At 63.1% G+C, this 136289-nt stretch overlaps 4 protein-coding genes across 4 annotated transcripts; 2 read left to right on the top strand and 2 right to left on the bottom strand.

Annotated features, from left to right (window-relative positions):
- Positions 1–6844: 6844 nt before the first annotated feature.
- Positions 6845–36315, top strand: CFAP161 (cilia and flagella associated protein 161). The gene is made up of 8 exons (XM_045824726.1): positions 6845–6944; positions 29200–29346; positions 30151–30240; positions 30781–31013; positions 32193–32277; positions 34289–34447; positions 35636–35709; positions 36030–36315. The coding sequence occupies exons 2-8, from the start codon at positions 29278–29280 to the stop codon at positions 36313–36315; spliced, it is 996 nt and encodes a 331-aa protein (XP_045680682.1). The 5' UTR covers positions 6845–6944; positions 29200–29277.
- A 13281-nt stretch (positions 36316–49596) lies between these two features.
- On the top strand, positions 49597–96814 carry IL16 (interleukin 16). Its single transcript, XM_045824873.1, has 19 exons — positions 49597–49697; positions 65072–65484; positions 71593–71701; positions 75007–75149; positions 76813–76923; positions 78012–78126; positions 80968–81041; positions 81544–81760; positions 82226–82343; positions 84975–85107; positions 88737–88824; positions 89231–89646; positions 91266–91419; positions 92018–93110; positions 93729–93867; positions 94921–95022; positions 95739–95997; positions 96168–96290; positions 96397–96814. The coding sequence occupies exons 1-19, from the start codon at positions 49658–49660 to the stop codon at positions 96588–96590; spliced, it is 4041 nt and encodes a 1346-aa protein (XP_045680829.1). The 5' UTR covers positions 49597–49657; the 3' UTR covers positions 96591–96814.
- Positions 96785–106060, bottom strand: STARD5 (StAR related lipid transfer domain containing 5). Its single transcript, XM_045824907.1, has 7 exons — positions 105887–106060; positions 105240–105289; positions 104751–104883; positions 100941–101058; positions 100213–100306; positions 97242–97373; positions 96785–97143 (listed from the first exon to the last, which is right to left on the bottom strand). Exons 1-7 carry the CDS (start codon positions 105983–105985, stop codon positions 97089–97091), a joined length of 681 nt encoding a protein of 226 aa, XP_045680863.1. The 5' UTR covers positions 105986–106060; the 3' UTR covers positions 96785–97088.
- Positions 106061–110371: 4311 nt separating this feature from the next.
- Positions 110372–133079, bottom strand: TMC3 (transmembrane channel like 3). Its single transcript, XM_045825099.1, has 22 exons — positions 133000–133079; positions 131740–131871; positions 128043–128118; positions 126108–126189; positions 124668–124774; positions 123756–123854; positions 123530–123672; positions 122781–122928; positions 122088–122131; positions 121346–121493; positions 120167–120276; positions 119697–119775; positions 118601–118840; positions 117873–118001; positions 117658–117725; positions 116887–117015; positions 115270–115380; positions 114492–114617; positions 113796–113874; positions 112669–112711; positions 111903–112158; positions 110372–111287 (listed from the first exon to the last, which is right to left on the bottom strand). The coding sequence occupies exons 1-22, from the start codon at positions 133077–133079 to the stop codon at positions 110447–110449; spliced, it is 3270 nt and encodes a 1089-aa protein (XP_045681055.1). The 3' UTR covers positions 110372–110446.
- Between the last annotated feature and the right edge of the window lie 3210 nt (positions 133080–136289).

Below are 136289 nucleotides of genomic sequence, written 5' to 3' on the forward strand. Positions count from 1 at the left end.
GGAACTGATGTTTAAGACATTAAGCTGTGAGCTTTGTCTTGCCAGCAGCTAACTAACCTTGCCCTGGCACAGAGCTGTGGCTTCAGAATATTTGTGCAATGAATGAATAAGGGTACGTGGTGGGGAAGGAAGAGGGTGTCTAACTACGCTAATTGGACTCAAGTCTTGGAGCTCGGATGAATTGAATTCCAGCAGCCCTGGAGGAAGTGCAGCTGTGAAAGCAGGAGCACTGTTAGCAACCTTCCAGAAACCGGGGGCAGTGGGGACAGGAGGAGTCCGCCCGGAAACTGGAACCTGTCAACGTTGCCCCGAGTTCTTTGAATAAAGGCAGAAAAAAGGGGGGAAATCCAGAAACTCTTTGACATGTTTTACAGGAGAGTATATCACGTTGAGGGCTTATGGACAACTGGGAAATGAAGTAGATATTATTGGGAGTCTACACGTACTTGGAAATTAGCTTATTTTGATGGAGGGCTTGCCAGGTGCCAGTCACTGTGCTGCGTGGAGGGTGCTGGGCCACGCTCATCCTAACCTAAAGTGTTTGCAGTTGAGGATGTGGGCCGCAGCCTCAGGGTCCACCACCTGGTCTGTCTAGCCCTGAAAACACCACTCTTCACCGTGACACCGCCCCTCTTTGTGTCCAAGCTCAGCTCATTTCCTGGCTCCCCACCCAGCAGAGCAGCCCCTGGAGGAGGGAGAGGACGGGGCAGAGGGTGGGCGCGAGTTAGCATCTCTCCACATGTGGTGGTGGGGGCCACTTAGTTGCTGCCCTAGACCCCCCAAATCCGAAGTGTCCCTCTCGGCCAGGACGGGCTGCAGGACTTTAGGCCCGCTGGGACCGGGGGGTGGGAAGGACTGTCCTCTCAGGCTTGAAGGACACCGGTGTGGAAGCGGCGAAAGGAAGCTGCGTTACCTTAAAAGAGCCTATTTTCCTCTTGTTGATTGTCCTGTGTTTTCTCTTCCCTGTAGTCTGTGTACTGTGAGGTAGAAGCTGAGGCTCGTCAGCCAAGAGGAAGGAGAGGACACATACAACAGATACAGAGTATTTCATGGGGCAGGAAGGAAGGGTGGGAAGTTACTGTCACGCAGAAATTGGGTGCAGAAAGCCCTCCGATACTCAGAGGGGAGAAAGATGGGCAAAACGGTGAAGTCGGGTGGTCCCGACAGAGAGTCTGTCCCTCTCCCCACTCCCAACGCCAGCAGGGTGTGATCCTTGAACAGGGCTGAGGAGAGGGCCGGGTAAGAAGGAAGCAGATTTTCGAGAGTTCCAGAGCCTGACATGGGAAAATCGGATTCCAAGCCCTCCCTGTAAGGGAGGTCCACCCCCAGCCCTCCACAGCCGCTGACGTGTTCACATCTGATCATAGTTGAGAGGTGCGTGGCACCGTGCTCCAGCAGCCTCCATGCAGGCTGAAGCTGCAGTGTGGGAGTATGAATTAAACTAACCAAGGAGGTTATTTAAAAATGTAATTCTATAAATTTCACTTGCACTGATTGAATTTGTGAACTTTGAACAGTATATTTTTATTAGAAAATTTTAAAAAAGTGACTGGTTCCTCCTGCCAGTGGCTAGCAATACACTGAAACAAAAGATTGAACACGTATGGTTTTAAATTCACAAAACCAAAAAGGCCTGAAAGAACCCTGAATAATTAACGCTTCCAATGATTTCAGGGGGGTGCGTTGGCAGCGATTATCTACACTTCTGACACAGAAAGCTGAACACGGTGGTGCTGGGCCTTTGGGAACACAGCGTTCGAGGCAGTGTCTCACCCTCCCTCCTGAGGCCGCGCTGCTGGCTCTGCAGGCCTGGTTGCTTATCGTGACTTTGAACTTTAACGTCCTACTGGCAACACTAAGGCCTCATGCGTACTTGAGCTTTGTTTCTTTGGCTTTGTTTCCTTTTTTCTTTTTTAGTTTATGAACTTTGGTTTATTTTGTAACTTCTAAGAATGCTGAGTGCTAAGCGTGCCTCCTCCCGCAGTGAGGTGAAGGCCCTGTCGGACTGGTTCACTTACTTACCAAGGAAGCTCTTATTTTATTATTGTTTTTTCCCATCCCCCCACCTGTGGTATCCATTGGCTTATTCTCTGTATCTGTGGGTTTGTTTTTGTTTTGTCTGTTCACTTATTTTGTATCTTTCGATTCTGCATATAAGTGAAATCATATAGTATTCCTCTTTCTTTGACTTATTTCACTCAGCACGATGTCCTCTAGGTCCATGCATGTTGTCGCAAAGAGCAAGATTTTATTCTTTTGTATGGCCAAGTGATATTCCATTGTATACATGCACCACATTTTCCTTATCCACTTGCCTACTGGTGGGCCCTTGGGTGGCTTCCGTATCTTGGCTGTTGTAAGTAACGCTGCAATGAACCCAGGAGTACATGTATCTTTTCACATTAGTGTTTTGGATTTCTTGCACTCAATACCCAGAAGTGGAAGTGCTGGTGCACATGGTAGTTCTGTTTTTAATTTTTTGAGCAACTTCCTTACTATTTTTCCCTAGTTGGCTGCACCAGTCTATCTTCCCAGCAACAGTGAGAAAGGGTTCCCTTTTCTCCACATCTTCGCCAACATGTGTTTGCTGGTTCATTTATGATGGCCACTCTGACAGGTGTGAGGTGACATTTCACTGTGGGTTTTTTTTTTTAAGATTTTCATTTATCCATTTTTAGAGAGGGAAGGGAGGGAGAAGGAGAGAGAGAGAGAAACACCAATGTGCGGTTGCTGTGGGCTGTGGCCTGCAACCCAGGCACGTGCCCTGACTGGGAATCGAACCTGCGATGCTTTGGTTCGCAGCCCGCCCTCAATCCACTGAACTATGCCAGCCAGGACCTCACTGTGGTTTTAACTTACATTTCCCTATGATTACTAAAGTTGAGCATCTTTTCATGTCTCTGTTGGCCGTCTGTATGTCCTCTTTGGAGAAATACCTATTCAGGTCATCTGCCTGTTTTTTTTTTACATAAGGCAATTGGATTGCTTATTTTATTGGTTAAGTTGTATGAGTTCCTTATACATTTTGCATGTTAATGCTTCATCAGAGGTATCATTTGTGAATACCTTGTCCCACTCCGTAGGTTGTCTATTCATTTTGTTGGCGCCTCGTTCTTCATTGCATTTCCTAACACTCGAGTGAGGTTCTCCCTAAGTTCCTCTATTCTACTCCCGAGTTTGACCAGAATCCTTATGACTAAATTTGAATTCCACATCAGGCAAATTACTCATTTCTGTTTCCTTGGGTCCCGCCCCCCCCCCCCCGCCTCGCCCCAGGTATTTTTCTTGTTCTTTCACTTAAGAGATAATCTTCCGTCTTTTCATTTTGTGTGACTTTCTGTTTGTTGAGAAGAATTAGACAAAATAGCGGTTTCTCCCAGCCTTGGAAACGTGTGCTGACATCGAAGCAGAGGCCCTGCGTCGACCGTCTGCGCTGGGTGGTCTGAGGGCTGGCAGGGCCCAGCCGACCCCTAGGCAGCCGGGTTCGGGCCGCAGGGGCTGCAGAGCCCGCGCGGCGGCAGTGGGGCGGGCAGGCGGGGAACTCGATGCTATGGACCAGGCTTGCTGCCTCTGTCCAGGCCGAATCGGGCTCGGCACGGACTCAGACACCTGCTGCGGCGACCTGGCAGGCAGGCCGGTCCCAGGAGGTGGAGGTGGTGGACGGTGGCGCTGAGGCTCCTCCCCACCCGGCCTCTCCGCGGTGTGGCTGTGTGGTGTGCGGCACCAAGAGCGGCCCCGGGGGGCTCCACGGGTCCGACGGTGTCGGGAAGGCCCGTGGAGCTGCGCATGCGCTCTCCCGGCCAGGGCAGGTGCTCCCAGTGCTGGGCATGCGCTCCCCATGTGCAGGCACGTGCTTGTGGCACGCGGCACCCGCTCTCCCTGAACAGGGCACGTGTTCACGGCGTCGGGCACGCGCTCTACCTGACGGCGCGCACGCGCTCTGACGCCCGGGCACGAGCCGGCCCCCTGGAGCCGGTGCGTGAGGTGGCGCCCTGTTGTCCCCGGCGGTCGCCCTGTTCGAGGCCGAGGGCTTGGGGACGCTGGAGCTGGGACCGCCCTGCCCCGCGGGGACCTGGCAGGTAGGCCACCGCCCCGGAGGGCTCCCGCCGCTCTGTGCGGCTGTGGAGGCGCCAGCTGCGGTGCCACAGCCCCTCAGGCCGCGACGGCTCCGCCGCCCCCGCGTCTCTGTTGAGTCTCTGCCCCTGCGGGGGGGCGGCGGCGGCGCTGTCGCTCAGCCCCGGGTGCCGCGGGAGCCGGAGCGGGGGCGCTGCTGTCCACCCGCGGGGGGGGGGGGGGCTTGCTGGCGGGAGGGCGAGGCCGGCGCCATCTTGGACCCGGGCGTGTCGGGGGGGGGGCGCCTGAACAGACTTGGGTCGTGGGGCGATGAACTCCCGTTGCCTCCGTTCGACCGACCGCTGGAACGAGTGTCTTTGTTTTTCTGAAGTGTTTCAAGGCAAACGCTGCATGTTAGCTAGGGGAGGTCTTGTCGGGCCCGAGGAGGCAGCTTCGGCGTCGTGGGAGTGGGCCGAGCGGGGCCGAGCGGGGCGTGGAGAACGACCGGGCAGCGTCCGTCCCCGCGGCCCCCCCTCTCGCCCCGTGTCCGGTTGGCCCTGCTTCCCGCCCGCGTCACGCTCGGCTGCAAAGTACCTGTGACATTTGTTCCGCGGAGGCGTCTCCAGCCGGAGGGTTTTGTGTTTGAGGGGCGCCCCCCGCCCGCAGCCTGACCTCCCTGCGACCCGCTCCTCCGCCTCCGCCTCCTGCACGGAAGGGACTGGACTCGCAGCCGTCCCTCCTGGGCCGGCCAGGCTTGGGGAAGGGAGGCCGAGCGCTGCGCCGTGGAACCGGGGTTCCCGCCAGTGAGGGGCCTGCAGTCGGCTCGGGGCCCGAGAGTCACAGCAAACGTTCGCTTCTCAGAAACCCTGCGGCGATTTACAGTAACGATAGCCCTGCTTAACTTCGCCTGCCCGGTCGGGTAGAGGAACTTCTTTTTTAGGCCGCCTATGAATATCGCACGGGATGCCGGTGGTTTAGGAAACAGTGCGGGGCGTGCTGTCCTAAAATTATTCCTTCCGGTCCGGGGCCGCAGGCGGGGTGTGTGGTCCCGCCCCCGCCCCTCCTCCGTGGCCGGGGGACGGTTCACTCGGTCCGCAGGGTCCGCAGGGTCGGGGGCCGTGGGAGAGCAGGCCCGGGTGGGAGCAGCTGAAGGGCTGGGGTGCGGTCGGCAGTTCCGTGGGGCCCGGGTGGGGGCGGCCGGTCAGTGCAGGCGGAGCGCCCGGACAGGCAGAACGCAGGGGCGACGCCAGTCCTGGGGACCCCGGCAGGACCCTGTAGCGGCCTGAGGCGGGACCACGGGAGACCGCTGCTCTGGTGGCTTCCGGCTGCTAGGCCAGGGTGAGCTCGCGCGCGGTCCTGGAAGCTGAGGGCCAAGGCCGCGTTCGCTCTCGGAAAAGGCACGCGAAGGCCACCGACTGAAGGAAGCGTGTGTTGTCCCAGCAGCAGAGGGGGAGCAATCCGACCCTTATTTATTTATGCATGTATGCAATAGCTATTTTTAGAACACGCATCTCGTCTTTAAAGAACTGTAATTTTACATGTGCAAAACATCTTTATAGAAGCCAGTCTCAAAAGACAACTAATGTGTAAATGGTTTCATTGCTCACGTTTAGTATTTTCAAGCCTCGTCTTCCCCAGCCCTGAGACCCTTATCTTGATTCATCCTCAAAATTCTGTAAATGCCACGCTCCTGTCTGCTTGGCATCTGGCTTTGTGGAGACCAGCATGACTTCTGTTCTTCTCCACGTAATTTGTTTTCTTTTAAAAGCCTAGATTTTTATAGAGAAAATTTTTTTAAACTTTAAAAATTTTTCAGGTTTTTTATTTGGAAGTGATTGTAGATTCGCAGGAAGCCATTAGAATCATAAACGACCTCCTGCGTGCCCCCTCCTGGGTCCCCTCAGCGGGCGGAGACAGCTGACACGGTGGTGGTGCCACACACAACCGGGCCCTCGGCGCCGGTGCGGTGCTGTTCACCAGGCTGCAGAATCGTTCATTTTTCCACCAGCGTTTGCTTGTGTTTGTGCGTGCCGCTTTTTGCAATTTCAGATTGGATTCCAACTTTTATTTTGCAAACTATTCTCTTCCTTTGCCTCACTTCGGGCCTCAGAGTGCTCACCTCCAGGCTCTCAGCCATCTCCCAGAGTCATGCACAGCCTCCTCTCTCCTTCCTCTCACCCATCGTGTGTTCTCCTGGCCCATTTCTCTCTCCAACCTGTAACCTCCCCTTCCTTCCAGCCCAGAAGCTTTGGAAGACTCCTCTGTCGCTCTGAAGAGAAGGCCCATGCCGATGTCTCATTTAGCCCTTGTCTTTTCCTCCCTGGACCGTCTCTCTGTCACTCTTACCTGCACCCCCAGCCTCGGGTGGTTTCTGTGCCGCACCGAGTTCCTCCTGGGGCTGCACCTTCGTGCGTGGCCATAGACATAGCCATAGCCTGAGCCATAGACATAGCCATTCCTAGCGGGAAGGGAGGGCTGATGATTAAGTACGTAGCTCCTGAGCTCTATCACAGAGGAGGTGAAGGGAGAGAGGGTTGGAATGAGGTGCTGGGCCAGTGAGACTACTTTGTCAGCTACGGACAGTGCTTCCCTCAGGCTGAGGACCCGTTCCCAGAAGGTCGAAGTGATCTATTAAGTTTTGTCTCAAATCCCTAGTGTCTAGCATAGTATTTGGCCTTTGGTCAGCACTTGCTTGAAACCTGTAAATAAATGAACGAACACATGCATGCAGTATACCAGGGCTTAAGAAACAGCGTTTTAAGAGCTGTTCATTCTTTGATCGGACAGAGAAGCCGTTTCCCTGTCAGCCGCCCCGTGCAGCACTCCGGCGCCCAGCGGCAGGGTCCCTGCTGTGTGGGTGCGGAGCAGCCACAGTCGGTGTTGAGCTCCAGGTCCGTTCTCTGCCCTTCTTCCCAGTGGGAGAGTCCCATTGGTGGGAGGGGAGAGGGGGCAAACGCACAACCCTGTCAGGCGTGTGGGAGGACAAGAAGCACTCAGGACAAGGCAGAGCAAACCCAGGGAGGGGAGCCAGCCTCAGAGAGGGGGTGTGCCCCACACCGTCACTCCCAATGGGTTTCCACTTCCTGGGAGAGATTTTTTACTTGCCTGGTGGGAAGGTTTTTGTATTGTGAACCACTGGAAATTTCTTCTACATTTAATTTCCTTTAGTTACTAAGGCTCCTCAGTAAGATGAGCTTCCCGGTGCAGCCTTGTGAGGTGGTGGTGGGGGTGGGGGGGGGCTGTGGGTTGGACCGGGAGGCTTTGGTCTCCCACATCACCCCTGTGAGGCCAGCAGGGCAGTAGCGGCGCTGTGTGGACACATAGCCCTGAGCATGCTGGGGCTGGGCCAGCGGTGAAGACAGCGCGGTACCAGCAGCACAGACAGGGCAGCGGGTGCTGCCGCCAGGGTGTGGCTCAGGACCAGACATGGGTGGGGCTCCCAGCAAACCCATGGCCCCCAGGACACTGAAGGAGGGGGTCTCTAGGATGCAGGTAGGGGTGGAAAGAGAGTTCTGAAATACAGCTCTGCCACTTTGAGCTGTGGCCTGCAGTACGTCATTCTCTCCGCACCTCACAGGACCCACATGACTGGGCTGTTGTGAGGGTTAGAGGAGCAAACGCAAGGCCACCACTCAGGGCATGTTTTGTGCTCAACAGCTGTTACTCGTATCTTGGAAATACCTCGGAAAGCTCAGCCCCTCGTCCATTCCCTCATAAACAAGAGGGAACAGCCACAAAGGTGGAAAGATTGGTCCAAGGTTCAGCGATAGAAGGCAGTGCTATCCTAGGATAGCTCCGTATTAGCTGTTACCGAATTATTCAGAAACTATTTCTGTATCAGTCCCCACCACCGAAACTGTTACTTGGAGGGAGACAACTGCCGCAGCCATCTGGTGTACCCAGCGCACAGCATGGCGCCCCACAGACAGGACTGCTCGGCGAGTGTGTGCAGAGCCACAGCCGGTCCCCGCGCTCGCCTCCCTTCCCAACGTGACCTCTCCCCAACCTCCCTCCTGGGCATTTGGAGTGTCCTGGAAGCCCTCGGGCTGGCGTTTTCATTAAACAAGGACTTCCAAGGGACAACCACCCTTTCCTTTCCTGTCCATTCTTGGGCAGGCCAGAAACCCTCCGTTCACAACAGGAAACCAATAGCTTTGTGCTATCAGAAGACATTTCCTTCACAGCACAAAACGTCTGAGTAATAATTTCGAGCTGGGCTTCACCCATTTCCTGCAGAGGGAGGCAGATTTGCCTATCCCAGCACTCCAGAGCCCTTGTTTTCCAGCTGGCAGTGATGCAACGCCTTCTGCACTGGGGACTCAGGCGGTCCTCTCCCCGTCACACCAGATCCAGCGTCCTGGGTGGCGCACTCATGGGGAAAGTGGCCTCTCCACATTGATGCAGAACAGAGAAGTCACTATGAGGAGTTCGTGCCCTCGTCTAAATGTTTCTTAGGCAGCTTCGAGAGTAAAAATTCATGGGCTAAAGAGAGTCACAGCTTTCTCTGAAAGTCAACCAGGGATTAACATGTTGGGGAAAAGTCTGACAGACTGACACCCAGTCACTCCCTTAGGACTGATGTGGTCCATCGGGTAAATGACATGAAACTGTGGGGTGGAGGTGGGCTTTGCCTGACCACATGGTCTGTCCCACCATCTCCCAGCTGAGGCCGGAGCACTGTACTGTCTACCACTCCTGGAAGAGCAGAACCTGGTCCTCCTCAGCACTCACATCAGACCTTTGCGCACTGAGGCTGGGAGACTTAAGAGACATTCTTGTTCACATGGGAACACGGAGGCCCCGGGAGGCCAGTGACTTCCCACAGGCGGCAGAGCAGTAGGTCTCGGGCTGAGCCAGGTTAGAGTCCAGACTCACTCCTTTCAGGACCACGTGCCCCGAGGTTTTGAATCCCTTTCTTCTAACACAGTCTTGTAAACTGCTCGTCTGGATTTGGGGGCTCACCTCCAAGCTGGCAGAACACCGTGTGTTTCTAAAAGCCATAGCTGACAGGGGCCCCCAGCGTGGGCAGTCCCAGCCATAGACAGCCACGTCACACAGCAAGTGTGAGGGGGCAGCTACCACCCTCCTGACCTGGTAGAGGGCGGCCCTGTCAGAAGGCAGTTGGAGGGCCCCTCCCGCCCCTGTGGCACCACGCAGCCTGTTCCTTTGCTGCGAAGCCAGTGTCACGTCGTGAAGTGTGCACTGCAAGGACGCAGAGCCTGTAGAACCAACAAGCTTAACCAGACACAGCCGAGCAGCACAGAAGCCCAGACTGACAGTCCATAATGAGCTTCCTGGAGCGAGAGGGTGGTTGCAGGTCTCGTGGGACAGGGGTGGTGTGGGACACACAGGCAGTCGTGGATCTACAGTTGGACCGGAGTCCCTCCTCTTCCCGCACTGCTTACAGGTTCCACCAGTCCCTTCCCGGGTAGACGTGTGTGTGGGCGCTTGGATATAGGCATCTATATTTTTCTGTAGTTTTCAGTTTATAGAGTGGGCCATGCCATTTTCGACCATGTGTTTGCCCTGTACGTATAAAGTCCAGAGATAAGCACCCCTTCAGGTATTTGTATAAATACTTACTAAGCAGACTCAAACTTGGATAACAGGAGGAGGGGTTAACAAAGGAGCGTTTATAAAGGCGTGGAGGCTAGTGGAGCGGCGCCACAATCTGGAGTTTGTGCGGCTCAGAGGGCCAAGGGGAGGCACTGGCTGTAGGGGTCTGGAAGTGGAGAGTCTTGCAGAGAAGAGGCTTGGAGAGGAGCGATGACTCCTGGTCGAGAGAGACAGTCACTTGCAGGCACGCTCACGGAGAGAATCCTGGAGGACAAACACCCTGACCTCACTCTTCTCCCCGCCTCCTGCTGGGCCTCCCGTTGGCCAAAGCCAGCAGGAAGCCGGAGGGCCAGGGAGCATATCGGTGCAGATGGAGCAGCCGGGAAGGTGTATGTCTTGGATTTGGAGTGGCGGTGCCGTGATTTCAGTGCTGGGTCTGTCCTGCCCTCTGTGTCCCCCTGCCCCCGCCCCATGGTCCTAACAAGCTGGGTTGGCCAGGAGGCCTGCCAAGAAGACACCTGCCGACTGAGGTTCTTGTCTCTGAAAGTGTAAAGGGGAAGAAGGGCCCTTGTCAAGCAGACACCGTCGTGAATAGGGGCCTCAGCAGGGACAATGGTTGTCTGGACAGTAAACAGTTTGAAATCACCTCAGAGTGTGAGAGCTCTGGGGAAGGGATCCTCCTTCTCTTGCTGAAGGGCACCCAGAAAGCCACCAGCACAAGTTCAGGGAGGCCAAGGGAAAGGCGTTAAAGGCTGAGGACTCAGCGAAACTGAGACTGGATTGTGGCTACAGAACTCAAATAAAATGGAAGACTTTCTTTGAGGAATCGCCTGTTCCTATAGTTTGTGTTCAATATGGTCCAGTGACTGGGCACCCGAAGTAAGCTCCTGGCGGAGGCAGTGGAGAAGCTCGCAGAGGGGGGCTCAGGGAGAACGCAGTCCTGGTTACGCAGAGGTGGGGACCCGGATGAGGTCAGAGGGTCGAGGGGTGTCTGGGGTGGCTAACGGTGAAGTGATGCTGAAATTCAGTGGGTGACCTTTGCTCCTCTGTTTCTCCAGCCTCTGCCCTGGGACGAGATATTTAGGGTCAGGGCAGGTTGTGGTCATGGGTCGTCTTCGTGGGTCTACCCTGGCCAAGGATCAGGGAGGACGGACCCTGGTTCATGGAAGGGGAGGAGCCAGTGCTTCGGGGGAACCTGCTTCCCACTCTTGCCCAGACTGAGTCAGTGCCATTTATTGGTTAATTTACTCATCGGTCTTTGTATGCCAGACCTGATGCTGCATGCTGGAGATACAGGAATGAAGTGTGCTTCAAGAAACCCTTGAGCCCTGGCTGGTGTGGCTCAGTGGATTGAGTGCCGGCCTGTGAACCAAAGGGTCGCTGGTTCAATTCCCAGTCAGGGCACATGCCTGGGTTGTGGGCCAGGTCCCCTGTAGGGGGCGCGCGAGAGGCAACTACACACTGATGGTTCTCTCCCTCTCTCTTTCCCTTCCCCTCTCTCTAAAAATAAATACATAAAATCCTTAAAAAGAGGAAACCCTTGAACACATCTGTGAGTGTTCTGTGACATCCTCTCATGAGCTATGTGCAAGAGAGGTAAGACCAGATTCATTGTACTTTAGGAGAGAGAGAACACGGGTGATGCTAGGTCCAGCCAGGTGAGAGGCGCCCCAAAGGAGGTAGTGCTTGCTGATACACACACGCTTTTCACTGGGGACAACTGAGTCGCCAAGGACACGCAGTGACAAGGCTCAAGAACAGGACTACTCACTGGTGGAGTTCTAAGTCAGACCCAAGTGAGTAGGTAGCCATTCGGCAGGCAGTGTTTCACACGGATGTGGAAGGCCCCTGCCCAGCAGAGTCACAATGTGACATTTACGGAGCTTTCTCACCAAGTTACTGCCTCGTCGACCAACTGCTCAGCAGTGTCGGTGGGGAGGGAGCATGAAGGGGTGGGCTTGTGTTCTAAGGAGAAGCGTGTCGGTGTTAACCGTGGGAAGGAGCGTCGTTACTGAGGGACGGAAAGGACTGGAGATGTCATCCCAGGGGCGCTGGGCGATGGACTCGGGGCTGTCCGGGGTGCGGGCGTTGCTGTGGTGGGTGTTGCTGTGGTTAGACCGTCTAACGGGGACCACTGTGCTCGTGCACGGGCTCGGGGTGCAGGCCCAGCCCCAGGGCCCCTTTCCACTCAGCCGGGCAGGAAGGGGCTCGGACCAGAGCAGTGCACCTGGAACCACCCGGCGAGGGGCCCATGTGAAGCTGAGGGTTAGAATTTTCACTCTCACAGATGCCAGGATTCCCTCCAGTTGAAGTTAAGAACCAGCCAGACTATCCAAGATGCTAGAAATCAGAGCTGTGGTTGCCTGTGGTGTGCAGTGGGGGCTTGGCTGGCAGGGGGACATGAAGGAATTTCCTAGGGATGACGGACAGGTTCTTTATCTTGATGGAGGTGTACACATTTTTCAAAATCCATCAGATTGTACACCTAGGCTATGTGCATTTCAGTGCATGTAAACTTTAAAATAGTGAATCAAAAATACAGAAATAGTAGGGAAGTTCATTCTGAAATATTCTTGTATGGCTCACACCTCAGAAGGGAGAGAGGACGTGCTCAGGCCACAGCCCTAACCTTGAGAGGGTGGCGTGACAGGTAACGTGCAAGACTGGGTGCCACAGGGACTGCGCCCTGGCCCCGCTCTGGGGGCCCGTTCCTGTGGGTGACCATCTCCCTCTCCACCGCGGCCCTCGTCTGCCAACTGAGGAGTTTGCCGAGGCGAGGCCCAGGTCGGACAGCCCGACACTCCCTGTCCCCACTTTCCGAGACTGGGGCTGGCCGGATGAGCCATGGGTGTGACCTGATTTGGTGATTCTTGTGATCTGAATCTCTTCCACATGTCTGATGTCAGCCCAGCGCAGAGCGGGAGGGAGAGCTGGGCAATCCGATACCTCCGGGAAGTCCATCTCTCTGTTGTTGCTAAAATTAGAACCAGGCTGCAGCTGAGATCAAGGCCGTTCCTTTCCCAGACCCGGTGAGCTCACTTCTCCCTCCACCCTACCCCTGCAGATGCTCTCGGAGTTAAAGCGGGTCACATGAGCTCCAGATGACCCCCAGCCTGGAGGAAGGAGACGGCGTTCTAGTCTCACAGAGACCCTGGCCCTGTCAGGCAGGGAGACGCAGAGTTCAGAAAGAGGAGGAACATGGAGCAAAAGCGGGCGAGGAGGGAAGAAAGGGACAGGAACAAGTGCAGAGAAACAACCTGAGTGGAAGACCCAGTCAGTCTGTCCTTACCCCCCAGTGGCTCTCTGCGTGGCCCCAGTGGCTTCCCCAACGTGAGCAGTGCACCCTTGTTTTTGAAAGAGCTCCAGAAAGCGGAGTCAGGGTCTTCCTCATCAGGTCCAGGCAGAGCGTGACTGGCGGTGCTTCACACACTCTGCGTGTCCGTCAGCACTGAGGCGAGATCTGCCCCCAGCAGGACGGTGGCTAGCGTGTTTCAGCAGGGAAGCGTTGCTCGTGTGCGTCTGCACGTGTTGTAGACGTAGTGCTGTTGTACACTGAAGAGACTGTAGTACAGTGTAAACATGGCTTTCACGTGCCCCGAGAGACTGAAAAGTCCGTGTGCTTCGCTGTCTTGCAGTGCTCACCGTGTTGCGGAGTTTCGGGACTGAGCCCGCAGCGTCTCCGAGGTGCGCCTGTGCTTCGGTAGCCTGCCTGCCTCTGGGTGCTGCCAGGAGCGGGCGCTGCCAGGAGCGGGTGCCGGGGCGGGGCTGCCCGCCCAGCTGTGTCGCAGGCAGATCACCCAGGGTCTTGAGTCGTTCACCTAGTCATCGCTGCCTCGTTTGTGCTCTCGGCAAAACCGAGAGCTCTGACCGGACTGGCGTGGGGAGGGAGCACCATGGAGGGGCTCGAGCAGCTGCTGCAGGTCCGGTCGGGACCCCTCGTAGGCGGCTTTCTGGTCTGGCTGGTCTTGCGTGATTCTGCCTCTGGGAATCTCGCTTGGTGGTGGGTCTCGGCTCCTGAAGCTGCTCCAAGGGTGGCTCCCCCCGCCCCCCCCCATATTTTCCCAGTCCTGCTCTAGGTTTGCCTGTGGAGAGCAGGATAGGGGTGTACCTGGCTGCACCCTTCCTTTCTGGTTGACCTCGCAGTGGCAGCCAGCAGCTTCCAGGAGCTGCTTCCCCCTGGCCCCGTGGCACCCAAGCCCTTGTGCCGTTTGTCTGCTTTGAAGACAAACGTGCTCCCCGAGCTGTGCAGACCAAGCACAACATCACACGCAGAGTGCCTGGTGCGGCGGCAGGCACAGAGTGGGTGCCGGAGATGATGGTTATTAAGTAGGACGGCTTATTAAGGATTTTTAAAAGGCCACTTAATTATTTAATTTGAGGCTCTTGACTGTTCAGCTGAATGAAAATATATCTGACTTCTTTTGGTAAAACTACGTGTTGCAATTTTGCACTTGACCGAGGATGAATCATGCCCAGAATGCCCCTGTCATCACTGTTGCTGTTGGTGGTAGTAATAATGCAGTAACGCCTGGTGGAGGTTGTGCCAGGTTCCAGGGTCACTCCCTGTGGGGCCGGACAGAGCCTGTACCCTGCCCGGTGACACTCAGGTGCAGTCAGCCTGACGCCCTCACCGGGGGCCCAGCTCGCAGCGAGTCTTCTGTCTTACCGTGTGGACGCGGTGGAGCAGAAACCGGAGGACGTGCCTCGTGGGCTCCCCCGGTGAGGCCGTGCTGCCCGCGCCGGAGCTCTCGGAGCAGGGCTGCGTGCAGCCTGTGCGGGAGGGGGCCCAGAGCACTCCTCCTCCCTGGCGCCCTGACCGTCCCCTCTGTGGGTCTCTCCATGCCCTCTTTCTGAGCACTCCTGTCTGGCGGCACCTACTGACAAGGACAACAGGAGGTCTGCGGTGGCCGAGGTGACCAGGGGTTCTTCATCCCGAGGTCTCACTGGAGTCCCATAGACCGAGGGTCTGGCCCTTCTCCTCACCTAGAGACACCTCAGAGAGGAGCTGCGGCAACTGTGGGCGCAGAAGGAAAGAGAAGGGACAGGCAGTTTCTGCTGCACGTCCAGTCCTCAGGGTGAAAACCCTGGAGGCAGCTCAGTGCTCGACTCTCAGTGAGGCTGCAGCTGGGCGGCCCCGGGAGGCAGGGCTCTCCTTCGTGTGCGGAGACAGAACGTAGGGCTGAAGAGCGTGCGAACTTGACCTGCGAGCCCTGGGGCTTGAGTTTTCTTCGGGCCTCAGCTCCTCCCATCACGAGGAGGGAGTGGAGGTGCTCAGGCCCACCTTTCTTTCGTGCCCCTGAAACTCTCAGGTGGACACCCCGAGGCTCCCACACTCTGGTGCGGCCCCGCCTTGTCGGCCATCTTGGGCACCCCAGCACCTGCTGTTCCCTTGGGTCTGGGGCTTGGTATTTCTGTCATGGGCTCTGTCTTTCCCCCAGTCTGTTCTGCCACCTGTCATGACATCTGTGAGGCTCCCACATTTTTCTTGAGTCTCCTTTTGTGCTAACTGGACCTGGGCATGGCCTCCCGATGAGCAGTGGGCCCCGGGACAGCACCCAGTACAGGCTGCCGCGGGGGGCTGGCGCTCAGACACGGGGCCCTGCCCACCTCAGCACCGTCAGCCCCTCGGCGGCCTGCTGCGGTGCCTGGCTCGCTGCCTGCCTCCGGCTGCTGCAGGCCAGCCTCCGAGGTCCTTGAAGTGGACCACGTGGCCTTGGAGTTTGCGTGTTACACAGACTCACCAACTCTTCTTCCTTCGGGGCTCTCCAGACCCCTTCAAGTGCAGAGACGGCTCTGGACGCGGGCCTGTCATCTCGTTTCCTTGCAGGAGTCGCCCGTCTGAAGACACGTGTGTTAGCTCGTGCCTGTTACATAAGGACACCCTCGATAAATGTCTCCTTGAACCTGGCGCCAGGAAAAGTTTCCCTGTCCAGTCCGATTCCAGAGTGTTTGTCCAGCGAGGAGCGGACCAGCCAGCGTGTTCCCCTCCATCCAGGAAACTCGGAGACACATCCAGCCTTCGCCGGAGTAAACAGCTCATCCTGGTGCTGCAAGCACACCGTTCTCTCTTCCCCCAAATTGTCCTCCTTTGAGTTGTGGTCAGTTTCTAGGCTTTCCTCTGGCTCTTCGGGAAAGAGTGAGGCGTGACTTTCCTTTCAGCGAGCCCGTGTGCACACCCACACACGCGTGACACAGATGCCCGCGACCCCTTCCCATCACCTCCGCCGCGTTCCCGGTCCGGGCTCTGGGGGTGCGGCCAGTCTGCCGGGGAGATGAGCGGGCGGACAAGCCCTGGAAGGCGAGAGGTCCGTCTGAAGTCGGGCAGAGAAGGGCCAGAGCAGGTCCAAAGAGAGAGTGACTCTGGGGAAGGACATCAGAACAGGAGGCTTCTTGGAAGGAAGGGAATTCTGACTGGACTGGGAAGGATGGGAGGGACTTTGGAGGCCGAGGTCAAGGAGGAAGGTGATTTCTGATGGAGGGACGGCTTGCACAACGACTTAGGAAAAAGCAAACTGCCCTCCACGTGGGTCAGAACGTTAGGACTCGAGGTCAGTTGGCAGGTAGGCTGCACGACGGAGGCAGTGGGGTCCAAGGATCTTTGTTTACAGTGACACATACTTGTTACTTAGAAGCAGGGTTTGGGTTCAGGATTTTCTTTTGTTCCACCCCCCTGAGATTCAGGCAGAGGAGAAACGGCAACTCCCCGTCTCGTCTCGAGTCAGGTGCTCAGGCTTCAGAGCGAGCCCGTGAATAGCCCATTCTCGGGGCGGCGGGGGGGGGCAGCCTGGAGGTGAGAAAACCAGTTCTGCCCTCCCAGGTCTGGAGCTGTTTCGCTGCGTCGGGTCTCGCCTCTGGAAGTACAGGGTGAGGGGTCCACGGGGCTGGGGCTGGGGCCGGGGCCGGGGCCCGCTCGCCTGGGAAGTGAGAATCAGAATTTGGTTTTGTTTTCCTCAAGAGGTGGGTGGGGGCTGCAGTGAGGAGGAAAGGGAGGGGCTGTGGGTGTAATTTAAGGCCTCAGTTTCCCTTGACAACACCTGCAGACGGATGGACATCCGGGCAGTCGGTTCCCTGTTCTTTTTCTGTTCCTGACGAGGAACAATGAGGGAGGGAGGGATAAGCAGCGATGTTTATCTTTCCAGCGCTGAACTTTCAAACGCTGGAATCCCCCCGGGGTGGGAAGAGTGGGTGTGGTCACTTCCCACCGTTTGGAAGGCGGGGAGACAGCCACTCCGCTGGGGAGGAGGGGGTGTGATTTCCTCCCAAATAGGAAATTTATCTTCTGAATGGGAGGCTGCACAGAGTCATCGACACTTATCTCCAGAAGCAGACGACCAGAGAGGAGCCCCGCCCAGCGCTTTGCCCCCAAGGGACCGAGTCAGCCGGAGGAGGGAGAGTGAGGGTCACCGGCTGAGGACAGTGCCCACTTGGGTGTTACTGAAGGATTCCGACTGCCAGACCTCCAGCACTGTCCCGGGGCCCTCGCGGGAGGCCCCCACGGCCGCCCCAGTGGGCTGTGGGGGACGGGACTGGAGGAGCGAGAAGGGGGGATTTGGGCCCTTGCTCCCGACGGAGTCCAGAGTTCTGGGACGAGCACGTTGGCCTCGGAGCCGGGCCCTGGAAATTCCAGGGGCTCCACAAATAGCCGAGACCTGCAGGGCTGCTTGCTGAGAGGAAGCCCCCTCTCCCCACACACGGAACACCGAGCAGGAAGGAAGTCCCACCCCTTTTATGGAGCAGGAAACTGACCGCCAGAGAGGCCAAATATAGGCAGGCTCATTAATGGTATCATTTCAGTTTTCCTAAGCCTTGTTTTTAAAAGCTGTCTTATTAGAGATAAGGTTGTGCAAAAATCCTGTCTTCCTCCTCATGTCTGTTATATTTCTAAAGGTTTTTTCCCTTTTATTTACACAAATAATCAACTTCTCTGTGTCTAATTTGTCATCTATGAAATGAGCTGAAGAGTAATCTTTAGCTCATAGATGTGTGAGAATTAAATAAGACAATACAGGTAAAGCTCTTAAAACAGTTTGCAAATACTCAGTAAAAGTCTTCATAAGAAGAGAAAATTTCCATTTTGAATGTCTTTCGCCTCCGTTTCCCTCCCACATTTTCAGTATGGCCTGGGATTTTCAAAAATTTATTTTTAATTACAGCTGCATACAATATTATATTAGTTTCAGGTGTGCGGCACGGCGATTAGACATGTATATAGCTTACAAAGTGACCCCTGTAGTAAGTCTACTACCCACCTGCCACTGTACAGTAATCACAACGTCCCTGACTCCAGCCTGCGATCATTGACGTTTGATGCTCACTGCTCTTTTTCTTCGAGAATCATTTGGCAGTGCATTATCTTGTCACTCCAGTCACAGTAATTATTTCACCTTCGTTTTATGTTTTGTCATTTTGTTATGTCTATGCTTATATGTGCTTTTTCTGTGTTTATGTAACAAGTCCTTTTATAATGCAGCCTCCCCATGATTGAGTTGTTTAACTTGATTTGCAGCCCAGTGCCATATTTTTTGGATGTTTTAAAAATAGTGCCAACTGCATAGTATTTTAAAGTAAAAGTGTTAGACGTTTTCAGGGCAGATGGAGACTTTAAAATGTCTTTCCATTGCTTTCAGTCGTGAGCAACAGCCTGCTGGGTTTTGAGGTCTTGCTGTGCAGGCCTCTCAGCGGGGCATTGGTCCGTCGGGTGGGAGGGTCAGCTCCCTGGCTTCCTTCGCCTGTGAGGCTTATAGGCATGGATGCCTCAGGGATTACAGGCATCTTCCTCTCTGCCTGATATTTAAGAAAAGTCTCCGCTTTCCAACCCCTGAGGAATTCTCATTCTTAACAAGAGGAGTCTCAGCTTGGCGTGGGGTTTTCCCCCAAGTGGGCATTGGTGGCGTCCGTGGTTCCGAGCCGGTGTGCCCTCCTGAGTGTGTGCAGTGCCTTCCCTCCGCTCCCGGGGTGGGGGGGGTGCTGGCCCATGGAGCCTGTGCCGCTAACTCAGGGGGGTGGGCGCCCGCTTGCTGGGCTCCGGGGGAGAGTTTAGAGAATCTTCACGTCTTCGTGCTCTGTTCTTCATAATGCTGCCTCAGAGTTTCCGCATCAAACTTCTCACCAGCTCAGCCTTCCTTTCGTGAGTGGATCCGGCCAGGGCTGGCAGCCAGAATATTCAACAACCGGCCCTGATCAGTCAGAGGGAAGCCGAGGTAGTGGGGTTCAGGGGCCAAGGCGCACTCCTCTTGCGCCCGATGTTTATCTTTCGTTCATGAATGGTAGTGGTCGTGGGGTGACGTCGGGGGGTCCTGGGAGGGAGGGCTGGGGAAGCCATCGTGGGGCGCGCAAGCGCATCAGCACGGCGAAGCCAGAGCAGCCGCGCGAGTGCTGGCCCGGCCTGTGGCGTCATGGGTGAACAGGTTCCGCCCCGTCCCCAGGTTCTCCATCGGTGCCCTCCTGGGTGGGGTGCTTTGCCACGGCAGCCCGTTAGGGCAGCAGCGGCGTCCTCCCGGAGCTCAGTGGGGACCGGCGGCGATCGCCTCTTCCTCAGGAGTGCAAGCGTGAGCCTGGCCGACGGAGCTCGCTGCCCTGCGGCATGCTGCGCCCTGCTCTCCTCCGGGTGAAGCGCGCGGCTGCGGGGGTGCAGTGGGGGCCAACGGTGCCATGTGCGCGTTCCGCTGAGACTGGCACTCAGTCGTTGCCGAATCACACCCTAGGACGGAGCCAGAAAGCGGCACTATCACATGGCAGCCAAACTGTTGGGAACGTGGTGCCAAGAAGCGCGGAAGCATTTGGCATAAACAGGGATGGTGCTCAGGCCGCTCGCGCGCGGGGAGGACCAGGAAAAGAGTGGCCACGATCTTGGCACGGGAGCCGCGGGGTGAGGGGTGAACCTGAGAGGGGGCTGGGCCGGGGCCGAGGCCAAGTCCTCCCGGTCAGTCCCCGCAGCGGCCCTCTGGCAGCAGGCGTCCGTGCCCGGTGTTCCAGAAACCCAGCACCGACCTGGCTCTCAGACATTCTGCCGACATTTGGGTAGCTTGTGGGGAAGGCAGGCTGGCGGCTTTGGCAGGCCAGCCTAAAGGGGTGCTGGCCTGGCTCGCAGACCAAGAGGTGGGCTGGCAGGTGATGGCAACAAACCCAGTTGGCGTTGGGTCCTTACCTCGGGTCTTAGAAGAGAAGATTCGATGTAAGGAACTGACTGCGGCGAGGAAGGGCTCCAGGCTTGGGGTGTCCTGAGGGTGGAGAAGAGAGGGGTTACTGCGAGTTTGCCAGACAGACCCTTGGGAGGCGCTGCGGTGGGAGGGCGGGTCTCAGTCCGCCGCAGGACTCGGGGCTGGAGGAGGGGCAGGGGCTGTGTCCGGTGCTGCTGCTGCTGATGGCGGAGGTCTGACAGGCAACGCTGGTCGGCCGCTTAGTGTAGGCCGGCGCCGCTCAGGCCCACGGACTCACTTGCGCATCGCAGGGCGTGGGCAGAGTGGCCGCCTGACCGCCCCCGTCGCACAGATGAGAGGGGAGAGGGAGAGGCGTCACAGGCCTGCTCCTAGGCACAGAGCTGAGAAGGGGTGGGGTCAGTTGTCCAGTTTGGGTCCAGTTGAGAGGAATGGGCAGACGGTCACAAGTCGGGGACTTTTCTGAAGAGCAGACTGCAGTGGGGTCCGGCATGAAAAGTGGGGAGTGGCTCGTCCATGCCTACAGGGTGTCTGTAGGCAGGAGCTCTCTGCCAACTTCCTCCCCTGGCTCTCCCCCAACTGATGCCATGGGCCTGGCTGGCACCCGGGCGGCCGTGTTGGCGGGCGTGGCAGAGGCACCGCTCTGCGGACCCAGGTCTCACGGGCTGATGCGGGGGCAGGTGGGGTTCAGAACCCTTGGTGGAGGAGGTGGGGTTGAGGTGACGTTGGAGGTCACCACACAGTAAGGCAGACCCACGAGTTGTTACCCGCAGGAGAGGGGTGGACATCTGGCAAACTGAACAGAGGGACAGAGACGCTGGCCAGGCCGCGCTGAGCCCGTTCTGGGAGAGGTGGTGGGTGCCTGCTCCTGGATGAGGACTGACAGGGACGGTGCGTGTGTGTGGACGTGGAGTTGCTGGACGAGCTGAGAGAGGGAAGTAGCGGGCGAGGTTGTGCGTGGGTCTGGGAGGGGTGGCTGACTCCAGCCTTTTCTGGAAATGCTGCTGTTGCCAGCAGGCTGGGGGGTTGGGCTTCGCCCTGCTCCCAGCTCCTGACTCCCGTGCCAGCTGGGGCACGGGGTCAGATGGCAGTCCCGGACAGTGGGGCTGGTCCTGCCTCTCGCCCTGGGGGCGGGGAAGGTACAAGGCCAGGTGGCTCAGCCGTGGACAGTGAGGTCTCGGGACACGGAAGGACACAGAGAGGGAAGGTGGGAGCTACGGGGAAGGTGTTCTCTCCCACCAGGGGGCCCTGGCTGCGCCCAGGGGATGCAGCACCCACGAGTGACAAGGCCCGCTTCCCGCCCTCTGGGGAGCACTCTGTACCCATGGCCTTCGGAGGGCACACGCTGAGGGAGGGCAGGGAGGAGTTCTTCCCACACGTCCTGTACTAAGCCTGTACCAAGTCCAGAAGTTTGGGAAAGTCACAGCAGACTGAGAGGAATCATTTCTCTGTTCCCCCAAGTCATGAGCTAGAGAGGACTCAGTGGGTTTCCGTGTGAGGTGGAGGGATTTTCAGAGCAGATCCAAAGTTCCATGAGAACCAGGGGAGAGGCCGCTGGCTCGCTCCGGTCCGGGGGTGCTGCTGAGGGAGACGGCCGCTGGGGCGGTCTTGGCGAATGAGTAGAAATCACCCGGAGAAGTGTCCTGAGTAAGGAAATTCAAGTAGAGGAAGCATCAAGGGCAATAAAAGCATTGTCGTGGGAAACCTCAAATAATTGGATTCTCGTAGAACATAATGTGAACCAGCACTATTTAGAGGAGAGGAAGCTGAGGCTGTTACAAGTAGACAGTGATTCAGTGGAATTTTGACATTTGACTGGCTCTTAACGTCAGTGTTTGTTATTGAGAGGGATGGACTCCGCAGTTCCCTCTGGGAACAGGGACCGCTTGTGCGCTGGGCCTCCTGCCCAGACCCACCCCGGGGTGTCCAACCTTTGGTCGTCTCTGGCCCACACTGGGGGAAGAGTTGTCTTGGGCCACACACTAAGTACATTGTTACATGTAATCACAGAAAAAAATCTCATAATGTTTTCAGTAAATTTAGTTTTGTGTTGGGCCATCCTGGGCCGCCTGCTGCAGCCGTGTTGGACACCCCGGTCCTCTCTCGGGGACAGGCGGTCCGGTCACTGCACTGTTGTCTTCCCCATTACGGACGAAAAGCTGTACCCACAACCTGCCACACGGGGGCGCACTTGCCCAACTGTGGACTCAAACTCTCCCTAGGAGAGACGGGGAAACACCTGATCCTCCCGAACTCTTTCTGGACGGCAAACGGAGAAAAGAGCCTGAGAAACGTCTCCACACGATTATGTTAAACCTTCAGACGCTTGCCAGCTGAGGCGCCTGGAGGAGTCTGAGCAGAGGAGTGGCTCCCAGTCTTGGTCTGGAGTTCCGGAACCCCGGGGACACGTTCTCTCCTCTCCTCGCCGTGGCAGCACGGACGGAGCTGCAGCTTGGGTGGGGCTGCCCTGGGCCAGACTGTTCTCCCCCGGTCTGCCTTCCTCACAGTGAAGGGAACACTGCCCGCTCATCGCGGAAAACCTGACCTCACTCTCCGTCAGCTGCATGAATACATGTCACGTGTGCGTAGCTCACACAGGTAGATTATATAGATCATACATGACGTGCTCATGCACATTACATGTGCACATTATCATCACGTGTTTTTAAACTGCATTGTTTTCCCTTATGAACACACACTTTTAAGTGTACATTTTAAGTATATTTTTGTTTTTTAAGTACATGTTTTTTTTTTACACGTGAAATGGACATCTTACATGATAAACTCTTGCAGTTTCAATTTAGTGTACTGTGAGACTTTCCCAAATCAGTAGGTATCGCTCATATATCATGGCTCTTAATAGCTACGTAGCCATCCAGAGTACAAATTCTCTGTCATTGACCAAAGCAACCATTATTATTGGATATTTGGGGTTTGGGGGATTCTTGGTAGTTTTTTCCCATTAAAGTAAATACCTCCTTGGTATAATATCCTCCATATGGAACTTGGAGCCGTCTTGTTTCAGGGCGCCGGTGAGGCGAGGCAGCACTGTTCCTGGAGCCACCGCCCCGTTCTCCGCGTCTCGGCGGCTGCAGGCGCGGGGCTTCCCAGGTGTCCCCCGGGTCTCGATCAGATTGTGGTAAGCAGACTCGCCCACCCTAGCTGAGGCTCCAGCTGAGTGGGGCTCCCAGGCATCCCCAGAAGGGTGCTTGAAGGAGAGGCTCTGTAACTCAGGGACTGCCGTGGGTGTCATTTTCTCCAGTCCCTGGAGAGTGCCACAGTGGGGGCACGCAGGAATCTGTGGGCTTGGGGTCAGAGCGGCACCAGCGTCAGCTTTCTGGGCAGCACAGTCCAGCTCTTCCCCCTGGGCCACAGGTCTGTCTCTCAGGGAGAGGCAGAAGTGTGTCTCTGTAGATGGCCAGATTCCCCTGTGGCGTTTTTCTTTGTACCAGAGCACCCTTTAGTGCCTTACTGGCGAGTTACGTGTTGAGGACATGCTTCACCTTCCAGCTTCTCACTGGGAACCTGGTGGTCGGATGTGACCAGGAGTCCTGGGGTTTGTCTCCTGCTCTGACGATGCTAGCTGGCCGACCTTAACCTCTTCTCTCCCCCGGTCAGGTCTTTGCTTTCCCACCTGTGAGTCTTGCAGACAGAAGCCTCATGGAGGCTTAGCCTTGGCTAACCTGTTCTTGGTGTCTGTCCTTTCAGAATGACAGGCAGGAGCATGTACCGCGTGCTCGCTGTGTCCTAGGCCGTGCCCAGGTGTTAACATGCACCGCTGCACCTGTGCATCATAGTAACAACAGGAAGTATGTATGTATTATTATTATTTCCTCATTCCACGGATGGAGAAACTAAGCCACAGAGTAGTCATGACATTGACCAAGGGCTGCACAGCCTGCAAGTGGTCACTTCTGGGATTTGAACTGGGAACGTCTGACCCCAGAGCCTGTGTTGTCAATCACAGAGCTAGCCGTGGAACGTGGAATTGTTTACCGGTCTGTTGTCACGGTGCCAGCTGAACGAAATGGAGCACATGCAAGTGCCCTGGGCCCTGCAAACGTTGTGAAGCACAAGGCCCGGTTCCTCGGTGTCCTTTCTCCTTCCTCCTCCCCCCGCGTCCCAGCGGTGCACTCAGTTCTGGCTGTCATGCCAACTTGGGCGTCTCCCATGACCTCTCCGTGCTTCTGTTTCCTCGTTTTCGAAATGAAGGGACACACTGTCTTTTCCCAGCACCCTGAAGGAACTGGAAAAGCTGACGGTTTGGGGAAACGTGTCTCTGTGCTGATACACTTCTGGGCACATCCACCCGGTATCTTGAGAATTTCCTGGAACCGGCCCGTTGTCTTGTCCCATTGTACTGTAAGGGTCGGGGTGCGTTGTCTCGCTTCCAAACGCTGCTGCGATCGCTGGCTTTCCTGTGGCAGAAGAACAGGAGAAGTGCTCCCATCTCCTCCCAAACGGGCTCGCCCGTGCTGCATTTCCAGGCTTGTCCTCGATGTGTGAGACGCTTCTGTGTATGTCTTTCTGAAGCCGTAAAGGCTGGAACTTTCTCCTGACCAGAGGTTGGCAGTCAGTGGTGAGCAGGTGAGAGGTCCCCCTGGTGCCCAGGTGTGGACCAGGGAGGGCCGGCAAGCAAAACCTTGGGCTGAGAGGCAGCGGTGTTGACTCCAGCCCTGTTCTGCCCCCATGAAGAGCCCATCACCCTGAATACTGACTGCCGCTCTGGGAGCCTCGATTTCCTTTCCTGTAAAACTCCACCAGCGGTTTCCACACTGCCCTCTGCAGATGCGTAGGGTCCTCCGGGGGATGGTGGGCATTTGGGGGCTCACCGTTTCTGCCAGCTATAAGACCACCCACTTTTATCTGTTTGTTTTATGTGATTGAGTTCTGTCTTGCTGCTGTTGGAGAAGGGGCTCCCTTACTGAAAGGAAAAACAGTTTGAAATGATGTCTGGTGACTTCCTCTCGCAGTCTAAGCACCCGAAACCCTCCTGCTGTCGGAGGTCTGTCTGGGGTGCCGGCTGGAAGCCCTGTCTGCACACTGTGGGGAGTTCAGTGTCCTCTCCAGGAAGCTCCTGTCCTCCTGGTCACCCCACCACTGGGAGCCCACTGCTTCTCCAGGGTGCAGCTCCTGATGGGACCTGTGCTTTTCTGCTCGCTCTCAGGCAGGCCGCTGGGCTCTCTCTAGCTCCTGCTGCCGAAGCCCACCCTGGGCCTGCCTGGGCACCCCCAACCCACCAGGGAGCCGAGGGAGACAGACAGGCTTCCTCTCTGCAGGGAGCACCCCCCTCAGACAGCAGTGCCCCCCTCAGACGGCAGTGGGGTTGTGAGTAGAGGGGAACGTCCTCTGCTCCCCGGACTTCCTGTGCGAGCCCGTGACCCAGGAGGTGCGCTGTGGTGGAGGGCCTGACGACGGGCTGCACGGTTGCCGAGGGCAGTAAGGGGGGTGGAGAGGGCCGAGCCCCTCAGTCTGTCCGGGGCCACGTGCTGGGCTCTGGCGATGTGCCGGGCCGGGGCGAGTCAGAAGTGCATTCGTGGTGGTCTTCTGTCCCGGGGGTCTGGTGCAACCAGAAGGGAAAGCACACGGAGGCCAAAAAGACCAGGAGGCCCTTTTCTGGTGAGATAGCAGCCTGTGGTCTCTGGAGAGGACAGGGACGGAGGCGGCATTCACGAAAGGACTGTGCGGTCCTGCCAGGGACCGTGTGTGCTAACACCCTCTCAGGGGGGCCCCGCACTGCCTCTTGGCACCGTGCCTCACACGTGTCGTGACGTGTGCAGAGCTGTTGCCCGATGCACCACAGGTTTGGGTGAATGGGCAACAGGACAGTCACGTTTCAGGAGCTGACCGTGTTGACTTTGGTTCTTTCCTCCATGTCCCCTGCTGTCCTCAAGCACCCACCATCTCTCCGCAGGCTGTCTCTTGTCTGGGCCCCTGGCCCCCACCCTGCCCGTCTGCCTGACGGTCAGGCCACTGCCGGTAGCCCCTGCAGCCTTCCCACAGCTCCTCTCTGCCGGCTGTCAGCTTCCTCTTCAGGAACTGTCGTGGCTCTGCTCCTTACAGAGGAAAGTGCATGGTTCTCACCACGGCACAGGCCTCTCACCGTCTCCTCCCCGCTGTCACAATGCCCCAGTCTCCCTTCGGGCTCTCCAGGTGCTCCTGGCATCTTTACTTCCTGGCCCGGCCTCACCTTGCTTCCTCCATCCAGGAAGTGCTTACCTCGGTTCCTTTTCTGCATGTACAAATCCTACCCACTTTTCAAAAGGTTCTGTCACTTGGGCCCACAGAGTGCTCCCTAAAACACTGCTCTTACAGGGTGGGTCTCTGAGGACAGAGTTCCATGGTGAATACAGCGGGGCTGACGCCGTGTGCGCGGTCACGGCTGTGGAGGTCTGCTGTGCGTGCCTCTGCTGTGCGTGCCTCTGCTGTGCGTGCCTCTGCTGTGCGTGCCTCTGCTGTGCGTGCCTCTGCAGTGGAGTCTTCGGGGGGAAGCCCATCTACCCCAGCACTTCTCGGAGGTACTGACGGCAGAACTCTCTCCCTCTGCATATTGATTAGTACACTGCAGACGGCTTTGGAAATGCTTCCTGGAGAGCTACCAGTGAAGCCGTCCTCACCCCACTTCTGTCAGCGAAGGTGTGAGGCTCCGAGGCAGGCTCGCCCGCCCGAGCTGAGGGGAAGGACCTTCAGTCCCGTGTTTCCTTTGCTGCACCCTGAGGACTGACCACACGTGTCGCCCACTGACGACATAAAAACTTATTTTCGGCACCCTGAAAGCTACTCGTGTCGAAAGTTAATAACCTCATTCATTTCTCTTTCCCAATATCTGAACTTTGTCCCACTTCTCCTTTCTGAAAATGATGCTGTCCAAGTATTTCTTTGGCTTCTCCTGCCAGATGTTTCACAAGTAAGTAACGAAAGACTCCAGTTAAATTTTTCCAAGAGCCTCATGCAATCATGAGAAAAAAAAGCAAGTGAGTCTTCCGGTGTGCACCTGGTTTGTGTAAAACTCATGACTGTGCGGGGAGGGCCGGTGGCCCGAGCTGGAGATCTTCTTTGCTAAACGAGAGCTGCGTCGGTCACACGGTGACTCGCAGCACACCAGGGTGCACGTCTGTTTTCATCTTAGCGGGGAGGGCTTCTGAGGAACATGGATCTACAATTTTCTGTACTGACAACAAATAACCCTTGTATATTTTTTCAAAAATAAAACTAAAGATTTGTAAACTATGGTTTAAAACAACTCCCTAAATGTTTGTTTACAGTTTCGTTATTATCCCCTGGATTTGAAGTGCACCTGTGCTGTTTGTTGTGAGATCCTTCCCTGCGTTACTATTTTGTGCACCAGGAGACTCATTTAGGGGGTCGGGGGACTCTGGGCGCTCCCGCCGCACCCCTGCGTGGTGGTGTCAGAGGGCCGTGCACCGCCGGGGAGCAGGCCTCTCACTCAGCTGGTTCGGCCCAGGTCACGGAACAGCAGGGGCCTGAACAACAGGTGTCGGGGTGGGGACTCCATACACCCAGCCCGTACACTGTACTATCCACAACGTTCAGTTCCCACACAAAAACTCAAGACTGGCAAGAAACAGGAGAACGTGGCCCTTACACAGAGGGAAAGATGGGCTTTGAGAAGGCCCAGCTGTTGAACACAGCAGACAGAGACCTCAGGGCAGTTACTATAAATAGTCCAAAGAACTGAGGGAAACCACGATTAAAGAATTTAAGGAAGATGATGGCGACTGTGTCTCAGCAAGTATAGGATATCAAGAATGAAATGATAAAAGAACCCAGGGGAAATTCGGGAGTGGAAAAGTTGAATATCCAGAACGAAAAGTTTACTAGGCAGGCGGAGTACTGGACTGGACTTGGCAGAAGAGGAAGTAAGCACATTGGAAGATAAGCTGATGGAAATCATGCAAATTGAAGACCAGAGAAAGAAAGAAAGAAAAATGAATACAGCCTTAGAGAAATGAGGACACTATTAAGCATACTAACATACATGTGATATGAGCCCTAGAAAGAGAGGAGAGATGGAGAGAAACAGAAGAAAATATTCAAGGAAATAATGGCAAACCCCAAATCTGATGAAAATAAAACCAGTGGTCCACATCTCCAAGAGGCTCAACAGAGTCCGAGTAGGCTAAATGCCCAGAGATCGTCTCCCAGACCACAGTCAGAGCGGTGAAAGCCAAGGGCAGAGGACGTCTTGGAAGCAGCAAGGGCCTGTGTGAGACACTCAGCAGGCCCCCAAGGCGACCCCGGTGCTCGGTGAAGAGTTGAGTTCTCATTAGAGGAGAGGAAGCCAGGAGGCAGGAGGATGGCGTATTTAAATTAACGTGTTGAAAGAAAAAACTGCAACCGGAAGTCTTAGTACCCAGTGAAAGTGTGTTAAAAAGCGAAGGTGCAATAAGCAGGTAAGTAAAAACCGTGAGAAGGTGTTGCTAGTAGACCCACTTCACAAGAAAACCGAAGGGGCTTCTTCAGGTTGGAGGCAGGTAGCCCTAGGATGTGGCCCTGCCCTGACCGAGCTGGCGGACCCACGGGTGTGTGAGAATGTTCCCAAGCTCGAACCCTTCAAGTTCAGCTGAAAAGCCCCTCCCTGACCCACCCCGTGCGCCTCCGATTCTCAGTCTCCACCCCCCGCGGCAGAGGCAGAGTGGAGTCTTTCCTTCACCCCACCGCCCTTCTTTGACTGCACAAGGGCCATTCTTCTGCCTTCTGGAAAGACGTGTTTTCTCGGACGAGAAAGGCTCCCTCATCTTCTCCTCTGCCCTGGCTGAGCGGACACGGCATGCACTCAGCCAGCACCGCCCCGGCTCCAGGCCCTTCTGTGGAAACTGTTCCTCCTCTTCATGAAACAGTATTTTCACAAGTGCTGGCTCCTGCGCATTCTGGTTTTATCACGAGTTCTTGCACATCGCAGGCTTGTCCTCGTACTTGGAGAGCAGGAGAGGGAGAAAAAATGCTGTCGAGCCCATAAAACTATGAACCACCTCACAAACACGTAAATAGGAATATGCTAATGTGATGCATTTCTTTCGTTTGAGCCAGTGAGACTTTGAGTAACCCCCTTTCCCCCGCGCCTTTTATGCTCTTTCGGGTTTCACACGGAGCCCGTATTATTCCACTATTAGGGTGGAATTGGTGCTGCTGCGGGTTATAAACAGGCTGCAAACGAGCCACGGCGTCCTGTAACCGTTCCTCTGCGGCCGTAGGGAGTAGGGGCACCCTCCCAGTACGACAGTCCTCATTCAGCGTCTGGAAGAAAAGCAGTTTCACCTTCCTCTCCAGAGAGCATCTAGGACAACGAGGTCGCCAGGCTCCCGTTCTCCTCTAGCCTGCTGGACAGAAACGCAAATAGGGCAGGTGGGGAGCGGTAGCTCCGGGGGTGGGGACCTGCGCAACTCGTGTGCTGTCTCTCATTGGCTGACAGGGCCCGTGCCTCGGCCAATCACAGGGGGCCGTGTCGTCATGGCGACGGGGACGCTAACAGCCTCATCCCGGGAAGGGGATGGCGGAGAACCTCTACGGTCCCGGGGTCCGGATGGGCAACTGGAATGAGGACGTCTACCTGGAAGAGGTGAGGCTGCGGCTGGGCGGCGCCCCTCCTGCTGCGGGACCTCCAGGACTACCCTCAGTGTGGATGGACGTGGAGCACCCGAGGTCCCTTTCTCCCCTAGCACTCCTCGCGTGCCCCTCACTGACCATCCAGGGGTCACTTGAGGTCCCACCAACCTGGGCCTCTGCTCGTCTACTCGTTTACTCTTTCCTTAGGTTCTCTAAGGCCCGGCCCCTCAGACTTGCCACCTTGACCCTAGAGCCCCCCCCCCAACCCCCCAGCCTCCCACCTGTGCCTCCCCCTTAGTCTGGAGCCCCTCTGAGGGCTCCCTTTGTTCCCTAGAGACTTTGTTCCCTGGAGACTTACAGTCCCTGAGGCTGCAGTCCAGGTGAGGAGGCCGGTTCTAAACAGAAGTACTGCCCCTCTCCCGTGCCCTGCCTTGTCACACCTGCTGTCCCAGATGTCTCTGTGGTGTCTCTGTTCCTGTCCTTCCACTGACTGCGGGGGCCCTGGGCCATCCCTGCAGCAGGCTTGGTGGGGGAGGGACATTCGGTGTCAAGCATCAAACCACCTGGGGACCTCAGGGGAGGGCACGTGCCTCCAAGTGGTGCCCCTGACTGGCGCTAGCTGTTATTACAGGCGACTCTTCCTTTTCGTGTCTTAGTCATTTTTCTAAACACTGTGCAAGGAAATTAAAATGTTAAAGTGATGCCACAGAAATTTTCACCCTTCCCAAGATGCTCACATTTCTCTTTCTGTTCTCAGTACCTGTGTTATCTAGGACTGTTTGTGTTTCACTGGTGTTTTGTTTTGGTTTTTCCCCAGGAGCTCATGAAAGACTTCTTAGAGAAGAGGGATAAGGGACAGCTTCTCATACAGAGAAGCATAAGACTGAAAGAGAGCCTTCTGAGACCGGTAATTTTAACTCCAAATACTGTTTTCAAAATTCTTTTAAATCAAGTGTGAGTGTATATTAAACAAGTGAAAATTCTGTAAATGAGTTATTTGGAAAATACCAGTTTTTCTCTTTTAGACTGGAAAACCACAATATTTAAAATTATCAAGGATTTCAGAAACATAAGAGAAGGTTGCTGTTAACTATGTTAACCTGCATTAAGAAATAATTACATCAATACATGGATTAGTAAAACGAAAAGTCCCTCAGTTGGCACTGAAGACGTTTTCAGTCAATGTTGAATAAATGAACAGTGGACTCAGCCTGTGTGATTTTTCGTTGGTTTCATTGTACTTCATTTGGGTCATTGGGGGCTCCTGTTTGGCACGTTGGGAGCAGGTCGGTGGCAAGAAGAGGAAGACTGGGATTCTAGGGGGTCCGGTGAGCGGCCTGTTGAGCTGGTCCAACTCTGAGGAGGAGAGGAGTAGGTCGGAGACAGCCTGGGCACTGGCCGTTCAGGACCTGCACGTTGAACAGAAACACTTCTGACTCCACTGTAGACGCAGCTCTCCATATCTGAGGACGGACACGTTCACCACGGTGACAGCGTGATGCTGGTGAACCCCGATTATCCCGAGACAGAAGCCGATGTGTTTCTCAGGGGGGACCTGAGCCTGTGCTTGGCCCCCGATGAGATCAGAGCCCATCTGAGCGACACGCCTGAGGTGCCCTGTGGCCTGAGTGCGGCGCCAACTGATATCCCGGTGGGCAGAAACACTTTCATCATTCTGAGGTAACGGTATTTAAAATTTTGTCAGAAATGTCTGTTTGGGCTTGTAGCTTAAGGATGGCCTGGGATTGGGGCCGGGCTGACTTGGAGGCAGAAGTTCTGTGAATATTCTCGCTCTATCACCCTGGGAATCACCGTCCAGGGTGATGATTCCTTCACCCTGGTGATTGCCTTCACCATCCCTTTACTGTGAAGAACAGGAATTTAAAATTTGTGTTCAGTTCAAAATGCTTAATTCAAAGATGTTGAATCAGGGAACTAATCTCATATTCTCTTAGAAGCAAAGTGGGTTTTCCTAATAACACATCCGAGTGCCTGGAGCTCATTTGAGGGCTCCTGTCGTTTTTAATGTTGCCATGTTATTTTTACACCAGAAACACATTGTTTAATGCAAGTGCACGTAATGTGGGGAATTACTATTTAAAAATTCATTGTTTGCTATAAATGTACTTGAGGAGATTTTGAAAATTACAATTAAAAACATTGCTTTCACTTAGTTACTAAGTTGTGATAGCCATGTTTATATTAGAGGAATATAGCCAGTCCTTGAAGTCTTTATTTTTAAAAAAATATTTTATTTATTTATTTTTAGAGGGAGAGAGAGAGAGAAACATCAATGTGTGGTTGCCTTTTGCACGCCCCCTAGTGGGGACCTGGCCTGCAACCCATGCATGCTCCGTGACTGGGAATCAAACTGGCAACCTTTTGGTTTGCAGGCCAGCGCTCAATACACTGAGCCACACCAGCCAGGGCCCATCCTCTTTAAATCTTTAATTTAGACTTATTTTGAGTACAGGTATTTTACATGAAGACAAATTCTGTTTCCTGGAGGATTAAGGGGGAGGACTATATTACATTTTTCCGAAAGTGTTACCTTGTTTCTCTTTGACATAAGTGCCTGAGCCAGTGTCTCAGTTGTGGGGGCAGGGTGACGTGCGCAGTGCCCTTGAGGCTGACCGTGTGGGGTGTCCCGTGTACTGGCCGTGTTGGGAGGCAGGGGGTCGGGTACTGGCTGGACTTGAAGACCAAAAGAAAGGCCTTTGGTTGAGTGAGGTGATTCAGGTATAGTACATGAATGTGCTTCACCAAGAAAGTCATGAACAAAACTGCGCACGTGAAGAATGGAGCTGGGGACAGGTTCTCACTCAGAGAAATGACACCAGACTTCCTCTTCGCGGACAGTGCAGAGCCGGCGGCCACCGGGGACGTGCTCAGATTCGGGCAGAACTTCCGCCTCGGGATCACGAGGGGATCCGAAGACCCCATGGTGAGTCGTCCTGTCACGTGTGCTCTTGGCACCGGTTGCGTGTTTCCGTGTGGGCTGGCGGTCACCTGCCGCAGTGGACAGAGAACCGCAGGCGTGGGCTCCATCTCTGCACAGGCAGCTCTGGGCCCATTCCTCCTGCTCACGTGGGAAACTTCAGAAACACACCCTTAAAGCGGAGCAAACCTTATTTTCAGTGCAGCTGGCAAGAAGTAAGAATTTATGCCACTTTCACCTGAGAACTGAGTGACTAGATTATATGATGATGATGACCTGACAGCTGTCTGACGTCCCCAGTGCTGGGTCTGACGACGTTCTTGACCTTTCAGTGTCAGGCTGCTGTCTGACGAGAGGAGGACAGTAAGAGATGCCTGGGTTTGCCTAGGTTTGCATGAGTCAGCATGAGTCCTCAACCTGTATTTCTGCCTGAGGGGAGAGGGGAGAGACAGAACCAGGTAAATTTGGGCTTGAATTCTGGCTGAGGCATGCACCTATGGGACGGGACTCTGGTAAGGTACTGACCTTTTTGAGTCTCTCTCAACTATAAAAGTGGGGGTTATTACACCTTATCACCTGCCGAGGTGCTTCATGTATGGGAACTCGTTTATTCCTCCAGACAAGTCTCTGATGGAGACACCTTCACCCCTCTTTTGTTGCTAGAGCAACCAAGGCACAAGGAGGTTAAGGATTTTGCTCTGCATCACTCTGTTACAAAGTGACAGAGCCGGTACCATAATGTTTTTGCTGAGCTGCTGCCTGATTTTATTATTATTTTTTAAATTTTTCATCCTCATCTGAGGATTTCATTGCTTTTAGAGAGAGAGGAAGGGGGAGAGAGAAACATCGAGGGGAGAGAGAGGCATTGATTGGTTGCCGCCCGTGAGTTTCTGGACTGGGGATCTCACACGCCCGGACTGGGGACGTGAGCCCAGACAGGGGACCAGACCCACACCCCAGGCATGTGCCCTGACCAGGAATCGAACTGTGGCCCTTGGGTGAAGGGACGGCGCTCCAACCAGCTGAGCCACACTGGCCAGGGCCACCTGCTGCCTGATGTTAAATGTTAGAAATGAGCAGAGTTACCAAGTTGTCCAGAGAGGGCAGTAAACCCGTGTCGTCTTTCTTACCTGGAGATCAGCACCTTAACGTTCTGGCTCATTTTCTTTTGTAGGGGGGAGAGCAGATTTCAGGTACAGGAAAAATTACAGGCACTACAATATTAGATATCTTTTTTCTCTTTGCTTTTTTCTCCTTTCTCCCCTCCTTCTCTCCCTCCTCCTCCCTGTCACCTCCTCCCTGCTGTAAACCACCCGCTCTCTGCTTGCCCATCCCTTTCGTCTCCCACATCTGCTCGTCTGTGGATCGTCACATTCCTCCGGCTCTGTGGCTGACGCATCCTCCCACGTGCTGCGTGGCTTCTCGGTTGTGGCCGTTCCCGCTGTGTTTCTGAGTAGGATCTGTCAGTGCTCTCCTCTGTCGTTCCTTCCACTGCCCAGAGCCTTTCAGATCTGCGCCAGAGGTGCAGTGAGAAGAAAAACTTGTTTTAACTGCCAGCTGTCTAAAACTTAACTTTTCCTTAAGTTTATTCTTTGGTCTGTTTGGGGTTGATTTATTTTAAAATTTGTATTTATTGATAAAATAAAGTTTCATCACTTCACTTCCACAGCGAGCTCCGTGCAACATTCTCTGTAATAAACACACACACACACACACACACAGACACACACACACTGATACAGGCCCAGTGCCCTGAGAAGGAGGGGGGTGGGGACGGGGGAGTGAGGACGGAGAGGGCAATGAGTGCAGCACCCCAAGGAGGGGACAGAGTTCGAGGCGAACAGGGTCCAGGGTGACCTTTCGAAGGTGGAGGGAAGACGAACCTCCTCGTGTGGTCGTTGAGAATAGGGATTTTGAGAATCGTTTTTGGCACGCTTGCCGTCAGCCAGCTGACGGCTTCCTGTTTCCCAGATTTTCGAACAGTGGAGCATGTCCATCTGCTTGCTGTCCTTTGCAGCTGTATTTATCAAGTGACCACAGGACCCTGCTGAAGTCGTCCAAGAGGTCCTGGCTGCAGGAGGTGTACCTGACAGACGACGTCTCCTACCTGAACTGCTGGCAGGCGGCCTTCCCCGACCCCCAGCTGCGCCTGGAGCACGAAGGCTTCCCCATCCCGGTGAGCACGGCCGGCCGGCGGCCGGGAGGGCAGCGGGGTGCACCACGCTGTGCGGGGTGGGGGTGCTTCCTGCCTTCTGCCAAACGGAGGAGGCTCGTGGTGGCTTCGAGACCTCTTGTGCCTGTGTTGTTTCTCTCTCTCTCTGTCGCTGTGGTTGTGTCTTGAGCTGGGAGGGCACAGCCTTGCCCTGTGGCGGCGTTCTGCACCGGTGCTTCTCCACTCTCCCTGCACCGTGGAGTCATCTGCAGGGCTGTGTAAAGACCCAGGGCCCGGCCCTGAGAACGGCTGAGAACTCGGGCCTGAGGCCACAAGGATGCTGGCACTGTGATCTCAGTTTCAAAGACACTGGGACGTGGTGGGCGGGTGACGGGAGAGTGGGGCGTCCGTGCAGGTGAGCACGGCGGTCCCGTGGGCAGCGTCTCTCTGTCCTTGCTGTGGGGCGTCTTCTGAGGACCCGGACCCCTGCAGGAGGGGCCGCGCTGCGGGCCTGGTGAGAGGCAGGGCTGGCTGGCGGGCACAGAGTGGTGCCCGGGGCCGGGGGGCAGAGTCCTGAGGGCAGGGTCGTCAGGAGTCCCTGGGAGAGTGTGCGGGGACACAGGGTTGGCCCGCTGAGGTGCTGTCCAGGCAAGCACACCCCCCCACTCTGAAGCCCCGAGACACAGTGTGCTGCCTCCCCCCCCCGCCCCCCGCAGCTCTACCCTGGACCCAGATCACAAGGTTCCGTCTCACACATGGACAGTGCACTCATGGTCCACGGCGACGCACACTTCACACACTCCCCCCGTTCGGCTGGCCCTGGCCCAGCCGCGCTCTCTGTGGGGTTGCCTCCTGTTTCCGCGAGTCGGCTTGTGAGTGCCTCAGTTTCCTCCCATGTGGAGTGGGGTGATGGCAGTGTGTGCCCGAGGGCGTTTGTGAGCCCTGGAGTCGGGGGTGTTCTCACTGCACCGGCACGACCACACTGCGTGGTCGGAGACCGCCTCCAGGAGGACGAGGTGCCTGTGCGGTGCTCCGTCACGCGTGCGTCTGCCGTGGCGCGTCCCCTCCGTCTGTCACGGTGTGCCCCCGGGCTGTTCCGTGTGTGTGTGTGAGTGAACTGAGGTGAGTGTGTGGTGCATTCACAGTTGTTGGCTTCTAGGAAATCAGAGGCCTGAGCTCATAGTGCAAATGACACTCTTCCTTATCTTTAAGGCAAACAGCAAAATTCTCATCAATCACTGCCACACGAACCGAGGGCTGGCGGCTCACCGGCACCTTTTTTTAAGGTACCGTGGGGCAGGGTCCCGCAGAAGGCCGCTCTAGGGCGGGGGTGGGCCTCGAAGCTCAGCAGGGGGCTCCGCTGAAAGTGCGGCGGCCCACCAGGCAGCCCTTTGATGGCGGAGTGCTGGGCCGGGGACCTGCGCCGGCGTCAGAGGTCCAGCTGGAGCCCCCTCCGTTGCACAAGTCCCTGCAGCGGAGGGGCTATCGGCGCCACGGGGCCCGGCCCCCGCCCTCCCCGCAGGGTGCCCAGTGGGTGAGGCTCCCGGGCCCACGGGCTGCGGGCAGAGGGCGGCTGCTCCACCCGCGCTCCTCTCCCCCGCGCCAGGACCTACTTCGGAAAGGAGGCGGAGGTCGCCGCCCACACCCACCTGGACTCGCACAGGGCGGAGAAGCCCAGGAACCACTGGGTGCTGGTGACGGGCAGTCCCAGGAAGGACTCGAGCACCATGTTGGATGTGCGCCCACTGCCCATGCGGGACACTCCTGCCCTGGGGCTGGCGGCCGGCCCGGGGCCCAGGGACGCACCATGCGTGGCTCCTCGAGACGCCGGTTCCCTCGGCCACGCCTCGAGCTATTTTAAGGCGCAGAGCTCCCCGACGGTGTATGATTGAGGGACGGCTGCGTGAGGGTTATGGACTTGGTGCGGGGGTGGGGTGGGGGGCGGTCGGGGACACACACACGTCGGTCCTGGGCACTGCTCAGAAGCAGCGTTCACAAGGGACAGGCGAGTCCTCTTGCTGGCGGCAAGACCCCGGAGACCTCGGCGTCCTGTGTGGGTCCCGTGTCGCAGCAGCGTCCGTGGGCCGTGCGGGACCGGGGAAAGCCGTGTGTGTGTAATAAAGCTTGTGGGCCGCTCTGAGCCGTGGCCCCCCAGTCCCTCACTGCTCCGTGCAGGGTTCCGAGAGGCCACCCGTGCGTCCTGCGGGCCGTGGCCTCACCTCAGAGGTCACGGTTCCCCTTGTGACTGCGTTTCTGCCTCTGGCTGAGGAGGGTCAGGCCCTCTCCCGAGCAGTCACGTGTTACTTCATGGTGGTCTGTGCACGCGTGTTACTTCATGGTGGTCTGTGCACAGCCAAGCCTCTCTGTTACTGCCACCTCATCTCTGCAACCGCACAGCAGTGGTGGCAGCTGCTTGGTGGGAGGGCTCCACCTGTCTGCCCATCTGCTCCTCCTCCGTGGGGGAGGTGTCCTGACGGACGGCGACACCCTGCCCTGCAGGTAGAGGTGTGCTCGCAGGCTGCTCCTGCACACCTGCTCGGAGAGGCAGAAAGTGCACTGGAGATGGTGCGGGTGCACTGTACGCAGATGCGGCTGCAGGGCCCTGGGTGACCTTCCTCGGTGTGGGGGGGGGTGGCGGGTGCCAGCCGTCAAGTGCTGTGGCAGGTGGGACAGGGGCTTCCGCGTTTGGGTGGGCCTGGCATTAGCCTGCAGAGGGTCCCGTTCGCTGGTCTGGGGTGCAGCCTGGGCGCTGGGCGGCTCTGTCCTGCAGCCGGGGCTGGGAGCTGCGGGGGCAGGGTGGGGGGTCCTCCTGTCAGGAAGGCTCCCCTCGGTGGGCTCTTCCCTGGCTGTAGAGTCCAGCGGCGGCCCAGGGCCCCACAGCTCGTGCCCAGCGGCGCTGGGCAGGACGGCCCGCCTTCTCGACCTCCTTCCAAGCCACGGCGTCCGGGCCTCGGCCTGCTCTCGGCTCCGTGGGTCCAGGCGGCTCGCTGGCGGGCGCGCTGTCCTGTGTGTCATGAGATGTCCGCAGCGCCTCGGCCGCCCGCCTGCCGCGGGCCGTGGTGCACCTCTGTCTGCGACAACCACACTGTCTCCGGATGTGGCTCGGTGTCGCCTGGGAGCACCGCTGCCCCAGGCCCCCAGACTCGTGTGTGGGCCACCCTGGACGGGGGGGGTTCACCCTTCCTGTTTTCTTTTTCCTGCGGAGTACAGAGTTGGTGATGTTTCTGAGGGAGCTTCCAGGGGTCCAGGGGTCCTGACAGTTTGTTTGGTTTTCCCGTCTGGGTGTTGGAGGGAACCTGGCAGTTTGGGCAGACTGGCCCCCGGGGACAAGGCGGCTGTGTGCCCCCACGCCCTGGCCGGTGGGCACAGCCCGAGTGGCGGTCTGCAGCGTGGGGCGCACGGGGCAGGGGGGCCGCCGAGGTGGGCGGGGAGGAGCCTGCAGCTGCTGCGTGTGCCCTTGCGCCCACCTGTCCGGGGCGTCCGCGTGTGCTGCCTGCTGCTCAGAGTGTTACCTGCAGTGCGCGTGCGAGTTCACTCAGCGTGAGAGCGACGTTTGTAGGTGTAAGTCACACATAAGGCACCCGTGTAAGCGTCTGTGCGTGTGAGTGCATGTGAGAGCGTGTGTGTGCACACGCCGCTGACGCTCCAGACCTGGTGTGAAGGCAGCACAGACCTGCTCACAGATTTGATAGCCATTCCGTCAGCCTGTGTAACCATTGAATGTCATCGTTGTATTGCATAGTAATTAGACCCGCTGCTACTAGATGTAGTTACTATCAATGTGATATAATCGGGCCTATTATCCAATATAATGATTAATGTAATATAACTAGACCCATTTTAATCATTAAGCAGCAGCAGTTGTTATGTGATGATAATCCGTGGGCCGGCTCACAGACTGGACGGTAACTCCCTGACGGCCGAGTCCCGTGCACGTGTGGTCTGGGGGAGCCTGACGCTCGCCCGCTGAGTCCCGGGGGGCGGGGGGAGCTGTGGGTGACGCGGACGGACGTGTGGCTCATGGCTGGGAGGCTGTGAGAACGGTGAGGAAAGAGAGGTTTGAGCGCCAAATGCACCGGGGAGAGTCCGTGTGTCCGGCGCCCACGGCAGGGCCTGTCCACGTGGCGACAGCGGGCCGGTGGTCTCTCTCCGCCTGGAAGGCAAGGCGGCACGGCCTCCCGCTCACTCACAGACTGGGGGGGCGGGGGCGGGGGGGAGGGGCCCAGGTCAGAGAAGGGGCGGAGCCCAGGCGCCGGGAAGACAGAGGCCGGGCTCGGAACAGCGCCCCCCCAACACCACCCCCCAGACGTCAGCGGCTGCCCACAGGTCGGGCCAGGCCCCTAGGCCAGGGGCCCTGACGGGGTGTCCAACCTGGAAGCGCCCAGGTTTCTCTCTTGGGCTTGGCCATGCACTTCTCAAAGTGGCCACAAGGTGTCACTGTTAAAAACCCTAACTCAGTGTTGCCCTCTCAAGGGTTGAGGTTCCCAGCAGAATGCGAGGGAGTTTCCAGTTTTCTCGCGTGCGTGGGAGGAGGAGGGGGAGCCCTGCGAGCGCTGTGGCCAGGGTGTCCGTTGGTGTTCCCTTGTAAAAGGCAGAGGGGTCAGGCGTGCGGAAGAGCTGCTCTGACAGCCCTCGGAGGGGCTCTGCCCAGCGGGTGCCTGGGGGGAGTGGGGTGGCAGCCCCCCTGGGGCTCTGTACCGACTTGCCGTCTGAAGCCTGCAGCGCGCCCCCGGAAACGACTGCGAGCCCAGGCCTGGGGACCCCGAGGGACGACACGGCGGCAGCCTGTCCAAGCGGCTGCCTCCCAGCCTTGCCCAAGCCCGTCTCCTGGCCACACCTCCGTTTTCTCCGCGGGGTCACGGGCTTCCTCTCCGAGCCGTCAGACGGTTCCGCGGAGTGAGAAGACGCACCGGAGAGAGGCATGGGACACGGAGCAGGAGGAGACGTGGGGTCAGGGTGGACACTGGCCCCTCCCCAGCTGGGGCCTGGAAGCCACTGGGCCTCACTGAAGCTGCGCCTGCTCCCAGGCTAAAGGGGAGCTGAGACGCCCCCCCCCCCGCGGGCCGCTGCAAGTCCAGCACCGGGAGCGACAGGACTGTCCTCAGGGCTCCTGCCCCGGGGCGCTGGCGCGCCCTCCGCCCCACCTCGCGGACGGAGCCTCGGGGCGGGGGTCTGTCCCCGCGTCTCCGTCCAGGGCAGGGGTGCCTCCGGGGAGTCGCGTCCCCACTGTGAGAGTGTCTTCGACACAGCTGGCGTTTGCAGGGTCCCTGCCCAAGCCAGGCCCTGTTCCAAGCACTTCCAGTGAATTAGCCGGTCGGGTCCGCACGTGTAAGCTGTGAGGCGGTGCCATGGTCCTCTGGGTCTGGCAGGAGGGGAAGTGGGGACACAGGAAGGAGATTTGGCCAGTGTTGAGGCCTCCGTCAGGGCGCCAGGCGGCCTGGGTGCGGGCCGGGACACACAGCACCCCTCTGCGCTGCCCTGTCTGCGGTGGGGGCCTCTGTGGGCTCGTGGCGTTGCGGTGAACCAGTGAGCTCGGCGGTGGAGCCGCACTGCAGTGCGTCGTGAGGACGGCCAGGCCTGGGCTCGCACCTGCGGCCCCAGGGCCCCGCCCAGGGCAGGAGAGCCCAGCTTGCAGGGCAGGGCCACATGCAGGGGCCAGCGGGGGTCAGGGGGCCTCTCGGCCTGGGAGAAGCCTGGCCCGGTGGAGGGAGAGGGACTGGGGGCACAGGCGGCTCCTCCCTGTGGGAGGCAGCCCCGGAGCCCCGACACTTCGTGCTGCCTGGGCCCGTGGGGAGACTCAGCCGCCTCGCACGCCCGTGAGCCCCGAGGGAGGGTGCGTGGGGTCGTCTCCGGCACCAGCCCTGCTCACGTGTCGAGGCTCTGGAGCCCCGTGCTGAGCAAGGTGTGCAGACACGTGCAGTCTCCGTGGGGGGAGCGTTGGAGATGCCCCCGCGTGTGCGGGGGAGGCCGTGGGCCACGGGTGAGCCAGCGGGCCCGGCCCTACCCTTTCTGACTGACGGGAGTTCCTGCAGCTCCTCCAGGCCTCCCGGGCAGCCAGGCCGCCTGGCGCGGGGCTGGGGGCTCCGTCTGGGGAGCTGACCCACCCCGGCTTGGGGCACTTGACGCCACAAGACAGTCGCTCAGGAGCACCCTCCCGCCCCCGGGCCCGGGGCCTTCTGGAGGGTGCCTCCTAAGGCCGTCCCAGCTGCTGGGCCGGAGCCCCACCCTTCCTGCCTCCCTGCAGCAGCCGTCTCTGTGCCCTGTTACTGTTGGCCGATGGGACGGGGCTGGGTGGGAGCCAGACATCTGCTCGCGTCTTCTGACTGTGCTGTGCTCCCAGACAGACGGCAGGAAGCAGCACCGCCCTGGGCTGGAGTGCCAGGGCCGGTGAGCTGCCACCCCCGGACGCTGCCCCTCAGGGGCGGGGGCTGGGAGGGCGGTGGGAGAGGCCTCTCGGGTGTACACCCGCTCCTCTTCCCAGGAAGGGACAGCCTACAGGGACGGTTAGCAGAAGGGAGAAGGAGGTCACAGCTGGCGATAGAGAGAGGGGTGTGCCCGAGTCCCCCCGGGCCCTGCGGGGAGGAGCGAGACCTCGGCTGCTGGCAGGGGTGTGGGTGGAAGGGCTGCCGGTGTGGTTCCCTGGGACACAGACCCCGAGACGGGGGCCGGGCACACTGCGCTGGAGGAGACGGGAGCCTGGAAAAGGCACTTCGTCAAGCAGGTGGCGTTGGGGGCCGCTGAGACCCCGTCCCAGGGAGGGCCCTGAAAGGCAGGGTGAGCCTCAGTTGCCCCACTGTGTGTGGGCACGTGGGAGACCCAGCCCCCACCTCCCGTCAGCACGGACAGAGGGCTGCCGCTCCTGGGGCACCGGCCGGCTGGCTATCCTGCCGTCGCCTGCAGGGGCTCCGGTGCTGGCCTGGCCGGGGCGCCCTCGGGGGCACGGGCAGGCGTGGGGAGAGAAGGTCCCAGGTGAGGGCTGGGCAGGGGCGCTGCTCCATCAGCCCGTCGTCTCTGCCTTTCCTGCGCGCTCCCCCGCCTTCACCCGCCGCTGCCGGGTCTCCGCGCTCTGCCCTCCCCGAGCTCTGCCCGGAGCGCCGTGACCGCTGAGCGCTGACCGTCTGCTGCTCCCTGGGCGTGCGGTGGGCGCTGACGGGGCTCTGGCTGCAGCGGTCAGCGACCTGCTCTGTCCTTTGGCCTGGTCAGGATGTCACGGCCCTCCCGGACCGACCCAGCCTCACCCCCGTCCCCAGTGGCGCTGTGGCTGTCCCGGTGGCTGTCCCGGTGGCTGCCCCAGTGGCTGTCCCAGTGGCTGTCCCCAGTGGCGCTGTAGCTGTCCCGGTGGCTGCCCCAGTGGCCTCAGGCTGGACCCCCCGTCCCCGCGGCAGGGGGACTCGGCGGCCAGGCCTGCAGCTGCCTCCTCCCATCCCCTCGACCGACCGGGGCTTCCCCGCCTCGGGCACGGCGCCAGGCCCTTGCCCGGCTGCACCCGGTGTGCCATGACGGGCTCTCCCTCTGGGTGGCGCAGGCGGTCGTCTCCTGAAGGCCACACCTGAGAGCTGAGTCCCGCTGGAACCGGGCAGGAGCGTTCTCCTGGGCCTCCCTGAAACACCAGGGTCTGTGGACCACACTCCGTCTCCCTCCTGTCTCCAGCCTCTCCCCCGTCCACGCTCCGTCGGGACCCGAGGCGTGGGCCCTAATTTCTTGGCCTCTTCGCCACCCCTCTGCGTCCAGGGCAGCGTCTTAGGCCGCAGTTTCCCTCCCAGCCCAGAGCCGTGTTCCCTGTGTTGCGGAGCAAACGGAGAACTTGAGCACCCAGACCTGATAGTCTGGGGACGAGTGGGGGAGAGAGTCTGTTGAGAAATCCCCTTCCTGTGACAAATCCGGCTCGTGAGGCCACCGGGTGGCTGGAGGGCCCGGAGCCCCAGGGGACGTGCCGGACCTGAAGGACTTGCCCTGCCCCCTCCGTGCGGGTCCCTGCTTGCCCTTCCCCACCCCACCCCCGGCAGGGCCGCGTGGCTCAGGCTGCCTAGGGACGGGGTGGGAACGGGAACGCACACTGTAACGCACTTTAAAACACCACTCTCCTAGTCACGCGTCACCGCTGGAAACGGGAGTGTGGGAGGACGGACGGGGGGAGGGTTGCTGGGTGCTTGTGGGCGAGGCGGACTCACCCCGGCCCGCCCAGCCCAGCGGAAGGAAGGGTCTGCACACCTGAGTGGGATCGAGAAAAGGAACACAGGTTTCAAAGAAGAAAGTCAGTTGAATTATTGAGCAGCTGCCTGTTGACATGTTTGTAGTTTGCTTGTGGTGGAAAAGTAATGCATACGTAGTGTAAAAACATTGAGGAAAATGAAACAGTGTTCCCAGAGTCATTCCCATTGCTGGAAACGGGGTTTGGCGGGAGCGCAGCCAGGCCCGCCCTCGTGCACACGCCCGGGACCCTCCGAGGGCCCGCCGCAGCCGGGCCGAGTCCCTGCGGTACGCGCACCCCCGGGCCCTTCGAGAAGAAGTCTGCCGAGACCTGCTCACGGAGGATGGTCGTCGTCCGGACCGAGAGAACCCCAGCCTGGGTGCGTGTGGGCTGGGTGCCACCAGCGGGCGGGACTGCGGGTCGTCTCCCCAGGAAAACAGCCCGGACCCTGAGCCACCCCCTGGAAGGGGCCGCCCCCAGCGTGGCCCGACCGGCGTCAGACTGCGTGCCGGGGAGAGACACAGCCTCCTCCTGCTGGGCTCAGACCCTCGTCTCCCAGCTGCGCCTGCCCCTCTGCCCGGTGTAACGCGCATCAGCCTCTCTCGTAGTCGGAATAAAACTGCGTGCGTGCTTGTGTGCGACGGCGGTTCGATGGCACCGTTTTAAATCTGTGAAGTGACTAGCCTCCCGCATTACACGAAGGACGCCTCGCAAGTGTGCCTTTGACAGCCTCCTGCCGTTCCCTCGGATCATTTCACCGGTGGTGCGCGCCGCCTGGGAGGGGCTGGTGTAAAGGGCGGCGGCGTGCGGTTGTCCCGGAGCGCAGCCCGCCGGCACGGCTGCCCGTCGGGTCCAGCGTTTCTGTTTCTGGAAACGTGCCCTCAGAAGGGGTCAGAGGTGGGGGCAGAATTTAGGGGCAGGGGTAACCGTGTTAACTTTGGTCGTGACATCCAACTGCCAATAATCTGAGCGTCCGACGGCAACCGAGTGGTTTCGTAAGTGGCCATGCTGCCCAGGCCCTGCCTGTTTGCCGGGGCGTCTGCTTGAGTGGCAGATGCGGCCTGAGGCTCAGGGCGTGGGTCTGACCCTGGAAGGGGCAGGTGGGAGGCCTCTGTCCCCCGCGAGGCACCTCGTCACCCCCTGCCGACCACCTGGGACTGCGGGTGGGGCTGGCCGCGCGAGGCCTGCCTCCTTTTCATTTCCTCGGCACCTCGTGACTTCCGGCTGCGGAGACTCCTCACGTGGGCTCCTGGACACCAGACAGCGACGGCCCGGCGTTGGTTCCGTGAAGAGCCAGCGGAGCACGGACACGTGGGCTGCCTCTCCCCCCAGACGCACAGGGGTGCCGGCTTGCGGGGGAGGGCTGTGGGCCGCACGAGTCAGCACAGGGCTTGGGAGATCCCTTGAACCGCTGACCAGGTCCTCCCTTACGGCCGCCTGTCCCCCTGCTGACAGCTGACAGTGACAGCTGCTGAATCCCAGGTGTGCTGGACGCTAGAGTTTTCTCCAAGAAAGATGGGAGGCCAGACGATCGCCGAGGGTTCCCGGGGCTCGCTGGGTTTGTCCCGAAGCCGGAGAAGACCCAACCGCGGTGTGGTGCCTCCTCCCTGCTGTGCCGGCCCCCGTGCGGGGCGGCCTCCCTTCTCTCTCTCTCTCTCCTCTCCTCTCCCCTTCTCTCTCTCTTCCCTTCTCTCTTCTCCTCTCCTCTCCTCTCTTCTCCGCCCCGACGCCGCCCGTCCCCTCCGTCGCCTGCCCCTTGCACCCTGGGGTCTCCTGAGGCTTCACCCTGAGCCACAGACCCCACCGCCCTCCCGGGGCGCCTTCTGTCTGAACCCTTGGTCTCGAGTGGCGGCTGCTTCTGCGCGCTGCCGATGCCCCGGCGTCTGGGCCCACCCAGGCCCCTCTCCTGACGTCTGGTTTTCCCACTCGTGTGCCCGCCCGCCGGGCGTCCCTGCCCTCTGGGGCCCAGCGGATGCCCCAGACTCCTCGTGTCCGAGCCCCGCCCTCCTCCCGCTCCTCCCCCACCTCGCTCCAGCCACCCCCCCCCACCCGAGGTCTCTGTCTCGGCAGCCGCAGGTGCCCGTCTTCAGCCGCCCGTGTCGTTCCGCGAGCTCAGGACACGCGGAGTCTGCGCCGCGTGAGGGGGCACAGAGCTGCTGGTGCCCTGCCCTCAGCGTCCTCACCGCCCGCCCGGGCGGGCAGATGGACGTGTGGTCACAGGGCGCTGGGAAGCTCCGCGGGAGGGTGGGCTCCGAGGCAGCCCCGGGAGCCAGAATCCGTGGAGAGGCCCCGTCCCAGCGAGCAGGGGCGCGGGGCCGACCTGGGAGGGCAGGAGAGGGCGACGCCGGAGGGCGGGCCCGTGGGTGCCCAGCTCGGTGCGGGTGCCCGGGAGCCCTCATTGCGGAAACCGAGGTGCTGGCGCCCGGCGTCGGGCGCCCCCGTGGCCCGTGCCCGCTGTGGGTTGCTCGTGGGCACTCACACACAGTCAGCTGCCACAGGGTTTGTGGCATTTTGTGTATGGCCGTGGGTAAGTGATGGAAAACGTGTGTGTGTGTGTGTGTCTGCGTGTACGTGCTGTGAAACACCTACGTACGCACGAGCATAATGCACAATTTGCAATGGAACAATGAAAGGATTCCAGAATAAACCCTTGTGCCTCTAGGTCTGCAGAAAATATTTCATCATGAATCAAAACCACAAGATCCTTGTGGATGTGTCTTCAAAACAGTACGAGGCGTGTGAAAGGCCGGTGAAGCCAGTTCTGCCCGTCTGCGACGTCGGGGGCTCCCTGAGGCGCTCAGCTGAGCTCCAGGGGTTGCTGCGGGGGGAGTGGAGACGCCGGGGCCGGGGGGGGGGGGGGGCGGGGCGCCACGCTGCCTTCCGCCTGGACGACCTCGCGCCAGTGGGTCCGCGTGTCGGTGTTGCAGGGAGGACGCGGGCCGGGGGGCTCGGGGCAGGCTAGCCGTTTGCAGACCACGTGGGAAAGCCCACCCCAGGCCACCCCGGCTCTGACTCCACGGCTCCGAGACCGCGTTCGCCTGGGGCTTGGAGTGAACGGTGCGGACGGCCGTCCTCCCGCCTGGGGGGCACGTCCGGCAGGCCCCTCAGACCGACGTGTTTCCACGTGCAGCTCTGGGCCGAGAAACTGGGGCACGGTGTGGGTGAAACAATGGCCGAGGGGAGGTCCTCGTTGACAGGTCCAGGGCGAGAACCGACCCTCACCGGCGGGTGGCCAGTGGTTCCGCAGCATCTGTGGCTTCCGGGGCCGCCGGAGACGGCCCGAGTTTCAGGGCTGTGTGGGTGGGACGGCCGCCTTAAGGTAAGTGCTCAGAAAACCACGGAGCGTTGTGAGTGCCACACGTTGGCCTCCCAGGCTGTCTGTAACTTTGAGTGTGAAAGCAAATTTTAAAGGCAGACAATATTTAGAAATGAAGGGGTGCGTTGAATAAGAAAATTGATTTTTAGTTGCATCTGCCATCCACAGGATAAAGGCGTTCAGGTTAACGATGACCCATTAGACTGGAAAACAGTCCACTAGTGTTCACCGAGCACCCCCCACCCAGCTCCGTTGGGGTCACCGTCACGCAGGCTGTCCCTCGTCCCCGTGCCATGTGGCAGCTGCGTCTGTGAGAGTGTGCGGGAAGTGGCCAGGGTCCAAGACTGTGGCCGAGGCGGCCGGCCGCACGGGGCCCCAGGGGAGGGGGAGAGACGCCTCTGAGGTCTGTGGCCCTGGGGAGACGCAGCAGGCGGTGGTTTAGACCGCTCCCGAGTGCTCGATATGACGTGCGGACGCCCGCAGAGGCGGTGGGCAGTGCTCCCTGGGCCGCCCGCCGTGGGGCGGACCCCAGGACAGCACGGGCCCTCGGGGAGCTGGACATAGGTGGGGCGGTCCGTCCCGGGGGCAGCCTGTGCTGGAGCCCGGTCGGGCAGCCGCTCGAGCTTGGGGAGGAGGGAACAGGGCAGGCTGCGCGGCCCAGTGCCCCGGAGGGGGCCGACGCTCCGTGGGACATGGTCCAGGCAGGCGCAGGTCCAGCGGGGTACGGATGGGCCCGTCCGTGGAGTGGGGAGCGGGCTTGGCCAGCCAGGCCCGTCCCTGGGAACAGGACCCGCAGAGCTCAACCCAGGTACGCAGACCCCACACCCACCGCGGTGAGGGGTGTCGTGGGCGTGCTGGCCAGACTCCCTGAGCCCCTGGCGTCCTGGCTGCCTGGTCAGAACTGGCTCAGGATGGGGCAGAGCCCACTTTGCCAAGGGGGGTGTCTGCCTGTAACCCCGGGGGGTGGGGGCACGCAAGGACCAGCCAGGGCAGGTGATACAGCCCTCTGAGGTGAGTGCCACCCAGGGGGGCCGGCTGAGTGGGGGGGTGGGGAGTCCAACAAGTACACAGCCTGGGGACCCCCCGCCCTGGAAGGTGGGGGTGGGGCACTGCTGTGGGGGTGGGGCAGGGCAGAGGCCCGGAGGGCGCAGGGCAGTGTGGGTGGTCTCGGCGGGTGGTCTCCCATCCTTTGCTGCAGCCCCCAGGGGACAGAAAGGTCCCCTCCGTCACTCCCGCAGCAGAAGGATGCGGAAGGCACGGCCCCTCGAGGACGACAGCGTCCTGCACACCCGTCCCCACCTTCTTTCCTCCCTGGGAGTCAGACCTGCTCCTTTGGGGGGGCAAAAACACGTGAGGAAAATCAGATGAAAAGAAATAAAAAACACCCACCATCCATTGGCCAGATAACCTTTATACACATTTGGACAGGTAGCTGATAGGCCGTTTACACAAAAAAAGTCCCAAGTGGGTCTCACCCGGGAAAAATCGAGGTGCTGGCAGAGCTAACCTTCCACTGTGCAGGGCTGGCGGGCGGGGCGGGGCGGGGGATCCACGCCCTTGAGTTCCCGGCCGCGTGGCTTCTGCGGACGTGGGGCCAGCGAGTCCAGGACAGTTCCCACTAGTGGACGGTCGCTAGCACCCCTCCCGCCGAGTAACGTCACATACTCACGGCTCCCAGAACGGGAGCGGACACCGTGGGGGGCCATTGTTCCGCCCGCTACTCCAAATAATCACTCCTTCGTCAAAAGCTCGATTCACAGGATCAGAGGCCGCGACTTTCGAACCTCCAGCCTTTGCTGTTGATCTCACGAGGTCTGCCCGGGAGTCCCAACGAGGGTGGGACTTCGAGTTGACTCTTCCCGTCATCCTCTTCAGGGTGTGGATTGAGAGCGACGGTCGTCCCGGGGCTGTGGGCTGACTCGGGGCGGGGAGCCCGGGAGCCCGGGTGCCTCTCAGGCAGCTCAGCGTGACTCCTCTAAACCTCGTTTCGTGTCTGTGGCTCACGCCGTACCCCTGAGCGTGTGACCGGGTTAATTCGTCTCCCAGTGTAACACACACACACCCCCTCCTGGGATGGTCGGTCACTTTAATTTCCGTGAAGCAGCCCCCCTCTTCTGCTCCCCCCGCCCCACCCCTGCCGGCCCGAGGGTGGTCCTCCAATGGCCCGGGCCCGTGCACGGCGCAGCTGGGGCCTCGCACACCTGCAGTCGCAGGGCTGGATGAGCAGGGCTCCTCAGAGCACGTCAAGCTGCTGGGGCTCCACAGCCGCCGCCTCCGGGGTGGGGCGGGGCGGGGGGAGCTGGGGGCGGGGAGCTGTTCTGACTCCAGGTGCTGGGAGCAGGCGTTTCCTGGCAACCAGCGGTGCTGCCGCAGGGAACGTGACCCCTACAGATGTGCTGGGGTGGGCGGGGCGGGGAGAGGGGTCACGGTGACCCGGACCTGGTCTGAGCGAAGCGATGGTGGCAGGGCCTGAAGCCCGTGGCTCCAGGAGGCCCCGAGGGGTGTCCGGGGGCCCGGGGCAGCCGTGGGCGGGGGTCCCCCCGGGACCTGCATGTGTGCTGCGGTTGCCTCTCGCACACTCACAGACTCGGGCGACTCAGAGCCTGGCTGTCTCTCGCTTCCCTGGAGACGTTCTCTCACCCACCAGGCTTGTCCGCCCGGTCTCACGTGGTTGCGTCCCCAAACCCTCCCTGTGCTTCCCCAGTTTCCAGCTCTGACTCTCTGCCCACTCATTGTTTTTTGGTTTTTTTTTTTTTTTGGTCTTTTTGGTGGGGAATCCAAGGATTTATTTAACCCGGCAATCAAATTGGTCATTTAAAATAATAGTCCGTCTGTCCAAGTCTAAAAATAGACTCTCCCGGCAGGAGCAGGCGCGCGGGGAGCTGGGGTGGACGAGGCTGAACCGACCTCGGAGCCCCGCCACCCGGGCCGGGCCGGCAGCCACCGAGCTCTGGTCCCTCCCGGTCCGGACGCGGGCGGGCGGGCGGGGGGCCTGTTTGTCTTGGTGGACGTCAGCCCGCACTCGCCCGAGCCCGGCCGCCCTTTCTGGGGACACAGGCTGCATTCACGAGTCCTCGGCCCCAGCGCCGCGCGGGCCGTGTGAAAGGCGTTTTCACTCGGACTACACAGGCACTGTGTGTGCGCGTGTGTGGAGGAGAGAATGAATCACTTCGGTGTCGGGCAAGGACCTGAGGTGCTGTGTGTGTCTCCTGCACAGATCGCACAAGCACACCAGGACGCGTGTAGGAGGAAAAGGGCGGGCGTGGGGAGCCGAGGGCACGGTCCAGGGCTCGGGCGCTCCCCCCCGCCCCCCGGGGACCTCAGACAGGGCTGTGCCCGGCCCCCTCTCGCGGGACCCCGGGTCCGGGGGCGGGGGGCGCAGCGTGTGGTTCTGCCCGCCTGTCTGCGGTGCGGGAGGGGGCTCGGGGCCTGAGGGTGGACGTGGTGGGGTCTCAGCGCTCCCTCGCGCACCGCTGCTGGAGCGGGCAGGAGCTGGAGGCGGCTGCCGGGGACTCGGAGACTTGCTGGCAGCGGGGCAGGGAGTGTTCTCCCCTCCCTCCCCGTCTGCCTGCCAGCCCGCCCGCCGAGGGAAAGCAGTTCTAACGGAGAGTGTCTTGGTCGTTCTAACTCGCTTCCCGATCCCGTCCGCCCTAGAAGCTGCCGCCGATCCCCCGGCGCCTGGACCCGGCTCGTGGGGACTCCCCCTCTGTCTCCCAAGCCCCCCGGGATGAGTCTGCAGAAGAGAATCTTCCCTCGAAGGGGGGCCGGTGAGTGCGGCTGCTGCTCGGGGCTCGTGGGGGGGGGGTGTATGGAGGGTGTGGAGCGATGCCCTGGGCGGGGGGTGGGGGTGGGGAGCACAGTTTTGGTTCAGCTGCCAAGTGTGTGGTGCGGATGGGGTCACGTGTGCGTGTGTGCGTGCACACGTGTGTGAGCATGCGGAGTGGCAGGACCGGCACCCATCTGTCGGCGGTGTCCCAGCAGAGGCTGGCTCAGTGCTCACGAGCCTGAGAGCCTGCCTGCCAGGGGCCGTGGGGGCATTGCTGGACCCCCGGGGCGGGGACTGAACCCCCGCCAGGGCAGCTCTCTGGGGCATCCACTTCCCCTGTCGGTGTCGGCGGCCAAGTTCAGGGGTGTCGAGGTGGGAGTGCCCTGGAGGCAGGGTCCCCGCCAGCCGGGCTCGGGGGCCGGCGGGAAGCAGAGCAGAGAGGGTGCAGTGGCTCCGGGGGTGGGGGGTGCAGGTGTCCGCAGCAGGGGCTCAGGGCCCTCCCCCCCACATCGGCACGCCCTGGGGCCCTGTGCGCCCTGCAGGCACGGCCCCCGTCGGGGGTGTCTGAGCACAGACTGCAGGAACGTAAACAGGCGTCAGGGAGACGCGTGAACCCCGTGCCCAGCGCTCACAGCCGGCACTGGCAGCGCGTCAGCTGTCGTAACTCTGGCAGGAGCCGGGAGCACATGGTTTTCCTTATGGAGAAGAACAGGCGGGTCAGAGACACACTCCGACTCCTCCCAGGAGGGCAGGGAAGACGCGGCTAGAACCCTGCGTGGGCCCCACTGTGGGGGTCCCGCTGTAGCACCCCTGAACGTGAGGAAAGGCGGCGGAGCACAGGGACCCGGACCGGGCTGTGGGCGTGGCCCTGGGGGAGGGTCCCAGCTGTGGGAGCGACAGGCACCCTGGTCTCAGGACAGGGGTCCCCCCGGCTGGGGCACGGCTCCTCCTCTGCAGAGCGGGGGTGGCACCCCCACCTCCCGGGACTGTGGGTGCGGCCGGCGAGAGCCCGCTTGCGGAGCAGCCTGAGCGGCCGTGTGGGACGAGAGCCCAGGCTGGTGCCCCTGAGTGGGCTGCCCCCATGGTGACAGGGGCCCGCCCCAGGTGGCCGTGGCGTCCCTGTCCTTCTCTCGTACAAAGCAGGCTGAGTGTCTAGGGTGTCTCCCCTCCGGGGTGGACGACACTGTGTTTGCCTTCAGGGGGGACCTCGAGGGCGGGGCCGGCCCAGGTGCGTGCCAGCTGCTCCGAGTTCCCCGAGACTGCTCTGCGTACGCGGGGCCTCGCCGCTGCTGCCCCTGGCTGCACCGCTGTCTGTGGTCCGTCTCCCTGGCAACAGCGGACAGCCGTCTGTTTGGGGGGCCACTGGAGCAGGTTCCCGGGAGCACACCCGTGAGGGGCGAGCGGGCCGTGGGCGAGGTCTGACCAGCTGAGCCCCGGGCTTGGGCCTCGTGCCCTCTAGGGGCTGTCGCCGTGTGCGGGCAGCCCCTGGGGCAGGGCGGCTGGCTGCGGCCGAGGGCGGTTGCTGGAGGCAGGCTGGCCGCGAGTGCTCATAGCACCCCATCTGCTGCGGGCCCGGGCCTGGCCGGCCCCACGCCACCACGTCACTCGGTCGCGGTGCTTGAGGCCCCCTTCCCTCTGCGCCTGCTGCGGGAAGACGGGGAGGGCAGGCGTGGCCACCTGGAGGACCTCGGCCACACCCCTGTCCGTGGCGGGGACAGGCCGTCCCGTGGATGGAAGCTGCTGGGGGTATGTGGGCTCTGCGGGCCTCCCTGGGCTGCCATTTCAGCAGCGCAGGTCCTGAGCCCGTGGCCGTGGTGCTGGCTGTGCCCCCAGGCTCAGGCACCGGGCCTCCTGCACAGGCCCCTCCCTCCTGCTGCTGCGACTCGGCCTCAGACACTCAGGGCCCTGGGACGGCCCCCCCCGGGCCGGCCTTGGCAGGGGCAGGGGCGGGGTCTGGGGGGAGTTCTGTGTACCTTCTCCCCTCGCCTCGCATCCCTTCCGGGGAGCAAGTCAAACCCCAGGGGACGCCCCGTGCGTCCCGGATGGTTAACGCTGGGTCACGCGGCCCCCGACAGGCAGATGGGGCTGGGTTCGTTTCCTGGTCTCGCCCCACTGCCCGCTCTCTGTTTATGTTTCAACTGACAGAGAGTGAAGTCACTTTCTCAGACACTCGGAACTGATTTCCAGCACATTCGCTGGAGCACAGAGCATTCTGCGCCCGGGGCCAGGTCCTGGGAACTCACGGGACGCCTTCAACAAGCCCCTCACAGACACTGCCGCCACCACAGGGAGATGCGGGGCCACGCGACCGAACTGGGCCCCGGACCCGGCGGGCGGACCCGGGAGGGCTTCCCGGAGGAGGTGGTGCCCGAGCTGGGCTGTGCAGGGTGTGCGGGAGTGAGGCGGGACCGAGGGTGCAGAAGCAAGCTCCAGGGACAGGGATCAGCGTGTCAGGGAGCAGCAGGAGAAAGACCCGTTTCACGTCCCGCCAGCTGAGGCGGCCCCTGGGAGCTGTGTGAGCGTTCGCCCCTCCCGTCTGCCAGCAGCTTTTAAAAATAATCACGGAGGCTTGTTGTCGCGGGGAATGAGAGCTGTAGCCGCTGCAGCACAGCGCCGGAGCCCGTCTCTGCTCCCCACAGCCAGCGGCTAGCCCCCGGGTGGGCACCCCGCGCCTCCTCGCTCCCGAGTGCGCTGCAGCCCAGGCCCTGCCTGCCCGAGGGCCTTCCCCTCGGCCTCTGCCCTTCTCGCGTCGTCCTGCGGCTGCCGGATCGCCCAGCGCCACGGGCCGCCTTTCCGCCGTGCCGGGCCGGGGTCGCGTCTCAGCGCCTGCGAAGTGTCTCCCGCCGCGCTCTCTGGCCTCGGGAAACCCCGCAGGTGCCTGGGCCGTGCGGGATTCTCCCCTCCCCCACGGTCCCGACTCACCTCGCTTTCCGTTGTGTTTTCCAAACTACTGTTGCGGGAATTTCTCAGACGGGACCGTGGGAAGGATCGCAGTCAGCGGACATGGGCCCGCCATCGGGATTCCACGAGTGACGTGTCCTCACTGTTTGCCTTATCGCGTGTCCACCCGTCCCTCCCTCCCTCCCTCTGTCCGGCTGCCATTTTTCGGTGCATCTCCATGAAAACTTCAGGCATCGCGGCGGTGCACTTCCGAGCACCTCAGCGCAAGGGTCGTTACCTGGAGTTCGGTGCCTGCTGTTGTGGGTGGGAGTTACACACAGGGAAACGGGCGTATCCTGAGTGCCCCCTCCGGTCACTTCAGACTGATGGGCGCCCCTGTGCGAGGCGAACTCGCAACAGGACGGGGCTGGTCGCCTTCGCCCCAGAGAACTCTCCCATGCCCCTTCTCGGCTGCCCCCCCTCCTTACTGATGGTCCACAGGGTGCCCCTCGGTGTGAAGGCCTGGTCAAAGCACAGCGCCTGCTCTGCGGGACGGACCCCTCGCTCTGGACGCCCCCCGGGCAGCCTGCTGCTGGCGGAAGAGCAAGGAGGGCAGCGGGGAGCTGGGGGCAGGGCAGGCAGGGGCCCTGCCGCGGGGCTGGGGCTGGGGCTCGGGCTCTGGCTCCCACGCTCGGGGCCGAGGGACCTGGACGCCCGGGGGTGGCCAGAGCTCTGCCGGGGCCCTGCGGGTCTGCAGTCAGGGCAGTGGGAGCCAGGCCGTCCCCACGAGGGCTGCCCTTGGATTGCCGGCCACAGCGCAGACCGACGGGGTGGGGAGGCAGTGGACACAACCTTCGCTGGGGAGACGAGCGCAGTCGCAGCGAGGGGGGGCGGGGGCGGGGCGGGGCTCCGGGACTTCCGGAACGGCTCCGGTGCCCGCCGGTCTGTGCCGAGCCCCTCCCTGGCCCCCCCCCCCCCGTCCTGCACCCCCTGCTGCAGGCGCAGTGAGGTTCCGGGAAGGCAGGGCTGGTATCGGTGGACGCGCCAGCCCGTGCCAGGCAGCGAGGCTGTTCTCCGTCCAGCCTCATCACAGCACGTTTCCCAAGCGAGGTGCTCAGCGAGGGGCGTGGCTGGCCCCAGGCCGCCCAGCCCTCGAACTTCGGACCCGGGAGGACACCTCGGGGGCCAGTGCTCTCTCAGGGGGCCTGCCCACCCCCCGTGCCAGCAGCCACTCACCTCTGCCCCCCCCCGTGTGTTTCAGTCACACCTGCGTCTGCGTGTGACCCCAGAGACGCCCCCTCCTTCCTCGTTCTCGTCCTCGGACAGCTACTTAGCGCCCGCGCTGTGCCGGGGCGTCGGTGAGGCCACAGAGGCAGAAGGCGGAGGTGAGGGACATCAGCATGGAGTGCTTTCAGGGGGCACAGGGCAGCTCCTCCCTGGACCAGGGAGTTGGGGGGGGTGTCAGGAAGGCTTCCTGGAGGAGGTGACTCTGGCCCAGCCCTGGGAAGCGTCTGGGAGCTGGCCAGCCGGCAGGAGGCCTGGGCTGGAAGGGGCAGTGCGGGCGTCTGAGGCGGCGAGGCGGCGGGAGCAGGCGTGGGGGAGCGCCCGGAGCCGCTGCGAACGCGGGCGGGCAGGCGGGCGGGCGACCTCGGGCCGGGGCTCCGCATTTCTGCGGCCTGACTCAGCGCGTCCTGACAATAACAAATTAAGAAGAAAAGAAAGCAGGGATTTCTTCATCTGAAAAAATCTGTCTGATGCAAGGCAGGAAGCGGCGTTCCTCAGATGACTGTGTGGGCAGAAGGACCGTGGGAGGGGCCTGTGGCGGGCGGGGGGGGGGGGGAGGAACAGCGGCCCAGCTCGGCCCCGCCCCGCCGCACGCTGGGCTGCGCGTCCCCTCGCCCCTGGCCGCGTCTGGAACGCTCCGGGGAGCTGGGCCCAGCCCGGAGTGACCGGGCAGGGGGTCCTCACATCCTCCTCGTAAAAGCGTCGTGGACTCAACTGTCTGCACACGGTCGTGAAAGCAGAGACCGCGAACTGAACACGGCGTCCCTGCCAGATGCCGAACAGGGCCTCCCTCCCGCCACCCTGTCCCTCGGGATACCTGGCCCCTTCCCGTGGTTCCGCAGGGGAGGCCTGCTGTGCAGGAGCCCAGGCTGGGCCTGGGAAGAGCACCGCCCAGCCCAGGACCCCTCCCTCCCCCCACCCGGTGCTCCTTAACCCTTCGTGCGCCCGCCCGCGTGCCTGCCCCTGGAGGGCCCGGCAGAGACAGAGTCTCCGGTGTGGTTCGTCTGCTCCGACGCCGGGGAAGCGGGGATGGACTGCAGTCTGGCCGTGGGCTCGAGACAGCCGTTTTTCCGCCCCACGCCTGCTTTCTTCCTGGCCGGGGGCATCGGGAGAAGGAAGGGGGCAGCCCGCAGGGTCCGGGAGAGCGGGCGCACTCCTGTGCCCCCCGCAGGGTCCCGCCCTGCGCTAGTGGGAGCGCGTGCGGTTCCATGTCTCCCGGAGTCTCCCCTGCGCCCTGCAGTGAGGGGCTGGCCCACTGACGCACTTGTCCCACCCAGGGGGCCTCTGGGGACGCCAGCCTCCGTCCCTGGGGGAGAATGCCCTCGCTCCTGCCTCATGCGTGGCCTCCAGGCGCTAGCACAGCGAGAGTGCGGTCTCGAGGTTGCTCTAATTCTGAGCCTGACCCCACGCGTGAGATTGAGAACATGCAAGAAGAGCTCTTCGTAAACGCTCAAGTGCAAACGAACACAGAAGCGCCACTTATTTATTCCCTCGGTTCGGGTGGATTCGCTCAGGAAACGTCCACTGGGCCCTCAAGGGCCAGGCTCGCCCTAGCAGGGGGCGGGCGGGGGCCCTGCCGGAGCAGGCTCACGAGTGTCTGGTTGGGGTGCACACAGCTCCGGGGACCCACAGATGGGACGCAAGTGCCCGAGGAGACTGGCGGGACACCTTCGGGCGCTCACCAGCTCCGAGGAGGCAGGGAGAGGTCAGACAGGTGCTGGGCGTGGGCAGGAGAGGCCCCGTGTGGGGCAGACACGGGGGCAGGAAGGCGCAGCCAAGGGCGTTGCGGAGGGCAGCCTTGCGGGGGGGGGGGACGGTGGGGACCACAGCCTTCAGGGGACAGGGACGTGGCTTCTTGGAAATGGGCGAGTGGGGGCCCTCGTGTGAGTCTCTGAGGCACGGCAAGGCCATCTCGGGGAGGGGTGACCGTGGGGGCACGGCGCACGTCTCTGCACCTCATGTGCTGGTGGACACGGGATGCCATGCATGTGTCAGAGCCCACGCACAGCGCAGCACAGAGAGCGGGCCCTGGTGGGAGCGGGGCCTTGCGCTGGCCTGAGGGCATGGAGCTGATTTCTCATGTGGAGGAGTGTTGTGCGCTGAAGCGAGTTCTGGGAACTCTCTGTACTGCCTGCGCAATTTCTCTGTACGCTGAAGACTGCTCTAAAAAAACAGAACTGCTTTTTTAAAATTAAAAAAAAAGGAGCCCTGGCTGGTGTGGTTCAATGGATTAAGCTCGGGTCTGTGAACCAAAGGATCACAGTACGATTCCCAGTCAGGGCACAGGCCTGGGTTGTGAGTTGGGTCCCCAGCAGGGGGCGCACAAGAGGCAACCACACATTGATGTTTCTCTTTCTCTCCTCCTCCCTTTCCCCTCTCTGTAAAAATAAAGTAATAAATAAATAAGTAAATAAATAAAAGTTTGTTAGAGCAGTACGAAGATCTTGGAGGGTTTATGTAGGAGAGTGCCACAAGCCATTCCAGATTCTAAAAAGCCCAGCTGAGGGTGGCAGCTGGGCAGGGGTGGGGGACTCGGCGGTGGCAGTCACCAGTCACAGGGTGTGACGTGGAGGCGGGGCAGCATCCAGGTGAATCACTGTGGCAGGCGCTTCTCCAGGAACTGGACTGGTGTTGCCCTCTTGGGGCTCAGGGGGAGGCGCGTCCCGTGGGTGACAAGGCCAGCACAGGGCGGACCCCTCACCAAGCCTACTCCCCGGGCTGGGGGGCCCCTGAAACGTGAACCCAGGGATCCAGCCCTCTCTACGTTCCCTCCAACGGTGCGCGAGGTTCCCGCTTTCTCTGCGTCCTCCTCAGCACTTGTTTGCTGACGTACTGGTGGTAGCCATCCCGACAGGTGTGAGGCGGTACCTGGCCGTGATTTTAATTTGCGACTCTCCGATGATTAGTGACACTGAGCCATCTGTATGTCCTCTTTGGAGAAACATCTATTCAGGTCCTTTGCCCACTACTGTATTTTTCAGATCATAAGATGCACCTAGGTTTCAGGGGAGGAAAATAGTAAAAAAAAATTTGAAGCAAAAAATGTGGTTAAATATTTAACAACATAAATAACATAGCATTTCACCAGTGTAAATGTAAACAGAACTCAACGTCAGCACTAAGAACCATTATTCCTCCCAGATTGGGTGGGGGGCGCGTCTTATAGTCCAAAAAATACGGTTTGTGGGGGGTTTTGGTGTTAAGTTGTATGAGTTCTGTATATATTCTGGATATTGACCTCTTATCATAGGTATCACTGGTGAATACCCTCCCCCACTCAGTGGGATGTCTTGCTCCTGGCCTTAAGGAAAATGCTTCTAGCTTCTCCCGAGGGAGGCGTGAGCCTCGGGTCTGCCCTGCACGGCCTTTCCCACGTCCGGGCGCGTTCCCTCTGCTCCAGTCTGCCGAGAGTTGCTGGTCGCACGTGGGTGTTGACCTTCGTCCAGTGTCTTCTCTGTGTGCACAGGGGTCGGCAACAGTGGGTTTATGGTTGTGAGCACACGAAACAGAGTTTACTCTTGTGTCATTCATGAATTATTGTGTGATTTTCCATGCAAACAGCTGTGAGCCTATTTTTGCCCCACCCCTTTTGTGTGTTTCTGTGGCCATGTGATTGTCAGCCTTCATTTGCTCTGTGTGCTGCACGGTGTTGATTGATAGGCAGGTCCTGCCAACCGTGCACCCCAGGAGTGTGTGCCACTTGGTCACGGTGTGTGACCTTTGTAATGTGGTGCTGAGTTTGTTTGGCTGAGATTTTGTGGAGAACATTTGCATCCAAGTTCATCAGGGAGATCGGCCTGAAATCTTCCCTCCCTCCCTCCCTTTCCTTCCTTTCTTTCTCTCTCTCTTTTTTTTTTCGTAGTGTCTTTATCTGGTTTTGGGATCAGGGTAATGCTGGCCTCATAAAATGAGTTTGGAAGCCTTCCCTCTTCTTGGGTTTTTGGGAATAGTTTGCAAAAGAAAGATGTTAGTTCTTGAACATTGTGGGTAAAATTCACCCGTGAGGCCATCCGGTCCAGGACTTTGGTTGGTTGGGAGTTTGGGGATTCCTGCTTTGATTTTGTTGTTAGTTATTGGTCAGTTCAGACTTCCTGTGTCGTCTTCATGCAGCCTGGGAATCTTGTACGTTTCTAGGAACCAGCCCACTTCTTCCAGGTTGTCTGCTTTGTTGGCATAGAATCGTCTTTTCCCGTAATCCTTTGCACCCATTTCCGTGGTGTCACTGGTAACTTCTGTTTTGTTTCTGATTTTATTTGGGTGCCTCCCCCCCTTTTTCTTGATGAGTTTGTCTAAAGGTTTATCACTTTTGCTCATCTTTTCAAAAAGCCAGGTCTTGGCTGCACCAGTATTTTGTACTGGTTTTTAAAACTCTGTTTTGTTCATCTCCACTGTGATCTTTACAATGTCCTTCCTCCTACACACTTCGGGCTTTGCTGTTTTCTTCTAGTCCCTTCAGGTGTGAGGTGAGATCATTTATTTGCAGTTTTTCATGTTTGCTGGGGCCGGCCCACACTGCTGTGGGTTTCTCCCCCGTGGGTTTTGCTGCACAGGTTCCCATGGATTTGGGGTGGTTGTGTTTTCATTGTTCAGTGTCTCCAGTGTGTTTTGATCTCCTCCTGGACCTCGCTGTTGCCCCCGTCACTGTTTTGTGACCCCATGTGGCTGCCTGTTTTCCCTGTGATTGATTTCTGGTTTTGCACCAGTGTGGTCAGACAAGATGCTGGGTACGATTTTAATCTTTAGTTTATCGGGACTCGTTGTGAGTCCTCCTCTGCGGTCTTTCCTGGAAAATGGGCCTCGTGAACTTGAAAAGAACATATGTGTATTCTGCTTTCGGGTGAAACGCTGTAAAAGTAGTCAATTAAATGGATCCATCTGGTCTGATGAGTCATTCAAGGCCGCTGTTTCTGTGCTGGTTTTCTGTCCGGGAGATCTGTCCAGTGAGTCAGCGGGGAGTTAAACCCCGCCCACGACTCCCGGTGTGGCCCTCCGCGTCCACCGAGGTGTGCTCCCCGCGTTCCCGGGCTCCTGTGTGGGGCGCACGCTTGTTCACACGGGTCGTGTGCTCTGGTCGGGGCCCCCTGCACCGCTGTGTGCTGTCCCTCGTCCCCCGTCCCGGCCTCCGCTGGGAGGTCCCCTCTGTCTGAGGCCAGGACGGCCCCCCCAGGCTCGCGCTTTCATTTCCATTCTCGGGGTCACCACAGCCTCTCGGGGAATGCCAGGGGCCCCTGTGGCGACACCCACTCCCTCATTAAAGCCCCTGGGACACCCTGGGACACTGGGGGGTGAGCGTGGGGGGCATTCCATTCTTTAGGAGAGAAGGCCACACAAACGGCGCACACAGGCTGTGCTCCGCCGGAGCGCCGTGTGGGCCCACGGTCGGGGGCAGATGGGTTAAAGGTCACCCGTAGGTTAGGCTCTCCGAGGGCACATGTGGGGAGCAGCGCCCGGTCACTTGGGCGTCAACCTGATGGGACACACAGAGGCACCGTCTCCCTCCGCGCTGTGTGCTCCTCCACGTGCTCCGGGTAAGTCACGTGCCTGGTTCGCAAGCTGGAGCCTGCAGTGGCGCCACCTGCAGGGGCTGGGAAGCAGTGCGGCGGGGGGGCATCCACAGAGCTTCAGGTTCAGGAGGGCTAGCAGGTGACGCCGGTTCTGCCCGCTGGGACCCGACTCGGAGAGCCACTGGGCTGCGTCAGCCCCCCGGGGGCCGGCGCATTGTCTAGGGACATCCCGCACAGACGGGCCCCACGACACCCCGGGAGGAGCCTGGGCTTCGCATCGGGTGCCCATGGGCCGGACTCCTGGCCGATAATGCGCTCTCTGGGGAGCTGGCTGAGCCAGCAAGGGGCCGTGAGTGCCCCGGGGACCTGCTCAGTGACCGTCCTTGCAGTGGCTTTGTCCCCTGCGACACGGAGCCCGGGCCGTCTCTGAGGTTGGCGGTGGGGTTGTGCGAGCTGACGGTTCCGTAAAGCACCTACAGTGCGCCAGGCACACTGTGGGCACCAGGGTCACGTGCTCCCTTCCTGCCCTCCCGGCGGCTGCCGAGCGGCCTAGGGGAGGGAAGGCGAGGGGCCTTGCCGGGGTGCTGGGGTGCCGGGCGGGCCCGGCTGTTCCCTGCCAGCCCGGCAGATGGTGGCCTGGGCTCCGCGGGGGCGCGCCCCGCCCGGCGGCCCGGCTTCTGCAGCGCGGCTCCTCCCGCTGAGAAGTCAGATGGCTGCGGTCGGGGGCCCGCGAGCCGTGCCAGGTCGGCCGCGCCGGCCCCAGTCACCTGTCCGGAGCAGGTGGTGGAGGCAGGGTCTGACTCACAGCGTCCCAGCCGCCAGCGCCCGGACCTGGCGTGACACCGGCCTCCGGGACGGAGTGTGTCCAGTGCTCGCTCTCTGCCGGCTGTCCTGGAGTAGACGGTGCCGCGGCCCCTGCTGGGCAGCTGCAGAGAGGAGCCGGGGAGGCGGCCGCCCCGGGGGGCTGTGAGCGGGGAGACGGGTGAACCCAGGTGAGCGGGTGTCCCTGGCCGTGAGCTGGGGCAAGAGGCTGGCCTCTCCGAGCGGCACGGCAGGGCCGGTGTGGGGGAGGAAGGTCGTGGTGCTGGAACTCCACACTTGGACGCAGCGCTGGGGCGGGCGGCAGCAGGAGCCAGCCTGTCCCCTGCGCAGGGGTCGCCTGCTGCTCTGTGGCGCAGAGAGGGGACCACGACGCAGCTGTGGGAGTCGGGTGGGGCAGGGTGTCACTCTCCCATGCCCTGCGGCTCTGGGAGCCTCTGGCCCTGGGATTTCTGACGTGGGAGCCTCCTCCTCGTTCCTGGGGCTAGGGATGTGGGGGGGGGGGAGCGTGGGAGAAAGGCAGCACCCGGAAGAGGCCTCCAGCGCCCTGGGGCTGCTCCTGGCCGGTGGGCGCAGGGTGGGCGCCTCTGACACAGACAGGGAAGCCCGTGCTCCTGCCCCCGGCACGCCGCCGGCCTCTCCCACTTGGTTCAGTCCCAGGGCCGGTGTTCTTCTGGTGGACGGCCACGCTCGCTCTCCGCCGAACTCGGCCACCCGGCAGGCTCCTCGCTGCCTGCGGCCCGGGGAGCCACCCGCGTCTCCTCCTCTCGCAGAGAGGTGCCCTCCCAGCTCAGGCGCCGCCCTCACAGGTGCAGAGGCTGGTGGTGTGTGTGTGTGTGAGAGAGAGAGAGAGAGAGAGAGAAAGATGGAAATGACCTTGAAGGAGATGGTACATCCCTTCTCACCAAAGGGCAAACCCAAACCATCGTCTCTGCACACGCAGGAGAGAGATCTTCCTCCCCCTCCTCCTCCAAGGCCTCGGGGTGCGCCTGCTTCCTCACAGCCACCAGACAGGACAGGCAGCTCGCAGCTTGTGCCTGAGAGGGGTTGTCGGCCCGGCAGGGGTGCGGGGCCTGTGAGGTGTCGCGTCCTGCTCTGCGCTGGTCAGCGGGCGGGGGGGGGGGGAGCGCCTCCACGCTGTACACGCAGGCGTCCTCCGTTGTTCTGCACATGCTTCCGGAGCGGGGGCTGGGGGCCTTTCTCGGAGCCAGGCCTGGTGGCTCAGTTCTGAGCACAGGGACAGGAGCCTGCCCCCTCCCGGGAGCTCAGGGCGCAGGAGGGTGATGGGGCTCAACCAACCGTGGCGGTGAGCCGGGCGGCTGTGCAGGGGCGGGGCGGGTGAGCGGAGTGCACCCGGCACCCGAGGCAGCACGGGGGTCTGGGCAGGGGCCTGGCTGGGCTTCAAAGAAATGTTGCCCAGAAAGGGTATCTGAGACGCGCTGATGCAGCATCGACGGTTAGAAGGAGCACACAAGGCCCAGCAGCAGAGAAAGCTCGGCGCTGGGGAGGCCGAGGTGGTGGCCGTGCAGTAGAAAGAGTCCGAGGAAGGGACAGAGGGGGCCCTGGGGCTGGGGGGCGGGCGGCGGCCTGTGAGCTCCCAGCAGGGCTTGAAATAATACAAACGATGGAAGTCGGGCTGGGAGAGAGAGAATGTAGAATGGCCCCCACACACAGTCAGCCCTTTGCAGCCAGAGACCGAGAGGTGGGCGTCAGGCAGGGCTGCGGGCGTCCCCCGGCACAGGGGAGTGGTGTCTGGGGCGGGCTCGTTCTCGGAGTGAACGGGTGAGGAGGAAAAGATACGGGCTCACGTAGGGCTTTCGTGGTGTTTGGCAGAGCAGCCGGTCACAGAAAACCAGGGTGTGTGCGCATGGCCTGGGCTGCTCTGAGGAGGAGGGCGAGGGCACCAAACGGGGGGGGCGGTGCACAGAGCACACGGAGCCACACACGCCGGGGGGAGAGGCCTCGGTCAGGAGACGAGACAGAACCTCGTGCAGGAAAGATATGTGAGACGTGAGATGTCAGGTTTGTGGGTTTGAAGTAAAAAGACCCCCAGATTCAGCTTAAACAGGGAAATAGAATAAACCTAGAGACACGAAATCTCCCTCCGATCCGATCCCGTCCCCACGTTCAAGAGACACGTTTGAAACCCGGCCACGTGAAGTTGAACTCACAGCGGGGTCAAACACCGTGAAAACGCAGATGGAATGGAGGCCAGGTGGCGTGTGAACCCTGGCAGAGAAGACAGAGGCCGGGATGGCGCCCACACAGACCAAGGGGCAGCGCCCACAAACGGACGGACGGGAAGGGGAGCGCCCCGACGGGGGCGGGGAGGACAGCCGGACCGCGCTGTGTGCCCGGCGAAGGCACCGGAGTCGCAGACCAGAAAACACCGGGGCTGCGTCACTGCCTCGGTGCCGGCCTCAGCGCACACCACCACACACCCCTTCTTCTTAGTTAGACAGACACAGGCGAAGAACGGGCGGGTCTGACTCTGCGACGTCAAGGCTCAAACACACATGTACACGTGTGTTTACTGCCGTGATGCGTGCATACACCCGTGTTTGAAACTCCACGCAGAGAACCCGCACAGGACACTGTGAACACAGGTCACGTCACACACCGGCTTGCAGAGCACGCCTCAGCAAATCCCCTCGGATAAAAAGTGTCCAGGTCACATCCTGTGCCTCGATGCGCTCACACTAGAGTTTTTCCAATAAAAGCGTTAGAACAGCAAGGATTAACTCAGGAATTTAACCACAAGAAAGGAACAAGAGCAGCAAGCAGTCTTGAAGAACTCAGTCGAAACTGGAAATTAATGCCCTTAGAGACCATTTCTAAAATAACAATTAGAACATCATATTTCCAAACTTGCGGGTCGTGGCAAAAAGTGTAATCAGAAGGGAATTTCTAGCTTCAAGGATGATGAGGAGGAGGGGGAGGAGGGGGAGGGGGAGGACGAGGACAGAGTGACAGTAATAACCAGCCCACAGTCTGTGCTGAAGGACTCACCTCCATCCGGCATTTCAGCTGATCCTCAGAGTGGTGGCCACTATGTCACCCCCATTATACAGATTAAAAAACAGAGTCACAGAAAAGGTCAAAGACATTTGGAAGGTTGGACGCTGAGTAAATCACTGGGCTGGGATTTGAACCCAGGTCCAGCGGGATTCAAAGCCAGAGAAGGTGACGGCTGCCTGGTAAGCTGTCATTTCTAAAGGAGAGAAAATGGATTTGAGGGAAGTAAGCATGAAATCCCAGAAGGCAGACACAAACGTGAGGAAAGCAGGGTGGGAAGAGGAGGGGTAAAACTCAAGCAAGAATAAGTGCGTGAGAAAGCCTGCCAAGAAGGGTGGACGTTGTCGCCGATCCCAGAGACGGGAGCTTTGAGGGGACTGACGGAGCGGCCATGCTGCAGCCCGGGCTCAGCAGGGCAGGGGGTGGGGGGCAGCGGCGCACACGGCTTCAGAGAGAAAGCTGTGAGCCGTGAGCCTGCCGGGGGCAGCCGGGAGTCCACGCACAGCAGGCTCGGGGGAAGGGCCCTTCCACGGCGATGCAAGATGGTCAGGACCGACAGAGGAAACGATTTTTAAAAACCGAGGAAGCGACAGGAAGTTTCGGATAACCACTTCAGAAGTGACGCCAGGACGGAAAGATGTCGCTAAACTGTCACGCTGCTTTGGAGACTCGGAGCGGGGGTGTGACCCGCCCCCAGCTCCTTTCGTAACGTCCTTGTGGCCTAAGGCAGCAGCAGAGGAGGCCACAGGCCGTTGGTGTCTGGGGGTGTCCGTCCGGGGGTCCTCAGTATGAAAGGCCGCTCGTCTCTTCAAAGAATTGCACGCTGCAACCTCCCGAGAGGCGCACGGCAACCCGCTGCAGGCCATTTGGGCTGCAGGAACCCACGAGCGTTTCTTCCCGCGGAGAAGTCAGAACAGGCCGACCCACACGCGTGCCGAGGAGCCGGAAGGCCCTTCCCAAACCACATCCGTGCTTGGTGGGAGTTCTCCCCAGATTCCCGCCGGTGGGGTATCTCTTCAACGTCCTAAAAATAATTTATCTCGACAGACAGCCATCCACGTCCTCGCTGCCAGAAAACACCCGAGGAATTCCCGCTAGCGCCCGGAGAGGGGCCCCGGACCCCTTTGTCATCAGTTACTCACGAATGTGCCCGAGGCCTTTCTCAGCAACGTCAGATGACAAAACAAAATACGTGGTTTAAGCGTTTAGACGGGGGCGGGATTCGGTGCCTCCTCTCCTCGTGGTAACTGGTGGCCCTGCCCCCCCCCCCGCACCGTGGGCGTGGTGTCGACGGGGCTGCGGCTCGCCCAGGGCCCCTCACCCAGTGAACTGAGCATCCTCGGGGCTCCCAGCCTTGCTAGTCGTCGGCTCCCCACCCGGGACCGCAGGGCACAGGGGGCAGGGGTCTTCACGCGGGCCTGCAGATCCTGGCGTGTCTCTGGAGGTGCCGCAGGGCTCACTGGGGCAATGCAAGGGGTCAGGCAGGGGGAACTTAGTCTTCCCGGCGCCCTCTGACCTGCCCTGTAGACTGAAAAATGGCTTCTAAGTTTACTCTGGTCACCAGCCCCGGGCTGTCTGATCTGTGATTCCCTCCTGGGACGGAAGGAGGGCCCCTCCGCTGGCTCCTTGGGGCTCTGGGCGTGCACTTCTTTCTGTGCCTCGGTTTCCCTCGCTGGGGAAGCTCTGGCCTCCGTGAGCCTGGGAGTGGAGAGGGCGGTAACCGCCTGGGGTCCCGGAACCCCATTTGGCCGGCAGCCTGGAAGGGCCCGGGGCACGGCAGGCCGGCTCCCCGAGGCTCCGCTCCAGGGCCCCGGCCGAGCTCCCGGGCCAGTCGGTCATCTCACCGCCCCTTCCTGTCGCCTCTGTCCTCCAGGCGCCAGAGAAGGGGCGGCTGAGCCCGGCCCGGTCGCCGCCCGCCCGCCGAGGGCCCGGGACCCCGAGAAGAAGAGGGCCGGCCTGGCTTCCTCCCTGCGGATGGAGCTGCACAGCCGGGCCGCGCGGAGCCGCAGACCCACCAGGTTCCGCGCCCTCTCCCGCTCCCTGACGCTCTGCCGCGCGAAGACCAGCGACGACGGCTCCAGCCCCGACGAGAGGCACCCGGACCCCTTCGAGAGGTCGCTGGGCCGGGGCCAGGAGGGGACGGCCCACGCGCCCGAGCAGCTGGCAGACACGTGCGAGGCGGGGCCCGGCCGCGTCCCGGGCCCGGGCCTGCCCTCCGGGGCCGCGGCTCCGCAGGCGGCCGGCAGCGAAGGTGGCCAGCCGGGCAGGAGGATGTTCTTCCTGAAGGTAGGCCGGGGCCTGCGGGGCCGGGGCACGCCGGGGGGGGGGGGGGGGGCCTGGGGCTGAGTGTGGGAGTCCCTTCCCCACCGCAGGACGCGGGCACAGGCTCTGACCCCGACCCACAGCCGTGTTGGTGTGGGGGGGGGGGGCGTTGTAGGCCGCCCCCCGGGATGCCTGCAGAGTGCGCTGTGGCGGGTCCGACTCAGCGGGTCCTCCCTGAGAGGCTCACTGAGGTTCCGGGTCTGCCCGACGTCGGCTGAGCCCGGGTCTCTGCTGGGAAGTGCCCGGCACGGGCCGGCGGGCGGCCACAGTTGGCACGGGCGGGCAGCTCACCCCCGCACGGAGTGGGGACCGGAGGGAGGCCGCCCTCCAGGGCCCTGGCGGCGCGGGAGGCCTCGGGCGGTCGGGCGTGGCCTCAGAGTAAGCGAGTGAGCAGTCCCTGAACGCCGAGGGGGCGGGGGCGTCTCCCAGGTGCCCCCGCTCGCTCCAGCGCGGGCGTGGGGGCTGCAGGGGCGCAGGGCGGGCAAGGAGAGCGGAGCGGGGCCGGCAGACCTGCCAGAAGGCAGGGCGTCTCTCTCCTCTGCGAGCTGCTCTCCAGTTCTCGCTCCCGAGGTGAGGGGGCCGTGGCGGGGGCCCCAGGGTGGAGGCTGAGGGAAGAGTTCTGCCCCCCTCCGTGGTTCCCCGTCTCGCGGTGGGTCCCCCCCTCCCAGCAGCGGCGGGGTTCCCCCAGCTGGGCTCCCTCAGACAGGCCAGCCCCAGGAGTCTCCCCCACGCCCCTCGGCCGTGGTCCTCGGGGTGCAGTCGCTTGACCCAACAGTGAACAGGGTGGGAGATGTGGTCCAGAGCCTCTGGGCAGACACAGGCGGGTCACCGGGGGCCCACCCGCCCAGGCCGCTCCCTCACCTCCACAGGTTAGGGCAGGAGGAGGGACTGACCGGCCAGCGGGGCCGGGGAGCCTGGCCAGGCTCCTGGTTCGCCGTGACCGATGTGGCTGCTGCACAGTCTTGCAAGCAGGAGTTCAAGTTCATTCACGGCAATGTCAGTTGAGCCGGGTTAGAGCCTGGATAAATGCAGTTCGAGAATCGTTCCAGCCGACTTCCAGAAGGACCCGTCCCTTCTGCCCACCCCACAGGGGCTCCCTGAGCACCTGCTCCGAGCCAGGCTCGGGGGGACGGGGGTGCAGCCCTGCCCTCAGGGAACCTGTTGCTCGTGGCGGGAGGAGGGCGGGCGTGCCTCTGGGCGGGTGCCGGCACAGCCACGTGCCGGGCGCCGTTCCTGGGAGTGAGCCGGGGGAGCGGGGGGGCGGGGGGCCGCTGCCCTTGTGCCGCCCGCGTGCCGGCTGGGGGCAGAGCCGTGACGGCTGTGCGCGCGGCGGCCCTGGAGCGCGCAGGGGCCTGAGGACTGTGGGGCAGGGAGGCGGGGCGGCGGGGGGGGGGCGCGTGCCCCTCCGTGCAAAGGAGACCGTGAAGGGGGCCCCCCGGGAGTGGCAGTGAGCAGGGACCTGAGCGAAGGGAGCCGAGGAGGGGCCCCGTGGCGTTGGGGAGAGAGGGTCCCCTCCGAGGGGCCGCGTGCGGGAGGGGGGGAGGGTGCGGGTGGAGCCCTGGGTGGGGGGGGGCAGGGGCCTCGGGGAACGGGAGCGTGGGGAAGACGAGGTCGGGGCGCTGGCAGGGGCAGACTCGGACCCTTCCTCTGAGGCGGGCGGGGAGGAAGGGGCGGCGGGGCTGCTGGGCAGAGAGGCGCGCAGGGCCGGGCAGGAGAGCCCGGGCTGCAGGCGCGGGGAGGGGCGCGTCGTGGCCACGGTGGCAGTGTGGTGGCTCTCAGCAGCGTCGGGGTTGGACACACGTTCAAGGTGAAGTCCAGGGGGTTTGTGGGTGGAGGGACGAGGAGAGAGGGAGAGGCGGCCAGTTCACCTGGGAGCTGTGGCCGCGCAGTTGGCGGGACGGGAGGCTCCGCGCACTCGGGCGGAAACACCGGGGCGGGCGGGCGGACGACCGGAGGACCCCCTTCACCTCTGCGATCTCCCGGGCACTGCACTTCGCTTTAAGACATGTTCTCGCAGCTCTAACCTCCTTCTCCCGAAGCCCCCCGGGGAGGCGGTCACGGCAGCATCGCTGTTGCTGGGGTGGGTGTGGGGTCATCGGTCCGACTGCTCGGGGGTGAGCCGCAGGTCCCGCCCGATTCGAGGTCCCTCCCTGAGCCCCGGCGACGGGGGCGTTAACATGGTGCGTGTTACCTCGCCCGGGTTTCGTCAGGACGGAGCTGTCGTCGCCTCCGGGAGCAAATGTGCCTAGAACGGTGCGGGGCACCCGGTTGTTGCTTCACGATTGTTACTGTTTCTGTTTGCGGGTGGGGACAGTGGCCGGCACGGTAACCGAGTAACTGACGGAGCTGGTAGCATTCGGACGGAGTGCTTCTCGGGGCCCGGCCTCGGGCCGGGGTCGCAGGCTCTGCGGCGCTCGTACGTGGGCTGGTGCTGGAGACGCGACGGAGGGGTCGCTGCCGGTCCAGGGCACAGGCGCAGACGTGTGTGGAGGAGTGAGCACCCTGTGTGTGGGGCCGGGCAGGCAGCAGCAAGGGGGCGGCGGGCGGGCAGGCGGGACAGGCTGCGAGGCTGGGATGGGGCCCCTTCCCTGAGGGTGGGGCAGGGCTGGACTGGAGGGCAGGGAGGGACCCTGCCGGGTCTGGACCGAGGTGCGCGTTTTCCCTTTGTGAGCAGTGTGGGGACCATTTCCGGTCTGCTGATGAGTCCTGAGCAGGCGAGGGGGCAGCTGTCTGAGCCAGGTCCCGTTTCAGAAGCCCCAGGGCAGAGGGTCCGAGGGGCCAGCCGGCCCGAGTGTCCCCTGCTCTGCCCTGGCTCCCGCCTGTGCCCGCGCCCAGGCGTGACTCAGCTGGCCCAGCCCGGCTCCTCAGCCTCCAGCGATGCCATGGTTACACCGATCTCACGACAGCGCCTGGAAGGCGGCCCCGGGACGTCAGCCACGCCGCTGGAAACGCCTGGTGAGAAAACTAAAGAAGAGGAAGTTGCGTCAACAGCCAACATGAAAAAACAAAAACCAACGGCCCCCTTGCCTGTGTTCTGCTCACAGAACCCGGACTGAGTGGATCTCGGGGGGGTGGAGGTGCATCTGACTCAGGTCCTGTGGGCTCCTCCTCTGGGGGGCTTTCCAGACCCCCAGCGGAACAAAGAAGCAGTGCTTTATCAGACCTTCGCAGAGAGGACACGCTTGGACGGCAGACTCTTTCTTCAGATGGAACGAGTGTTTTAAAACGTGGGGCGTTGCAGCCGCAGGGAGGGAGGGAGGCCCCGCCTGTGTGGGTGGGTCCAGGTTTACGTGAGCTCTCGTGCTCCCCTCTCCGAGTCTCCTGCCGTCTCCTGTCTCTGCAGACGCTGGCCCAGCACTGGCTGTGAGCTCCCCATGGGTGTGAAGAAACACCCGGTTCCCCGTAGGTAACAGGACTTCTGCTCTTCACCGGGGATCACCCCGAGAGGTGCTCAGGTGCAGCCAGGTCGCTGTGAAGTCGGTGCCACCCCAGAACCAGGGGGTGAGCCCAGGTCAAGCTCAAGTCCATCCTGAGGACAGGAGATCTAGGCTCTGCTTCCCTGGGGAGGGAGGAGGGACCCAGGGCTGGGGGTGGAGTCAGGGAGCTGGGGGCGGAAGGCAGAGGGCCAGAGTGGGGGGAGCTGGTGTCAAGGAGGTAGCTGGGGAGAGGGAGGCACGGCTCCCACGGGTCAAGCTGGCTCCACATTTTCGGGAGGGTCCTTCTAAAGAAATTATTGCCAAACAAATTGCCCTGGCTGATGTGGCTGGTGTATTGAGTACAAGCCTGAGAACTAAAGCGTTGAGGGTTCGATTCCCAGTCAGGGCACATGCCTGGGTGGCAGGCCAGGTCCCCAGTAGGGGGCGCATGAGAGGCAGCCACCCATCCATGCTTCTCTCCCTCTCCCTCCCTTTCCTTTTCTCGAAAAATAAGTAAATGCATTAAAAACACACTTTTACAGTTCTTTTCGGCAGTGACATGCAGAGCATGTGTTCTTCATGTATTAGAGTCTCACGCACGTCAGCACTTTAGTTTTCGGACAGTACGGAGACCTAAGAGGCCGCAGGCCGCCAGCCCCGCCCACTTCCTGACCCCACGCCGGCCACCGGCATTCCAGTGCGGCCTCTGTGTGATGGTGGGGGGCGGTGTGGTGTGGGGGGCAGATCGCGGCGGTGGCTCTGCAGAGTCAGGGCGCGCTCGCGCCCAGTCACCCGTCTTGTGCTGTCCTTCCCGCGTCCCGGCCTCTCTCCGGCACCACCGCCTGTCTCCTGCCCGCCGCAGCCCCGCTCCTCGCGCGGACAGGAGCAGAGGCAGGGCGCAGGTGCAGTCTGCGTGCCGGGCGTCCAGTGCGTAAAAGCTATTAATCACGGGGCAGTGTGTTTAACAATCGACTGGTCGTCCGCCTGCCTGGACAAACAGGCCTGCGTGAGCTCGGTAGCTGGTATCGGCGGGGTGGGCGCGCGGCTCGGTGTTCTGCGCCGGTGGAACGCAGTGGCGCAGGGAGTCGGGCTTTCTGGTCGCTGACCCGGGCCTCCCACGTGAGCGGTGGGCACGGGCAGGCCCCTCACCGTCGCCCGCGCGCCCACCAGCAGCCCAGGGCCGCACACACCAGGGCGTGGTGGGTTCTTGCTGGGACAGACCCCGTCTGACACCCCCGCTCCATCGGTTTCTGTCTCGCTCCAGCTAGACCCCAGCGATCACCACCGGGCCTGGAGTCTGCGGGGGCGGTTGCGGCAACGGGCACGCGGTGACGGCTCCACACGTATCTGTGGGGAGGCCCTGGCCTCCGTGAGTACGAGGAGGCCGCTCTGGCGTCCGGGCGCCTGTGCACACACAGCCCCGCTGGCGTGGGCGTGCAGCCCGCACGTGGGTTTGTGGCGGACTCGGCCTCGGCCACTCCCACCCGCTGAGGCCAGACGCGGGAGGTCTTCCCCCTGGGCTGCCCTCCTAAAAGGATTCAAAACACTTTGATCCATGTGGGAACGGCCTCCGGCCGTGGTGGGGGAAATTTTTTTTTCTTTCCACAAACTGAAAATCCTGGTTAGGCAGAGTCACGGCTCCTGCAGCGTGACTCGGGATGCGATGAGGTCAGACCGCCCGTCTGCTCTGCGGGCGGAGACAGGGTGGCCGGCCTCCGCGGGCAAACAGGGGCTTCCATTCTGCCCCTGGGAGCGGCTGGGCCTGTGGCTGTGGGGGCCCGGCCTCCTTGGCAACTGGGAAACCCAATCCTTTGGCCACTTGCCTCTTCCTGCCACAGAGGAGCAGCTCGGGAGGCCGAGGGCAGCCGCGGGAGGGAAGCTGCCTGCTGCAGGGCTCCCACGGAGCCTCTGCGCTGGGGCACCCGTGTCCCGGGAGGGGAGCGGCAGGGGCTGTCCGCTGCAGCGAGTGGGGCACGCTGGATGACGGCCTCCCAGACCCCACGTGGTTCCCGGTGCTGTCCTGCTTTGGGGCTCCGGGCTCCGGCAGGAAAGGGGTCTGGGGGAGGGACGCAGGGGAACTCGGGAGACCGGGCTCTCAGTCCTCGGAGCCTCTGCAGCGCGGCTCTGGTCGGCGACCATGTCCCGGTGTGGCTGGTGGTCTCGCTCGGCCCCAGCCGCTCCGCGTGCGGGGCTGGGGAGAGCGGCTCTGGCCGGCCTGGAGGCGGTGTGGGCCTCAGTGGCGGCGGACTCCTCTGTCCCTCCGTGCGTCTCTGGGGCACAAACTGTGGCGTGCCGGGTGCACCTTTTTGTTGTTGACGTTGCACCCAGATGGCACTCCCCCAAGACCTGTGAGCTCGTCCCCAGCCGCGTCCCCAGTGTGCGCTCAAGAACCTGGCGCGTGGCCGCCGACCAGTCCCCCCGCCCCTCCCGTGCTGGGCAGCGCCCGTGCAGCCTCCCCCTCCCCCGCCCTGTGCGCGCCGAGTCAGCGCGTCCGTGGGTCGGTGGGTGGCCGTGCGCTCACTCCTCGCCCCGCGGAGCCTGCGACACAGACAGCCCCACGCGCCCTTCCACGGTCAGCGTCAAAACCTTGGTTTCCCGAGAGTGTGTTCTCGACTTGAACCAACCCGGTGAACGAAAGGCTGGAATTGTTTTGCAGGAAGCTTCTACAACTTCCTCTCGGGAAAAGTCGGGAAAACTAGAAGCGCAAGGCAGCAGCTTCCTGCTCCCCAGAGTCTGTCACCAGAGGACTCGCAGCAACTCCACCAGTAAGTGTCTCGCCGCAGGGCCGCCGGCCGGGCGCCTGGCGTCTGCCGGGTGCGACCTGTGCTGCGGCGCGTGCGTCGCTGCCGCGCAGAGTGTGTGAGCGCCGCCCCTTCCCCGCCGGCCCGCACTGGGTCGGGACTGTTACCGGGGTTTGCCCCGCAGGTTTTTCTCGGTCCCCCGCGTCCCGCACACCCGTGGCTGCTTGCCACCTCGGGGCCCGCTGCGCCGGCTGTGGGCACTGCTGTGAAGTGCAAACACGAGACCCCTGTCAGAAATTAAGAATTTCGACATGGCGACAGCAGAGCATTGAACCTTTTAGTTGAGGCACGCCAGCCTGCACGCCAGCCCTGCTCGCCCCCGGGGCCCTGACTCAGATGGTGACCCCTGGGCCTCCCGTTCTGGTGGCTCACGGGCGAGAGAGTCAGCAGGGGGCTGGAGGGTGGAGGCCGGCCACTGGGTGCCGGCTCCCCACGTCCTCCGCAGTCCTGGTGGAGCCGGGGTTCCAGCGCCCACCGGCTCTGGTGTGCCCCTTGCTGCCCTGGCCCTCCAGCCAGGACGGGAACAGCCGGTCCTTGACAGGTCCCGGGCTCCCCAGTGAGCCTCCTTCTCCCCCCTTTGCAAGGCCCCCACCTTCACCTTCTCAGGGGCCCATCTGCCCTCCTTTTGCCGCCCTGCCCGACCCACCTGCCCATCCTGCGGTGGGCAAAGAACTCTTCGCACAGCTGAGGTTACGTGTGTCTGCCTCTGCTAGTGCTCTCCACGTGAGGCACCCGTGTTCCCATTGGTGATCACTGTTTCTTCACCCTTGGTTTATAAAGAGCCTCCTGGGTGACGCGGTGTTGGGCCGTCCTGTCTGTCAAACACACTGTCCTCGGTCGGTGGGTTTTCTTCTACGTTTTTTTTTAAAGATATTATTTATTTATTTTTAGAGAGGGAAGGGAGGGAGAAAGAGAGAGGGAGAGAAACACCAATGTGCGGTTGCTGGGGGTCATGGCCTGCAACCCAGGCATGTGCCCTGGCTGGGAATCGAACCTGCGATGCTTTGGTTCACAGCCCGAGCTCAATCCACTGAGCTACGCCAGCCAGGGCTCTTCTAAGTTTTTACACAAAGATGTTTCTGTCTTTGTATGTTGATCAAATCTGTTGACGTCTTTTCCTTTCTAATGTTAAAGTTTCTTGTACATCCAGAGAACTATCAAATAACTCAGCTATGTTTTCTTCTGGTTGGTAAATACTTTTTTTCTCAAACTTACTGTATCTCTGTAACTTGGGTGTTTGCCATGCAGCGAGAGTCAAGACAGAATTTTCCGCAGGTGGGCAGCGGATCCCAGCATCCCTTGCGGCCCTGCGTTCCCGCCCGCCTCCTCACCTTGTTCTTGCTCTGCTCGACTCCGGCAGACGGGGGGCGGTGAGACCTTGGAGGCAGGTCTGGCAGTCTCTTCACGGACACCCTCCAGCTGTTGACATTAGGGTTATAAACAAACAACATTTGCTTTTACTTTGATTTTTTTAAACTCTTTTTTTTTCTGGCCTCTGGTCATTTGTTTTCTGCTTCTTGCTGTGCGTGCGTGTGTGCGTGTGTAACTGTTGCAGGCCTTTGAGAGGCTCATTTGATTTTTACTTTCACTTCCGGTGAAGTAAGTCTAATCCATGAAGTCATCCTTGAGACTGTGTTCCAGAGCGCCCCCCTCAGGAAAGCCGGCGTCACTCTCCTGTGGTCCCATCTCCCATCTATTTCCCGGTCCAACTCAGCTGATTCATAAGCGCATGTTGTTATTATCGAGTCATCTCACTATATGGCTTCCCTTTCCAGCACTGTTTCGGCTTTTGCGTTGGGTTATGCCCGCATTGTCAGGAACTCAGTGCTACACGTTTAACTGGTTTTAGCTCCCCCCTCCCTGGACAATGATTTCGGTGCGCAGGGCGGGGCAGAAGTAGGCCTACAGTCGTCCACATGGGGAACTACACAATAGTTGGTCAGTCGATAGTACCGCAGGGGCAAACTCTGCTTCGTGTGCTCACAGCCATACACCAGCTTCCGCCCCCCTGCCCGCCCCTGGGCGTTGCACAGCCCCCAGCCTTTCTGGGAGTCAGGGGGCGCTCGGAGCAGGGGGAGGAAGGCCTCTCCTCGGGGCCGCACGCCTCCCCCCCCCCCCCCCGCCCCCTGCCGCCCTCACACCCTCAGGGCTGCCCGTTTTCTCCTCTCTCCGCGGCCCAGCCTGGCCAGCACCTTCTTTCCTGCGGCCTGCACGCAAGCCGGACTCTGTCCCACCCCCAGGGCAGAACCCCTGCCAACTGCCTTGCCCTCGGACCACCCCCATCTCCCAGCTTCCCCCGGCGGTCCCCACACCACCCTTGGCCCTCTCTGGAGCGGAGGGACACCAGGAGGGCCCTGCCCTTCCCGGTGCCTGGAGCTGTGCGGTCCGGCGCAGTGTCCACTGGCCGCAGCCTGAGCACGTGGCGTGCGGCGCGCTCGGACCGGGAAGCGCAGGACGGGCCGCAGACGCCCGGGTCCAGCAGTGGCACAGAATGGAGGAAGGATGGACGCTATCTCAAAAATGATGTTAGCTGCTGTCACCTGTTGTGACGTCATTTAGTGTACCGGGCCGACTGGAGTGTGTTGTCAGTCTTACCTGTTTCCGTTGCCTGTCTTCATGTGGCTGCTGGAACAGTGTGACGCTCGTGGCTCCCAGCGTGTTTCCGTGGGGACGCGCTGCTGGGGACCGTGCGGGCCGCCGCCTGCGACCTCTGCCGGCCCGGGCCGCCGGGTGTGATGCGGTTCCTCGATGGAGGAACGCGGGCCTGGGCTTCCGGGGGAGGAGGCTGGTGGCTGTGCGTTCCCTCAGCTCCCCAAGGACTCGGAGTTGGCTCTCTGCCCGTGTCAGGGGCGTGTGCGTGCCCGTGTGTGTGCATGCGTGCATGGGTGCGTGTGGGAGGTCAGAGGTGACCCTGGGAGGCCGCCAGGTTCCCCCTCTGGTTCTGCCCGTCCTGGGCGCACTCTGAGCCTTCCCCGTCCCACCGTCTCGGGGGCTGAAACGCCCCGAGAGCTGGGACTGGACCTGACGCAGCCCTGGGGCTGCGGAGCCCGCTGCCGCCCTGGAGGTGAGCGGAGAGGACAGGCACGCGAGAGTTCGGCCCGCGGCGCGGAGGGCGCGGAGGGCGCGGAGGGCGCACTGAGGGAGGAGTGGAGCGTCGCCCGCCGAGTCTCTGTCCCTGCGCCCCCTGGCCCGGGAGGGCCGGCCCGTCGGGGCTGCTGTTCTCTGCGGTTCTCGGCACAAACCGGCCCTCTTTCCCTCTGCCGGTCCAGGCGTTAACCCCTACTGCACGGCCGAGGGGGACTTCCCAGTGACCGGGAGGACGGCCACCGCCGCAGACCGGCCGCCGTACTCGCTCTGCAGCAGCCGGAAGTCTCTGTCCCAGCAGCTGGACGGTCCTGCGGGGAGGGCCGGGGTAAGGCCGCGGCGGGGGCTGAACGGGACGTGGGGTGGTCTCCTGTCCACAGAACTGCAGGGAAGAGGGTGCAGCCCCGCGGGCATGGCGCCCTCGGGGCCAGGGACCCCAAGGGGACCGGCGTCTCCTGAGCGCCCCCGTGTGGCAGGGACCTGCACGTGCTTCTGCGCACGAGCCCCCACCCCGCCGACCCAGGGCTGGGCTGCGGCGCACCCGCCCGCCCTCCGCGCCGGGGACCCCAGAGGAGGACGAGGGGCGGGGCCTGGGCCGGGCACGTGGATTGTCAGAGCCGGTGGGGGCTTGACGCTGCCCCTCTGGGCTGCAAAACCTGATTTTTAGCTCCCGTAATAGGTGACTTGGTTTATGAAAACGAGCTTGGAAAGGCCTTACCTGGGCCCCATTTTACAGGGAGGACGTGGAAGCTTAGCAAGGCTGAGTTTACGCGTCTTAAAATCTGAGGGGCCGGAATTTGAACCCGCCCCTGGTAGGTCCCCCGCTCCTCGCCGCCCCCCGCTCATCCGTGCCCTTCCCAGTGTGGCCATCACTTTGCAGATGGGGCGCGAAGCAGACGGGGAGCACAGCGTCCCCAGGTGCCGCCGCAGCCTGCCTGCACGTCCCCGTTCCCCAGGCCCGGCCCTCGCACAGCTCCCGCCAGCGCAGAGTTCCCGCCAGGGCTGCAGCCGGCACTCCGGCCACAGGGCGCCCCCTGGCTGCAGCCTCACCCTCCTGTCCCTCCTCCCTCCGGAAACCCCCCTGCCCGCCCAGGGCCCCTAGCTGGCTCACCCGCAAGTCCCCCTGGTGTCCTCCTCTCTGCTGGCACCTGCCTCCCCAGTGCTCCGTGGGCTCTCCAGGGTGGGCCGCCGGTCCAGGGGCATTTGGCTGTCCCTGCACTGGCACACGGCAGGGGCTTGAGAATGTCCCAAGGGGAGAATGTCCCAAGGGGAGAATGCCCCTCCCCTTCCCTTCCTTGAGTTACTGTGGTTCCGACCGCAGTGGGGGACACTAGTGTTCCAGTGCTTGGAAAAGATGGCTCCCCAGTACGGATCACCACCTTACAGACGGGAACCTGGGGCGTGGAGGGGTGGCGTCCCTTCCCCTAAGTCAGCAGGTGGCAGTGACAGAGCCAGGAGAGGCAGCAGTCAGCGGGGCTCCTTGTGTGAGCCCTGGCTGGCCGGCAGGCCACACCCCCGTCTCGGAGGCAGCCCCTGCGCAGGGGCTGAGGGGCTGCTGCTGCTCCCAAGCAGCGGGGTGGGGGGGCCTCCCCTGGGCTGCTGCCTGGGGTCTGTGTCCTGAGTGTCCAGGTATTCGGGGTCCTGGCCCCTGCCCACTGCCCCTGGCCGGGCGCAGAGAAGGTCTTACTTAACGTGTCCTGCAGTCTGTTGGCGTTCCTGGCCGTCGGCTTTCCAGCCTTGCTTGAGACTTTGGTTAGAGGGCCCACCGTGCCGGTCAGCGTGGCCTGGACATCCGCACGGAGCCTGGCTGCCAGTCTGTGGGGAGATCGGGGCCCAGCGAAGCTGGCTCCTGGGGCCCCCAGCCACGCCCCGCTCGGCAGTAGCCGGCACTCCGGGCCGCGCTCAGGAGACAGGGCGTTTGCGGGGCGCCCCTGGCAGGGAGGGGCGTGCGCCTGCCCGTGGACTTACCGCCCCGTGCGTCCCCGTTGCAGGGCGGCTCCAGGCCCACGCGCTCCCTGAGCACGGCCCAGCTGCTGCAGCCCTCGGGGGGCCCGCACGCGTCCGTCATCTCCAACGTGGTGCTCATGAAGGGCCAGGCCAAGGTGAGCGGGGCGGCCGCCCGGGGGGCCCGGGGTGACGCCGGGTCTGAGCAGCTGCCGTGTGGAGGGAGGGGAGGGGTGGCCCGGGCTCCCGGTGTGAACAGTGGTGCCTCCGTGGGATGCCTCCCCTCGAGGGCGCTGGGCGCCCCTCCCCTCCCTCCCCTCTCCCTCTCCCCTCCCCTCCCCCGGAGTCCCCACTCTCCTGCCTCCCTGCCTCTGCATCCTGGAGCTCAGGAGGCAGGAGTGGACACAGGAGGGGGCTGAGGTCGCCGGGCCTCCGGTCCCCAGAGTGGCCATCTCCACTCCGGAGTCGTGTCCACCCAGCCCCGCTTGCTGGCCAGGCGGTCACGATGCTGCGTCGCCCCGGCACTGAGGTAGACGTGGTTTAAAAACAGTTGACTTTGAGACCGTTTGCCTCGGCCGGATGGACCCACAGTGGGAAGGGCACCGGGACTCCTGCGGGGACGACCGAGGGGGTGGGATTTATGTCAGCCCCCGTGTCACTGGGGTGCTGTCACCTGACCCAGCCGGTGCGCCCGGGGCCCGGGCACCAACGGGAGGGCCCGCAGGAGGGCGGCCAGCTCAGGGTGCAGCCGAGGGAGAGGACAGGCCTGCAGTGTGTCCTGGGCCACGGCAGGGCCGGGGCAGGACAGCGGGCAGGGACAGCGCTGGCCGGAGAGGGAGCCCCTCCTGGGGAGCCGAGGTCAGGGGTCGTGTTTACTGTGGGAACAGCCTGTGGGTGAGGGGCTGTCGGCACCGTCCGTCTGTCTTCTCTGTCGGCGGAGAGGGGAAGGTGAGGGCGGAGATGGGAAGCGACCACCCAGAGCTGCCCGTGGCGGGGAGCGCCCACCCAGGCTCCCGCGGAGTGGGCCCCACCAGCCCTCGCAGGACCTCCAGAGGGCGCCCGGCCCTGCCCGGCCTCGGAGTCCCGCACAGCTGTTCCCGTCTCTGCGTTGGGTCCCCACCCAGACCCGAGAGACCAGAGCCGCCCGCTGCCCCCTGAGACCGCCCTCCCCCCCGCCCCCCGTGCAGGGTGGAGGCTGCAGCTCCAGGGGACCCTCCGCAGCCTGAGTCCTCTCTCCCTCCCCCAGGGCCTGGGCTTCAGCATCGTGGGGGGGAAGGACAGCATGTACGGCCCCATTGGCATCTACGTCAAAACCATCTTCGAGGGCGGCGCCGCTGCGGCTGACGGCCGGCTGCAAGAAGGTAGGGTCCCCCGCGCCGCCTCGGGCCCCGGGGAGGCGGGACGTGTCCTGGCCCCTCAGAGGGTGGCAGCCGCCGATCCCGGCATCTGCACACCACGGCCCCTCCCTTCTCTCCCCGGCGTTCTTGGGCAGACGGCCCTTTCCTTCGCCGTCCCCGCCCTCCCTGCCTCCCAGCCATCGGGCCCAGGGCCCAGCGCATCCCCTTGGCAGGGAAACACCCCACACGGGCCCACTGCGTCCCAGGCGCCAGGAGCCCGGACTTCCCGGACGTGGTCCCTGCTGGCAGGAGGTCGGAGGTCGTGGTCTGCCCAGCTGCCGCCTGCCCTCCTGCCCTCTCTGCTGCTCTTGGCCCTCGGGGGCGGGACACGCCGGCCGCCCTGAGAGGCAGGGGCTGGGGACCCGAGGTGCCCCCTGAGCGCCCCGCCCTGTCTTCTCGTCCTTGGGGGGGCAGGTGTCCTCCAGCTCCCACTGCACCCCACAGTCCCGTCTGGGTTGTCGGGCAGCGGGGTTCGGCCCGGGAGGCAGAGCTCAGGGCAGGCACGCACGGAGCACGGGGGAGTCCCTGCGGCCCGGCCCGCTCGCCCGCGGGGGCGAGGAGGAGGCGCCCCTCTCTGCTCCCTGGGCTGGGGCTGGGGTGGGGCAGGGCGGGCGGCAGTCTGGTTCTGCAGAGCTGTGAACCGTGCAGACGTGGGTCAGCGTGTGGTCCTCCCGTGTCCACACGGTCAGTCAGAAGGAGTTTTGGTTCTTGTGTGAGCGTGCCCATTCAATGGAAGTCGGCCTTCAGTCCCCACAGAGAGCTCCACTGGGACTCGGCCGCGTCCGCTCCCTGGCCTCTCGTCTGTGGCGCTTCAGGGCTGCAGGGCCCGCCGGTGGGCAGTCCGCACTCGCCGGCTTTGCTGCCGGGGGTGCTCCAGCTTCGGCTCGTGCGGGGCTGCGCACGTGGGCGGGGGAGCCAGTGGCGGTTTCGTGATGGGGGAGGGGCCGGTCCCGATAGGGAGCCCAGTGTGGGGGCAGCGGGGGCCAGCGCTGCGGGCCCGAAGGCCTGGCCTGAGGTGGGGGTGGGGGTGCGGAGGTGCCAGCGGCACAGGTCACAGCCTCCTCGCACGCAGGGGGCACGCGAGGGGCAGGTCGGAGAGAACGGGCAGGTTTCTGGGCTGAGTGAGGAGAGGGGACCCGTCACAGGGAGCGAGAGGGGAGGGAGGAGGAGGAGGAGGAGCCGTGGGGCACAGAAAACGGGGGCCCTGGGTTTGGTCGCCAGTTCTGCTTTCTGCATTAGAGTTGGCGGGCAGCACCGCGTCATTTTCAGGCGTGCAGCGTCGTGGTCACACGTTCACACGTTTGTGCCGTCTGTGGGTCCAGCGCCCTGCCGACACCGCAGTGTGCGCGACGCCGTGCCCTCCCTCCGCTGCACTGCGCCCCCGGTGACCACTCTCTGACCGCCGGGCTGTGTCCTCAGTCCCTCCCCGTGTCACCAGCCCCAGGCCCCTCCCCTCTGGGGACCGTCAGGCTGTTCTCTGTGTCTTCTTTTTTTTAAGAATAGTTTTAGGATTGAGCACGGGCTGGGAACCAAAGTGTCCCAGGTTCGATTCCCAGCCAGGGTACATTCCTGGGTTGCTGGCCATAACTCCCAGCAACCGCACATTGGTGTTTCTCTCTCTCTCTGTCTCTCTCTCTATCTCCCTCCCTTCCCTCTCTAAAAATAAATAAATAAGTAATCTTTAAAAAAAAAAAAGAATAGTTTTAAAAATTTATTTTATTTTAAGAGAGAGGGGAAAGGAAGGAGAAAGAGAGGGAGAGAAACATCAGTATGTGGTTGCCTCTCTTGTGCCCCCTACTGGGGACCTGGCCTGCAACCCAGGCGTGTGCCCTGCCTGGGAATTGAACCGGCGGCCGTTCTGTGTGCAGGCCGGCGCTCACACTGAGCCGCACCAGCCAGAGCTGTTCTCTCTGTGTCTTCAGGTTGGTTCTGTTCGGCCTGTTCGTTTGCTGTGCTGGTTCAGGTTCCACGTGTGGGTGGCATCCTGGGGTGCTCGTCTTTCCCTGACTTACTTCCCTGAGCAGGACACCCTCTGGGTCCACCCACGCGGTTGCAAATGGCAAGATTTTTTTTTTTACGGCCAAGTGATGCTCTGTTGTGTGTCTGTGTCACAACTTTCTGTCCGCTCCCTTGTGGCTGGACACTGAGGCTGCCCTGGTGCCGCGGTCTCTGTGGACGATGCCGCCACGAGCACAGGGGCCCGTGCGCCTTTCTCCGTCCCTGTGTGGGTTGCTTCCGGTACACGCCCAGAGGTGGGGCCGGGGGTCCCGTGGTGGTTCTCCCCGAGATTGTTTCTGGGCGCTCTGCTCTGTTCTGTCCTGTCCTGTTCGTCTGTGTGTCTGTCCTGTGCCAGAGCTGTGGTGTAGCGTTGCAGCCATGTGGTCCAGTTTCGTGCTTCCTCCCAGGACCTGTTTGGGTTTCCGGGGTCTCCGTGGTTCCGTGTACGTGTTAGGACTATTCGGTCTCCTTCCGTGGAAAATGCCGCTGGTGTTTTGGCAGGCGTGGCGTTGCCTCTGCGGGTCGCCGTGGGTGGGGTGGACCTTTCATCCGTGAGGCCGCAGGGCAGGAGGCGGACAGGGACCGGGCCAGAGTGCCGACGCCGTGGAAGGGCCGAGGTGCCCTCGGGGCCGCCCTGCTGCCCTCGCAGCTTCGGTGGGTGCAGGGGTGGGGTTGGGGTTGGACACCACGTGAGACATGTCTTCACTGTCCTTTCACGGTCCTTTGTGCTCCGTGTAAACCCTGGGCCGGAGGGCGACCCCCAAGTTCCGTCCGGGGAAGGACCACAGCTTCTCCCTGTCCCGACAGGTGACGAGATTCTGGAGCTCAATGGCGAGTCGATGGCGGGTCTGACCCATCAGGACGCCCTGCAGAAGTTTAAGGTGATTGTCCGCTACCAGGAGGCCGCCCGGCCCCGGGCCCTGCCCCCTCACGCCGTCCTGCAGGCTCAGGCTGCGGGGCCCCCCGGGGCACGGGCCCGGCGGGAAAGGGGGAAAGGGAGGCCTGGCCCAGGAAACAGTCGTGCAGCCAGGGTCGCTCTGGTGGGCTGGGGGGGGGGGGCACTGCAGCTGCTGCGGGCGTGCGGGTCCGCGAGGAAAGCTCCTCTGAGTCCGTGCAGATGCGGTTCCAGACCCGCAGCGTCAGGTCTGCGAGGGCACCGCTGGACGGCACCGTTCAGTCTCCGTTCTACCTCAGTAGCTCAGGACCCAGATCCTTGTGTGTCCGCACACGTGTCCTACATGTAAGATGTTGTCTCTGGTGTGCACAGGCAGGTGCACGTGAGACACCCTCACACGCACACACACACGGCTGTTCGGAGGCCCGTGTCTTTGCACCTGCCCACCGTCGGCCCTGGACCCTGAGGCTCCTTCTCTCCCCTTCCAGCACGCCAAGAAGGGGCTGCTCACCCTCACGGTGCGGACCCGGCTGACGGCCCCCCGCTCCCCGAGCGGCCACCTGTCGCCCCCGCTCTGCCGCTCCCTGAGCTCCGGCTCCTGCGCCGCCAAGGACGGCAGCCCCTTCCTGGTGGGGGACGCCGAGGCCGCTGCCAGCGCCCACACGCCCAGTTACAGGGTCCTGGTGGAGGTGTCCCTGACGAAAGGTAGTGTGTGCCTGCTCCCGGGCTCTGTGGCCCCCTCCCCCAGGCCCCCCACCTGGAGCTGCCCCCCAGCTTCCCTCGCTCGGAGTCCCTGGGGAGGGTCGGTGGGGTCCGGGAGCAGGCCCCACGGCCGGCGGGCCCCTGACTCACCCCTGCCCCTTGAGCCGTGGCCTGCGAGTCGTCCCCTCGGAGGCCTGAGCGGCCCTGCTGTCCCTCCCGGCACGTCGCCCCCACCGCACTGACAGTCCGATACCCCAGCCCCTGCCTCCCTCCCCGTTTCGCCCCCCTCAACCTGTTCTCTCGCAATGTCCCTGCCGCCCAGTGCGGCGACGGCCCCTGAGCAGCACCCAGCCCCGGTGGTGCTCTGTCAGGGCGGGCGGCATCCCCACCGTGGTCGGGAGGGGACAGTGGCCGGCGCGACAGTGTGCGGGCCCCTGGGAGCCTGAGCAGCACCCCATCTGTCCCCAGAGGCCGGCGTGGGTCTGGGCATCGGCCTGTGCAGCGTGCCCCACTCCCAGTGCACCTCGGGCATCTTCGTCCACACGCTTTCGCCGGGGTCGGTGGCGCACCTGGACGGGCGGCTGCGGTAGGTCCCTGTCCCCGGTTCTGGGGCGGTCCCTGAGCACTGCAGCGGGGGTCCCTCCAGCTGTCAGGAGGTTGCTGTGGAGACGAGCGACTCCGTGGCCCAGCGTCGTGGAAGTCCCCGGGGAGCGCATTGGAACCCGGGGTGCTGCCCCCTCGCAGACCTGCTGCGCCCGAGTCTGCGTCCGCCAGGGTCCCTGAGGTCTGCGTGGCCGGGAGGACGGCAGGACGAGGGGGAAACGTGGAGTGGTCGCAGTTGGGTTCCGGTCCAACGCGCACGGAGGGAGGAGCGCCCTCCGGGGGCCTCAGCGCGGCTCCCCGCACCCGCCCTGCCGAGAAGGCCCCCTGAGCGGGCTGCTGGTCCTGACCGAGCTGCCGGCTGCAGAAAGTGTTTTCGGGCGTCCCTCCTCTTAAGACGGTCCCTGATTTACTGGGGTGACGCGGGCTCGTGAAGCCGTAGAGGTTTCGGGTGCGCGGCTCTGACGCATCGTCTGAGCGTTGTCTTGTGTGTTCACCGCCCGGTGGGGCCTCCTTCCATCAGCACTGACCCCCTTTCCCTCCCCTCCCCTCCCCCGCCCCTTCCTGTGTCTGAGGTGTTCGCCTTTCCGCCCAGCCCCCCGCCCTCCGTGCTGACTCCCCTCAGTCTGCTCTCGGTGTGGGTGACTCTGCTCCTGTCTCGTCAGTTTACTCTGTGCGTCCGATGCCCCGTTTGAGACCCGGTTGTGTCTGTCTCTGTCCGGCTCCCTCCGCGCAGCGCCCTCGTCTCCCGGGGCCTCCACGCTGTCCCAGAGGCTCACGTCCCTTCTCCTCCTCCTCCGTGGCCCAGCAGGGTCCCCCCGTGTGTGGGGACCATGGCTCCTCCGCCCGCCCACCTGCCGCGGGGCCCGGGGCTGCCTCCGTGTCTCGGCGGCGGCAGCGGCGACGACGCGGCGGCGAGCGTGGGCGCTCTGTGCTTTCAGACGAGCGTCTCGGGCTCCTGTGGGGTGCTCCCAGCCTCGGAATCCCCGGGGTCGAGGGCAGTTCCATTGGGTCCACGGTCCCGCCCGTCCCCGCCCGTGCGCGGCCCCTGGAGACTTGCTGCTGGTGGCCGCCCCGGCAGGGCAGGCGGGAGGCCCCTTCCCGTCGTGGCTTTCGGCTGCGTCTGTCTGATGAGTGGTGACACCGAGCACCTTGTCGTGTTGGTGGGACCCCGGCACGTCCCCTCGGGAGAAGCGTCCCCTCCGGCCCTCTGCCCGCAGTGTGACCGGCTGCTTGTTTCCCAGGTGTTGAGTCGGTGAGGCCAGGGTCGCCCACCGTGGGGGTCAGCCCCGTGTCAGACGGGTGTGGGCAGGAAACCTGCTCGTGCGTTCACACGCAGCTCGTCGGGAGGGTCGGGGTCTGAGGCTTCTCTCCAGCGAGTGGTCTGGAGGCGGCCACCCCAGCTTTCCCCCGTGTGGCTGCTGACGCCCGCCTGCCGCGGCGCCCGCACACGGACCGTCTGTCATCTCGGGTCGTCCCTCCCACGCCCTGGGTCCCCGTGAGCGTGCTCCCTCGCCGGGGCCGTCCTGCTCAGCCAGCCGCGTCCTGCCGTAGTGCGGGAGGCGGTCCGGTTGCAGCGCTCTGCAGAGACACGCCCCGGGCCGGGCCGGGTCAGGACGGAGCCCCCGAGGGAGAGACGGGTTTGCTCGTCCCCGTGGGCTCCCGGGGCCTGACCGCAGAGAGGGACCGATGGCCTTGGTCCTGCTCCTGCGCCAGAAGCTGTGCCGTCCACGGTGTCTGGCACTGTGTGGGAGTGGCCTTCAGGGTGGGAGCCAGCCTGCCTGCCTGCATTGCGGTCGGCACCGTCGGGGACGGGGTGTGGCCACCTCTCGGGAGGGGCTGCAGGTCCCCCAGGCCCCAGTGCCGTCCCTGCCGATCGTTGACAGTGAGGCCAGGCGAGCAGACGGGGGTTGCTTTAAACACAGGTGCGCCGGAGCAGAGCCCAGGTGCCCGCTGACCGGTTGTCTGTCTGTCTGTCTGTGGTGGCTGTTCCCGTGCGGCGGCAGCTGAGCCACGGTGGTGGGCGGCGAGGCCTGGTGGAGGGGCTCCGTGGCCTCCCCAGAAAACACGTCTGGCTGCTCAGCCGGGCGATTACTATCGGGGAGAGAAAGTCGCCCGTCATGCCTCAGTTTCCCCGTCTGCGCGCCACAGGGCGCTGCGCTGTGCCGGCCCTCCTGGTCCCCGTGCGGCTGTGTCTTTCGTGTTTCAGCTTCCTCGTCTGGCTCTCGCTGCCCGACCGAACGAGGCCGCCCCTTCTCTCCCGGGGTCTCTTCAGGCACCGGAGCTTCCACCCCGTCCAGGAATTTGCTTTCCCTTCCGGCACGTCCGACCCCTCCTTGCCCTAACGCGGGCTCCCACGGGGACGCGGAGGCCCCGGGCGGGCGGTGAGCGGCTGGCGTGGGTGAGGGGGCGCAGGGCGGACACAGGCGAGCGCGTGCTCCATCGCCTCCCTCTGCTCGCAGGGCCGCGGGCTGCCCCGGTCTGCGTGGGTCCGGTGACCGAGGACACCTGCCTGACCCTGTGGCTCTCAGGCCCCGTGCAGTGGCGACCCTCCCCCTCCCGTCCCAGCACCCCGCGGACGAGCGTTGTCCACGGCCCGCCGTCTGTGCTTCCGCAGGTGCGGCGACGAGATCGTGGAGATCAACGAGTGCCCTGCGCACTGCATGTCCCTGAACGACGCCCACGCGGTCCTGAGCCGCTGCAGCCCCGGGCCCGTGCCCATCATGGTCAGCCGGCACCCGGACCCCCAGGTAAGGCCGCTCGGGGCGTCCGGTCTCTGCCGTGCTCACGCTGTGCGCACGCTGAATTTGGAAGAAGAAATGGCTGGGTTCCACCCTCCGTTTCTCAGAATGTGTCCCAAGTGTGTGTGGTGACAAAGGTCTGCAGCAGCAGGGGCCCCCTGACTGCCTCCTGACCACCTCGCCCGTGCGAGGTCCCAGGGGAGGGACATCGTGGCCGGGGCCCAGAGAGTGGAGGTGCGCAGTGGGTGCTCTGGCGCTCAGGGTGTCCCTAGTGGGACCGACACGCGGCAGCAGAGTGCGGTGATGACCATGGGCATCGGGGAACCGGAGCCGGGACCACCCGAGGGTAGGGTTCCAGGCCCAGGACCCGAGGAGGGTCCCGCCCCGCAGCGTGCAGGGCCAGCGTGAGGGAGTCGGGGTGTCGCTGAGCGGGACCCATGGGTCCCTGGCCCGCTGGGCGCAGCGGAGCCGGAGTCTCGGGCAGCACGTGTTTTCGATGAGGTGAGTAAAATCACACAGGTTTCAGGTGATTTTCTGCGGCGCCGGCCGTGCGTCCCCCGGTGCGCTCACCCCCTAGAGCCAAGTCTCCCGCCCCCAGGACCCCTCTGCACCTTCTCCACCCCCGGCCCTCTGCTCGCCACCACACCGTCGACTGTGGCTGCGCGGGCTGGTTCTCTGCCTGATGCGCGTCCTTTTTTCTCTCTGAAAAGATTTCATGTCTTTGCTTTTATTTTTGTTTAAAATTTTAAAATATATTTTATTCATTATGCTATTACAGTTGTCCCATTTCCCCCTTCACTCCCCTCCACCCTGCACACCCCCTCCCACCCACATTCCCCCCCTCTAGTTCATGTCCATGTGTCATAAATTCTTTAGCTTCTACATTTCCCGTACTATTCTTGCCTTCCCCCTATTTTCTACCTGCCATCTATGCTACTTACTCTCTGTACCTTTTCCCCCCTCTCTCCCTCTCACACTCCCCTGTTGCTAACCCTCCATGTGATCTCCATTCCTGTGGTTCTGTTCTAGTTGATTGCTTAGTTTGCTTTTTTTGTTTTAGGTGTGGTTGTTAATAACTGTTGAGTTTTCTCTGTCTTTTTACTGTTCATATTTTTATCTTCTTTTTCTCAGATAAGTCCTTTTAACATTTCATATAATAAGGGCTTGGTGATGATGAACTCCTTGAACTTGACCTTATCTGAGAAGCACTTTACCTGCCCTTCCATTCTAAATGAGAGCTTTGCTGGATAGAGCAATCTTGGATGTAGGTCCTTGCCTTTCATGACTTGGAATACTTCTTTCCAGCCTCTTCTTGCCTGTAAGGTGTCTGTTCAGAAATCAGCTGAGAGTCTGATGGGCACTCCTTTGTAGGTTACTGTCTCCTTATCTCTTGCTGCTTCTAGGAGTCTCTCCTTCATCTTAATCTCGGGTAATGTAATTACGATGTGCCTTGGTGTGTTCCTCCTTGAGTCCAACTTCTTTGGGATTCTCTGAGCTTCCTGGACTTCCTAGAAGTCTGTTTCCTTTGCCAAATTGGGGAAGTTCTCCTTTATTATTTGTTCAAATAAGTTTTCCACTTGTTGCTCTTCCTCTTTCCCTTCTGGTACCCCTATACTCGGATGTTGGAACATTTCAAGATGTCCTGGAGGTTCCTAAGCCTCTCCTCATTCTTTTTGAATTCTTATTTCTTCATTCTTTTCTGATTGTATGTTTTTTCTTCCTTCTGATCCACTCCATTGATATGAGACTCAGCTTTCTTTCCATCACTATTGGTTCCCTGTGCATTTTCCTTCATTTCACATATTGTAGCCTCCATTTTTTCATCTAATTTGCAACCAAAATCAACCAAATCTGTGAGCATCCTGATCACCAGTGCTTTGAACTGTGCATCTGATAGGTGGGCTATCTCTTGGTCGCTTAAAAGTATTGGCTCTGGAGGTTTGATTTGTTCTTTTGTTTGGGCCATTGTTTGGGCGGGGGGAGATCTGGTCGTGAAGTTATGTTGAGGGGCGGAGCCTTAGGTGTTCACCAGGGCGGGGCACTGTAGTCGCAGGGTTGTGACGCTGTACGTGGGGGCGGGTCTGAGAGGGAACAATGGCGCTTGCTCCGCTCTCTGTCGGACTTCAGTCCCCTCTGCTGCCTCCCCGGAGCAAACTGGGCCTTTCTGGTGCTGGTTCCCAGGTGGGTGGTCTTGTGCACGTTCTAGGACCCCGTGGGTCTCTCCAGCGAACTCTCCTGTGAGGCTGAGGGTCTCTCCCTGCGCCTCAACCCCCACAGGTGTTTTCAATCAGTGCTTTTAGGCTTTATTTCCCGGTGCTGGGGCCCTGGGTTGCGCGATCCATCTTGCTGCCCGTTTTCACCTGGTTTATCTGCGCGCAAATGTGTGACTGCAGACGGCCAGCGGCCCATGCCTGTCCCAGGGTCCGCCAGCCGCTGCCTGCTCCCTGTGTGCCTGGGTCTGCCAGCCACTGCTTTTTCCTGCCTCAGCCCTGTCCACCGGCTGCTGTCTCTGCCCCTCTTATCAGTCTGGAGGAATGGTGGTTGAGACTTCTGTACAGTTTAATTTTCTGTATGGGTTTTTTTTGTTTCTAAATTTTTGTTGTCCTTAATTTTGGTTGTGCGAGGAGGCACAGTGTGTCCACCTATGCCTCCATCTTAGCCAGAAGTCTCTCTCTGCTTTTACAGTGAGGCAGAAAGGGAGGGCGAGAAGCGTCCAGGTGTGGTTGCCTCTCTAGCGCCCCCTACTGGGGGTCATGGCCTGCAACCCAGGCACGTGCCCTGACTGGGAATCGAATTGGTGGCCCTTCGGTTCCCAGGCCGGCGCTCAGTCCACTGAGCCGCACCGGCCAGGGCAGTTGTCTCTCGTTCCGATAGTGGCCATCCCCCTCGGTGTGAGCTGTCATCCAGCTGTGGTTTCTGTGTGGTTTGCTGGGTGCTGTGAGGAGTGTCGGTTCTGTGGAAGAATGCCCGTTCCCGTCGGCTGTGCATTTGCCATCTGGGGTGTTTGGTTTCGTTCTCCCCTTTCATGTGTTTTGTGGACCGAGAGGGGCCTCAATGTTGTGTCTTCACAGACAGACCAAGACAGAATTTTGTTGTATTTGTTTAGTTATGTAGCTAGTTACTATGTTAATTGGTGTTCAAGTATGGTGCTCTGCCTTTTACCCCCGTCCCAGCCCACACCCCCAGCCCTCCCCACTTCCCTCCCATTTTCACCCCCCCTTTTGTCCCTGTGTCCCTACACGTGTTCCTGCACACCCTTCCCCCCTAACCCTAACCCTGAAACTCCCTCCCCTCTGGTCCCCGGCAGCCTGTTCTCTGTGTAAGTCAGTGTGAGCAGGGCTAGGCAGCGCCGCTCTCGACCCAGCCCGGTGCCACCGGCCTCGCGGAGACGCAGTGGCTCCCAGGGTGGGACTCTGCGGGACTTGGGGATGGCGCCCCTGCCCGCACATGGGCACCCGGCCAGAGTGGGCACCCTGGGGACTGCCACTGTGACTTGACCTAGAACCTGCTCGGGAACCACCCACAGCCACGGTGTGTCCCCAGGTGTGGTCTGTCAGCTGTTGGCCACGTGGGCCTGCCTGTGGTGAGGGTCTGGGACCACCCCTCCTGTGGTCCACTCGATGACCGATGTGTTTCAGGTCTCTGAACAGCAGCTCAAAGACGCGGTGGCCCAGGCCACAGAGACCCTCAAGTTTGGGAAGGAGAGACATCAGTGCAGTCTGGAAGGTAAGGGGCCCCGACAGCTTTTATTTCAAACAACAAACATCCGTGTGGTCAGAAACAGCTGCAAGTCTGGAAACCCGGTCTCCGTGAGCCCCAGGAACGCGACAGAAGGGCCGTCACACACAGTGTGTGGCCCCCCGGGGGCAGGGAGCGCACAGCCCGGTCCAGCCCCCGAGGCGGACACGAAGGCCCCGTCCCCTTGGTCCTTGCTGTGCGGTGGCCGCAGGGCAGAAGCGCCCCTGTGGCGAGGCTGGGACGCCAGGCTGCCACATGCAGCTCCGCCCACCACGTGCACACGGGGGGGGGGGCGCGGCACCCCCACTCTGAAGTCCCCCAGTCCGCGGTGCACCAGCCCCCACACTGCCGGGCTGGCGCTCAGCTCCCCCGCGGCCCTGGTGCCTCCCCGCAGGGGCCAAGAGGCTGGAGAGCAGCTGGCACGGGCGGCCGGCAGGCGACAAGGACAGCTCGGCCCCGCCGCAGCGCAGGGCTCAGAAGGCGGTGACCCGCTCCAGCAGCGACAGCAGCCACGTGTCCGGGTCCCCCGCGGGCAGTCCCGGCCGAGGCGGGCAGCAGCAGCCCCGGGACGTGGAAGATGGCGCAGAGGGCCCCACTGGGCCCCCGGGGCCGGAAGCCAGGCCCCCCCAGCAGAGCCCGCCCCTCCCGCAGACGCAGGAAGACCACCCACCCCTGAGACTGAAGAAGTCATTTGAGATTTTCGTAAGAAAGCCGTCGTCCTCCAAGCCCAAGCCCCCACCCAGAAAATACTTCAAAAGTGACAGTGACCCCCAGCAGCACCTGCAGGACAGCGCTGAAGCCCCCGTCCTGGTGAGTGCCCTGGGGTCGGCTGCATCACAGGCAATGCAGGTGGAGTCAGGGGAGGGCCCGCCCAGGCCCCTGAGGGCCGTCGCCAAGACAAGAGGGTCCCAAGTGCCTCCAGGCCTGTGCCTGCCCCCATCACTGAACCAGGCAGAGGGTGGGTGCCACCTGAAGAACTGATTGGTGATGATCGGTGACAGGGAGAAGCGGGCCCATTTACCTGTCAGGCGAGGGGAGGGAGCACCACTCTGGCGCACGCCCCCCCCACCCCCCCAGCCACCACTGTCAACAGGCCGCCAAATAAGACCTGAGTCTGTCTGAGTGACTGCTTTTGGGGTCTGCCCATTCTCCCCCCTCCCTCCCTTCTCCAGAGAGAGACAGGAGACAGACAGAGGAGAGAGAGATGAGAGAGGAGAGAGAGAATGAAAGCGAGAAGAGCGAGAGACTGGAGAGAGAGAGATTAGAGAGAGGAGAGAAAAAGGAGAGAGCTGAAGGTACATTGGAGAAGGGCGGGGGAGCAGAGAGAAGGTGAGAGGTGCAGACAGTGGAGCAGAGACCTGGGAAGGACAGAGAGGAGTGGAAGAGGGAGAGCAGAGAGGGGAGAGGGAGGAGACGCAGCGTGAAGAGGAGAGACAGTGGGAGGGACAGGAGACAGAGGAGAGACCCCAGAGATTGGAGAGGAGGGAGGACAGATGGGCGGACGGGGGAAGGAGGCCGAGGAGGGAGGGCAGAGGCGATGCGGGAGGAAGGCCACCAGGCAGGAAGCGAGGTGGAGAGAGGAGGAGGAGGTGAGGGAAGGGAGAGGCGGAGATGCACAGAGTTGGTGCGGGGGAGGAGGCAGCCCGGGGGGGCGGGGGGCGGAGGGGTGGTTTGGGAGACACGCGAGGAGGAAGGCGGGGAAGTGAAGGATGGAGGCTGATTCGAGGAGTCAGGGAAGGGAGAGGAGAGAGAATGGAGGAGACACAGGGGCTGGAAGAGAGCCGGAGCCCAGAGGGAGGGGAGTGGGGGAGGGAGGAGATGGTAGGGGCGGGAGGACGGCGGAAGGAGGCACCGGGGGAGGAGCCTCGGAGGGGCAGGGGGCAGGGCGAGGCACCACACCTGCAGCCGGGCCTGAGGACTGGACGCGCAGTTCCCGGACAGCACCTGCCCGGCCGCCCGGCCAGGGCCGCAGGTGCACGCCGTGAACCGTGGCACACGTGGCTGTGCCACCCTTCTCTCCCCGTGTGCCCCGCGTTCCTTCACGTCCACGGTCTCTGTGGCTGCGTGGCCGCCGCGTGCTCACTTCCAGCTCGCCTGGCTGCGGGCTCCTCGAGGGGGATGTGTGCTTGTACGGCCGGTGGGGTCCAGGTTCACACACACGGCGACCCTGCACTGAAAATTGTGATTTAAAAAATAACGCCTCTGTTTCTGCTAAAAAACGACGACGACGCAGTGTAAGAGGAGACATCAGTCACAGTCACTACAGACACGAGGGGCGTGGGCAGCACCCGGGCCCGGAGCCCAGGGCCACTGGCCGGCTGCTCACGGAGCCCCGCATGGCCCCGGGTCCCGAGCCGAGCGCCCGCCGCCTCCTTGCACGGCTGTGGGCCGCCGTTTTGACACACTCTAACTTCCTGTTTACACCACAGGAAGCCGGAGAGCTGCTGCCACCGCTGCCACTGCAGGAAGTCACAGCAGCACCGGGCGGCCCCCATGCCACGGCCTGCGGCCCGGGCCCCGCCGCCGACCTGCAGACTGCGCCCCCCACGGAGACCGAGCCCGGGAGGAGAGGCGGCAGCCCAGGTAGGGTCGCTGGCTCTTCCGCACGAGGCCCCGTGAGCAGGTGAGCAGGGGGTCCCGCCCGAGGGCCGGAGCCCACCGAGCTGAGGCAGCAGGGCCGTGGGTGCTGCTGGGGCGCTGCGGGGGGAGGGCAGGCAGACCACAGGGTTAGCGGGAGCACGGAGCCCTCGGGAGGGGGTGCAGACACGCGCCCCTGGCCCCTCGCCGAGGGGCGGCTGGCGTGCCCAGGTCTGGGCAGGCAGAGGTGTGAGCGGGGACTCACCAGCCGCACCTGGTCCCGCTGACCCCTGCCGAAGACCTGGTGCTGTGGAGGCGGGGAGGGGGAAACGAGCATGACCGTGACCGTCCGGGGGTCCCACCCTGACTGTGTCATGCGTGACGGTGGCCCCACACCCCTGTGAACCCCGGGCCCCTCCTGTTGAAACCCCCTGCCGCCCAGCAGACCACCCGCTCTCAGATGCGGGATGCCGTGACGCTAGCCTGCACTCGGGTCCTGCTGCCCCGTGCCCCCGCCCCCGCCCGGCTCTGCGATGGAGGCAGGGAACCCCACCAGACGCCATGCGAACCCTGTGCGAACCGCAGGCCTCGTCTCCGCCCCCAGGACCTGGGCCGTCCCCGGGCGGGCGCCCTGTGCTGCGGCGGCAGGCGCGGGTGGGCTGCGGCCCGGACGCTGTGGCCGAGGACCCGTGGGCCCGCATCTCCGGCTGCATCAGGAGCCTGTTCAGCCCCGTCATGAGCGAGGGCCACGCACCGCTGCTGCCCGCCGCCCGCCTCAGCCTCGTGGAGGACGGGGAGCAGGGCCGCCCGGACGGGCTCTCCCCGAAGCTGGACGCTGGCCCCGGCGCTCCCAACGCTCACAAGCCAGGAGACCACAGCACCGTGAAGAAGGGCCCTCCCGTGGCCCCCAAGCCCGCCTGGTTCCGCCAGAGCTTGAAAGAGCTGGGGCATGTCGGTGCAGAGCCCAGGCAACGGCCGGCGGCCCCCTCCTCGAAACCCACGCCGGCCCCCAGGGAGCGCCTGGGGCCGCCCGCCCGGGCCTCCAGCTCCCTCAGGCAGAGAATCAGCTCCTTTGAGACCTTCTGTTCCCCGCAGCCGCCCGACAGAGGGGCCCCAAGACCGGGCCTACAGCCCCCCAGCTCCTCTGTGGAGGCGGTGAACGCCCCGGGGAAGCAGGGAGGGGGCTGGGCTCCTGGCCGCCTGGGGCAAGGGGCTCCCCCCGCGGGGGGGCAGCTGCAGCCCCAGCCAGAGCCAGAGTCCCCTGGCTCCCTGGTGGCCCCAGAGGCCAGTGAGCCCACTGGAGCCCCGGGTGTGTCGGGGACCCCACCCCTGGGGCGGCTGCCCGCCCAGACGGCGCCCCCCGAGACAGCCCCCAAACCTGACCCTCCCCCGAGCCGGCTGCCCGCCCAGACCGCGGGGTCACTGGGCACCGCCGTCAAGATGCCCAGCCAGCGGGCGCGCAGCTTCCCGCTGACCAGGACGCGGTCCTGCGAGGCGCAGCTGCCCGACGACCGGGCCTGCAGGCTCTACGCCATCAGCAGCCAGGTGTCCTCGGCCGTCATGAAGTCCCTGCTGTGCCTGCCCTCTTCCGTCTCCTGCGGCCAGACGCCCGGCAGCCCTGAGGAGGGGGCGTCCGCAGGGTCCCCGTCCAGCCCAGACCCCGCTGCCGGCAGCGCTGACTCGGGGTTCTCGCTCAAGTGAGTGTCGGCGCCCGCCCTCCCCCGAAGACAGGACAGCCCCCTCTCGTCCCTCGGTCTGGGGGGGCCGGGACGGCCTCTCACCCGCCGGCTGGGCCCGCTGCGGCTCAGGAGGCCCGCGCGGTGCCACGCCGGGACCCCTCAGGAATTCTGCTGCCCCCCCCCGACACGTGGGTTCGTCCCCCTGGACACGGACAGCTGGGCCCCGGCCACGGCACGGCCTCACTGACCACGACACGGCCTCACTGACCACGACAGGCTCCTTCCGGACTCGCCCCCACCTCCTCCCCGGTGGTTCCGCACGAGTGCGGGGCCCCGCCCAGCGTAGTGCTGTGGGCCAGAGGAGCGGTCCCGCCACCAAAGCCGTGGTTTCACCCCAGACACGAAGGGAGCCTGCAACACAGCCAGGCACCGAAATGCGTTCCCCAGGGCACGGAGCGCCGGCCACGTGGGCACCCTCGTAGTGGGGGGGAGGGGACACACGTCCGACTCTCGGTGACACGCTCCACCACGGGCCCCGGTCAAGCGCCCGCCGCCCCGAGGCCCGGCAGGGACGCCGCAGACACCACTCGGCGTCTCGCCGACTCCCACCCACCTGTGCCGCTTCTCCCGCGACAGCCTCTCGGAGCTGCGCGAGTGCGCGGAGGCCGAGGACGGCGCCCCCACGCCCGGCCAGTCGGTCATCTCCCTGCTGAGCGCGGAGGAGCTGAAGCAGCTCATCGAGGAGGTGAAGGTTCTGGACGAGGCGACGCTGAAGGTGGGTCTCCGCCGCGGAGCACGCTCCCCGAGGCGAAGGCCCCGGGGGAGCCGCCGAGTCACCCCAGGCCCTGGTGGCTGCAGCGGGTGCCGCCCGTGGGGGTGGAGGGGACGGTCTCACGGAGCCACGGGGTGGGGGGGCCCTCCCTGGGGAGGGAGCTTCGTAGCTTCAAAAAGCTGTCGGTCGCTGGCTCCTGAGGGCCTTTCGGTCCTGTCGACGGGGCGAGGCTCCCCTGGGCGGCGCTGCTTCCTGTCCCACGTGCTCCCGCCGGTGCGTCCCCAGGAGGCGCCGAGGAGTGTGGGCTCTCACCTGGGACTTCCTCTGCAGAGGGGGGACGGCCCCGGGCCCCAGTCATCCTGAGAGCCCCACTTCCCGTGCCCTGAGCACAGCTCGGAGCGGCGAGAGGGGAAGTGGCCGCCCGTCGCGGACGGGCCCAGGCTGCGGGGCCGCAGGCAGTCCGCAGGGAAACCGTCCGGGCCCGGACGGAGCTGCGCTCCCAGCTCAGGGGCCGGGCCAGTGCTGGGGCGGAGGAGGCCGGCGGGGAGGCCCACCCACGCGTCCCTTGCAAGTCTGGGGCCTGGGGACGCGCCGTCAGAGGGCTGCTCCCGCCGGGTCCCGGGGACCTTGGAAACAGTGTGCAGACGTCACAGGCTCCCGGCTTCTCTTCGGATGGAAAACGCCTGCCGGCCCCGGGTCTGCCCCCCGCGCGGCAGCTGGTCCTCACGGGGCCCGAGCTCTCGGCCCGTCCTCAGGGCCTGCCACGCCCGTCTCACCTCGGTCCCTCCTGCTGGCGTGTCCGCGCCAGCCTGGACAGAGAGCAGAGCGGGCCTCCGGCTTCCTGCAGGGGCCGTGCTGGCGCGTGCCCGGGCGCTCGTGGGCCTGCAGGCCGCGGGCACGCCTGCGCACGTGTGTGTGGGGCAGGAGCTCAGCCCGGCTCCCGGGGGGAGAGAAGGGGCAGCCAGGTCTCCGACGGGGTCGGGCGGACGCCCGCACTCGCTGCACTGCGGGCGCTGCTGCGAGGGAGCGCTCCCCACCGTCCACTTCCTCCTGCAGCAACTGGACAGCATCCACGTCACTGTCCTGCACAAGGAGGAGGGGGCCGGCCTCGGCTTCAGCCTGGCTGGGGGCTCCGACCTGGAGAACAAGGTGGTCACGGTGAGTGGCCGGGGACGGGGCCTGTGTGGGCGACGAGGGGACCCCAGGCCGCTGGGCGGGCACTCGGGGCAGGGGCTGCGAGGGGAGCTTGAACGTGCTGCGCTCGAATCGCCCCGAAACCACCCCCCGCAGCCCGGTCCCTGGAAAAACCGTCTTCCACGGAACCGGGCCCCGGTGCCAGCAAGGCCGGGCCGGGGACGCTGCTGGCAAGGATACCTGGGTCCCGGGTGGGCGGCAGAAGCAGTCACAGGGGTCTCGGCCTCACCCTGGAGCTGCAGGCTCGGACCTCGCCTCACCTGTGTGCGCTGACCTCGCAGACGGGTGACCGGGGGCCTGGGGAAGGCAGGTCCTGGAGAGGCGGCTGCCGTCCCGGTCTCGCCCACGGGGAGGGCGGGGAGTGAACCTGGGCAGGGCGACCCCTCTGCCTCGGGAACCCTGTTGGGGAGGTGCTGCGCCAGAACAGGCGCCTTGAGGACCTCTCCTGCCGGCTGCCAGGGGCTGCAGCCCCCAGAGTCTGAGACCCGGGGCTGGGGGGACTCTGGGGGCCACCGTGTCCACCACTGTCACCATCTCTGTGTGGGTGGGGGCGGAGGGACACGGTCACCTCCTTCCCTTTGGCCCAGGAGCCAGCGCGCGGCCCCCAACCCCTGACCCCCAGCGAGGGTCTCGATTGGACGCGGGTGCTGCCCGAGCGCTGACCTCCGGCGCCTCCTCAGGTCCACAGAGTGTTCCCCAACGGGCTGGCCTCCCAGGAGGGGACCATCCAGAAGGGCAACGAGGTCCTGTCCATCAACGGCAAGTCCCTCAAAGGGGCCACCCACAACGACGCGCTGGCCATCCTCCGCCAGGCGCGGGACCCCCGGCAGGCTGTGATCGTCACCAAGAGGCCGGCGCCCGAGGCCGCGCCCGACCCGGACTCCTCTGAGGACCCTGCGGCCTTGGCCCCTGGGGCCAGTGACGCCTCCGCAGACTCCAGTGAGTTCTCCCCACGCGGTGGGAGCCCCGGGTGCTGCTCAGCTGCGGGCGGAGATGCACGTCTGTGCTGGGACCCCCGCGCTAGCACCTACCCGTCCTCTGAGCCACGGGCGCGTGGCCTGAGGAGCAGCACCGCCCTGACAGAGCCCATCCCCCCCCCCCCCCTGCAGCAGAGGCCACGGTCCACGCGGTGACGCTGGAGAAGACCTCGGCGGGGCTGGGCTTCAGCCTGGAAGGGGGGAGGGGCTCCCTGCTCGGGGACAAGCCTCTCACCGTCAACCGGATCTTCAAAGGTACGCTCCTGCGCAATGTCCTTGCTCCCCAGCGGGGGGTGTGGGGGGAGACTGGCCTTGCTCTCCGTCACCCACACGCCCTGCACCTCCTTGTCCCCCCTCCCAGGGGCCGCCCCGGGGCAGACGGAGACGGTCCAGCCCGGAGACGAGATCGTGCACTTGGCCGACACGGCCGTGCAGGGACTCACGCGGTTCGAGGCCTGGAGCGTCATCAAAGCGCTGCCCGACGGGCCGGTCACAGTTCTCATCCGGAGGAGGAGCCCACGGCCCCAGGGGGCCCCGGCCGCAGGAGACCCCTAGGCGGGGCGCGGACAGCAGAGCCAGCCACACACACACATTCTCAGGGTCACAGCTCACCCCGCCCGGGGCTGCTGCCCAGGCCCGACTTCTGGGACCAGCCCCGGGGCTGTCCCGACGGGGACGGGGGGGCCGTAGTGGGGGGCCGACGTGAACGGCGGGCCGTGTACAGACAGCTCAGTGCAAGCCGGCGGTGCTTCAAATAAAGTGAATGTATTGTGACCGGACAGGAAGCCCACGCCCCGTTTGCACACCTTCCGAGGGCTGTAACTGCGCGGCGACCCCCAGACGAACAGCCTCGCTGCCTCGTAGGAGTCCGCAGCGTGGCCGGCAGGGCTCGGGGCAGCACCTGCTGGAGCTGCGCCACGGCCTCGGGCTGGAAGCTCGGGCAGGCCGCTCACTCACACGGCCGGCGGTGCACACGGGGCCTCTCCCCGCAGCCTGGGCTCCGACCACACGCGTGTCCCAGAAAGGCCAGGGCTCGGGGGCCCACGGGCCTGGTCACTGGAGCGGCGGCACCACGTCCCGGGTGCCCTCTCTGGGAGCTGGCATACACCTGCCCGGGGGGGGGGGGGTGGAGGGAAAGGGAGGGGAGTCATTCCTGGGGCCGGTGGGGAAAATACCGGCCGTCACCCAGATCGGAGCCGCACTGACCTCAGCGCGCTCTGGAGGTTGGCGTAGAACCCGGCCATGCTGCGCGGGAAGAAGGCGTCCACCACGCTCCGCGGGAGGAGGCCGCTCAGGTCCGTCTGGAAGAAGGTCACCACCTTGGTCCTGCTGGGCTCCCTGCGTGGCGGCGGCAGAGCGGGGTCACGCGTCTGCAGAGGGCCCGGGGCTGCGCACAGGGCTACACACGGGGCGGGCCGAGGGTGGCCAGCCAGAAGGGACGGCGGGCACCCAGGGATGCCACTGCCCGGGGGTGCGGACTTCCCCACACCGGGCCGGCAGCAGGCAGCCGCCCCCTCCCGCCCAGGAAGACCGTGGATTCCCTGCCCTGGGCTCTGGGGGGCCTGGGAGCAACAAGGGCAGCGGTTCTGCACGGTCTGGGGAGTCCCGGGGGCTCTGCAAGGTCAGAACCACGTTCAGAGCAGCCCCGAGAGGCCGTCGGCCTCCGTCACTCTCACACGCTCCCCAGCACACGGGGCGGCCCCCGCGGCCACAGGACGGGCAGGGACAGACGCGACCTTCCCTGAGCCCGGCATCCGGGAGACTGGCAAACATACAGCAACGGCCCTCCCTCCACCGGTTTTTTGTTTGAAAAAAGTTTTTTCATGAAAATATCTGTTCATACGTAATTTGTTATATAAAATATTTTTTAAATTTTCTTTTATTAACTTCAGACATAGCAAATATTGATGGGTATAACCCACATTAAAAAGCCCTTTAAGATCCTGAAAAATATTTAGAAATATCGTATCTTTTTACACACCCAAAACAAACTATCTGAACAAGAAATGAGGAAAAACAATCCCACTTACAACCACGACAGAAAGAACAAAACACCCAGGAACAAACTCAACCAAGGAGGCTAACACCTGCACTTGGAAAACCCCGAGACACCGAAGAAAGGACCGGAAGACACGCATGAACGGAACCGCACACACCGCGCCCACGGGTCCCAGAGCCGAGACCATTGAAACGTCCGTGCCTCCCAACGCACTCTGTGCGTTCGGCACGCTTGCCGTCAAAGCGCCAACGGCGTGTTTCACTCACAGGGCTGGAACAGACGTTCCCAACATGCGCGCAGAACCACAGACACCCCGAGTGGCCCCAGCAGTCCCGAGCCGGACGTGCCACAGCCCCCGACAGTGACCTGCGCTGCGAGGCCCCAGCGGTCAGGGCAGCTCGGCACCGGCCCGGGAGCAGACGCAGGTCGGCGGACGGGACCGAGAGCCCAGAAACAAGCCCACCCTCTCAGGGCCAGTGGACGTCCGGCCCCGGAGGCAGGCACAGGCGACGGGGCGCAGACCGTCCATCCGACAAGTCGCGAGGACTGCGGACGTGCAGGCAGCGCAGACGGGCCCCGTGGCTCCTCTCAGGGGGTCCGTCCGGGCGAGGGGCAGAAGCCCAGGGGAGGCAGGAGCACGGCACACGGAGCGACCCGGGCTGCACGCGGTGGCCTCGGGCTCGGGGCAGTGAGGGCGGGCACGGGACAGCCCCTGCCAGCCCCGGCTCAGGCTTAGCGAGGGGCGTGCCTGGGAGGACACAGGACACGGCTCGGTTGGGACTAGGGGTCCTCCCCGTCCCAGCCCTCCTGATGGCCTGAGCAACAAAGGGATGGGCCTTGTGGGCCTGTCTGGCTCTTTACTGGGAGACGTCACCAGGAACCAACCCCGGGCAGCACTGCACCTGCGCACCAGGCGTCCGCCGCCGTCTCGGAGCCCAGAGGCTCGGACGGGAGGCCTCGCAGCACCCCGTCCCTCCTGAGGCCCGGGGCTCAGCAGGCGCCCCGGGCAGGGCGCCCCACGCTGCTCCTGCCGGCTCCGCAGAGTGTGACCCCAGGGGGCAGGGACTTGCTTGAGCCCCAAAGCCTCAGCATCGCGCAGACTCTGTCCGCACTGCCCTGGCCTTCCCTCAGCTGCCCCTCCTCCACCGCAGGCTCGCTCACACCCTCCTCTCTCTCAGCAGCGTCCTCTCCCGCCTGGAGGAACCTTGCTCAGTGGCTGTGAGGTCCCCGGGGCGGGCAGGCAAGGGCCTCCTCGGTGGGTGTCACACACGGGCCAGGCTGAGTGTCCTGCCTGCACACCACTCACAGGCGGGGCACAACGGGGCTCAGGGTGGGGGAGCAGGGCCCAGCCTCCACGCAGAGAAGGCCGCCCGGGGCCGCAGCGCCCACACCGCCCACTCTAGGGGTCAGCCAGGCTGCCCGTGGGGAGCGCCCGGGTCACCTACCGGGCACCGAGCGAGGGCTGGAGCAGGCGCAGCACCACGCTGCTGCCTCTGCCTCTGGGGCCGGCAGGCTCCCTCCCCGCCTGGGGGAGGGCCCGACTCCGGCACCAGCCCCCTCCCCGTCCGTCCCCACTCTCTGACCCTCCTGCCCACACGCGTCACAGCACTCAACCCGAACCCCACCCCCACCTGCTCAGAACACGCCGGGGGCCTTGTCTTTACTGTGCCCGGGGCCTAACCACCTCCCCTACTTCGCCCACAGCCCACGCTGACCCAGGCGGCTCGGCGCTGGTCCATGAACACCCCACACCTCCCCACCCGAGGGGCTCCAGGCCCGCCCCTCCCTCTGCCAGGAACAGGTCAGGTTTGCAGTGTCAACCCGGGTGGCGCCTTGGATCAACCGGAGACCCTCAGGCTGTCCCTCTAGAGTCCGGGTCAGACCCTGGCTGCCAGCCCTGAGGACACCGAGACAGAACCTGCACCCCCCCCACCGCGAGCCGCAGCAGCTTCCTCCTCTGCCGGGCAGGGCTAGGTCCGTGCACAGCGGCCGGGGCTGGAGGAAGGACTCCCACAGCAGCGCCTCCCGCGCCCTGTCCCTTCTCCCACTCCGCTGTCCACGGTAGTGCCACCCGGCATCAGGGCCCGCAGCGCAGTGAGGCAAGGTGACCCCTGTGCCCCCGAACAGACTCCACCCTGGAGCCCCTCTCCGCCCCCCGGCCCAGGGGACCGCCCTTACCCTGGCACGGGCTCGCAGAAGCAGCCGCAGGGGTGGTTCTGTCCTCTCACGAAGCCAGGCCGCGGGGGGCACGACGGGTGCTCCAGGTGGGCAGCTAGGAGACAGGGCCCGTGGTGAGAAAGCCGCACCCACCCCCTGGAGCCCGAGGGGCCGGCGAGGGGGCCCTGAGCCGCCACGGCCCCACCCCAGCACCTCCCCACCACACACACACACACACACACACACACACACACACCCCCCCAAGAACAGCAGAGGAAAGAACATTCCGGAATTGTGACTACAAGGGCAGGAGGCGGCACCCTCTCAGGTCTCAGCCGGCAGACGCGTGGGGCGTGAATGTGCTGCCATCGGCTCCGCGGGGTGATTCACAGGCACCGTGGGCATGAGGCGGTGGGACTCGGGCCCTCCCCTCAGGCAGCCGCCCCCGCCCCCGAGTCTCCGGGCTCGGGAACCGCTGCGCCTGAGGTCCCGTGGAGCCAAACTGTCGCTCTCGAGTGTGGGCGCAGCCGCAGGCCGCAGCAGCAGCCGCCGAAGGGGTGCTGACCGCCCTGGGCCTTAGGAATGACCACCCTGGCACTGTCCCCTCCCCGAGCACCACGCACAGCGTCCCGAGGACCCAGAAGGCGAGCGGCACAGGGACGGGGGTCGGCCCCCCTGCGGGAGCGCACGGGTGCGGGCAGAGCCCACCCAGGGCCCTGGAGGCTCCGCGGCCGCCGGTGGCCACTCACCGTTGGAGCTGATGGTCCCGTCCTCGTACGTCCGGACCAGCACCAGGTCCACGAAGTCTCGGGGCGAAATGATCTTCATGGCAGCCGAGGGGGTGGTGGTTCTGGTGACGCACAGAGTCTGCCGAAGCCAAGGGGGTCCCGCTGAGTCAGCTTTGCCGGGGTTATTTTAATAAAATCACAGTCATATCTCAAGCTGGATTTCTCTCAACACTTAAAAGCCTCGTGGCCTTCCGGCCAAGATGGCGGCGGCCAAGAAGATGGCGGCCGCGTAGGTAGACACACTGTGCCTCCTCGCACAACCAAGATAGGGACAACGGCAACTTAGAAACAGAATAACACCCAGAACTGACAGAAAACTGAACTGTATGGAAGTCGGACAGCCAAGAAGTTGAAACAGACACGTTTGTCCAGACCGGTGGGAGGGGCGGTGTCCGGCGGCCGGGCGTAGAGGGGTCGAGGCACAAACAGCGTTGGGCCCGGGCACGTGAGGCATCCGGGGGCACAAGCCGAGGCTGGCAGACCCCGGCCCAGGGGTGGCAACCCACAGACCCAGCGAGGCGGCGACTGTGAAGCGAGTCACTGCGCGCAAGGCGGCTGGCTGACCGGGCGGTCTCAGGACCCCAGCGCCGGGAAAGAGCCTCGGGGCACTGATGGAAAACACCTGTGGGACTGAGGCGCCGGAGAGACGCCCAGCCTCACGGGAGAGTTCGCTGGAGAGACCCACGGGGTCCTAGGACATGCACAAGCCCACCCACCTGGGAATCAGCTCCAGAAGGGCCCAGTTTCCTTGGGGGAAACGGCGGAAAGGACTGAAGTCCGGCAGACAGCGGAGGAAGCGCCATTGTTCCCTCTCTGACCCCACCCCCACGTACAGCGTCACAACCCAGCGACTGGGGTGCCCCGCCCTGGAGAACACCTAAGGCTCCGCCCCTCATACGTAACAGGTACAACAAGACCACCAAAAAAGGCTCAAACAGAACAAATGAAAGCCCCAGAATCAATACTTTTAAGCGACCGACAAACAGCCAACCTATCAGATGCACAGTTCAAAGCACTAGTGATCAGGGTGCTCACAGAATTGGTTGAATTTGGTTGCAAATTAGATGAAAAAATGAAGGCTACGCTAAGTGAAATGAAGGAAAATGCACAGGGAACCAATAGCGGTGGAATGAAAGCTGGGTCTCACTGCATTGGAGTGGACCAGAAGGAAACAAATAGAAAAGAATGAAGAAATAAGAATTCAAAAAAAATGAGAAGAGGCTTAGGAACCTCCAGGACATCTTGAAATGTTCCCACATCCGAATTATAGGGGTACCTGAAGGAGAAGAGGGAGAGCAACAAGTGGAAAACTTATTTGAACAAATAATAAAGGAGAACGTCCCCAATCTGGCAAAGGAAATAGCCTTCCAGGAAGTCCAGGAAGCTCAGAGAGTCCCAAAGAAGTTGGACCCAAGGAGGAACACACCAGGGCACATCATAATCACATTACCCAAGATTAAAATGAAAGAGAGATTCCTAGAAGCAGCAAGAGATAAGGGGACAGTAACCTACAAAGGAGTTCCCATCAGACTGTCAGCTGATTTCTCAAAAGAGACCTTGCAGGCAAGAAGGGGCTGGAAAGAAGTATTCCAAGTCATGAAAGGCCAGGACCTCCATCCAAGACTGCTCTATCCAGGAAAGCTTTCATTTAGAATGGAAGGGCAGACAAAGTGCTTCTCAGATAAAGTCAAGTTAAAGGAGTTCAGCATCACCAAGCCCTTATTCTGTGAAATGTTAAAGGGACTTATCTAAGGAAAAGAGGATAAGAAAAATGTACAGTAAAATGACAGCAAACTCACAGTTATTACCAACCACACCTAAAACAAAAACAAACTAAGCAAACAACTAGAACAGGAACAGAACAACAGGAATGGAGATCCCATGGAGGGTTAGCAACAGGGGAGTGGGAGGAGGAGAGAGGGGGGAAAAGGTACAGAGAATAAGTAGCATGGATAGTAGGGAGAAAATAGGGGGAGGGCAAGAATAGTATGGGAAATGTAGAAGCTAAAGAACTTATGACACAAGGACATGAACTAAAGGGGGGGAATGTGGGTGGGAGGGGTGTGCAGGGTGGAGGGGAGTGAAGGAGGGTAATAGCACAACTGTAATAGCATAATCAATAAACTATATTAAAAAAATAAAGAGCCTCATGGTTACAGGAAATACATGAGTTTTAAAAATTTAGTTTCAATTTACATATATATTTATAACGCAAGATGATGGTTTTTAAAAATAAGTGTATTAGGATAAAATTCAGTGGGTTACATGGAATAAAAATTTGAGTTCCAGGCAAAAAAGGATACGACGTTTCTGAGTGAGGAGCATTGGCTCCTGCGTTGTGACAGTGAACGCTGGTAATACAGCGTCACGTTATTTTAGGTACAATCCTAAGACCGACGCCCTGTGTTCTCCCAAGTCGCCGGATGTGTCACATGTTAAAAATGACAGGCGTGGGAACTTCTGGTGAAACCTCAGGGGCCGCCTCCATGCCGGCCGCCACGCAGCGTGCGGGGATGGTGTGCAGGTTCTGGGAAACCCACCGGAGCTACGCGAGCAACGAGTCTGAAGTCCGCTGCCCTGGAGGACTCCCGGGGCCAGGCCCGGGGGCGCCGGGGCTGCCAGGGACGAGGGCCGGGGCAGCCGGGCTCGGGGACCCCACGCCATGAAGGAGGGCGACCCTGCACCGCACCCGCCAGACCCGCTGGCCAGTGGGCCAGGCGGCGAGGACAGCGGGCGAGCTGTCTGCGGGCCATGGGCTCCAGGAGGGAGTGGCAGCCAGGGAGCCACGAGGGAGCCTGTGGGGCCTCCAGGAGCCGGGCGGGACCAGGCAGGGGCTGGGGGGAGGCGGGGGTGACTGACAGGGAGGGAGGGAGCAGTCCGCTGTCAGCACCTGCTCTGCGCTCACAGCCTCTGGGTCCCGGGTGCCTCTCTTCACCTCCTGGAAGCCACCCCCCACCCACATCTGCCCGGGGTGAGGGCACAAGGTCGCAGTGAGGGACAGTGCCCGTTACTGTAACCGTGACTGCGGCCCCTCGGCCTCCTCACTGCAGCCCCCTGGGCCTCCTCTCAGGCCCCGCCGGTCTGAACACGCTGACAACTTTCACCTTCAAGAACATTCCACACACAGTCCTTGTGCTACTACATTTACATCCTGTCTGCAGAGCATCGGCCTGGACTGCACGCACCTGCACGGAATCAACTGGAAACCGTCTCCACAATTTTTTGGTATTGCCACCCTGGTAACTCGCCTGATGTTTTTATCTAAATGTGTTCGCTTTTTAGAACTTAAAGTTGTTTGAAAAGGATGCTATTTAACTGTTGGAAGTGGGGAAAAAGTATCACTTGGCAAAAATGAAAAGAAACTGCAAAACCTGTGCACGAGAAATTGTCAGGTTCTAACTGTAGCCCTGCGTCCGACTGAGGGCTGCCGTCTGGGTCGTGACGACGGAGGTGGGTGAGCGGCACACAGGTGGCAGACACCTCAGCACACACCTGAGACTCCCCTTCAGGTCGTCAGAGAGCCTGATGGAGAATGGGGTGGGGTGGTCTCCCGGTGCGACCCCATTCCGGTCTGGACCGCCGGACCCAGCCCTGGGGAAGCCAGGTGCCGGTCAGCGGGGGTGACGGGGAAATGCTGGCCAGCACTGCGAGCACCGGGACCCACTGGCTGAGCAGCCGGGCACCACCGCCCGAGGGTCCAGAGCTGTCCCAACCCCCCTCCACAGGGGACGGTCCAGGTGCGCGGGGCGGACAGAGTGTGGGAAGACCTACGTCGGTGATGCTCTCGACCACCTCGAAGCTGACCACGTTTTCATCCCACGTGGCGCGGAGGCTCCCCACGAGCGGCTTCACCAGGTCCCACACGCTCTCCGGCGCCCCATCCACGACGCCTTCCCCTCGGTACCTGCACACGACAGAGGGTGTGACCCCGGACGTCCCCCGTCAAACCCGCTTCCCCGGGGGCTGCCTGAGACCACCAGCTGGCAGGTCGGCCGCCGCTGTGCAGGTGGGCCCTGCGGTAGGGGCTGAGCCGACCAGCTCCCCTGCCCCGGCCTGCAGAAGCCGGTGGCAAGCTTCCCCGAGAATCCAGTTTGCTGGAAACGATGTGGTTAAAAACAGAAGCTTTTCTGGAACAGAGCCGGCGAGCTGACTGCAGGGTGCCGGACGGGACGGCCGGAGCCTCTTAGGATGGGAGCCCCAGAGCCGCCAGGAGGGGTGTGGCACCCCCGACAGCCTGGAATGGGGGGTGGGAGCACTCACAGGTTCCCTGGAAACTCCACGGACGGCCTCCAGCAAACCGTAACTCCGTTCTGTCGAAAGGCAGAGAACCGTAGAATTTCAGAGCAGGGAAAGCTCCGGGACGTGACCCGGCCCGATTCTGTGCGGCGGGAGGCCACGCACCGCCTCCAGAGACACAGTTCTCCAGGGAGGCCCCACCCACACGGGCGGAGGGGGCCGATCCCAGACGGGACGGGCAAGGGCTTCAACGGGCTGCCCCCCCGAGGGCTCTGGGTGGCTCTCAGACCGCCTCGGAAGCCACTGTTTTAGTCCCTGGAGCAGCTGAGGTCCACGTGCTAAAAGTCCGAAGAGTCAGGGGAGAAGCCGGTCCCGCGCCAGCCTCTCCGGCAGCGGAGGGAGGGGCTCGCGCGGTGCTGGGAGGCTCCAGTCAGGTGACCCGGCCAAGCCCAGGAAAGGGGCAGAGCTCACCTGCAGTTCCGAGCCCAAGGACCCAGTTTCATTTTTCAGGGGAGCCCCCTCCCTGCCCCGGCCGTTCCCGCAGTCCGGCGCCCGGGACTGGAGCGTGCCCGAGCCACCGGGAGGAGAGGAGCCGGGCGGCACAAGGCTGAAGGTCCCTGGCCCCACGGCGCCGAGGCCCCTGGCCCCTTCGCGCCCAGCTCCTCACTCACGCCTTCCCGACAGATCTTCCAGCCTGACTCATCTCGCCGGTACTGGAGCACCTTCTGGGCCACCGCCTCGCCTTTCTGGGCCGCCAGCGCGGGGTCCATTGCACCCAGGGCTGCCTGAGGCCACGGGTTACGGGGGTGGCAGCGCACCGTGAGGCCCAAATCCTGGACCTGGGCGGAGCGCGGAGCCACGCCCCCAGCCCCGCTCCTGCCCCCGGATTGGCCCAGGCCCTCGGGAGGACCCCGCCCTGCTCTGAGATTGGCAGGGCTGGGGATGGGACGGTTGTGCAGGACACATCACCCCAGGGCGGGTCCAGCAGGGCCGGGCTCCGCCCACACGGCTCTGGGAGGGGCCCTGGGACCCGACGGGGAAAGTGGGGGTGGGGGTGGGAGGTCACAGGGGCAGGAGACCCTGAGAGCGCCCCGTGGAAAACCAAGTATTCTTAGGAGCCAAGAAAGAAGAGGCCAATAAGGGAACTACATGTTAAAAATTAAACAAGCCAAGATCATAAAAAGGCAGATAATGATCTGAGAGAAAAACGGGAGCACTTTTTAACTGAAAGTAACTTTTCTTCGTGTACGACGTGTTCTTACAAACCAGGAGGCCACTGCGAACAGCCCGAAGGCCCGAAAGAACGCAGGAAACCCCGCGCGGGCTCACGAAGGACTCGCTCCTGCCTCCCAGCCGGGGGGGTTGCCGGCGCCGGCAGCGCGGGGCACCCCGCACCCCCGTCTCATGAGCACACGGGGAGAGGCCTGCGGACGCCCAGAGAGGACAGCCGTTTCTGCCCACGCGACTGTGGGTGCGCGTGTGACCGGGACCTGCGCACGGCCAAGCCACACAGTCACAGGGTGTCCGCTCACCCAGCGACTCCTGCCCAGACAGCCTGAGGCGGACCCTGCAACCAGAAACACCGTGGGCGTCGATGGCGCGCACAGGGCTGCAGGACCCCCGCCCGGCGGACTGTCCCGGCCCAGGTGAGCCCCGCGGCGGCCGGGGCACAGGTGCTCCCTGCTCGGGGCGTGACGGGCAGCCGGCAGGGGCAGACCATTCTAACCAAGAGCAGCTCACCCTCTGCGGCTGAGACAAGTGGTACTCGAAACTTCACTTTAAAAATCACCTTGTTTTCTAAATTCTCCTAAAGAAACCCGGCGTTCTAGGGGTGCGCTGACAGGGAGCGATATCCCCGACAGGGGCCCCGGGTCGGCCATGCACACGGCGGTGGGCCGGGCCGCCGAGCGGACAGACAGGCAGACAGGGCTCGGGTCGGAGGCCCGGCCCACGTCTCAGGGCCACCCCTTGCCGGCCGTGACCCTAGCGGGCCACTCAGACCTTGGCGTCCGCATGTGGAAAATGAGAAAGACGATAGCGCTCGCTCACGCAGCCAGCGAGCGGGTCGGAGGATCTGACCCACCACCACAAGCAGTCAGGACGGCGCGGGCACACAGCACACCACCATACGGAGCACCGCGTGTCTCTGTGCGCCCCCGAGAGACAGACAGAGAACTCGAGGGGCGCGTGTGTGTTCGCACAGACAAGCATGTATTTACAGCACTCGCCTCCAGAACCGTGCACACTGTTCGCGGGGGGCAGCAGCACGAAGGGCGTTTGCGTCTCATTGCACATCGTCGTGTACCATTTAGTTATTTTAGTTGCTAACATGCAAGGGTTTCTAAATTTAAGAAAAGCTTCCGTAAGAAAAGCAGTGTAGGATGTCTCCACGCAGCTGGGGTCGAGGCCCTGCCCCACTGGGCCGACCACAGTTTCGCTGGGGGAAAGCACTATGTATGACGAAGCAGCCGAGGGAGAGCAGGTCGCGCCCCAGAGGTGGCCTTTGTTGGGTCCTCAGGCACCGCCGACGTCTGCACGCTCATCAGGACAAGCGTGGGGCTCGCAGTTTCCAAGGAGCCTCTGCAGAGAGCGCGCCGCCCTGAGCGTGCCGCGCACCTGAAGAAGGGCGCTGGCTGTCTGCCGCGGAGGCCCGCACGCACCGGCGGCCAGGGCTGGGGCGCGCCGGGGCCCGGGCACATGCCCGTGGCCTGCTCTGCCTCCCAGGCGAAGGCAGGGCCGGGCAGGAGAGGGGCAGGCTGGGGCCCGGGCTGGGCGGCAGCTGCCCGCACGGCCGTCTCTCCGCAGTCCGCCTGTGGCTGCGGTGCGGAGCCACGGGGAGGGCTTCCGGGCTGCGTGGCCTCCACTGGCCAGGGCCCCTCCCACGAGGCCGGGAGCAGACCTCGCTCAAGTCCCAGGGGACTCGGGAGGAGGTGGACACAGGGCAGGGAGCCCAGACCACCGAGGGGACGGCCCCGTGTCCACGTGCCCCAGGCGAGGAAGCTCCGAAATGCAGACGCCGAGGAGGAACCGCGCGCGCACACCCCGCCCCCGCTCGGACAGGCGCCAGCGCGGCTGGTCTCCGGGCACGTCCGTGTTTGCTCGCCGTCCACTTGGCGACAGCCGGCTGTCACTCAGCACGTGCGACCTGCCGGCCCCTCTCCAGGCCCTGGGCCCGCACTGCACCCCTCGCCCCTCACGGGGAGGGACTGCGGTCCCCCGCTCACGGGGTGGCAAATTGAGGCGCACCCGCGGCCACGCAGCGAGGGGGCGGAGCAGCCGGGGCCCACGCCCACCTCCCATTTCACCTGTCTGCTCCTACCCTTCATTTCCTCCACGGAGACGCGGTGTGTCCCACAGCACGGGCAAAGAGAGAAGTCAAACACAGAGAGCAATCCACCACCGGACACGCGCGCGCGCGCACACACACAGAGGAACTGGACAACAGGGTTCCCGCTCGGCCCAGGGAAGTTCCTCTCTGAGACGCGACAAAGACACCCCTCTCCGAACTCGCCGCCGTTCACACGCTCGGGGCGGAGGGAGCCACCCTCGGGTCGCCAGGCTGCTCTAGTCGAGAGGAGTGCACCCCGTACAGCCGGTGGGTGGACCTGGGATGAGCCCCCAGCCCCGGGAGGAGTCTGTTCCGCAGGTGTCTTCAGCAGGATTTCCAACAGCACGGCCTGGTCCTCAGCGGCGCTGAGTCACCTCCCCACCCCTCTCCGGGCCTCCGCAGCAAGCCGGAGGAACAGGTGAAACCACAGTTACGCAAAGGCATTGGGACAGCCCGGGCATGCCCCTTCCTCTTGCCGCCACCCAGAAGAGGGCTGCCGGGGACCGAGGCGACGCTGAGCCTCCCGGGTCCGAGAAATGCGCGTCAGCGCCGAGAGCCCGGAGAGCGTTTTCCCCACTGGGCCGGCAACACTGAGGAGGCGGGGCACTGCCCCGTGCCGGCGAGGCTGCGCGAAAAGAGGGTCCGCCACCTGCAGGGAGTCTGCGCCGGGAGTCCGACGGAGGGGCGGGTGGTGAGCCCGGACACGTCGCCGCCCAGGGCCCGAGGGTTTCTGCTCTGGGAGAACCAGCACCCGCTTCCCCGGCGCTGGCGCAGGCCCAGAAACCACGTGGAGGAGACTCAGTGCCCCACGACGTGGGCTACGACGTGGTGGCAGTGGATGGCTCCCCGCCGGCGAGCGGATGGACACTGCGCGCTTCACCCGCGTGGCGCCGCACCAGGCGGCGGGAGCAGCCAGAGGGCCGGGTCTGCGCATGCCCCGCCAGACCCGCAGACGTGGGCGTGCGCCCAGTGCCTGCGGTCGGACGGCACTCTCTCGGGTGAAGCACGGGCGCTGGTCACGAATGCCGATGCGAGCACATTCACACACGTCTACACGTCACTACGCGGACCACGGACTGCACGGACGCGCGCCGCACTCCTGGGAGTGCTGCGGGGGTGGGGCCGCCTGTGAGGCCTCCTTCAACGCTGCTGCTGCCGCCGTGGCCGCTGCTAGCCCGGGCGCCGGTCCCCGGCCTTCGCACTGCCCCCAGGAGCCGGAGTGCCCCGTGAGCCGCGCTGTGGCCTGGAAGGTGGTGCGCGCTCGTCACCCTGTGTGTGCAGGGCGACCCTGGCGACCTCCCCGCCTCGCACAGACGGCGCATCTGCGGGCTGGGACGGGGCCCAGCTTCCCAGTGCGTCCCAGTGTCCCGGAGAGCCCGAAGTCACAGCCCCAGACCAAGCGTGTGGGAGAGGGGACGCTCGTCGTGGAACTCCCGGGGACACCTCCCTCACAAAAGGACATTCCACAGTATCTTCGATGTGTCTGTGACAACACGCTTCCTGTCCCCGAGGCCCTCACAGCCAGGTGGAGGAGGCGGAAACTGCGAAGGCACAGTTTGGAGTGACGGGTTGTCATGGAAACAGGAGGGGGCGCGCGCGTGGCCGACGGTGGGAGGGAGCGCGCACTGCCGCCCAAGCCCCCACGATGACACCAAAAAGGGCTCAGCCCCGAGAGGGGAGATGACCTGCAGTGGGAGCGACAGCACTGACCCTGGGGACGGTGGTCACCAGGGTCGAGGCAAAGGACTGCGGGAGGTGCTGGATCCAGGAGACGCCTGTGGCAGCCCCTCGTGTGCAGCTACCGGAACAGCCGGCTCCTGGACGCGCCCCCCCCCCCCCCGCACACTCGTGTCTCTCTCTCCACAAGGGGGGTGCGCGCCGAGCCCCCCGACGGCAGCACCTGTCAGACGCGGGAACAGATCAGGTCGTTCAGGTCCACGACCAGCTCCCGCCTCGGCTCGGCCTTCCTGCCGCCGACGCGGCCTGCCTGCCTCGGGGACGCGCCGTGTCGGCGGGAGACCTGCAGGTACTGGTCGGTGCTGCTGCTCTGCGGGTCGCTGCTGGACGCCGCCGACGCGGAGTCCGAGTCCGTGAGGGGCGGCTCGAACCTGGGCTTGACCCGGGGCCTCCCAGGGCGCAGTGGGCGTTCGAAACGCCTGGGGCGCGGCTTCCTCTGCAGGCGCACGGGCCCGACAAGGGGACCATCAAAACCGTCCTCCCAAGACGCGGGGTGCCCCCGCCCCCAGGGCTCCGGAGCCGGAGTCTGGCCCCCCGCCCCGTCGCCAGCGTGGAAGGGAGGAGCCACGCTCAGGTCCGCCAGCGAGCGCGGGTGCGCAGGCCGACGGCTCAGCTCTCCCCTCCGAGTCTCCGCGTCCTCGCTGGGCTGCGGAGGGCGAGCCCGCGGGGGCGCCCAGGACGCGGCGCAGGGCCGTGTGCTCCTGGCGCACATCTCCGCACCGTCCCCCGCGGCATCTGCCCGGAAGTGTCCTTCGGGCCAGAGTCCGGGGTGGGTCCTGTGGGAGTCACGCTCATTGACGAGATAGCACCTGGGGGCGCGGGGCCTGGGAGCACCCGGCACCGAGGCCGAGCCCCCTGGTCCACGGGGAGGAGGGCCGCCGCCCACGGAGTCTTTTCCCAGAAGCGGCGCCGAGTGAACGTCCTCGACGTGCTGTGCAAACGTCACCGGGGGGCGGGGTCTGCTCTGGGGACCGTCTCCCGGGCCTGCACATGGGCCGCGTGGGTGCCTGTGAGACAGAGGCGGTCACGCACATGTTACAGGGTGCCCGCGGGCCGCACGTCCGGGGCTCCGGGACCGCCCTGAACGGGTCTCCTCTCTGCGGCCACGGCTCGGAGCCCTGCGAGGCCAGGGGCCCCACGCGACTCCAGGGAGGGCACCGGGGGCTTCGCTAACGTGCCCCAGGAGCACACAGTGGGACTGACATCGGCGGGGCACGTGCTAGGGGCGCGCTCCTCACGCCCCGGCCACACAGCAGTCTCGTGACGATGGTCTGCCCCAGAGCCTGCTGGGGCTCGTGGCACCCCCTCCGCGCCAAGGCCCCTCCGGGACGTGCAGCTCACGTCGCGAACGGCACGATTTCAGGTTCTTCATGGCCTCCGTCACTGCATTTAAACACCTCCCCCGCCCCCTGTCCCCTGCCGTGTTTTATCTGCACTGCTGTCACAGTGTCACACAGAGACCACTTCACGCCCCGCGGCTTTGGTGGGAGCACCCGGTGGGGGCGCGGGCCCCGCGAAGCAGGTAGGGTCTGGCAGACGGGGTGCTGGGCCCAGAACTGCGGACCAGGCCAGCGACCAGGCCCCTCCCGAGAGACGGGCCCGCGGTCCGCAGACGCGCTCACCTGCGGGCGCCGTGTGCCGGACAGCTTCTGCAGGCGCCAGGAGGGGGCGAGCCGGGGCCGCCGGGCCGCGGCCGGGGACACTGGGGCGTGGGCGGGGCCAGCGTCTCCACCCGGCCACTCCTGCTGCCCCACGAGTCGAAACCGAGCAGGTGGCCGTCATTCTGGGGCGTCACCGAGCGAGCCAGGGACAGCTGGCTGCCGAGGTCACTGTCCTTTCCGAGCCTCTTGGTGCTCCCCCGCGGGGTCTGGATGCGGGCTGCGGGCGGAGGAAGCGCTGTGAGAGGCCGGGCTGCCGAGCTGCGGGGGCGCGCTCTACGGCCAGGGGCCGGCGCCCGCGCGCACACGGAACCAGGGTAGTGAACACCTCCGAAGGCACAGACGCCGGGGTGGGGCGGGGGGCGTGGGGGCGGGAAGGTGCTGCCGGGGGACCGGGCGGACCCCAGGCTTTGCAGGCGCACCACCGGGAGCCCCAGGCGCCAGAGCGGTGGTTCCCCAGCGCCGGGCTCTGGTTCTCCCAGAAACAGAGAAACGTACGGTGCAGAAATAAAGCTTCTGTGGCCGTTATGGGTTTCTGGAGACAGGTCACAGAGCATTCTGGGAAAAACCAGGTGGCCCGGACTGGAAAGCGGGCACGGGACAACCCCACTGCGCCTCCACAACCGTGACGCCGGGGTCTGTGGGGAGCTTCTGCCGGCGCCTCACGCTGCTGTCTCTACACGCCTGGCCGCCTCGGGGTCGGCCACCACGTGTGTCTGTGTGAACTCACCCTCCACCTTCTGGGCGACCTTCCTCTTCTCTTCGGACCGCGCCTAGAACACAAACGGCAATCACACGTGTGTTCGTGGGTGGCGGAAGCGCTGACAAATACGGTCCTCGGGGGAGGTGACGCGGCTGCGCTGTGCGCGCCCCCGCGGCCAGGACCGCCGCCCTCGCGCCCCGCCCCCGGGCTGGGAGCTGAGCGCAGGAACCGGGCCCCCTGCGAGCTTTGTCCCCCAAAGGTTTTATCTCCCGCCACGGGTCAGACCACCCGCATTCTACCGGGGGGGACGGGTCCGGCCCGAGACACTGGTGGCAAAGTGTGGAGGGACAGCATGGGAGGAGACACGTCTTTTCACAAGGACGCCCTCTGCCGCCCCCAGATGCCCTTCCTCTGTAAGTCTGTCTGGAATGAACTGGTCTTTCTCCGCACAAACTGATACCCGCGGGAGGCATTTTCTTTTTAAGGCTAAAGAAGTGGCAGTCTCTGGCGCGGGGTTCTGGGGTGCGGTGAAGCCAGAGAAGGGGCGGGGGGGGGGCCGCGTTCCCAGCACCGCGCGCGGCTGGGTGTGACCTCGAGGGTCCGAGCCTCCCTCGCTCGGCCCTGGTGCTGGCCCTGGGGTGGCAGTGGGGGTGGGGAGCGGGGAGGAGGGGCGACTGTGGAGGGACGGGGCGGGGGGTCTGGGCCCCCTGTGACTGTTCTGACAGTGAAGGTCGGGGGCCCAGAGGGGAGACAGGGTGAGGACCACCGGCATGGACGTGAAAAGGGTGGTCCCTGGTCCCAAGCGTGGCCGCTGGGGCCCTGTCCCTGGCCCCCCCCCCCCAACTGCCCACAGGAGAGCCCACACGCGGAGGGCCGGCCGGGCTGCAGTGGGGCTGACGGGCTTGGGCATCACAGAGCACAGGCAGCCTCGTGCCCGGGAAGGGGGGCGCCACCCCTGCGCCTGGGGGTCCTTAGAAATGACTCTGGGGGACCCGGGGAGGGAGCAGGCGTGGCCTTGCACCCTACCAGGTGGCGCGAGTCCTGTGATTTGAAAACATGAGACCTCACTACTAGTGCCCCCTGCTGGTGGGGCCTGGCATGTGGCCAGCTCACGGGCACCCACCCACACCCCACAGCCGAGACGCGATACTTGCATTCCGGATCTGCATCTTGAGCTGCTGGTTGCTGAGCTTCAGGGACCGTGCGATGCTCTGCAGGTAGTAGATGAGCATGCTAGGGCGGAACGGACAGGGCGCTCAGCGCAGCTCGGCCGCCCGTCACGCTCCCCGCTCGGCTGGGTGGCCGGGCACAGAGGACCCCAGGCTGCGTGGGGGCCAGCCCCCACCCCCTCCCCCGAGGATAGGAGGTCTCAGCAGTTCTCTGCCCGTGGCACGGGGACGGGGCTGCCTCCCTTTCCTTGCCGTGCTTTTCACAGCACCCCGCCCCCGCCCACCGGCCTGGGATCCTGCACGGGTCACAGTGGGGAGAGGGACGGAGAAGGGAGAGGCGTTTATGGTCTGCTGGGCTCGGAGCACCGCGTCCGTGAACCCGCAGCAGGCGGAAGCTGCCCAGCTGCACGGCGAGGGGCCCTCTGGGACTCCTGGAATTCCGGGGGACAGGGCGACGGGAACACCACCTGACCCCTCATGGCGGCTGCACCGAGGCTGGACGCTGCGGACGCACCGGTCGTGCTGCAGCCCCTGCCCGTCCACCATCCCTGCTCAGGCCCTCGGGCCCCTGAGTGGCCCGCACAGACTCCCTGGTCTCGTGCAGCTGCTGGGGGCAGTGCTCCCTGGTCGGCCAAACGCGAGGCACCCCCCGGGGCTGGTGGAGGCGGGAGCGGCACTCACAAGAGCAGCAGCACGGCCGGCAGGATCACCACGGGGCTGCTGACGTGCCCGACCGCAGCGCTGAACCACGCGGGGAAGTCCTTCTCGATGGTTTCGGACACGATGTCGTAAATCTTGTCTTGCCCACTGCGAGCGAGCGAGCGAGAGAGCGAGAGAGAGAGAGAGGGAGAGAGAGGGAGAGAGGGAGGGAGAACCACGGCTCCTGGTTGGCGGCGTGCACTCCCCGGAGTGGGTCACGCAGCGGGGTGCACGCCCGGACGACAGTGACACGCAGCCTCGCCGCGGCGGTGGCCCACGGGGTCAGCTGGTTGACACCCAGCAGTGCTGAAGGTGGGTCGGAGGTCACAGGGTGTGCGTGTCTTCCCACAGCGCACACGAACACGGACTCTGAATGTTCCGTAAACAGATCGAAACGGGCTCGGTGCTCCGTGGAGTTAACCCGAGGGGTTTCTGCCTCAGCGCATCACAGTGCGGAAGGAGGTCGAGGACAATCACCCAGTAAAAGCCTTCCTCGTGCTGGGACGGGGGGACTGGGCCGGGAAAAGCTCTTCCTAGCACCGGAGTGAGGCTGCCGTCCTTTCTGGCTCTGAAGGGGCTGCGCCTCTTTGAGAGGGGCGCCGAGACGGGCGCAGCGGGGGGCGGCCCGCCACCCAGGAGCGCACTGGCCCAGAGGCCCTTGCGGCTGATCTGCTCTGCGTGAGCTGGGGGGGGGGGGGGGGGGGGGGGGGGGGGCAGGGGGAAGGCGGCCCCACACCGGGGGGCGGGCGCGCGCACTCGCCTGAAGGGCCCGCAGTGCGCGGACGGCCTGTACCGGACCACGGCGAACACGGTGGGCAGCATGCAGAGGAAGAGCATGAACAGCAGCGTGGCCAGGTAGAAGTTGTTGGACCTGCAGGACGCCGGCAGCCGGGTGCTGAGCTCTCTCGAGAGGCCAGGCGCCAGCGACCCTCGCCTGGGGCGCAGACGCGGAGACCGGCCCCGCTCCGCGAACAGAGGTGGCCTCCGCCCCTGCCGTCCAGGAGGGGTCTGTCGGGGGTCCCAGGTCGCCCAGCCCAAGTGGCCCGGTCCCCCGCACGTCTGCCGGGCACCTGCCCACCTGGAACCGAGGAAGAGGCAGACCCCTGGCCGTCACCTGATGAGCTTCGTTCACGGGAAACCCTTAGAACCTCTGCTCCGCCCGCCTGGGTCCTCACCTAAGAGCTCCCTGCCCCGTCCACGCCTGGAGCTCACTGCTCGTGTCCCCGGACGGCTGGGCTGCTTCCCTTGTGACTCCTGACCCTCGCCTCCCGCCCCGCCCGCTCCCGGCTGCTCCGGGGAAGGGTCCTGCCCGATGAGTCCCCCGGGCCCAAGCAGGTGCCCGGGTCTGCGGAAGGCATGAGAGTCCGTCCCTGGGGGCCCCCTGCTAGCCCTTTCCGCCTCTGTAACGCCCCGGGGTGGACCAGGAGAGAAATGTCAGAACACACAGAACGCAGCAGTCGGGGGGTGCTACCGTGTGCAGCCCCCCCCCTCTCTCGGTGTACCCACGTCCCCCCCCACACACACCTGTGCCCACCCATCTGTACCACGCACCACACACTGTGCCCACCACCCATCTGTACCACGCACCACACACACTACGCAGTTCTCACTCCGTCACGGTCAAAACGTGCGGAACTCACCAAGAGAGACCCACATGACAATGGTCATGTCAAAATAAGATAAATGAGCTTGATGAGCCCGAATGAATGTGTTCAAAACGTGTCCTGAGTTCCTCCAGGTGAGAAAACCGCAGGAGAAAACACGCGTTGCCTGGGTGGTGGGACGCCTGGGCCCCTCCCAGAATGCCGCGGGAGGGTCCGGGGCGGGACCGCGCAGGACACCTTCTGTTGCGGGTCGGGCTGAGTGTGAACAAACTCACACCGCACGCCCCAGCTGTTGCACGCCTGGGTGTCTCCCCGCCAAAGGCGCCCAGCAGCAGGCCCAGGGAGTGCTGTGCACGCAGCCAGGAGCTGGGAACCACCCCCGCGCACGCCCTCGGCCCGGATGATGAAGACCCGGGGCCCTGTCCCCAGAGACTCGAGGGGGAGAGGCCAGACACCAGGCGCGGCTGCGTGTGCGACTCCGCCCCCGGACGGGGAGCCCGGGCGGAAGGAGGGCGCTGCGGGGTCGGCGCGGCCCTGTCGTTCCCGATCTGGGTGCGCCCCACTCCGGCGCTCCCGCCCGGCTGCGTCACCGTGGGCCCCCGAGAGAGCGCACTTCCGACGGGGTCGCTGCACCGCGGGGTTGCTGCGCCTCTTGGAGCCTGCGGGAGGGGGGGGGCGGGGCCCCAGGGCCGCCCCCCGGGGGAGGTGCACCGGGAGATGCCCCGCCGGCGGCCGGTTCCCTGGGCGACGCGGACGTACGTGGCTCTGCTCACCTGGACGCCCGGAACACCTGCTGGTGGGGCACGTTGCAGGTGAGCACCGCCCAGCTCCTCAGGTACATGAGCCCGACCAGCTTGAGGACGTTGAAGGCCGGGAGGCACGGGGAGAAGAAGGACCCCATCCTGGGCACGAGAGGGGAGCCAGTGAGGGTGCCTTCTCTGCGGTCCGCCGTGGTCCTGAGACCCGGGGGCCTGCACCCTGGGCCTAACGAACCGGGGAAGCACCCCCCCCCCGCGAGGGTCTGAGCCCCCAACCCTCCCCCTTCTGCAGGGGAGCAGCCGCCCAACTGTAAAGCACCCTCTCGGTCTTTCCCTCCGCACTTAGTGCGGAAGGGAGCGCCCTCTCCTGGCGACGAGGGGAAGAACAGACTACTGCCGCTGGGGGCAAGCTCTCCGCTTGTCCGAGCTGAGGGCTGACTTGTGACAACATTCCCCACTCGACCTCACGCGTTTCACCCCATTTCATATTTGGCAATCATGAAAGGAGAGGTAACTGCCCAAAGTCTGCAGACACGGAAGGTGGGCTGGGGAAATGAGGGGATTTCCCCGTGCAGAAAGGGGCAGATGACCTTCGGGTGACCCTCGGACGACCCTGCATCGTCCACAGCCAGAGACGTGTGGGAGGGGAGGGAAGGGCCGGCCTGCTGGCTAGCACTGGGCTGCCCCCGGGAACCGCGTTCGTTGCGGCCGTGTCCCGTAAGACTCAGCGGGAGCCCCCGCCCCCAGGAGCTGCGAGCAGAGGCGGGGAGGGGCTGCGGCACCCACCAGATCATCCCCTGGTTGTAGACCAGGTGCAGCACGTTCTCCGCGATCTTGAACTCCCCGTATTCCGGCTGCGAGGGAAGCACACACATGCTGGTGGCCCGTCACCGTGCCTCGCAGGGGGGCTCTCTGCTCTTTGCCCCCCAGGCCGGACGCCGGGACAGGCCAGGCCTGGCCACACACAGGCGCTCCCCCGGGAGACGCAGCCCCGCACTCACGAACTCGCTCTCCAGGTCCCAGCAGCAGTAGTCGCTGAGGTACCGCACGAAGAGGCCCCGGAAGAAGTCGATGAGCAGGACGCTGGCCACGGTGAAGAGCATGTCGATGACGGACAGCTTCAGCATCTCCTGCAACGCAGGTGTCCTCGGGGTCACCACACTGGGCCCCCCCCCCCGCCGCTCCCTTCAGGCCCCGGCCGTTCACTCCTGGGCACACAATGGGGCCCCGTGAGCACGGGCTCCTCGGAGTTCTGACGCCCACGGCTGGCGTGGCGCGGAGGCAGGAGGTGTCTGAGGTCCGTGGGTCTCGGCGGCAGAGCGCTCACTGGGGCCTGGGGCTCAGGGTGGGGGCTCCGAGTGAAACAGCGTGTGGACGACAGGCTGGGGCAGAGCTCGGGGCAGGGGCCTGGGTGGGGCCTGTCCTCTCTGCGTCCTCAGACAAGCCCCTGAACCTCCTGTGCCTCAGTTTCCACATCTGCGCCCATCACGATGGGGACAGCAGGGCTCTCGTGAGGCCCAAGCACTCAGAATGGGGCCCCGCCCGCAGGCAACCTGGCATGGATCTCTGATTGTTGTCGTCCTTGCCACGGAGACCCAGAGGGCCTGACGCCACCGGTGAGCCCCACTGCCCCTCCCTATGAACGAGGGACAGCGACCCGGGGGGAGGGCCGCAGGAGTGGGGGGGGGCATGGGCGTGGGAGGCCTCGTGGGAGGAGGGGCTCGAGCACCTGCCCGACGTAGGTCTCCCAGCACTGGTCCTGCGGCCCCGGGGTGTCGGCGGTGGTCTGGTTGGCCGCGGGGAGTGCCCAGGTGGGAGCCAGGACACCCGCCGAGGCCCATGTGCTGTTTTTCCCCAACCCCGGCGCCGGCCCCGGCGTGGACCACTTCTCCCCTGCAGGGGGCGTCCTGGTGGCAGAGACGGTGGTGGCGTCCGGCCAGCGGCTGGTGGTGTTTCTGGCAGCAGCTCCCTGGGGAGGGAGAGGAGGGGGGAGGAGGGAAAAGGTTGTCCCCATGTCCGTGTCCGCAGAGGGCACGAGGACATCGCTGCCCTGCTCAGGGACAGTCCCTCTCCGGACCTCCGTCCCTCTGCCTCCGTCTCCGTCTCTCCGTCTCGGCAGGAGGCCGCCACGCTAGACCCGCCCCGGTCACGGCACACGCGGAGCGGGAAGGCGCGGCACTGAGCTGCGGTCTGAGACGGTTCTGGGTGAGACGCGCTGTCTCCGCACCCTCCCAGTGCCGGTGAGCACGCGCGGGGACTCCCCTCCGCCAGCTGCAGTCGTGTTGGGGGCCCCGTCCGAGGCCCTGTCTCTACCACGTCCCAGCCTGGACGCCGCGCCCTCACTGTCCCCGCTTCCGCCTCACGCGCCGGGGCGCTCAGTGCTGGGGGGGCGCTCTTCCGCCCCCCCCCCCGCCCCGTTCTCGGAGCCGCAGCCTGCGATCGGCGGTCGGCGGCGAGCGCTGTCGACACCCTCTGCTGGCGGAGCTCAGGGCAGCGGACAGCAGGCGGGGAGCTGCAGTCCCGAGACCCACGTGCGCGCCCACCCCGGAGCGGCCACTTCCTCGCCACGCACCCGGCCTCGGTCTGTCCGCCCTGAGGGCGGGGCTGACTTTCCTCCCGCCCCCAGGAGACCTCGGCGTGCTGAGTCTTCGTGGGACGCAGGGAGAGCGACCGCGGGCAGTGACGTCGACAGTGACCACCGCCCCAGTGGGTGTCTGTCTGTCCTGCAGGGGTGTCTGTGCACACGTCTGTGCGTCTGGGTGTCCATCTGAGCACACGCAGATCTGTGTGTCCGCCTGTGTGTGTGGCGGCGGGCGGGCGCTCACCTCGGTGCTCATGCTGTTGACCTTGTCCAGCAGCGCGATGATCAGGCTGTAGAGGTTCCCCAGGTACAGCACCAGGACCCTGCGGGACAAGACCGCGGCCGCCGGTGGGTCCAGACCTGCCACGGAGCAGGAGTGGCTGCCGCCCTGGGCAAATTAAAAAGACGCAGCCTCCAGAGCCCGCCCTGCTCCCTCCGCTGAGGGCTCGGGGGCCGGGGCGCCCGCCTCCCCAGGTGGCTGCGCCGCGGCCCGCGCTGCTCGGCTCCCCGCGCGCACGCACACGGCCGGAGCAGCACGAGAGCGGGGCCTGGCCCGCGGCCCCCTGCTCGCCTTGCGATGCGCGCACAGGGGCGGCTCTGTGCTGAGTTTCGGGGCCAATGAACCGAACCCGGGCTCCCCAGGAGCGTGGCCTCCCGTCGCGGGGCAGTGAGGTGACCGGCCCCGAGGCGTTTCCCACGGGGCCCGCAGGACACCTGGCCAGCTGGAAGCGCAGCGTGGTCCTCGGGTGGTAGGTCTCCAGGGCCCCGATGAGGTCGAAGGCGGAGGGCGCGAGCATGGTCACCAGGGAGACCACCACGCTCACCTGCCGAGAGAGGGCGCCCGTGAGGCCCCGAGGGCCCCTCTGTCCTGGGCTTACTCCGCCAGAGGGCCTCCTTGGCCGCAGCACACCCCTGCGCTCCGCCCCCTGCCACCGCTGCCGGCTCTCGGCGGCCACGTTTCCTGCTGCCCCCTCCCTGCCGCCGTGGAGCAGAGCGGAGGGGGGTCAGAGTCGGGGGCCAGGCCTGGGCCGGTCCGTCTGCACTCACGGCAACCGGAGCAGGAGAGGCAGCAGGTGCGGGGCGGCGTGAGCGCGAGGAGCAGCTCTGGGTTTTTCTTCCAGAAACTCCTCTCCGCGCGCACACACACACACGCGCGCGCGCGCGCCCACATCCACGTGACCCACCTGGGTGACACGGGATGGACAGAGGTGAGGCGGGGACCACCCAGTGTGGCCTCAGACTGTGAAAAATCACCGAGCACTGAGGGGGCACCGGTGGGACCAAGTCACCCCCATGCCGCGTGCTGACACCCACGCGCCAGCCCCCTGCCGGCGCCGGCGAGGTCCCCGGGCCGCATGCGAGCCGTTTCTGCCTCTCACGCCGCCACACGGAACCGAGCTCCCGGGGCGGCAGTGCGGCCGCAGACGCTGAGAGCGACAGAGCTGTTCGCAGCCGTCCTTGGGGCGACTGTCTCCACGGTGATGGGGGGAAAGATGGGTTTTTCTTCTTCCTGAAGCCGCTGGTGAGGGGCTGGGCGGGAGGCTCTGCCCTGCGTGGGGCTCCGGAGGCGGCTGCAAGGCCCGGAGCTGGCTCAGCTGGGGCACTCGCGCCGGACCCCCACGCAGCCGGTCTGCGGTGGGGTCAGGTTCTGGGAACGTGTCAGCGAGGAAACACCACGTGAGAGACGCGGAGCCCGGGCGAGGGATTCCACGGTAGAGAACGTGCACGTGCCCGACGCTGTTTCTGCACCTGAGCCCTCTTCCCCGGCTGAGCCCGGGGCTGCCGCGCGGCCCCTGCTCCAGAGGGGACCGAGACCCCCGTGCAGAGTCTCCGGCTCACCCACCCGAGAAACGCTGGGGGAATGAGGGACGGGGTGGCCACTGCGCGGGGTACCTCGTTCTTCTCCCAGAGCGTCAGCTCCCGCTTGGACTGCTCCAGCCGCTGGGACCGGTCCACCACGAAGTAGATGAGGTAGATGCTCCCGGCCAGCGAGAGCAGCACCAGGATGTTGGCCACGACCCTCAGGCAGATGGTCACCGCCCTGCGGGGGGAGGCAGACGTGAGGACGGCACACACGCCTGGGGCCAAGGCCGCGTGGGGACAGCGTTTAGGGACACACGGGTCCTGGGGACAGTGCCCCTTCCTTCTCGGGGGCAGCCCTTCCGGGACCTCAGTCCTCCAGCTGAACGGCCCCGCCCGCACCGAGGTGGCCCTCGAGACCTGGAGAGCTCCAGGCCTGAGGAGTCAGTCACCTCGGTAGGCTCGTCAACAAAAACTGGATACTATTGTATCCTCTGACTTCACAGGAACCCACGAGTCTTCGCTTCACTTGGCGAACTCGGCCCCGGCGCTACAAACACCTCTCCCCTGATCCGCGCGGAAGGACAGTACGCCGGTCGGCTTCAAACCTGTGCCCCGTGGCCGGGCCCAGGGAGGAAGGACCCTCCCAAGTACTGGTGCGGATGAGGACGGGGTCCCCGCCCATCACGTTCCCGGGGGAGGGGTTCCGAGGGGAAAGGAGGGGTGCCCGAGGGGGTGAGGAAGGAAGACAGGATGCCTGGCAGTTTCTGCGCCAGAGTAAACCGGACTAAACCAGTCCGACCGCGCGCCCGGCTGGCAGAGCCCTGGCACGTACAGGTTCTTGCTCTTCTTCTTCTCTTGCTCCTCCAGGATGGCCTCCTGCAGGAAGGACACACACGGCGTCACCGGCAGTGGTGGTGGACCTCCGCCGGGCGCGCGTCACGGCCAGACGTGACCCGTCCACTGTCTCCCATCACGACCTCACAGTCCCGACGTCACTGCGAGACGCTGTGGGTATCAGTGCTTTGGACGGTAAGTGAGTAGAAAAACAGACTGGAGATTGGGAAGAGGAGAGACGGAGGAGTGGATGACGCAGAAATCTGAAATGGTCTAAAAAAAAGTTTTTCTCGGAAGGGGACAGCATTTAACCACCTGCCAGCTCCGTGGGGCCCGGCCTCCGAAGGCTTTGAAAACTGCGCTGACTTTCTAGGTTCACGGGCAAACCTCACACCCCCCCCACCCACGTGTGTTTACTCATTGACAAGCTTTCTACACGTGACACAGCAGCGATCCACAATGTGAGTCCTCGAAAAAGTGCAAACTGCAACTTGGGGAAGATGACATTAAAAATCAGAGAGAAGGTCTGATGTGCTCTTCCCGGCCGGGCTGGATGGTGGGCGGGTCGGGGCGTGTCTCTCCCTCCGGTCTGAGCTGCAGTCCCAGCCGAGCTCGCGGTCTGGACTCCGAGCCACGCCCCCCGCCGCCCGCCCCACCCCCACCCCCGGCCACCGGCCCGGGCCCCGCTCACCCTGATGCTGTTCACGATGGCAGCGGCCTTGCTCTCCGCGGCCTCGGGGTTCCCGATGAGGAAGTCCCAGGCGCAGAACACCCGCCAGCAGAAGGTGTAGTTCTCGCTGGAGGCGCTGGCCAGGCTCGTGCGGGAGTTCTTCGCCATCCTGCAAGAGTGGGCCCGCGGCGGGCCGCGTGAGGACGGTGTCGGGAACGGGCTCCCCACCCGGGGCTGCCGCCGTCCCCACCGAGCCTCCGCGTGAGCCGAAGCACCGGCCAGCTCATCCCACCTGCGTCCCCTCTGCTCAGTGTGGACGTGGAACTGGAAACGGCCTGTGGCTGGGTGGACGCCATCGGACAAAAGGTCCCCCCACTGCGGTGGCCAGGAGGTCACTGAAGTGTGTGGGCCCCGGGGTCCAGCCCAGCCCACCCCGCGCAGCTGTGTGTGTGCGCGCGCGCGCGCGCGATAAAACGCTTTCCTTTGGGCTAATCGGTCTCCGGGAGCCTCTGCCCGCGGAGGGCAGCGCTGCCCCTCCACCGTCCACAATCACACGAGCGGCGAGGCCCACGGCTCGGGTCCCCCCAGAGCCAGCCGGGGGCCTGGCACCGAGCAGCAGCGTCCAGCGAGCGCCGGGCCAAGCGGGCTCAGAGCCTCGCCCCGGTCCGCCTGCACGATGGGCGCGGGGGCGGCCGTACTTCACGCGGGAGACTGAAGGAGATCGCACACGTCCTACTCGGCAGGCGTTTTGAGACGCCGGGCAGCCGTACCTTTTCAAGAGGGTGACGAAGCTGTACGCGAACACGGCCACGCCCACCAGGAAGTAGGCCAGGGGCAGCCGGTAGCCGGCTCTCCCGATCCGGCGCGCGCGGCCGTAGTAGCCGTAGAAGAGGACCGAGTACTGGAGGTAGCCCTGCGGGGACACCGCGCGTCAGGCCTGGCGCCCTCCCTCGCCCCTCCCCCTCCGGACACGCGGGCTGCCGCGCCCAGCCTCACCCCCAGGGACCAGACGGTGTCCAGGTCTTGGGCGGACGCCGCCTGCGCCGCGGGGATGCTCTTGCTGGCCGTGCTCCCGAAGGGCTGGCCCGCGACGAGCTGGGGGGAGAGGAGAGGGCGGCCCGTCAGCGAGCATCTCCGGGGCGGACTCCTGCCCCGTCCTCGCCGACGGAGAGTCAGCCCCAGTGGCCAGGTCTCCTTTCCTTTCTGCCGGACCAGGGCCTGCCGGCGTCCCCCCACCCCACCCCCCGGCCACGGGAGGTGGCTTCTGTGGGTGGACCGTGGAGGCCACCGCCCGTCTCCAGGGGCTTAGGAAATGCCCCCCTCCCTTTCTTCCCCGTCCACTTTCTGGATATAAGGTTTTGCTGAGAAACAGATTTTATTTTAACAGGTGTCTGCACACTGGCCCACAGGCCAAATCCAGCCTGTCATCTCCTTTTGTCTGCGCCGTGAGCTGAGAATGGCTTTTGCTTTTTTAAGTGGTTGAAACCAAACCAAACCAAAACAAAACAATGTTTTCCAACACACAACCGCATGGAGCGGACTTTCAGAGCCTGCCCGTCAAACTGTGCTGGGACAGAGGCCCCGCCCACTTGGTGTGTGTGTGTGTGTGCGGGGCTCCAGCCGCTGGGCACCGCCTGGTGGGGGTGAGGCCGGACTCCCAGCGCACCGACGCCCCGGCCCTCGCAGAGCGAGCGTCTGCCCGGCTCAGCCCCAGGGAGACCTGGGGAGGGGGTGCAGGAGGCCGTGGGATGGCAGTGCCCCCACCGCCTTTTTAACAAGCTGCACCTTTTTCTCTAAAACAGACACACTGCGTATCTTTTGCATTGGGCATTTTGAGAATGTCAGGGATTATTCTAAGGATTCTTGTTTCCTAATTTCAAGACGTGCGATTGGCCGGACGGCCCTCACCTCCGGGACGACAATGAAAGCCCCTGTCATGACCGCGAGCGCCACGTTGATCCCGAACAGCCACCTCAGGAAGATGAAGTACGAGGCGACCCCGGACCCGAAGTGACCTGGGGAAGGACGGGAAAGAGAGCACAGGTCCCAGAAGACGCCCCCGGGGCGAGGAGCTCTCCTTGGATTTGCAACACGGCGATTTCTCTCGCTAAAACCACCGGCACCGCCCCACCCACCTTGCCCCTGACACGCTTGTGGACACGATCGATGGAGATGCCCATTAACACCTACCAGTTATGCGTGCGGGAAAACCCCTAACTGAACAGTCTCCGCAACGACACACACTCACCTAAGACACTTTCATCGAACCCACATTCCGTGTGCACTCAGAAGCACCAGCAGCTTTTGAGGATTTCATGCATCTTTGTTTTACCTAGTTTGGGGGACCTCAAGGATTTTTCGAAGGATTCTTTTTCCTTAACGTCACGATGAGTAATTCCCTCCATGTTCACACGAGGGTGAAGAGGTTATGGAAAGTCTCTTCACGACTTTTCTATGCATCTCACCTTGTTCTACAGTAAAAACCGCTTTCTGTCGAGGAGACCAGGGGCACAGAGGGGTCGGACGGGGGTGGGGGCGGTGTTCTGGCGGCTTCCAGGAGCAGGCGGACTCTTCCCGCCTGGCACTGTTTTCACACCCGGTTCCCGCTCCTCCCGGTGAGCAGGACAAGGCACAGCAAGGCCCCCCGCCCCCCGAGTGCCCCGCACCCCTTCATCACCGCCGCTCCCGCAACTAGCTCTCCGTGCGCTGGTGGTGCCCCGGCGCCGCCCCACGGGAGCGCGTTACGTTGTCCACATATCACACGCCGGTTTTTTACGGGCAGCCACGCTCTTCTATGTAAATGAATAAAAATCCATTTTATTTTCCCCTCAAATGGGTTTTCCCAAGTTGAACGTATCCCGTGAGGACGGGCTGCTCCCAGCCGTGTGTCCTCTACCCTGGCCCTCGGGGGCGCGTGGCGGCACAGGCCGGCCCCACTGTGAACTCAGGGTGGGCTCGAACACCCCTCCTGCAGCCGCTGCCCCAGAGGGCGGGGGGCCCACGTGGGACAGTGCCGGCCGAGGGGAATCCCCCGCAGAAGGGGGCAAAACCCGTGACGATGCAAAGTTTTGTGTTTTCATTTTGGAATGGCCCAATCACTCCGGTATTCAGTGACACAGCTCCTCCATCGACCCTCCGGGTTTGCGCTGTGACTAACGGATGCCCGCGACAGAGGACGGCAGAGTCTCGGTGGGACGTGGACCCTCCGTGGGGGGGTGGACACTGTGTCTCCCGCCCCTGTCCTATGTCCAGCCCGGGTCGGCACCACGGGGCCCAGTGCCCTGGCCACACGGCCTGAGGGCCGGCCTGCCCGCCCCTCCTCGCCCCCTCCCCCCGGGGCCGACTCACTCTCGATCTTCTTGATCCTCGTCTCCCAGGGAATGAAGACCGCCGCGAAGTTACAGGCCAGACGCGCGAACTTCCGCCAGAGCTGGGGGCAGGACAGAGGGACAGAGGGACTGCCTCCGTCGTCCCAGCAATGACTCTGAGCCCTGGGCCCCATGCGAGGGAGGCGCTTGCAGACACACGGGTGATGCCCTCAGTCAGGGCCCCACGTTTACACCACAACTGCTGCAAGTTCAAGGGTCGGCTGTTCTCCCCAAGAAGCACACAGCAGGCCCTGTGCCCTGACCCTGACCCTGACCTTTCGCCCTGACTCCAGCCCCACTCCCCCCGCAGCGCCACATCAGCGCACGGCCGCACAGGACCGCGCTGCAGCAGGAAGGGCCACGGAGTGACCACAGCGTGCCCAGTGACTGGGCAGAGCCAGCACGGACAGACACGCATCAGGTGCCACTCTGGCCCCGCCCGTGTCTGCCGAGGCCGGCGTGGCGGCTGCTGCTGCTGCGTGGAGCTCTGAGCTGTGTCCACGTTTGGGGGAGCCCCTCCTCCGCTCCTGACCCCAGACCCAGTCCCACGCAGCTGCCGCCCCGACGACCTGCTGACTAACCGCACACGGCTCCTCTGCCCCGCAGACACAGCCTGCCGCCCGCCGACGCCCCGACAGCTGCTCCCGGCCCCTCTCACGGGTCGCCCACGCCCCCGGTCCTGCTTCCCACTGCTCCCACGCTGCGGGCCAGAGAGGGACCAGCCCCCCCCCCATCCCGGTGCCCCGGAGCCGGTGCTCACACGCCCCCGGGGGAGGGTCTGGGTCGGGGCACTGGAGGCTCAGGGCCACCGTCACGCCCGAGTGTGGGACGCACTCGGGCGGCAGCTCGGAGACCTGAGACTGAGCCCAGGCTCCTCCTCTATTCTATGCTGTCCCCCCGGAAAAAAGTTACTTTCTTTTTGGGGGGATTTGGTTTCCTCATTTTGCAAGAAGAACGAATTCAGAACTCGGTCCACGGTGCTGGCAGTGCGCTCTAACCGTAGAGCCGTGTGAGAACCTCACCCCGGAGCCGACCGCGGCGGCACAGCTTCTGCGGGCAGACCGGTGCGGCCCGGCCGCCGCCTCCGGGGCTGCTCGCTGGGGGTCCGGCCCAGGCTCCGTGGGGAGAGCCACGGCCCCCGCCCCTCGCGCTGGTCTGGTCGGGAGAGCCCGCGGCGGCTGCGCCTGCGGGAGCCTCCGGAGGCAGAGGGGACCAGAAAGCGTGCTCTCTCGATGACCAGGGTCCCGGAAGGCGTGGGGACCGACACCACGCTTCTCTCAAGATCTGCACCCAGTCTCCGCGGCAAAGGCATCCCCAACGTGCAGAGAACAACCACGCGGCAGCAGCAGCGCGGGAAACCCCCCGTGAGGGCGGCCGGTGAGGAAGGAAGCCCAGATGCTGGTGTCCCCTGATCAGTCTGATGTGAAATTACACATTCAGTAGGGAATGACTGAAACAGGGGATTTTTAAAAAGATGCTCACTCCGTGGAGAAAGAAGGAGTCCCAGAGGGAGATATGATTTTTTGGACAGTTGTGAAAACTGTGGAATGTTTTTATCAGCAGATCAACAGACACTGAAGTTTAGTTTTAAGTAACTGCACGGGAAAAATAAGACGTGAGCCCATCAGCACTGCCTCGTGAACTGAGTGCTGGGGTGGGGCTGCGCCCCCTTGTGGCGAGAGAGACGACAGCCCGCACATGTGGGCGGGGCTGAGTCCAGAGGGCCCAGAGGTCATCCTCTCTGTGGAAGGGGCCCGCCTCTGGGCACAGGCTCGCCCAGGGTCACACAGCCGGAATGAGACGGCATCTGGGACTAAGGTCCAGGTGTGGGGTCATGCAGGTGCTCAGGCCCAGGTGCCAGCACAGGTGTCACCTGCCGAGGCCGTGGGAGGGGGGTCCCTTGGGCGCTCCTTACCTCTGCCCCTGCGGCCTGGTAGCCCCGGGTCCTGGTCAGCCTCCCTTCAAACTTCAGCACGATCTCCTTTGCCCGCCTGAGAGGAGACAGACCTGACAGTGAGCGCAGTCTTACAGCCCTGACAACCGTCACAACAGGTGTGAATGCCCAACAGGTACAGGTGGCCCGGCCACACAGGACGGATCCCGGGGAAGGTGGCGTCCTGCCAATCTCTCATCGGGTCTTTGGGGGACCGGGACACTCCCTGGGAAGGTACGTTATCAGGGATCAGACTCGGGGTCAGCAGAGGTGACCACAGCGGGGTGTGGAGCGGTGTGGTCACAGGTGTGGACTTTCCACTGTAAAGCCAGGGCTGGGGACGCCAGGTGCGGCCCAGGGGCTGCAGTTCACCCCGCTGAACGGTGTGCAGGAGAGGGAATCCCGGGAGTCCTCATCAAAAGGAAAACTTCTTGTGTGTCAACAGGAGGTGATGGGTGTTAGCGGACCCCACCGTGACGATCACTTTGTATCGTCAAACCAAACCATCACTCTGTAGGCTTTACACTTATACAGCGAGGTACGCCCATCATTTCTTAACGAAACTGGGAAAAAAAATTTTCTTTACCATTTCAATGAACTAATTCATGCAAAATGATTAACACCCAAATCAGTTACAACAACATTTCCTGAATATATTTTTACGGACTGTTTTGGGGTGTCACCGGTTCATGAAATTACACAGGCTTCACCACCTGTGTCTTGTACTGAGTGTCCACCCCCGACCCCTGTGGCCGTCACCACACTGCTGCGAATCCCTTCCAGCCCTTCCCTCCCTCCGGATGCCAGCAGGCACCCTCCGCTGGGCACCCTGCTGGCGGACACCAGCGCCTCGGCCCCTCCAGGTGACCCGGCACCCCACCTCCCGCACTCAGGCTCCAGCAGAGGGAGTCAGACCTGAGCTCAGGGAACCTGCTTCAAGGAGAGGGCAGCGCCTGCGGAACTCGGGCGCCGGAGCTGTGTGCACGCCCCCACGAGCAACCCGCCCCAGCCCCGACGAAGCACCGCCACGCTGACAGACCAGACCCCGCCGGTGAGCCGGCGGTGCCTCTGGGGGAAACGGCGGACCCTCGGACAGGGGCTGGACTCACTGCGCTGGGCGGTGCAACCGCCCCTGAGAGAACAAGGGGTCCCAGGACACAGGTCACTGCCCCCGGACAGACCGGACACCGAAGACCCTTAGAGCCGGACGCCACCGCCCTGGCGACCTCCTGGGACACGACACGGAGGGATTCTCGCTATCGGAGGTGACGACCTCCGTGTGAGTCGTCCGGTCTGTCCTCCGCCGCTTCCGCACCAGGTGGTCCCCGCCCGTCCGTCCCAGGCAGCTCCTGGCAACGCCCCCTGGTCCTCGGCCTCCCCCGAGAGGGATGAGGAACCAGCAGACCCCCCTGCCCACGTCCACAGACAGGACGGTCTCCCCCAGAGGGGACCCAACTGCACCGCGTCTGAAAGGCAGAGGCCCTCCCAGCCGCATGGCCACTCATCTCGGTTTCCCTGCGCCCGGGCTGGGGTCAGGCGCGATGGACTGTGGGGGCCTCGCAGAGCCCGCCCGCCCGCCCGCCCACAGGAGCCCTGAAGCGGCCACAGCTGGGAGGGAGCGCAAGGGTGCAGCGAGAGCCAGGACCGGGGAGTGAGCTGGGGGCCGCGGCAGCGGGGGGGGGGGGCGGCCTGGCCCGACCCGTGAGCCCACGGCACCGCCCACCGGCTCCCTGAGAGGCCCAGACGCACGCGCTGTACCGCCCCAGGCGGGCGGCCGCTGCCCTGACTCCCAGCTAGAAAGGTCCCGCTCCGTCTGGGCAGCGCCCCCCCACCCCCACAGGGCCCATCTCCAGGGTTCCGGGAGGAGCCCCGGCCAGAGCGGTTAGGAGGGTGATGCCCCGGCAGCTCGTCAGGGAGACAGAGGGGACACGTGGGGGACAAGGGCGAGGGAGCAGGTGCTCAGGGGGCGAGACGCTCTCGGAGAGCGTGACGGCGGTGGGGGCGGGCTGAGCGCCGGGGCCAGGCCTCGGCTGGGACCGCCGGCTCTGCTCTCCTGCTTCCCAAAGGCTCCGACAGCGAGTCCCTCACTCCGGTCTGCCCGCAGAGCGGAAAGGCTCAGCCCCCTGCTGTTCGGATAACCCGCCACACTCAGCACTGCGGAGCGGTTCTCAGAATTCTGGCAGCGCAAGACTGCTCTGAGAGGTGAGCTGCTCCCTCGCTCACTCCGCTGGGGCGCAGCGGGACAGAGCGCTGGGCGGGGGCCCGGGGCGCCCAGGTCTGAGCTACAGGCCCTCAGAGGCTGTGTGCCCTGGGGTGAGCCTCGAACGCTGCCCACACTCAGAGAGGGAGGGAGAGAGAGAGAGAGGGAGGAGGGGGAGAGAGGGAGGAGGGGAGAAGAGAGAGAGAGAGAGAGGAGAGAGGGAGAGAGAGAGAGAGGAGAGAGAGAGGAGGGAGGAAGAGAGAGAAAGAAAGAGAGAGAGAGGGAGAGAGAGAAGAGAGAGAGAGGAAGGAGGGGGAGAGAGAGAGAGAGAGGGAGGAGGGGGGGAGAGAGAGAGAGAGAGGAGTGAGCTGAGCTGGTGACGGGCACAGAGGCAGACTGGGAAGTTCTGAGCGTGCAAACCACGGACACGACCCCGGCCAGCTGCGCCCCTGCTCAGATGGGGAGGACAGAGCCTGGGTGGGAGTCCAGGGCAGGCCTGGCTGCGTGGCAGAGACGGGGGAGAGAGGGCTGGCCGGTGTCGAGACAGCCCCGGGGAGCAGGTGGCGCGCCTGTTTCTCCAGGAGCGGCCACTCACTCACGGGCAAAGGCAGCGCTGAATGAGCAGAGTGCTTGCTCCCGCGCTGGGAGCCCCGGGGTCGTCCTCGGGCACCGCCCGCTCCAGCGGCGGCCACCACGCACGGCACCACAGACACAGCGAGGCCGCACGCTGCCCGGGGGCTGCCTCTCACCGAAGCCCCGAGCTGCTGTCGGGGCCTGGACCTGCACAGCATGCGAAGGACTCAGCCTGAGCGCCCCCCCGAGCTCCCAACAGGGTCCGGCGGAGGGCCACCAGGGACTGCTGAGCCTTCAGGAGCGCCCCCTGCAGGCAGGAGGCGGGGGCTACTGTTCCCGTCACTTCAACTGTAAGGAGAAAGGAGCTGGCACTCAGAGAACCGAGGAAAATGGGCCCACAGCCCTCAGCTAGTGACTGGTCGCAGCGTGTTTGAATTCACGCAGCCTGTCCTCCAATCTTCAGTCCTCCACCGTGATCCCAACAGCCCCCCCACCCCCGCCAGCAGGGCTCTCACTGTCACAGCAACCCGGCTTCCCGGGGAGACCTTTCCTGCCCGAGGGGGATTTCACCGCGCAGGTGAAGTGAGCGTGTATTTTCATTTGGGTCACACGCCTGTCTTAGTGAGAGTGGTTATTTCGTTCACCTCTGGCTGCGGCGCTAAACTCAGGTGCTCGGAAAGGAGACCAAAAACCAGACGCCTCCCTCCAGCGCACACAGGCAGCCCAGACAGACGACGAGGAGGTGACCTGGGGCCCGGCCTGGCCCAGCAGGAGCAGTCGGGTCCCCAGCACCCCCCCCTTCCTCCGCGGCCCACGGGGGTCCGCGCCCGTTTCCAGGGCGGGGCGGGCGGTTCCGTGGACGCGAGCCGAGTGTGCAGTCCCCGGCAGCCCCTGCGCGGGCCTCACCTGAGCGCCCTCAGCTTCTGCCGCATGGCCCAGGGCCGGCAGCGGATGCTCGCCATGAGGTCCTTCTGGAACTGTATGCTCTGGAAGATCTGCTCCGGGTCGCTGCTGTCCCCGGCGTCGTCGGCGCTGCCGCTGCCGCCCGGGCGCGGGGCACGGAAGGACACCGGGTTAGTGGACACGTGCGGGGGGAGGGGCCGGGGGGAGGGCGGGGGGGTGACGGCTCACTGGGGTCTGGTTCTGCGGTGGGTCCGTGACAGAGAAGAGGTTTTCGGGATTAAAGGTGTTTCCAGAAGTCGCCGTGTGAGGAGAGAAAAGGGGCTCGAACAGTTCCTCACAGTGGCATCTTCGGTGGCAGAGCCATGCGTTGTTCAGGGACCCCAAAGAGTCGGCTAACCTTAGAGGCCGGACTCCTCCTCGCCCCCAAACCGTGGACGAGAAACGGGAAACCGGACTCTGTCTCCCAGAGCCCCCCCCCCACCCCGGGCTCTGCACTCCCACTGGCACTTATTGGAAATGCGACATAACCGGGGCCGGTCCCTCACAACGAGAAACAAACAACGTATGTGGGGAAACAGCTACTTTCCGGGGGAATTTTTCAACAAGGAGCAATATTTACTCCTAGTAACTACCCATGTGTCAGCCTTAAGGCAGCTTTTCGAGGCGGGGGGACGACACACGAGTGTCCTGCTCTGGCTGTTTGACCAACGATGTGCTTTCAAGAGAGCAGCAGAGAACGTGGTTCCTCTGTGTTTCTCTCTAACTTAGACTGTCCGGCTCATTCAAAGGAGAGCGTCGCCCAGGGTCTCGGGGTGCACGGGGGATTCCGCACACCTTTACAAGCATGCAGGGCATCTGATCGGCCCCCCCTCACCGGCCAGCCCGCAGCCTTTCCCTGCAGACCCCCCCGCCCCCAGGTTTATGAAGACAGAGTGCAGCTTCCCTCTCTGGACGCGGCTGATTGAGTTAACAGAAGCAGACGGAGCGTGTCTGTGGGTCTGGCCAGCGGAAGAACCAGGCTGGGAACAGACTGCCGGCCTTGGGTCCCCGGTTAAGAAGCAGGGGGAGCTGTCTCTGTCCGTGCACTCGCGGGGGCGGCCGCTGCGGCCATGCAAGGACCAGGAGGGAAGGAGCTTCTGAATGTTCTCGCTGAAGGGCCGCCAAGCAGGACGGGACCCAGTCCCCTGGCCGGATGCAGGCAAGGCTCCCCTTCCCCACTCCCTGCCCTGGCTGCCCCGCGGACGGCTGGGGGGACCCGCTCACCCGAGCAGGGACTCCTGGTACAGCTGGCTGGCATTTCTCCGGGAGCTCCTGTAGCGCTGCGAAGCCTTGGGGGGCTTCATGGGAGCCGGCGGGTCCTAGCGACCACTAGGCGTGGGCACGGTGCTGGGGGCGGGGGGCAGCAGGAAGGAGGCTTCTGGACGGGGGCCGCCGCGGCCCTGCCCTTCAGGTCTCCGAAGCAGGGCTGTGTCTGCGGCTGGAGCTGAGCAGGGGAGAAGCCGGAAGGCCAGCCGTGATTATGAACGTTGATCATGAATATGAACACGAATCATGCATATGCACGCCTAGGTGGCGGCAGCAGCGGTGACTGGCTGGAGTTCGGGCGGCTGAGGCGGCAGGCGTGGCCAGGGGACCCAGGCGTGGGCGAGGAAGCGCCTCTGAGCCCGTCTCTGCCAGGACAGGGCTCTGTGGCTCGCGAGCGCTGCACGCTGGCTGCCGTGACCGGTGTCCCCAAACACTTCGGGGGCGTGCAGAGCACAGGTTTTTTCTCCCCCAGTTTGCGGCTCGGGAACAGGGAACAGGGCTCAGGGGGAGCCGGACTCTGGGCCACACTCACACACACGGCATCGCTCCGGAAAGGCAGGGTCGAAACACTTCGTTTTCCATGTTGTCATCAGCTTTCTCTTCTCAACAAGTCGCACCTACAGAAGTGCTGGTGGAACACGACCACGGACCCTGTGTGTGCTTCCCCTGGACCCGCCCACTGCCAGCACACCTGCTGCAGCTGCACCTGCACACTTACTCCTCCCCGACGCCTCCTGAGAGCAGTCTGCAGAAAGGACACGCCACGCCCGAATGCTTCAGCAGGACCGTGACACTGAACGGACACTTCACCGTACTCTGCACTCACTCAGTGTGGCAGGACACGGAGGCCAAGGGGAACCAGGAGGCCTCCCCGAGTTCCACGGCAGGAAACGAGGAATGTGGGGGAGGGGAGGGGAGCACACAGGCACCCTGACAAGGAGCCGCCCCCTGTGAACCCGGCCCAGGCCGCCCTGGTCCTTCCTCGGGCCGGACCAGCAGCTCCCCTCCCCCCGCCCTCCCAGAACGGCACGCAGCGCCCTGGCCGCCGACAGGCCCCCACCCCCGGCCCCGCGGGGCCACCACCGTTCCGCAGGATTCTCCCCTGGGGGGGGTTCACCCCCACGTCCCGGACGGCCCCGGTCTCACGGCACACACCGCGGGGTCCCGACTCGCCCAGGAGGCGGTGTGCTTGCAGAGAAGTCACTCGCGCCGCGGCTGAGTGGGCGGTACGGCGCGGGACACTCCGAGACGCCGTTTCTGCTGTGCAGTCCGCCCCGCACCACGACCCGCCGACGCTGCGGACAGGCGAGGGCGTGAGCGGCGGGCGGGCACCGACCGCGGGGCAGAAGGGACCCCGGGGGCGGGCGCTCCGGGGGTGGGGGCGGGCTGCCTGCCTGCCTGCCTGCCTTCCTCCAGGGGCTCACTCTCAGATCCTGAGACGGCTCTGCCGCCCGCACACGCCGCTGGGCGCAGGCGAGCCCGGGCCCTGGGGCGGAGCCCTGAGGGTCGGGGGGCTGGGGGGGGGACCCAGAGAGGTGTCCAGACCCAGGGTCAAGGAGCGAGGACCACGCGGAGCCTGGCGCCAGAGCTGGCCTCGCATCAGGAGACCCGGGGCCTCTGCGGCCAGGCTGCCAGGCCTGCCCGTGACACTGGATGCAGTCTGTGCTGGTCAGATGGAGCACAGGACGCGTATGACAGGGCAGCTTCTGTTTGGGGACGGCGTCCTCCTAGAGAGCTTTACTGAAATGGACGACTTCCCAGCATCTCACGGGGGGATTTTTTCATCCTTTTTCTAAAGCTCCTCTGCCTTACTTTCAAGTATTTATTCAAATTTTGAAATACTTTATATTTATTTTATGCAATTAGTTGTTTTGAACATTTCTGTCTCTTCATTGTATGTTTGTTTGGGGGGTAGAGAGATCGCAGCAAATTCTGAGACGCTGCAGGGACCTACTAAGGCAAATTACTGCAGACCAGCTAATCCTTTTCATATGTACCCAGATGATTCTGTCTGGCAGTGCGGGTGTGATAAAATGGGTTTATCTGAAGACGTTTTCCTATTTTTACTGTCTAAACCATAAATTAACTGGGACGATTAAGGATAAGTAATGACTACTTTTGACAGGAATCAATCATCCCGTTCTTTTGCCTAATTTTAAACAAATGTAAATTCCTAAACATTTTTTATTATGAAAATAATGTGTGGTCACTAGATGGAAATAAATAGAAACAGCAGGAAAAATTAGAAACAGGAAAAACCATCTAGAACAATATTGCTTAATGAAATTAACTGTTAGTGTTTTCAGCTTTTACCAAGTCTACTTTTTTTCTTTTTTAAAAAATTTTATTATTTTTTAGAGAGGGGAAGGGAGGGATAAAGAGAGGGAGAGAAACATCAGTGTGTGGTTGCCTCTTGCACGCCCCCTACTGGGGACCTGGCCCACAACCCAGGCCTGTGCCCTGACTGGGAATTGAACCAGTGACCCTTTGGTTCACAGGTGGGCACTCTATCCACTGAGCCACACCAGCCAAAGTCTATTTTTCTTTGTACTTATACATTTTGCAATTTTCTTGCATATGTGCATTTCCCTTAACATTTCCATAAATTTTGTACCTTAGAGCAATCGCCACGCTTCTGAAACTTTTCCCGTGAACACACTCCACCAACAGGCACTGGTGGGAGAGCTTATCACACATGAAACCATGAACTGTGGCCCACATTCCACACACCCATTTTGCCCTACGATGTGCACTTTTTGCCAGTGATGTTTTTTCTGCTTTTAGAAAAAAGCATTATTTTTTTGGAATTAAGTTTTCCAGAACTGAAATTACTGGATAACTTATCATTTTAAAAAGTTAAGTATGTTGTTAAAAGAAAGTCACTCTCTTTACATGATGTTGATAAGGTGTGTTTTCACGATTCTTGCTAAAACGAGTTCTTAAAGTGATCGAACTGGGGACTGTTCACCAGGGCCACGGGCGTTCTGGGGACGGCCAGCCAGGCTGCCGACGCCGCCCGCCCACCCTCCCTGCCCCCTGGCGGGGGGACTCGGGCCAGCTTCCCCACCCCTCCCGGGCTCCGGCTCCCGCAGCTCCCAGGCCCAGACACCGGGAGGGAGGGCGGGGCGCCAGGGGACAGATCGCCGCCCCCGGGCATTTGACTTCCACCGGAGATCTGATTAGAGGCTTCGGACGCGCTGGATGTTTCGAGTTAAGCCAGGATGTGTCCACAGACAAAATGACTAAAA

The sequence above is a fragment of the Phyllostomus hastatus genome, unplaced genomic scaffold (assembly GCF_019186645.2).
Source record: "Phyllostomus hastatus isolate PE091 unplaced genomic scaffold, TTU_PhHast_1.1 phas_scaffold_555, whole genome shotgun sequence".
NCBI classification, from domain to species: domain Eukaryota; kingdom Metazoa; phylum Chordata; class Mammalia; order Chiroptera; family Phyllostomidae; genus Phyllostomus; species Phyllostomus hastatus.

Bases quoted from the DNA above. Each gene is read 5' to 3' on its own strand.
- CFAP161 (XM_045824726.1), top strand. From the start codon at position 29,278: ATGGCGGAGAACCTCTACGGTCCCGGGGTCCGGATGGGCAACTGGAAT. The intron at 31,014-32,192 runs GTAACGGTATTT...CTTCGCGGACAG, and splicing joins AACACTTTCATCATTCTGAG to TGCAGAGCCGGCGGCCACCG. The intron at 32,278-34,288 runs GTGAGTCGTCCT...TGTCCTTTGCAG, and splicing joins GGGGATCCGAAGACCCCATG to CTGTATTTATCAAGTGACCA.
- IL16 (XM_045824873.1), top strand. From the start codon at position 49,658: ATGAGTCTGCAGAAGAGAATCTTCCCTCGAAGGGGGGCCG. The intron at 78,127-80,967 runs GTAGGGTCCCCC...CTGTCCCGACAG, and splicing joins TGACGGCCGGCTGCAAGAAG to GTGACGAGATTCTGGAGCTC. The intron at 95,023-95,738 runs GTGAGTGGCCGG...GCGCCTCCTCAG, and splicing joins TGGAGAACAAGGTGGTCACG to GTCCACAGAGTGTTCCCCAA.
- STARD5 (XM_045824907.1), bottom strand. From the start codon at position 105,985: ATGGACCCCGCGCTGGCGGCCCAGAAAGGCGAGGCGGTGGCCCAGAAG. The intron at 105,290-105,886 runs GTGAGTGAGGAG...GCCTTTCGACAG, and splicing joins GGAAGATCTGTCGGGAAGGC to AACGGAGTTACGGTTTGCTG. The intron at 97,374-100,212 runs GTAAGGGCGGTC...GCCGCCACGCAG, and splicing joins TTCTGCGAGCCCGTGCCAGG to GGAGCCCAGCAGGACCAAGG.
- TMC3 (XM_045825099.1), bottom strand. From the start codon at position 133,079: ATGAAGCCCCCCAAGGCTTCGCAGCGCTACAGGAGCTCCCGGAGAAAT. The intron at 128,119-131,739 runs GTGAGGCCCGCG...GTCTCCTCTCAG, and splicing joins CAGAAGCTGAGGGCGCTCAG to GCGGGCAAAGGAGATCGTGC. The intron at 122,929-123,529 runs GTACGGCTGCCC...CCACTCTTGCAG, and splicing joins TTCGTCACCCTCTTGAAAAG to GATGGCGAAGAACTCCCGCA.